Source organism: Emydura macquarii, unplaced genomic scaffold, assembly GCF_026122565.2.
Source record: "Emydura macquarii macquarii isolate MOO-44397 ecotype Brisbane River unplaced genomic scaffold, CSIRO-AGI_Emac_v2 contig_1363, whole genome shotgun sequence".
NCBI classification, from domain to species: domain Eukaryota; kingdom Metazoa; phylum Chordata; order Testudines; family Chelidae; genus Emydura; species Emydura macquarii.
In genome coordinates this window covers 17,666,377-17,808,226 of record NW_027131500.1, presented here as the reverse complement: position 1 = coordinate 17,808,226, position 141,850 = coordinate 17,666,377, and the positions used below count along the sequence as shown (strand labels likewise).

Here is a 141,850-nt window from a genome sequence, read left to right as displayed (position 1 = left end):
ATTTAAACAAAAATATTATTTATTTTTTTTTATTTTTTTCCAAATCCTTTTGCCCACTCCCCTAAAAATAAACCATTCGGATAAGATTGACACAAACAATGTGTTTGTATTTTTAATGATGGAGATATAAAATACAATGACAAAACAAAAATAGATTGGACAAAACATGACTGTTGTGGTGGAGACTGATACAATTGATTGCTGCAAGGACACAACAGGGTCACATGCAGTCTAATCTCGATTTTTCCTCTCTTCTGTTGGTTAATATAAAATACAGACAAACAAAAAAAAGTAGAGCAACTAGGCACAATTAATAACCAGATGCAGAAAAATACTTTAAAAAAAATCAGAAACATAGAAAATGCCACAACTAGCTTTATGGGTTTTATTTTGTTTTTTACCTCTTTTATAAGATATCCAGTATTTTTTAATGGCGTGGTGTTCTATGGCCTGATCCATAGTCCATAGAAGTCAATAAAAAGATTGCCAATGACTTCAATGGGATTTAGATCCTGACCCTCACAATCTTAACAAGGGGGTATGATCACTTCCTTTCACTGCATGCTGTCTCCTTTGCTAGGCACAAAGACGCTGTCCTTTCTCTCACTATGTATGCTATGGAAGGAGAGCTTCCCTTTGGAGGCAGGGCGGGAAAGGAGGAAAGATGTTTTTCTTGAGAATGGAAGGAAGTTTAAGGACCCAATCCTACAGTAGGATGTGCTTGCATAGACCATGTCTTCTGTGTGAAGTGCAGCCAAAGGCCTTGATCCGGCTAATGCTTCAACATGTGTGTAACTGCTCACATGACTAGTCCCATCAAATCCATGACTCACATGAGTGAAGTTAGCCATGCACTTAATTGTTTGCAGGATCAGGATCAGAGCCAAAGTTAGGAAGAAGGAAGGATGGGGGTTCTCTTTTCCCCATCCTTTCTTACTGTTCAAGAAGGAATGAAGTAGCATTAATCATGAATTAAATGGTTTTTAAAAAATGCCCTTGTATTATGAGCTGTAAAAATGGAAAACAAGCACTTTAAAAAGCTTAGTATGTTATTTAAACCCGTAAAGGTCTAAGGCCCAAATCCTGCAATGACATACCCCTGCATCTGTGCAAAGTTCCATTGACTTCAGTGATGCTACCTTTAGGGCCAGGGGTTCACCTATGCCAATGTTATTCTAGGATTGGGGTCTGAATGTTTCTGTTTGCATGCTTTAGAAATGGCAATGATTTTTTTAATATGTAGAGAAAAAGTTCTGCTAGACTAAGACATTATATGCTAAATTTCAGCCTACAATGAAGATTTATATTTGTGTTATAAAGGACTAAAAATAGTATTATGGTGGTAATAGTAAAAGTCCTTTAATAGCATAGCAGCAAAAATGTTCTGCTATAATGATCAATGAGTGATATAAACCATCTAGGGACCTAGTCCTGCAAAAACTTGTGTGTATGCCTAACTTTACTCATGTCAGTAGTTGCACTGACTTCATGTTTACACATGTGCATGCTTGCAGGATTAGAGCATAAAATTAGAATATGAAGGACGCTGTCCATAAGGAAGTGCTAAATATTGCACAATGTGTTTGCATATCCTGTCAAAGAATTTTTTAAAATGTAATAAATTAAATCTATTGGGACATATACATACAAATGCAAACAAGAATGTAATCTTTATTTTTGTTTTCTCAATGTATAAATCACTCATTATTTCCACATAGTGGAATTGGTCAGCTACTAAATAGTTTACATCTTTCACTCCCTGTGTCCTAAAAGGAATATACTTCCCCTTGAGTAAAAATTCAAAACTACAAGTAAGCATATGATTTAGTCTTGTTTTATACTTAACAACTGAAAGTTAATAGATTATCTGATAAAAATTGTTACTACTACATGGTGACAAGAATTACTCATTTAATCATATGAAATTCTTACATAGTCTTTTTTGCAATAATTCACTGCTTTATCTCCATACTTCTGTAATGTACTTGCTTATTGCTATATTCTTGATTCCTGCTGAATTCATAAATCAAAAGTAAAAAATAGATAACAAATAGATGTGAGTGTCTGATTTCTCTCTCGTATCCTAAAATATACTTAGGGGAAAAATGTCTACATAGAAACTTTTTGTCTTTTAGGCTTAACATGATTTGGGTTTTGCAGAGTCACAGACACAGAAAAACAAATTAGAGAGCTCCTAGGTGAGTCTGAAGTAAGTTTAAGGACATGCTTAAGTCATTCCTATTCACAAATCCTGGGATTTAAGCATGTGCCTAAAGTTAAGTACTTAGGCCCAGATTTTTAAAGGTATTTAGGTGCTGCTCTACTCAGTGTTTCAAGGCTTAGACAGTTAAGTCCCACTTTCAAAGTGATTTAGTAGCGTGTCACAGCATAGCTGGTCCCTGGGGATAGACTAAAACCAGGTCCCCGGACCAGAGCAGGTGAGCCCAATCCAGTCAACTAAAGAGGGCTGGGTTGCACTTTGGCCTGTAAAGAGCTGCTAATGGGCAGCTAAGAAAGAAGAACTGAGACAGGCTGGGCCCCACAGAGGCAAAACTATACTGGAGTGGAATTAGCGCCTATGGTGAGTCTCTGGAGAAGCAGCCAGGGGTTCAGAGAAGTGGCTTTGAGTTCCAAGAAGAAAGCTGAGCTGACAAACTGAAAAGCTACCAGGAGCAGGAGTGCCAGAGACCCCTAGGAGCTATGGCCCTGAGTCTAAGGAAGGTGTTAGACTGTCTTTCTCTTTGTGTGTTAAGTTGTGTAAGATAAAAATCCTGGGCATGGCAGCACATGCTTTGGAGCTGGGAAGAAGTGATGGACAGAGCCAAAATCCATGTTAGGTCTTCGCTCTGTACTCAACACTAATGTGTGACAACTATATGGATACAATTGGGTTCTGTGCGGGAATGTTCACCCCACATTAACCTGAAAGCATTAATGAGGTTAAAAAGTGGCCAATTAACCAGATAGGCCACACCTGCATACTAAATTCAATATATTTTCTTTGTGTTTATCCCAACTACATAATAGATTACAATTCTCTTGTTTTAATCTGGTAGAAAACTTCACTTTGGTTTCTATCATTACTCACCTCACAGAAAGTTTCTGCTATGATGTCTGCTTTATCAGAACTTTAACTATATTGTCAGTCCCAATAAAAACCTGGTATGCTGAATTCCATTCATTCTTCTAATTTGCCTTTATATTTCTGATGTCTTGGTACATTTGTTTTTCTGGTCACAGTATTTCCTCCAACTCTTTCTTTGATTTCTTTGTGCTATTGCTTTAGTGCTTTTGTACTTCATACTTCATTAGATCTTCACTATTCATTGATTTTTGCTTTTTTTTTTTTTTTTTTTTTTTAAAATATGCTTGCTTTCTTTAACTACCATTTTACACTCTTCATTTAACCATTGAAGTGAGTTTTTAGTTTTGGGGTACTTCAATATCCTAAGTATGGCTACAGTAGCGGCTGCTAAAATCCCTTTGTTACATTACTATTGAAATTTTCTGTCATCACTCACACAATGATTCACACAAATTCAGTACATTTACTTGTAAATAGCTCCCAGTTAGCTTTTTTAAAACTCCAGGTACATTATTTTCCATTATCTTCAACCTTACCTTGCCCTTGAAAAGTAATAAGTATAGGGAAATGATCACTCCTCATTTCCTCTTCCTTCTATATTTCCTCATTTAATTTACTTGCAATATCTGCTGTTACAATTCCCAGGTCGATACAGGAAAAACTATCATCTGCCGCATTAAATCTAATTGGGGTGGCATTGCTTAAAACCACTAGATAGAAAAGTTCATCGATAAAAACAAAGCATGCACTATTTTTATCAGTTGTCTTATTTCCCCACAATTCATTATAACTACTTAGGTCACTGCATATAATATATGGTGTTTTAGCATTCTTCACTATTTCTTGTAGCTGCAAGCTTTCTAATTTCCCACATGGGTTATAAATAACATAAATCCTTAAAGAAATATTACTCTTCAGCATTGGGATCTTAACAGCATTATGGTCTAGGCTTACTTCTTCATTCTCTACTGCTATTTATTTAATGTTTCCCTTATGGAAGTAAAAACTCCTCCTATTCCTAGAGTTTGGTTTTGCCTAAAGACAATATTTTAAGCACAGGCTTACATCTCATTGAAATAAATAGGATTTAGGCATGTTCTTAAGATTAAGTTCTTGCTCAAACACTTTGCTGAATAGGGATGGACTTAAAACATATGCCTAAATGTTTGCTGAATTAGGGCTATAGGTGGGAAGAGGTTTAGGTTTGCTGAATTAGGCCATAGGTGGGAAGAGGCTGTGCTTTCATTCTCTGATTAGTACCAGATGCCAGCAATCACGAGACCAAAACAACAGCTAGGAATTGCCAGGATGCAGTGAAATCCTGATGGCCACAAGTGGGGGATGGACTAAAATGATATTGCACTAGTTGTGAACTACCTGTGGATAACTCAGATTGTGGGTGATCCTCCTGGAGCTGTGTATTGGGATTAGGACTGCTTTACAGCAGAAAGGGGCCTCATCAGAGTCCAGGACTCTGGCCTTCTGTTTTGTTTCAATTCCACTATTCCATGTGATGGTAGAAAATACCAAGGAGTTAGAAACTTCTGAGTCATTTGTATGTAGGTTAAATTTTATTTTATAGAGGAAGTATATGTGCTTTTTGGATAATATATTGTAGACCAACACAAAATCAATTTCATGCACTAATTTAACCAATTATGTTAACTTCAATTTCAAAACATGCTCTTTTCTTTGCAACATTACACTCTAAAACTGTTTATACATACATAGTCTAAAAGCATAAAAATTGCTGCTTAGTGAACACGTGGTTGAGTTGAATGAATTCATGGTACAGTGGTGTAATTTGAACATGGATATTCATAATATGGCTGATTTGTATACAAACTATACCTTTAAACGGAGAACCTTGGATCTGACATATTAGATCTCCAAATGGAATTTTTATATTTGTAATCAATTTGGAGCAGAAACAATAATTAAGAAAATAATTGTGATGCTTGTTCAGCAGATACGCCACAGTAATAGAAGGGGAAAGACATTTTTTTTCTCTTTTTCAGTCATCTCTTTGATGCTATAGGTATTTTCAATTTGCTTTACTGAAGGAAATTGTTGATATTAGGGACTCTCTTTCAGGCCTCCTTATAACTATGTTTGTTTAATTAAACTATGTTTAATCCTACTTGTTGTATCTGTGACAGCTCAGGTTTAATCTGTCAATACTTTATATCTGATACAGAGCAGACTTGATGTTGAGAGAACTCAACAGTTGAGAGAACTGCATTTAAAGGCCTGGCACTTTAAATGCAGATAGAATGAAAAGATACAGAAATTATATTAACGGTGTGATTCATGACAGAGCACAGTCCTTAGGCTATAGCCCTTGGAGTGAGATTTCTTTGGGAAATAAATGCAGATATGAGTTGAGAGGAAATTGGAGGTCTATCCACACAATAGAGGAAGCTTGGAATTGTGAGTTAAAAGGACACACAAGTGGTTATCCAAAGCAGTAAATACACCCCGGATAGATTTGGAAAACATGCATTGTATAAGAAGCTATAATCTTTCACTGCAGGGGACATCTGTGTAAAAATCTTTGGGGGATTATCTGGGATTAGGATGAACAGCAATTTTTAGCATCAAAAGGATTACAGACTATACATAAAATGACATGATCACTTGGGGCCTGTCTACATGACACAAGTTGTTTTCATCAATCAAGTTAGCTCAATAGAGCTACTTTAACATAACTGTGAAATTCACTTAAAATGTAGACCTAGTTTACCATCTTTATAGTCCAGTTAACTGGTTATGTTAACTAATTTTGATTTGAAGAATAACCTTTTTTCATCATGTAGACATACTCTTGGGGCTGGAAGGGAGATAAGACACTTGGGGTATATCTAAACTAGGATAAAAAGTGTGGTTTTTAAAACATATTAGCTAACACAAAGCTAATGGTAAAGTTCCAATTTACACCAGCTGAGAATGTTTTATCTGGATTCGTTTTTGCATAGTTTGAGTAGATGTTATACAGCTAACTTATTTTGTTTTCTCTCCCTATTCATAATAAATCTTATTTTTAATTAGACCATTTGAGACTTAAAACGCTTTAACACAAAACCACTATTGTATGTATTATATTTGGACCTGGTAAAGAAGGTGATAAAGACACAGAGTGGGGGGGACATTTAAAGCACAGCTGACTGCTGCGGTAGCTTTATTGTTCTGGCAGCAAAACAGAAACCCAAACCAAAGTGAGACTTTCTAATGGGATGGGGAGTACGGGGTGCCCAAACACTTAAAGAGACATGCCATCGCATTCCTTCACCCTACTTTAAAATACTTTGCAAATATATTTACATTATTCTTTACATGGCTAACATAAAACACTAACTGAAAGTTTCAGGTAGACTACTGCAGACTCTTAAATTACAAGAGATTATTCTGACCTGGAATAGCAGCTCACTAGCTAAAGTATTTACAAATTCAGGCACACCAGTTGTTTTTGTACTCTGTTGGGATAATGTAGTGACTGAGGTGCAACATTGTCTGAACAACAGGAACAGTCAGTGGTAATGAATCAACTGAATCTAGTACGAAAAGCTTCTTCCAACTAGTCATCGAAAATAGGAGTTGTAATGGAAGGAGGTTCGATCAGAGGAACAGAAAGTCCTACTAGAATCTTCTCAGATATTGGTACTTGTCAAGGCTGCAAGTGGTCCATATGTTTTCATAAAATGCCATTTGATATTTTTACCATGAACAAAACGGGTCCTGTGCACTTTACAAGTTCTTCAGGTACCCATTTTACTCTGTAATAGTAGCTGCAAGTCCAAACTTAGTTTCCTACTTGTAAAGAATGATGACAAGTCTCTCATTGTCAATCAATTTTCAGGATTTAACTACATGTGAGGCAACATCAGGATGTAACAGGTCCCAACAGGTACATAAAGATCACTGAAAATAAAAGTTGTACATGACTTACGTTATAGAAGATATGTTCCTAGAAAGCAAGAGGTTGTCCAATTTCTGACTCAGAATAGACGTATTAGCTCTTATGGCATGCTTAAGTGTCTGTACAAAGTGTTCTGTTAGTCCATCTGCAGCAGGGTGATAAGGAGCAGAATGTATGTGCTGAATTCCATGTAAAGCTCAGAACCTCTGAAATTTTTCAGAACAGAACTGAAGTCTATTTTCACTAACTGTAACAGTAAACCAAATTGACTAAACAAGGAATGAAGATGTCCAATGGTCTTGGTATCTGAAGTAGAAGTCATTCTAAAAATTTCTGGCTATTTCAAATGGGCATCTACTATGACCAAAAACATATAACCTTCTAATGGTCTAGAAGAATCCATGTGAATACATATCCAAGGAGTCTGAAGCCAAGACCAAAGATGTAGATGAGCAGGGCCAGAATCATGCTGAATTTGCTGACATGTAGTACAGCATTTCACCTTCCTCTCAATGTCTCTGATCCCCAGCCACCAGGCATGACTCCAGACTATGGCCTTCATCCATACAGTGCCAAAATAATCTTCGTGAAGAGCTTCCAAAACCTGAGACTGAACTGATATTTTGGAATGATCACACATTCCCCATAATATGCAACCTTGATTCACAGATAATTGAGGTTGATATGACACAAATTGTGTAAACTGAGGATTCTTATGTTCTTCTTATGATCCAACACTGTACCTTGTAGTACCAGTCCCTTCACAAGAGAAAGTAGATCATCCTTAATGGTTTCTTTGTTAATGTCTGTGCTAGTGATAGGATAAGTGATTGTCCATCAAACTGAGATAAAATACTTTGGTCCGAAGTTTCTTCGGGTTGGCGGGAGCTTGGGCATGACAGGTGTGACAGCCCATCAACATTGCTGTACCGAGTCCCTTTACAGAATTGAATAGTATAGGAATGAGCTGAAAGCAGCAATGTCCAGTGTTGCATATGAACAGCAGCTAATGATGAAATTCCATGTTTGGTCCAAAAATTGATCTTAATGGGCAATGATCTGTCAGCAAGGTAAAATATCTACCATACAAAAACTTCCAAATTCTGAAGACAATGCTGAGAGCATCTCATTCTATTTACACATAGTTCTTCTCAGGCTTGGTGAATGTTCATGAAGAGAAGGCAATTGGTTTCTCTCTGCTATCAGGAAAAATGTGGGGGGAAACTGCACCCACTCCATATGGTAAAATATAACAGCCATTTGCAATGGTAATGAGGCATCGAGTGTTATGCTGATATCAACTCTTTCTTTGCCTCCTTAAATGCACACTCACATTCTTTTGTCCATTTTCAGTTTTTCTCTTCACTTGTAACAGTTCATGTAAAAGTGTCAATACTGTCACCAGATTAGGCAGTAATTTACAATAGTAATTAAGCTGTCCTAAGAATGAACATAAGTGTGATACACACTGTGGTGGTGACTCTTCAAGAATCACCTTCTCTTTCTCTGGCAATTTTCTTAAGTCCATGGCACCAATTACATGTCCAAGGTATTCAACTGAAGGTTTGAAAAACTCACATTTGTCTTGATGTACTCTGTCAACTGTCTTCCAAGCATTGCAAGACAGCATCCAAATTCTGAAGATGATCTTCTTGATTCTTTCGTGTGAAAATGTCATCCAAAAAGTACTGAACTTCATTCAGTCCTTTTGGAATCTCATCCGTAGCTTTCTGGAACAGGGCGGGTGCAGATGTGATACCAAAAGGCAACCTGTTATAACAAAATGAGACTTTTTGCATGTTGATTTATGAGGTGCCAGATCAATCTCCATTTGTAGTTATGCATGGAGCAAATCCAATTTACTGAAACACTGTCCTCTACTAAAAGTAGCAAACAAATCTTTATTATGAGGCAGTGGTTACCGTTCTACAAATAAAATTGTATTCTGTGTCACTGTGAAATCTCCAGAAATTCGGATAGAATCATCCTTCCTGATATCTGGCACAATGGGCGTCTCCCACTCACTGTGTGAAACCCAGTAGCAAGACTCTGATGTTCACTGAACAGTCCAAGTCAGCCTCCACCAAGGGCCATAGAGCATAAGGTACAACTCTGGGCTTGCAATATCTTAGCTGGCTGTCAGGCTTAACAGTGAGCTACACTGAAACATTGCTTATCTGTCCAAGTTCTTTTCTAAAAAAAAAAAAAGCTTTGGAGTGTCTGTCCAGTATTTCTTGAAGATTTCAAAATGTTTTTGTGATTGCCTTGATCAGTTTAATTCACTGTGAGCTTCCCAAGCCACGTTCTGCCAAATTATGGGGGATAGTTTCCTTCAGTCACATGCAAGTGTAACACCACTGATAGTCCATCTAGTTGAATTTTCATCTGTAATACCTCTTTTGGGACTAACCTTTCCCCAGTATCAATCGTTAAAACTGGGGAAGGTTCTTCCAGAGGAACTTGTGACAGAGTCTGGTGATAGGTAGATACAGAAGTCAGTGAAATGGCAGTGCCAGTCTTGCAGCAACTGCCTGGATTAAGGGTGTGACCCAGATGTCACCTCTTACTGCAGCTTCTGATAACACGTGCAGTACTAAGTCTTGGTCAGAGTCACTAGAGCTCTTGTCTTTTTTCACATTATGAATTTCCGACTTCTGTTCTTTCTTAGGTTCTGTCTTCATAAGTGTCTTCTTGGATGGAAGGTTACTCTGTGTCACTGGTCACTGAACTGTGTGACAGGTCATAGTCATGTGACCTTTCTTTTAGTGTGTCCTGATGTGACCTGGCATGCCCAACAATCCTGTGTGTTTAGTTTGTGCATAGTGGCCAAATGGAAATTTCTTATGTTCCGTGGGCCTCTATTTCACTGATTCAGGAGGTGAACTTCTCAGCTCACAATAAATTCAAGAGAGCCCTTCTTGTAGTTTCCTTGGCAATAGTTACCTCAAGAGCCTTCTTGAAGGTAAACCCTGATAAATCAATAACTTTGTCCTAATCTGGTCATTGTGTAATCCAGAGACAAATTGATCATGCAGGGCATCACTTAATGTTTATCTGTGTGACAATGACCTGACAGTTTCCTTAGAGCATCAATAAACTGTGTTACCAACTCTCCACATCCCTGATGTCACTGATGGAACCAACATTGTTGTCCTATCATCAATGGGGTAGGATAAAATTGTCTCCTCATTGCTGCAATAATTGTGGCACACATGGCACTTCCAGGCATTGTTAGAGACAATAGGTCACGCAGCAGTCTGTATACCTTCAGACCCATTACTATCAGCAAGGTTTAAAACTCTCTCTCTGGAATGGAATTGCAAACTAAAAATTGCTCCAAAAATTTGAGATACATCACCCATGAGTCACGGTTCTCATCAAACTCACCTATATTGCCGAAAAAGATGCCATTTCACTTCTATTCTTATTAACTTTGTGCCCTCCAGGATGGCTTCTCTTCCACAAGGAAACTTTTTTATGTTTCCTTTTTAAGGTGCGCTGTCTGAGCTTGATCTCCCTCTGTTGGCTGTGTGCTTACACTGAAGACTGCAGAACCACTCCTTTGACTGTACATGGGCTTCCTCACCTGACTGAAGACTCTCTCAGTATAGGTTTTCTGTCTCTCTCTAGCTTGCATGAGAACAAATATGGCTGCGCTCCTCTTACTGTTTTGTCTCCAGCCACTTATTGCTATGTTTTACCCTTTTTTGCACAATTCTCCTCTCTTGCTGGCTGTCCCTTGCAGCAAAACAGCAGTCTGCCACATTGTACCGCTAGATGAACTTTTTTCCTTTTTTATATATTATTTGCTTAGGCTACGGCTACACTGACGGCAGCAAAAGTCGTCGCCATCAGATTGATTGCTCTGGATCGACTGAGAGGTCAGTGAAGACCCACTCAGTCGATCCAGAAATCGACGTACTAAGACCACCTTCACAAGTGGCATAGCACTGCGTTGACGGGAACGCGGTTGCCATCGGCGGAGTGCAGAGAAGTCGACTGGAGTTACGCAAGTTTTTTGCGTAGCTTGCATAACTCCTGTCGACTGCCGCCGAATCTCGAAGGTAAGTGTAGACAGTCTTACTGTTCTTTTTCAGGCAAAGAGACTGTTGTGGGATAGAAGATCCTCATTGCTAATGTTATTTTTGGACCCAGCAGAAAAGATGATGGAGATGGAGGGGAAGCTGATATAAAGCATAGCTGTCTGCAGTGGTAACTATATTGTTCTGCAGCAAAACAAAAACCAACGTGAGGCTTTTCACTGGGGAGAGAGAGTACAAAGTGCCCAAACATTTAAAGGGACAGGACATCACAGTATGTACATTCTTGAAGGGAAACAACCTTCTAACCTCTTATGAGAGACTGTCAGAGGAAAAACTTTTCCAATGGCACAGGAGATAGAGACACTAGTGACTGCCAATCAGTAGGGGCACAGGGAAAACATACTGATCACAAGGAGTAGCAGGATTAGGGAGACCAATGTTAATGCCATAGTAGCTATATATAGCTTATTTTTCAGTGAAGACCATGCTGAGCCTGACACAATTCAGAGAAGTGTGTGTCTGGTTGTTGGGGGAAGAAGGGCAGTATCTATATGCTATCTTTGTGACCATCTCCATTTATCAATTTAAGGGGAGGATCTAATTTGTAGCCAGCTGCCAACATGCCCAGTAGGCCTGTGCACCAGCTAAATACAGCTAGAAATCAGAGGTCCTCTGATTACACTTCCTATTCCCCAGCCATGATTTTGAAATGCCCCTCTGGCGGCAGGGGTGATGGCATCAAGAGCATTTTCCCATGTTGTTCTAGATTTATATCGCCTTTGTGCTGTCAAAGCATCTGTTCTCTGTTCATATTACACACACATACACATAAAGCTATGTTAAACAAACATTATAAAGATTGCAGAGTCAAGCACTCAGAAGTTAGGAAATGCCAGAATTAAGGTTGCTTGTGCAATTCTGCCCCCTTGTGTGTATGCATTATGAAACTGTCTAATTACATGATCACATACTATTGTTTCCACAGGATCCCTGCCTCATTCAGTGCACAGGTTGTACAGGGCTCATATAAAGAGCGTTATTCAATATTTAATGTTCTCCTCATTGTTCAATGTGTGGCCCATGCCTTATTCACTGCACACTACTCAAGCCATGCTGTGAATACAGAATTTTTAATTTCGTCATGAGCTTATGTATGGTGCTCACAAAATAGTATCTGAGTGCTTCACAAATATTGATGCATTTATTTTCATAATACCTTATAAAATTAGAGTATTATTATTTCCATTTCATAGATGGAGAACTGAGGCACAACAGAGATCAAGGTCAAAAGTATCTACTAGTTTTAGGTGCCCAATTTGAGACACCTTGGACTTGATTTTTCAGAATATTTATCATTATATAGCTCCCATTGATTTTGGTTGCAGTTATGTGATCTCAGCACTTCTGCAAATCAGATCACAGGGTCTCCAGGCAGGCAGCCAGAAAATGAGGAACACACAATTTGTGATCATCTGTGCAAAGTTTGGTTTAACGGATTTGCTCGGCATCACACAGGACTGCTGTGCCACAAAAAGGGATAGATAGCACTAGTAGGGTTTCATCCTCTGTGTCTCAGCACCGGAAGGGGATGAGACACATTCTTGGCCAGTGGGTTTTACAGCTATTTGCTGACATCAGAGGGATGGTGAGTTTCAGGAAACTTGGATTCCATTCCAGGCTCCAGAGGAGAGTGTTCTCTAGTGGGCATGGATTCTTCTGCTCATTCTCCCCAAGCTTCACCCCTTTTAACTCCTGTTCTTGTCCCAGTACTGTCTCTTACCTAAGCCTGACTCCTCATTCCAGTCTCATTTCCTCACCTAGCTAATCCCAGTCTCCATTCCTCAGTCTACTCCTCCCAGTTCCAATCTCCTTGCCCAGAAAGTCCAAATCTCACCCCTCTGGGCTCCCCACCTGAGTCCCAGTCTCCCTCCCACTCCCAGCTTTGTCCTTCACACTGCCTGAACCCAGTAGGGGAGTCACTAAAAGTACAGGAGAGACTGTCTCCCTGCTCTCAGTTCAGGTTCCGAGACCTGGACCAGCATGGCTCAGCAAAGTCTGACTCAGCCCAGGGGAAGCATTCCCATTGCAGATGAAATCTTCAAGGAATTTAGATGCTAAAACCTAAAAAATATCTAATGAGCAGGTGCAAACTGTGCTTTTTCAAAGGCCTTATACATCACCAAATTTGTGCAGATCTTCATGAGGACAGCAAAAGATACATCCCTGACACAAAGGATGCCACCATGCCAAATGTCAAGCCCCTGCTCCAGAGCAGGAGGGTGCTAAAGATTTTCAAAGAAAATGGTTACAGAACATTTTAACGTGAGCAAGACAATATATATTTTTCCTCTAACCTTGTTCTCTGAAATGGCTGAACCATTTTGGCTGAAATTTTCAAAAATAAATAATTTAAGCTTGAGCGAGACATCCAGCATGGAAAATTTGAGCCCCAACGGCTCCAGTTTTAGCAAAGTTATAAGCAATTGAAAACAAGGTCTTATAATGGGAAGACTCAAGCAACATTAATAAGTGATGCTGCCAGCCCTGTCTGTAATGTTCTTACTTGGACAATACGTACCTGTTTTCTAGGACAACTAAATAATACTCATCCAGTCCACTGAGTTATTACTCAAATATCAGAGATGGGCAACATGACAAGAATATTTTTAATAGTTTTAGCTTTTTCTTGTTAAGAAATTGCGTGGTAGAAATAAGCACCCCATCAATTTCTCTTGACATCTTTCTAAGTAGAAATGGCCAATTTATTTAGGCAATTTTTAAACTGTTCACCAAAATATTTTAAGATGCCAGAGAATAATCTCATTTGACACTCATAGATATTAAGCAGCCAAACTGGAGAATAGTATCTTAGCTAATGCATAATTCAGTAGTCATATATATTACATTTTTTATCTGGAAATCCAACTGATGCTGGAAGTTAGAAAACTGAAGGGAATCAAGGAGTGATGATTGGATCAGAGTATTAAAAATGCACTGACTGATATATTATTTGTACTGGTGAATTCTTTTTATTTTTTGCCAATCTATTTAATGGAAATATACCACCAAAATATTGATGCTTTGTCCAGTAATTCTTCATAGCTTCAAACTAATCATTGTAGTTTCAGGTCATCCATTTATACACACACCAAAATATTTCCAGCATTTTAATATACTGATCATACATTGGCATTGAATCACAGTATCTTATTCCCAAAGTACTGTGGGGGGAAGGAGGGAAGAACTACTTCAGTCTCACTGCCATCTGGATCACAGATTATCCCGTAAAACATAGCCAGGTTGACAGAAGTCTTTGAAGGGTAGTTTTAGCACTCATTTCATATTATCGTTCTTATAGTGTAATGTGTTGTACCCCATTGTGATCAGCGAAATAAATACCACACATCATTATAACACAAGAACAATAGAATTATTTTTCATTTTGGACTGAATATTCTATCAGTCTGCAATTACGTATTTAGGATAAATTTGAAAAGATAAACAGTGATAGTACAAAATGTCCAAAACCCTGCTAAATACTGAGTCCTTTCATATCACCAGGAGTTGCAGGCGCTCAGTGTCAGGCCCAGATCTTTAAAGGGATATTAAATTACCTTTGAGGATCTGGTCTTCAGGACCTCATAGGCTAAGGCTACAATTCAGGAAAGCACTTAAGAACATGCCTAAAATTAATCACGTGTTTAAGTACTTTGCCTTATAGGGATGGATTGTTGAACTGGGATCTTAATGATTTCAAAAGTAAATGACAAAAGAAACTATGCACTTTTGTTGTAGCCATGTTGGCCCCAGGATATTAGAGAGACAAGGTGGGGTGAGGTAATATCTTTTTCTGGACCAACCTCTGATGGTGAGACAGACAAGCTTTTGATTTTATACGGAGCTCTTCTTCAGACCTTTATATAAACTTGGAAGATTGTCAAGGTCCGAAGAACTCTGTGTAAACTCGAAAGCTTGACTTTCTCACCAACAGAAGTTGGTCCAATAAAAGATATTACCTTGTCTCTCTGAAAGAAACTATTTCTTAACTGGTAACCAATGGCCAGATAATGCAGACTTTTGCTCACCCAAGTAGTTCTAATCCATAAGGATTTGTTGGATTGGACCTCCTAATCCCACTCCCCTCACTAAGAAAGGATCAGAACCTACAAACTCTTACTCATGAGTAATCCCACTGTGTCTATTCTTGTGTAAAGCAAAGAAGATTTGACCATGCTATAGTTCAGCTTGTGTCCATTCAGTTCATTTTAGCAGTCATTTTAGCAAATGATTCATTGACCTAATTCTTAATTTCATTATAAGCATTACAAAAAACAAGCAAACACCAAAACCACAGAAAAAGAAAAAAATCCAATCCATTATATTATAGGAAAGAAATAGGATATTGTTCAATGATGTGTTCCATCTGCTCTAAAGTGCTGTATTGTTTATAGTATAATTAACACATTTTAATCATTTTTGAAAATAGAAAAGAACATACTTTTTAAATTCCATATCTGATCACATGGAAATATGTATTAGCAAAGTAGTATGATGGTTTTGAGGGATAGGCATAGCGTCAGTGGTCATGCACCACAATTTTGCTGTCCTGTTGCTGTCTCCCTCAGTAATGTTACAGGACTCATGAATTTTTATTCTTTGTCCTCCCTACATTTTCTATGTTGACTGTATATTTGTTCTGAAGAAAACACAAATTAACACCTACTGTGTTAATCCTGTTTAGTACCCTCCATGAAAACTGTGCTTGCTTAAAGCCAAACTCACTTTGAAGTTTCATATGCTTCCAGAAGGAGGGGCCTTATAAATAAATGCCAGAAGGTTTCAATGACTAATTATAGTAATAAAGACACACTGCAGTAATCTGTGGTATAGAAGACCAAATCCTATTGAAATCAGTGGGAATTTTGCCTGGGTAAGGACAGCAGGAGTCGACCAATAGGGTTTAAATCAGTTTTACCCCAGTGTAAATCCTTCAGTGGAATTACTGCTTATTTATAGTGGTGTGAGAATCAGCTGGTAAAATGTCAGCTTTTACAGCAGATGCTGAATAATTATCACAGAAATTCATGGTCATGCTAACTTCTTCTACAAGTAGAAATTCTACGGTCATGGGTCACTATTTCTTTTCCCAGATCTTTTCATTTTCCTATTAAGGAAGAGGAGTGGATGTGAGTAGGCAGTTCAAATAAACTATTAGTATTTCTACACTCTTTCCAAATAAAAGGAAAACAATTATTGAGGAAAGAAGGCAAATACTTCATACAACCCCTGGACTGTCAGATTTGTCTGTATTGGAGGTACGCAGAGCATTACAGACATATTTTTAACAGCTGCATTTTAGCTCAGACTGTGCCCGCCCAAATGTTATATATTGCCTTAAGTAACCTAGAGAGATAACTGCTAACTGAATAGATAAGGAAAGCATTACTCACTGCACAGACTAATTCAAAACTGCTAATATAATTATTGGACTTGAGAGTTTTGCCCAACGTGAGTATCTTTGCTGTATCAGTTGATTCTTTTGTGAATATGGTGGAATTATAAATAGCTGCTTCAGCCTGTAACAGTGGAAAGTTTCATATGCTTTCGTAAATCTTCTCCAATCTTTATTCTACAGGCTAGTCTACACTAGAAGCGCTATAGCAGCGCAATCATTGGTGCAGCTGCACCACTGTAGCACTTCTGATGAAGACACTCTATGCTGAAAGAGAACTCTTCGGTCAGCATAAATACTCCACCTCCACAAGAGATGAAAGCTGTCGGCAGTAGAGTGTCTCCCACTGACATAGCGCTGGTGTGGACAGTGCTTAGGTCACCATAACTTGCGTCATTTATTGTGGGGGGGTATTTTTCACACCCCTGAGTGACATAAGTTATATTGACTTAAGCGGTAGTATAGACCTGCCCTAAGGTTTGACTTATAATTTTTATATACTGTCCTACTAAAATCAATAAATATATTAATAATTTGGGGCTATGTGGTGAGGGTTTTTTAGGTAAATCTGCCCATAATGTGCTAGATATGTCTCTCAAATAATAATTTCCTTACGGTATGTCTACACTGCCTGGGCTGCACGGATTGATGCAGCGGGATTGATTGAGCTGGCTGTGGAGACCCGCTCAATTGATCCCGGAAGTGCACTCCGGTCGATTCCATCAATCCACCACACCCTGAAAGGAGTAAGGCTGCATCAACTGGAGGGCATCTCCCGTCAACGCAGCACAGCAGAGATGCTGTGGTACAGCAACGTAAGTAAGTCGACAGGAGAAATGCAAACTACATAATGCCAGCAGCAGTGTAGACCAGGCCTTAACTTTTCATAGTACTTAATTCAAGGTTCCAACTTGTTGTACGTTGATATTTATGATAAGCAACATATTGAACTTTGCTACATACTGGGGACAAAGGGCCAAATTCTCAGCTATATATGAACTACAGAGAGTACAAGTCTGGGATGTGAGTGCAAAGATGCCTTAAATTTCACCTTTGCACTCTCCTGAACCTGCTGCAGCACTAAGTAGACCCAATCCCCTTATACTTTAGTAGAATAGCCTTAGGGCCTGTCTATCATATGCCAGGCTGCAACAGTTACAGAAGGCAAAAATACAGCTGAGGATCAGCAGGGAAGAGGGTATCCCAACCACGTCCCCTTTCTTCCAGCCACAGCTCCTTACCCCAGCTACACAAGCAACTGAAAGTGGAGAAAGTGGGATGTAGGGGCCTCTATATCAGCTCTATGTCACCAGAGGTTCTGATGAAGTAATTTTGTCTCTGGACTTATTAACCCCAGTTTTAGAACCAGCTAACACTGGCAATTTGGTACAAAGTGGCTGCACTGCACCACAGGATCTAGCCCATTTTCTCAGTAATTTCTTATCTCATTAACATAAAAAATATAGATTTGTCACTATTGGAAAGCCAAAGACTGCCAAATTATTTTTTCTCACTATGCTGTTTCTAATCTAGCCTATTTAATTTTCCTAATATTCACACTTGCGCTGAATAATACACAATTCTGTTCTGTATCTGGGGGAAACAGATGATGTACTCATATCACATGCTGATGAAATACTTTCCATTCCAATTGTAACTAAGGAGGAAGCTTAACTGCATCTAGTGAAGTTGGACATATTTAAATCAGCAGGTCTCGATAACCTGTATTTTAAAATAAGTGGTTGCTGGACCATTAATATTGATTTTTATTAAATCTTGGAACACTGTGGAAGTTCCAGTGGACTGGAATAAAGCTAATGCTTTGCCAATACTATAATATTTAAAAAGGATGACCCAAGTAATTATAGGCCCATCAGCCTGACTTCAGTGCCGTGTTAAATAAAAGAACAGCTGATATGGGACCCAATTAATAAAACATTAAAGGATAAATAATAATAATAATAGATCAATCGTCTTGGGTTTATGGAAAATAGATTTTGTCAAACTATTTGATATAATTTTTGAGACTACAAATTTGGTTGATAAAGGTAATAGTATGGACGTAATGTACTTAAACTTCTGTAAGGCATTTATTTGGAACTGCATAACATTTTGATTAGGAAAATAGAACAACACAAAATCAACATGGTATAGAAGGTAGAGCTGGGCAGAGCCTTGAACGTAAGGACAACGCTCAGTCTCAAAACCTCCAATGATATAATCACGCATAGTTCCATTGACTTCAGTGAAGCAATTCTGAATTACATCAGATGAAGATCAGACCCTTAAACTTGGTTTGGGTAGGCAATGAGGAACCGTGGACCAGACTGTTTTCATTTACACTGCTGTAAATCTGGAATAATTTAATTTACTTCAGTGAAATGGGAGAAATTATCTGGCCCAGTGGAGGATTTCAGATGGGGCATGAAATTCAAATACCACACACGTTTCTTAGTTAATTGGAATCACATTGGTCCTCAAAACAAGGGTTAAATTAAAATGTTGTCATTCCTGTAAAATTAGGAAGGGAGCCTCTTCCTAACAAAAGAATGGCTGGTCAGACAGCACTTCCAGGAATGAATAAAATACCTCTTATCCTGAAACATCCATAAGATGCTTTGCACCCCAAACACTCAGTGGAATCAATGGAATCTAATGGTGCTCCAAGAAGGGTACTTAGTGTTTTGCATGATTGGGCCACAAAAGTGAATGGAGTGCCAGAGTACCACTGAGAAATAATGCTGATCCAGTTGAAAAATAAATAAAAACACTAGCCATAGCGTAGCAAAAATAAACTAAAATAGTACTTTGTTCCTGATTATCAAGCAGTGTTAAATGCTGCCACAATGTGACAGTGGGGATCAGGTATTTTACACTTAGTGCAGCTAACACCTTTAAAGGGTTGTTTTTTTTTAAATCTTTCACTTTATTGGCAGAGAATTTCTCAGTCACTATAATCTTTAGGGATAGTCTGAGTCAAAAAGACACTCATTTAACTTGAGACTTTCTTGAAAGTCTGCAAATAAGTCATACAAGTGTGACCTTGCCTTTCATTCAAGAGAGATTTAATATAATAAATATAATATTAATATAATATAATTATTATAATATAATATAATTAATTAATATAATTATTATAATATAATAATACTGTTCATCTGGGGACTTCAAAGTTCCTTAAAAGGTAGGTAAGTAGCATTATCCCTATTTTACTGATGGGGAAACTGATGCGCAGAGAAATTATGTGATTTACCTGAGGTCAAACTGCGAGCCGTGCATGGTTAGCAATAGAACACGTCTCGTGATTCCCAGTCCCCAGCTCTAATCACAAGACCAAACTGACTCTATACAATGACTGCCCCTTCTGATTCTCATGATTTCCTTGGATGACAGTGAAGATAAAATTGTGAAAGTGCTCAGTGGATGTATGTGACAGGGAGGTTGGCCTCTTTATGAAAAAGTGGGATCTGGTGCACTGACTATCTGCTGCCCAACTGGGCTTAAGGAAAGCTTATAAAGGGGAAGACAACAGCAATGGAAAGAAGGCTATCCTTTGCTCTTTCTCACCCCACGGAGGTGAGGGTAAGAGTGACACATAGGTGCTGGCCAGGCCACGGCACACTCCCAGCCATGACATGTGCAGCCAGTAGTTAAGATTAGTGCATGCACTGGTGCAGAAGTGCAGCAAAAACCTGGCACATTACCTCTACAGACTGGCAAAGCAGGAGAAAAACCAGCCAGGTGACAACCCTTCTCATCCATGTGGGTACATCTATGCTGCAGATTAAGGGGTAGCATTAATTTAGCTAACATCTAATAGCAATGAAGACTCAGCAGCATGGGCTAGCAACACAAGAATGTAATCCGGATCCCCATGGGGCAGCTAGCAGGAGATGAAATATGTGCCATCACCTCTTTACTTTTGTTGCTACCACACTAGCTAGATTAAAGTTAGCATAGGTATGTCTATCTATGCCATAAACACACACAACTTTGCAGCGTAGATGTACCCTGTGAATCAGTGGGAACTGGTGCCTAACTCTAGCTTTCAGCTTCTACTCACAGCTGTAATCTAATCAATGCCTAGCTCCTGCATTTGCCATCATTTCCTAGGGAAACCACTTAACCTGCATGGCTCAGTTTCTACTCCCACCTTACCATGTTGGTGTATGATTTGGGCAGTAGTGGCTTCTATTGTGTTGGCTACCACTAACAAAGGGACATTCAATCACTCCCTCACTTCACTGTGCTAGCTGCATTTCATTCAGTCCACCAGCTTCAGTAAGGTCTGTAATTGCTCAGAGATCCAAGACACACTTTCACGCAGCTTCCCATATCCTCCATCGTAACAGCATATTGGAGTCCAAATGACAGTGAAAACCCGCAAAGGGTGAAACACAAGGTTGATATGTATCTGCTAAAACTTTTAGTAACTATCTTGGGTTGACATACCCTCAAAGAGGCTTTTACATCTTTTTTTCACTTTATGAACTGGCTCTTTTGTTCAGTCCCTCTAGATTGAAGTCTGGGTGGTAATGACCATGAAATAAGCTTCTCCGCTCACATTCTTTGGTCAGTTGTAGAGTTTCTATAATGCTATCTAAATCCAGCTTTCATAGAATCATAGAACTGGAAGGGACCTTGAGAGGTCATCTAGTCCAGTCCCCTGCACATATAGCAGGACTAAGTATTATCTTTGGTGAAGAAAAGTTGATAAAATCAAAACATGTTTTCATAGTTTCTTATCTGCTATTTTATTTACTAACATCAGACTATACATAAGCCGTTATAGTCAGAAGTCACCACTGTGACCTCCAAAGGGAATTGAACCTAGGCCATAGTTTTTACTCAGGCAAATCTCCTATATAGTATTTGCAGTGGAATGTGGATATCTATCATAATCATAGCGTTTAAGAAAGAAGGAAGCATTTGATCCTCAAGTCAATATGAAGTAAACCAGCTTTTGTTTGATCATTCAAAAAATCAAAAATGATATAAGACAGCTTTATCTCATATGATATTTTCCAAATGCTCCCCACCATTATCCCAAATGTATCCCAAAATGTTGTATGCAGTTAAACTAATACGGGTACACTCTTAGCTATAGGCAAAAGCTAAAAGACATTTTCAAATGAAATTTGGAAAGTGATGGAGACTGTTTGAATTAGAAGAAAGTTCCGCATGGCAGGAGTAGCAGAGGAGAAGGCTCCCATTAACAATGCAAAACCTCTGTGGAAGGAAAGAGAAGGCTTGTGCTAAGAGAGTAGAAGAAGCAAGGAGAAAAATAAAGCAAGATGAGAGCTGTCATTTAGGCTGAAGCAAATGAATTGGAAGGGTTTTTTGTTTTGTTTTTAAAAAACAGCAATAATTCAGAATTAACTTGCAACTTTACAGCACTCTGAATCCATAGCTCTCCAAGCATTTTACAAAGGTGATCATGCATTATTAGGTCCATTTTTACAGATGGAATAGCTGAGGTAATCAGAGGTAAAATGAATTACTGTGACCACATATATATTCAGTGACAGAGTTGGGAATATCACCAACTCCCAGCATTGTACTCAATCTATTAGATCACAGAAGCAAATCCTAACTCAGTCTTAAAATCAAGAGCAGGACTGTGGAGCGTGATGAGGATGGAGGACCACTGACTGTGCTTCATGGTGTATGCAAGAAGGTGCATGTCATCAGCATTCTGCAGATGCTGGAATCAGGAAAGCTGAATCTTGAAGAATGCCTAGAGAAATTTCATTAATAGAAATTCCCATTCCATGGGAAATTCCAATAATTTAATTTTTTTTCATTCTGTATCAGAATTAAAAGTCTACATTTACCACAAAGCAGAAGTTCTGAAACATTTCAATTGGGAAACACTTACATGTTTTGTTTAGATGATGGCTTCATTTTGATCATTTACAATGTTTTATTTCAAGAAGGTAAAAGCATTTCATTTTGATATTCACTGTGATACATACAATACATATGATATTAATTAATATAAAAGTTTAATGAAACAAGGTGATATGAAATGATGAAGTCCAAACAAAATGAGAAAGTTGAAACTTTCAGCTTTCTCCTATTGAAAATGTAGTCAAAATAAACACATTCTCATGAAGCATTTTGACATGGATGAATCTGCATTTTCGGATGGAAAAGTGTTCACCTGAACATTTTTCAACCAGCTCTATTAAACGGTGAAAGAAAAAAGATAAGAAGATGTGGGTGATGATTTTTGCAGCAGACTAGTCAAGACAGAACCATTAAATCAGAGATGTTGCAGAGCTAATGATAGAGGGATTTCACAGGAATTGTAGGAAAAGCTGAATTCAAGATCATGAATTATATCAAGCTTACGGGGCTCTTTGGTAGCTTCTGCTCTTAACTAGAGCTTCACTTTTATCTAGCCTTAACATAGCCATCAATCTAGAAACCACTGCACTGACTGAGCAGCTCTCATGCGCCACCATAAAAGCAGGCAGCTTTTGAAAAGCAACCCAACCCAGGAAATAGCTATCAACCATCCCTAAAATACTTGTGGCTGCCCTGTAATATTAGTTCATTTCCATGTGAAACCTGGCAAATCTGGAAGTAGCAGCAGCAATGTTTATTATTAGTTCAGCTCCTGCTAGCATTTCAAATACAAATCCATGTTTTCAGGAGTTTATAGCCAACATCATAAAAAATTGTTGCAGACTGAATTAGGCATGAATAAGAAGAATTTAAAATGACAATATGAATGAAGTTTATAAATTAGTTACTCTGTGTGCCTCGTGGCTTCTTTTCTACTAGTAATGCTATTATAAAGATCTGAGCACACAAACTTCATGCCCTCTGCTAGCGCTAGACTTGAAGACACTGGATTCTAGTCATAATTTCAGCCAGTAAGTGGTTGACAGTACATCAACATTTTAAACTACACCCTGATTCAGTCCTCTTGTTTAGAAATGTGTGAAAACTGATTTCTATAGTTGCTGTTGGGGACGGAACATGAATCACAAACAGTGTGGTGAGGACATGACAGTTAAGCCCATTGGACTGACTTTTCAAAAGTGGGCAGCCAAAGTTAGGCAGCTCATCACACAGTGCGCTGGCCCTTTAAGAGGAAGGGCACTCAGTTGTACCTGTACCAGTCTTAGCCCAGGTCACCAGGTGGAGGGAGTTAATACAAGAGTCACATGACAGAAGAATATGTTTCAGAACCAGGCCTGCTGGGAGATACCAAGGGCAGCAGGAGCTCAGTGAGGGAAGAGTCTCACAGGTGTAGATGGGTTGTGTGAGTTATTCAGACATAACATCTTGTTACAGCTTCGGGGTAGGAGCTCAGAGAATGTAGTCTTTAGGGAGTAGAATCACCTATGTGGGGGAAGCTAAGCCTGCAACAGGAAAGTCTCAGCAAGGCAGAACTAAGAGCCCTGCACCAAGGATTGTGAGTAGAGCTATGTAAATGATTGACTTACTGGTTTTCAAAAAAAAAAAGTTTGGGTTGAACTGAAATTTTTAGGGATTCCTGGTGAATTGAAAAAAGTGGAAAAATGTTGGGAGTTGAATGAAACATTTTGTTTAGACTTTAGGCATTTTGAACATTGCTTAGTAAAAGCAAAGGCAGTGAAGGGCTTGACTCACAAAACCAAGGAGATGGTGCTGACTCCCACCCCTCAAAGGGAGATAGGATTCACTGCTTAGGATTCACAAAATTCTCTTGTAGAGTAAGGGCTAACGTGGCTTAAGGGCTTGCTCAAGAAAAAATACAGAGGAACAAGTGATGGTAATGCTGGTGCTTTAGTCCCCAATAGCCTAATGGTTAGAACACTTATCTAGCATAGGGGAGACTCACATTCAAATCCTATGCCTTCTGATTCAGAGCAGTGACTTGAAACTAGGTCCCCCATCTCCCAGATGAGTGCCCTAGTCATCGGGCTATAGAAGGGTATTCTGGGGTGGTTGAAACTATTCCTTTCTTTGTGTACTACTTAAATAGTCAGTTGACTGGAAAGAGAACGACTCCATAGACCAGTGGCTAGGGTAGTCATCCATTATGTGGGAGACCTGGGTTCAGGTCCTTGCTTTGAATCAGCTAGAGTGGGGGCTTGAACCCAGGTGTCCCACACAGTGGGTGAGTGCTCTAACCATGAGCGCCTTCTCCTCTGCCTTTTGTGCAGGTGTGCTCTGAGTACTGGATCAGGCCCTGTAGGTCAGGTAGGCAGAGGAACAACTAGTGTATGCATCCCCCTGGGACTTAGGTGTGTACCTGCTCAGTGTGGAGCTGTTCAGTGGTGTCAGGATGTAGGCAGCTTCGTATATGCCCACCAGCAAAAACTTAGGTCCCTAGAGGATTAGGTGGTGGTTTTGTGAATGTGACTGGTGCCTAACTCCCCCTTGTGAATCTGGCCCATCTTCTGTAAGGTCTTAAACAAAAAAATGTGATGGGAGAGGAATGATCACACTTCACTTACTTGGACTTCTCCCTCTAATTCAGAGTGAAAGAGTTACACTTCCTTCCAGGATGCCCCATAACTAAAAATGAACATGCCCTGCCTTTCTTCCCCTAAAACAAGTACCTCCTACATTTCAAAGGAATTTGATTATTTTAAGAGGTATGTCAAGAAAAGTACTCAAAGCTTCTCATTTTGATTTACAGCCATTTATTTATGTGTGAAGCCAGAATAACAGGAAACTAAAAACTGATTAGCAAAGTGAACAATAATAATTAGAAAACTGCATGGTTTTTGGGGGGATGGGAGGGTGAGGAAGAAATGTACCTCTTTCTAAACTGGACACGTCATCTCCAACTGAGTATCAAATCTGACACTCCATTATTTCATTTTTAGTAGATCTACTGCTGTCTCAACAAAGTAGCAAAAATGTGCCTCCTTCTCTCCCCACTTGGATTTCCTCAATCCCATGAAAACTCATTTTGGGTGGAAGTGCTATAAATAGTTTGTACTATAAGAACCTACCAAACTCTAGAAAGGTATTCTCCTCTGAAGTGTATCTTCCGCTGTCCTTTGAAAATCGAAAACATCTGGGAAATGTTAGATGCACATCTATACATTCAGTTCTATGTATTCAAAATAAATACTTCACTAGATGTTACTAGTGCATGGACTGATATATAGAGCATATTTAACTGATTTGAATGAGTAATGTAGTATCATCTACATGAAAGTGTTTCATATGTTTTGGAGTTCTCCAAAACTTGACACCATCTGTCTGAACCATTTTTCATCTGCTTAGAACTTTAACTTAACTCTTTGTATTAAAATGTAATTATACATTGAAAGGTTAGTGTAAAATGAGGTTCCATGTCAATGGTTTCCATATCAACTTTGTTGACAAGTAAAAGTTTTTGTTTGCGATGTTTTCCTCCCCATGCTTCCTCTAAATTCAACCAGAATCTGAAGTCAAGCTATCATCTTTCTGGATCACACATCATCTGTGTACCATGCAATAGTAATGTCACGGTATTAACTATATCAGTAATAAAGCTTATGCAACTAATATTAATTCTGTTGATGGTATAGAAACTAGATAAAATCCAGCTCATTGTCTCAAATTGCTCTGCAGTGCTAACAGGAGTAAAATGTAGTCAGAGAAGTAAACATATTTCTGAATACATACAGGAAGCACTTTTAAAATAAATGATTGCATTTGTGATTATCAACACTTGTTGAGATTATGGATAGGCAAACTGGTTCCAAACTCTTGACTGTTTTTTAGAACCAAACCTCGTTTTACTTCTGCTGTCTCAGCCTGGTCAGTTACAGTCCCAACTAGCCTAAGAGAGAGTGTTTTTAAAACTTTGGCAGAGACATGCATTAGAAGTGCTGGAAAAGCTGATCAAAACCTGCTCTCACAAACTTCCAGCCCAATTTTGCACATACAAGTCTTGGATAATTCAGGTAAACTTCACCTAAGTGCCTTATCCAAACTCAACACAAACTTTGAACCTTTTCAGAGTTGCACAATAATAAATAGGATTCCAGAAATCCTTGTACTACATGGTGGCCATCTATTTTAGTAAATTAAACTCACAAATAATAGCCAGGAAAGTGTTTAACTCTCTTAGTCCTGAGTCAAACCACAGCACTGCAATTACAACACAGCTAAAATACATACCCACAAAAGCTGCAAATTGGAATGATGTGTTAACCCTTAGTAAGCTTCCTCCCCACCCACTGTTATGGAATTGGTTTTAAATCTATCAAATCCAATCAGAATAGAAGTTATTCTGCCAGAAGAAATTGATTTAGCAGACAGTGCAGACTCAGGCCTTGGGAAAACTAAAATACAATGACACTGTATGCTAAATTCTAGGTTAAAGAATGAGGTAATATAGAATATGCTAATGAAATCAAGACTCACTAAACAATAGAGGACTATAAAGAAATAGGGAAGGAATTAAGAAATGCACTCTTCCTTGCAGTGACAGGATATACAAATGATTGAAAACACTCACTTCTCTGGAAGATTCTAAACTCTGTCTGACAGCTGGTTGAGTTGAGAGAAAGACTTTATACTATTATGTAAAATCTTCAGGTAACTGTAGCCAATATTCAGAGTAACTAAGTTCACAGCTGAGATCCCTGTGGTTTTTCCCCCCGCATAACATTGTAATCTAGCTGTGTTTATATTTTGCTCAATGTTTTTGTGTGTGACTCTCTTTATTTTCTAACATATGCCAGGTAAGTTTATCTTTTATTTTAAATAATTTGGATCAACTGTATGGAATGTTCCTGGGGACAATCACAGCTAGGTACGACCTAGAAAAGTTGACTTCTGAATTTAGTGGTAGAATCAGGAGTGAGGTAATGGGCTTCAACAAGCAGGTGAAGGAAAGAGCTAGTGATCCCCTCCCTGAAAGGTAATGTGAAGAAGTTGACTGCAGTAAGTGTAGGCACATGGGCCCAAATCCACAAAAGGACTTGGGTATAACCTAACCCTAATCTACCACTTTAGGAGCCTAAGTACAAAATTTAGGTGCCAGTGAGTTCCTTAATCTGTGCTGCACTGCTTCCTAATCCTGTAAGCATTTGAACTCACTTGGCAACTAAATTTTACCATAGATGTCCCCTAAGCTTCTGCTTATGGGCATACACATTGCTGCCTCATGCAAATGTCTGTATGCCTATCTCACACCTAAACCCCAGTGGGAATTTCAAACCAAGTGATGACAGGCATTCCCCTTTCTCTTGCCTGCTGGGTCCAATCAGGTATGTGTGCTCAGTGTGTGCCTACCAGATTTGGCCCCATACAAAATCTGGCTAAAGGAGGAGATGATGCTTCCTCTGAGCCACCCCCTTTGTAATTTTTAGCCCAGCGGTTGGAGCACTCATGCAAGATGTGGGAGATTGCCTGATGTGGAGAAAAGATTTGAACAGGAGCTCCACCTCACAGGACAGTGCTCTTACTACTGACCTATGTGATACTCTGATGTGTGGCTCCTGGCCTCTCTTGCTGAAGCTGTTTCACTTTGGGTAAATAACTAGTTATTTGAGCCTAGGGACTGGGTCTCCTAGCTGAATGCCTTAACCACCAGGCTATGTAATCATTCCACTCTCTAACCTAATAAGTATTTAAGTATGATTATTGGCTAGCTTAAGTGCTAGCCCCGCCTAGCATGCTGGCTTTTTGTGGATCTCATTCTTAGGTGCCTGTCTCTCTTTCTATTCATTGTATTGTGAGCCTGGGCACCTAACTCAGGCTTTGCAGATTCTAGTGATTTTCTAGATGCCTATAAGTTAAGTGTTGCAACACTGAGCATCACAATACCGAAGTTCCTTTGTGGATCTGGGGCCATAAAGAAATTAATGGCCAGAAGGGTGCTAGACCTGTTTAAATGCAATTTATTTGTAAAGTTTTAATTGTTCTGACTTTAGGGTATTCTCCCAGTAGCAGACAATTGGGGTCTGGTTTTTTTTGTTTGTTTGTTTTTTGTCCTTGCACACTGATTTCAGACTCCAGGCCTAATTCCATTTCTCCATTAGGCCTCATTCTCCACTGCTTTACATCCTGGGCCAGATGCTCTGCTGAGTGCAAACTGGCCCAGATGCATAGATATGAGTGGAGCAACACCTGTTTACACCAGCTGAGGATCTCTGGCCCTTTGTGCAATCATTTACAACTCTGAAAGAGACATATTAGTGAATGGATCTGCACAGTTCCTTGCCATGAGTTGTACCTGAATGTTACAATCAAGCCCATGATTATGTAAGGCAACTATGCTGAAAATTGTTCCAATCATTGTACAAATCTAAGCAGTTCAGCACTTTCTTCCAACCATATCATCTAAGGCTCGGGATGCTTTGCAGTTCAACACAAACTACAAATTATCTGGCATTCTTTTTGCTCTTTAAAAATTACAAACACAGAAAGATAGGCCAACATAGCTCTGCCAGTCAGGGTGGAAAAAACACACCCCTGACAGGCTGGCATAGCTATGTCAAACGCCCTGTGTGGATACAGCTATATTGATGGACGAATGCTTCTATTGATGTAGCTAACTTTGTTTGGGGAGGTTTATTCCTATGCACCAGAGGATGGTGGAACCTGCTTCAGTGGTGTAGATTGTGTGTGAACTACTGGGTTATACCAGCATACTTGCTAGCTATGGTGCCATAGCTATAGTCTCATAGTGTAGATACAGCTAAAGAATCCCGGAGATCAAGAAAACAGAGGAAGAGTTAGAAATAGCTAAATATGATGGGCCAGATTCTCCAGTGCTTTGCACCTTGTTTAATCATTTACATCTCTGCAAAGTGTGTATAAACTACTACCCGTATGAGTGGGTAGCATTTTACACCCACTTTCCCAGGTGTAAAGGTAGAAAAGATGAAAAGCAGTGTGGCTAAAAGGTCCCATGTGGCTAAAATAACAAGAGGCTGGATTGCCCCCTCTCACTGTTAAACTTACAAAAAAGGTAGGACACAGGGAGAAAATCTTTGTGAGAATCTTTGAGTTCATCTGGTCATCTTCTCATGTGGGCAGGGTCTGGCCTTCACAGAATAGGCCATGGTGCCTGCCCAGAAACCTTGTTGAGTGAGGACTAGGGAAAGGAAAAGACTGGGATGAGTGTGGATCCCAAGGAGTTAGCAGAAGATGTCAAGGTCTCCACAGCAGCCATCCCACTGCCCCCCTCACATACACTCATCCTGCTCCTGGACTGCATGGCTGCCAGTGATTCCTTTGGCCATGGAAAGTTCTGGTCCTGCTGATTTTAAAAGATGTTGATGCCTAGTAGAGGCTGTTGAGATAACAATCCATCTTCCTGTGCATGTTGTTTTTTAATTCCTGAACCATTACACTTGTAAAGCATGGTATTTAAATCATTTTCAATAACCATTTCAGATTTCCTCATGAATTTGTTTGAAATCTATCATCACTATGTATCAGGATCAAATGAAAGTACTATCACACTGTGACAATCATAGCTAATTCTATTCTATTGCTCTGGGAAGACATTTTCATCTAGCCAGGGGTCCTTAATACAAATCACTTTACAGTCACTCAAGTTCATCAACTAGCATTTATTAATCGGTGTGTTATAAAATACCTCTACAATTATAAATTCAAATGCTGATAATTAATCAGTTGTTTAAACATTAATTCAAAACACAATTTCCCCAGATTATTAATACAAAAAATCCATAGTCAGATTTTGCACGTATGTGCATACACACACACACAAAATGTGACATATTGCAAACCCTGAATATACACACACACACAATTTTAATGGCCTTTAATTTCTTCTGAAACTTATCCTGTAGTATAACCACAGATAATTAATTTACCTTTTTTTCTTCAAGTTTACCAAACTGTTATATTTTAAGTCATAAACAAAGGTAATTTTTTTAGAATTCTAATTCCCTAATGTATCAAGCCAAGCTATTGACCTTTTTTTCTGATTATCTGACGCTTTAAAGTCATCTAAATATTCAACTCTTTGTGCTACGTGCTGCCCAGAACACACTTCCTTAATTTTTCCTCCATATATTCACTATCACTTCCTGTTTAATCTGTGATGGGCTGGTCTCAGTTAATATAGTAAAGAGTTCCCCCCCCCTATATTGCACATAACAAATGTCAAGGTCTCAGCACTCTTAACAGTCACTTAGGAGCAGAGCTGGTGCTAGGCATAAGCAGACTAAGCAATTGCTTAGGGTCCAGAGCAGTTCAAGGAAGCCCCCTATTAATTATTAGTATATGTTGTGGGATTCCAGTTTAGGGCCCCAATGGGCTGGTACCAGCAGTGTTTAGGAGTAAGACCATCTAGTCATTGGGGCAAACAGAGCTAATCACCACCAATAATGCCGCAATTGTCAGATATGTCGCAGATAGTATTCTGCGTGGCTGAAATACTGCAGCATGCAGTACAAGCTGTAACCACCAGGGGACCCGTGGTGTGGCTCAAGCTATTTGAGCTCTTGGAGGCTGAAGTACCCTTGGTTTTCGTAATTGTCTACTGGCCCTGCAGCATGTAGACTGGAAACAGCGGAATGAGGAGTCACACACACACAAAATAGCCTTTTCAGGGGCTAATTCAGATTTGCACCACAAAGGCAGAGTACAGGGCTCTCTACACATGGCCCCTGACACATCCAAACATTGAAGCTCTTCCAGCATATGGGCTGCAAATAGCAGAGGGAGGAAGTACAGAACAGGGAATTCTGACTTTTGGGGGGTTAATTCAGATCTACCCAGGAGAGGAAGTATATGCCCACTACAACCACAGTCCTCCCCTGCTATCTCTGGAAGTCAAGCAACAAGTTGGGTATGAGAGGGAAGATAGTAGGGTACAGTTAGATTTGAAGGAGACAGATTCAAACTAGGAGAGAACAGTCACGAGGTAAAAGACTATTTTTCCTCAGCCTGATTTTCTGAAGTGTCCCAGTTTTTCCATGTGGAAGGGAAGAGAAAGGGAGGAGGGTGATCCTTTTTCTTCTCACATCCCCAGCAATATTCTATATCAACCACTAAAATGCTACCCTGTGACAGATTTCTGACTCCTGATCACAGCATCCCAGGTTTTCCACTTTGAAACTAGGAACAACATACAGCAGAAGGTGATGAAGGAGAAGAGCAGGGGAGTTGGGCGGTACCTTACAACCTGCAGCTCTCTTTTGTGCACTGAGTGTTGAAAAATAATTTTCAACTTTTTGTTCCAAATGTGAACCATATTACTCTCACAAGTACATGCAGTTAAGGGGTTGTAGCGATTTAAGCATGCATATGCATTCATATGCTTTCTGTAGCTCCGGTACACTGCCTGGTTAACGTCAAATAAAATTGTCACCTGGAGAGCAGTATATTCAAGTATAAAAAAATCTCTTAGGCTAGGGCTGATGTTACATGTGAATTCTTCAGTTTGCTATGAATTTTACATCTGTCAGAATGTTGAGAAGTAGAATTTTCAGTTTGACTCAGCTACTGTGATGACTATAGGTTTTTCTAGTAAAACAAGTTGATTCCTTTATGGACTGAAAGTCAGAGAGTCTAAGGAATATGCCTGTTTCTCAACAGGTCTTGAATGTTATCAGAGAGAAGATCAACCTCAGTGGTCAGCCTTCCCAGCTACTCATTCATTTATTGTCTAGGTGTCCTTCTTCAATAAGGAAAGAAAGCAAAGATTTTGAGACTAGGTAAGCTGTTTTATTCATAACTGAGAATACGTTCACTTTAATTCTTACAAAAAATCCATAACAAATCATCATAGAAGACACTTTTTGTGGGTGTTCACATCAGGGCAGACAATGCCAAATAACGTGAATGCATGGAATCAACCATGGATTGGTAAGATTATGGGCTTGCAGAAGCTATTGTACATTGAGGCACAATGGGAGGCTATAAGTGTTTATCCATCCAACTGTAGTGGCAGATCAAGTCCACAGTTAGAATGCAATATTCTCAAATGCTTTAATCAAATTTATTTGAGGAATTAAAATAAAATACTGTATGGATTGATTGAGAACAATTTGCTTCTAAGAGATCACTTTCAGCAGGTACAAGAATAATGCCTCTTGCCACTGTCGCTTAAGTGCTACATATCATCACCACCTCTTAATATGGATATGACTCAAAGCTAGAATTTAGTTCTAAATAGTACCACAGAAAGATGGTGGTTAAAATTCTAGCTAAGGCCTTGATCCAAATCCCAGTGAAATAAATGGAAATGCTCAATGTGATCTTAGTAAGCTTTGGTTCAGGCCTCTCTTGCTGAAAGAAAAACAAGAACATAATGGCCACACTGGGTCACACCAATGGTCCATCTAGCCCAGCATTCTGTCATCCAACAGTGGCCAATGCCCTGCTTCAAAGGGAATGAATAGAACAGAAAATCATCAAGTGATCCATCCTGTCAGACATTCCCAGCCTCTGGCAAACAGCAATCTCTGCCTCTCCTGGCTAATAGCCATTGATGGACTTATTCTCCATAAACTTATCTAGTTCTTTTTTTGAGCCCTGCTATAGTCTTGGCCTTCACAACATCCTCTGGCAAGGAGTTGACTCTTGTTGACACAGGTTGACTCTGTGTTGTGTGAAGAAATACTTCCTTTTGTATGTTTTAAACCTTCTGCCTATTCATTTAATTTGGTGACCCTCGAGTTTTTGTGTTATGAGAAGTAAATAATACTTCCTTATTTACTTTCTCCACACCAGTCATGATTTTATAGACCTCTATCATATGCCCTCTTAGTCATCTCTTTTCCAAGCTGAAAAGGCCTAGTCTTATTAATCTCTCCTCATACGAAAGCTTTTCCAAACCCCTAATCATTTTAGTTGCCCTTTTCTGTACCTTTTCCAATTCCAATAGATTTTTTTAAGATGGGGCGACCAGATCTGTACACAGTATTCAAGATGTGGGCATACCATGGATTTATAAAGAGACAATAAAATATTTTCTGTCTTATTATCTATCCCTTTCCTAATGGTTCCCAACATTGTGTTAGCTTTTTTGACTGCCGCTGCACATTGTGGATAGTTCTCTGAAAACATCCACTCAATGACTCCAAGACCTTTCCTGAGTGGTAACAGCTAATTTAGACCCCATCATTTTATATGTACAGTTGGGATTATGTTTTCCTATGTGCATTATTTTGCATGTATCAGCATTGAATTTCATTTGCCGTTTTGTGAGATTCCTTTTGTAACTCTTTTGCAGTTTGCTTTGGACTTAACTATCTTGAGTAGTTCTGTGTCATCTGCAAATTTTGCCATCTCACTGTTTACCCTTTTTCCAAATCATTTAAGAATATGTTGAACAGTACTGGGTCCCAGTACAGACCCCTGGGGGACACCATCATTCACTTTCTCCATTTTGAAAACTGACCATTTATTCCTACCCTTTGTTTCCTATCTTTAACCAGTTACTGATTCAGCAGAGGACCTTCCCTCTTATCCCATGACCACTTACTTTGCTTAAGGACCTTTGGTGAGGAGACCTTGTCAAAGTCTTTATGAAAATCTAAGTACACTGTACATCTTTGCAATATGTCTTGAAAAACACCAATGCTCAGTCTGTGATTTAAACACTCTCGCTTTTGTATTGTTTCTTATGCTCTGAAAAGTCACTTCTAAACTAATACCTACAAAAGAAAGAAGCTTATAAATGAATCCTATGACAAAATGAAGTTTAAAATGAGTAACATTGGTAGAAAGGCTAACCGATGAAACCTCTTAGGATTGTCAAACATCACACGCAGTGCTAAAATCATTATATACTACTTGAGATATATATATATACACACACAAACTTCTTGTTTTTTCACATTATGTCTAGTCTGTAAGGAAAGTCTTTCCTTAGTCTTGAAGGTTTTTGTTGGCCCATCAATTTTATTTTTTTATTTTATTTAGAAGCTCTGTGCTCACAATAAAATCCCAATGCACTGGCATACAATAGAAAGGAATAAGAATGTTGATGACAGAAGTGGCACCAGAGGGATCTTTGTTGTTGTTAGCTGCAGACATTTTCAGTCTGAACAATAGCTTGTTTTCTTCCTTTATTTTCAGGAATCTCATGATATCTTAGATGTGTGGAAAAGCTACAGTCAGATGTGGCAGGTAGGCAAGAAGTTTGCAGTAGGTTATCAAAGCTGAAAAGTCAAAAAGAAACTTTAAAGGTCAAAAGATCAACTGTTTCCGAGTGTGTTTTTAGAGGGCAGGTTTCTATTCTGACTCAACCTGCACTTTGTATACCGCTGACTTCATATCTATAGCAATCTATGGAGGGAAAGGAAGGAAGGTTAGAAAAAACAGTTAGGTGTATCTTTAATTCTAAAACTACATAAGAAATTAACATGTTTTTCATTTTGTGTTCTCAAACCCCATAAATTAGATACAAGTTGTTTCTATGTAGGACTCTATGATGTTCCCACCAGGATCAACTGTAAAACTTCTAATGACTTGCATGAAAGTGTGATTGGGGGGATAACTTTGTTAATAACTTTGCTTCATGATTTCCCCCTCACAAAACTTACTTTCCACATCCAGAATTGGTATGTTACAACAAACTACTAAATACGCAATAGGCCAAATCAAGCCATTGATTTCTTTTTAACAGAATTGTGCTAATTGATTTTATTAAATGCTGCTTCAAAGTGGATACTCTTCTGTAAAAATAACAAAATTCAAACTTGAAAATATGTGTGGAGCAGTATAGGAGATCGAAAAATGGAATCCAGACAAAGAAAAGATCAGTCCAGCAGTTATCAATAGAAAACAAATGTTTCTGTATGCCTGTATCAGGCCATGGAAGCTTTAGATCAAGATGGTGGTTGATTGGGTTTTTTTCCTTTCCCTCCATCATTTTAGCCTTGCCAACCAGAATTTTTTTCTGCTTATTTGAACTAAAGTTGTGTTTTTTGTAAATACATAGCATACAGTAGAAAATATTACAAAGTGACTATACATGAATGATTTTGTGCTAAAGGCAATCTGAAGGTATAATAAATAGGGTTTTTTTTCTCACTTATTGTCTATGCACTGTATCTACTAAATTTGAAACTGGTAGGAAAAAATTTTGGATACATTTTAGACTCATTTTTTGTTCTGAATTTTGGGGTCATTAATTGCTGTTTTCAAAGCAGTCTAGGGGATAGCAGCACACATCTTCCATTCAAATTTAATTAAATTCCATTTAAAATTCCATTTATTCTTGATTTAGATAGTTATGACATCAAGTATGCCATCAAACTCTCACTGGCTAGATGATTCCCTTTAAGGGAGTGAACACTCCAGTGTGGAAGGGCTTGCTATGGAATATCTGGAATTAGCTCTTACAATATTTTCATCTGCTAACAAAATCCTAATGGAGTCACTAAGATTCAGGAATGAAGTTAGCCTAGATCAATAGTTACATTGAAACAGACACACGGTTTCAAAATTAAAAAAAAAAAGTCAGTTTTCTTCCATTTAAATCATGTAAGCACTTTAGAAAACTTCACCCACAGTCATTAATAGGCCACTTGAACTTTGCAGTTTTTTCTCTGACCTAGCTCCTTCCATAGTAGTGACTAGGAAGGGTGCTTCACTGCCTTTCTGGAGCATTCCAATATTACTCCTCTATGTCTACTGGTGTCTAAATGGGGAACTGACAAAAGGAACAAGGGAAACTGTGGAGCCTACTTTCAAGACTCTGGTGTGCAGAAGTGGTGTCCCAATTTTGAATAAAGTAGGAAATAATGTGCACTGATAACTATGGGATGAAATCCTGTAGCAGTGTCTGAGTCATTTAGGTGCAAATTATGCCCAGCTACCATGTGAGTGTGTAAGGGGAGGGTACAGGACACAAGAAACCCCTTCAAGTTCACCTGCCTCTGTATCCATGCAGTAGGCAAGCATAATTGTAGTGCTGGCACCCTAGCTCCTGGAACACTGTCCTCCTGTAAGTGGACAAGGAGGAATGAGGTGAGAGAAGGGCCCTGTCACGCCCCTCTCCCCCTCCCCCCCTCCCAGCCCTTTCCACACCAACCTGGTGAGAGGCCAGATGCAGTGGAGAAAATTCTATACTCTGCAGCTGGGTACTGCAGCAGCCATGCTGCTCTTGAGCTCTGTCTGAAACACGATGCATTCTGAAGACCGTGCTGGGATGGTACTCTTCAAAATTATTGCCAACACAGGAAATAACCTCAAAGGCACTGTCAACCCCTAATAAAATGTAAGCTCTTTAGGGCATTATGTTTTACACAACCCCCTACCACAATGGGGTCAGGTCCATTACTGGGGCTATTGCAATCCAAATAATAAGAATTACAACAACAATCATTCATTTATTAAAAAATTGGCTGAAAAATATTCAATGAAAAGACCATTTTTGAAAAAATAGGGAACTTTTGTGATAAGCTGAAAACAAATTAAAGAGGTGGTGGAAATAAGTGTGTTTGGGGTTTTTTTCTTTCAAAATGTTTCATGGAAAATAGTTATTTTACAAATAGCTATAACTTTAAGCCTTGTTTTATTTCTCTTTCTCTGCACATTTTTGAAGGCCTAACACATGTCTGGGTCTGAAGGTACTGTTGTTTGTATTGCTATGTGCCTAAAAGCCCCAGTCAAGATCAGGGCTCAATTGTGCAAGGTGCTGTGCAAATATAAGATGACACAAACCTGCTGAAAAGAATTGCTAAAGATCTTTATGGCTTTCAGTGATCTTATTTCATAATGATAGTACTGAAAGCAAAAGAATGGCCTTGTCCCATCCTTAAAACCCCGTGGATGCTTGTTTGTTAAATTCAGGGTCTCCTTCATACATTAGCCATTGACTAATGGGGCAAGACTGGACCTTGATTATTACAAACTTACAGCTTGATCCTGCAAACACCAACACATGTGCTTTAACTTACATAATTAGTACCACTAAAGTTAGGATTGGGGTTTTCGTAGCTCTAACACGGGACTAATTTATTGTCAAATCTTTTCTATGCACACTAACTTAATTGCAAGCAGTATTTTGAAATGTAATGTCACACTTCCACAGAATGTTTTGTTTTCTATCATTTTTCTTATGTATTCTTATACACACACACACACACACACACACACACACACACAAAATTGCTTGAACAGGTTTTCCTGAGTAGCTTAGGTAGATTAGTTAGTGTCTTATTATGAATTCTTGTAATTAAACAGATCAAATTCTTATTTTAATTAGAGAATAAACTACTGTGCTTCATATTGTAATGAATGATTTGGTATTCTTTTTCTCTGGAAAACCTTTTTCATAGCTCTGTCACTGAGATGGCGTGGAAGCAAATTTTTATTAAACTGAATTTCCAATTCTGCAACACCATTTTAATCTTTTTAGAAGAGGAAGCTCCATTGGGTATTTGACTCTGATTTTCTAACTTCATTTCAAGATAATGGTCTAAAGAGGCCAGTGCAGGCCGGCTTTCTGACCCTCTCTTCCTCCCCAAAGATGAGCTGACTTACTTTTGCAGCTTTCACAAATTTCTATTCTGAATGCTATGTAAATGACTGAGTTTTAAGGGGGAAAAAAAACATTAAAACCAATGCAGGGTTTTTTCTTGTCACAAAACTTTCAAACACTTTGTTGATCAGGATATTGCTGGAGGGTTGGGAAGATTATAAAGTGAGTTACCTAAAGAGGAAACTGATGCTGGCAATTCAAGGCATATTGAGCAATTGGCATTTTTGAGTAATCCTTGTTTGTTCTAGCTTTTATGGTGTTCTTTTGTGAGATTATATGGCTCAGTGTTTGTTGCCTCTGTATGACTAGAAGAAAGCTAACATTGTGTTAGTTTTTTTTTTTTTTTTTTTTTTAAAGGGTAAATGGGATGACTTAGGTAATCATAGGTCTGTCAGTCTGATGTTGGTCCAAAGCAAGATGATGAGGCAGCTGATACTGGACTCCTTATTAATAAGAATTAGGGAGGGTATTATAATTAGTTTCTTAATAAGCATGGGTTTATGGAAAATAGAGCCTGTCAAACTCACTTGATATCTGTTTTTGATATTACAAGTTTAGTTGATAAAGGTAATATTTGACATAATATATTTAGACTTCTGCAAGGTTTTTGACTTGGTACAGTGAAACATGTTGATTAACAAGCCCTAGAATGAAATAAAATTACCATGGCACCCGTTAAATAGATTATAAACTAGGAAACTGATAGATCTCAAAATGTAATTTTAAATGGGGAAATCATCATGGAGCAGGTGAGTTTCTACGGAGGACCTTCAGGGATCAGTTCTTTACCCTACGCTATTTAACATTTTTATCAATAACCTGGAAGAATACATCACTGATAAAGTTTTGGAGACGATATAAAAATTGGGGGCATGGTCAATAATGAAGAGGACGGATCAAGGCTATACTTACTATCCTGGGAGGCAGTGACTCTGAAAAAGATTTGGGAGTTGTGGTGGATAATCAGCTGAACATGAGCTTCCAGTGTGACACTGTGGCTAAAAGGGCTAATGTGATTGTTGGATGCCTCAAGAGGGGAATCTCAAGTAGCGAAGCTATTTTTTGCCTTTATATTTGGCACTGGTGTGAGCACTGCTGGAATACTGTGTCCATTTCTGGTGTCACAATTCAAGAATGATGATGAAAAATTAGAGAGGATTCAGAGAAGGGCCATGAGAATGATTAAAGCATTGGAAAACCTGCGTTAGAATGATAGACTCAAGGAGTCCAATCCATTTAGTTTAACAAAGATATGATTAAGGAGTGACTTGATTAGTCTATACATGGCAACAAATACTTGATAAATGGGTTTTTTTAATTTAGTAGAGAAAGATATAACATGATCCTATGGCTGGAAATTGAAGCTAGACAAATTCAGGCTGAAATAAGCGCGTAATTCATAGAATCATAGAATATTAGAGTTGGAAGGGACCCCAGGAGGTCATCTAGTCCAACCCCCTGCTCAAAGCAGGACTAACCTCAGCTATATCATCCCATTAACCATTGGAAAAGTTTACCAAAGGTCATGGTGGAATCTCCAACACCAGCAATTTTTAAATCAAGATTGGATGTTTTTCTAAAAGATACACTGTAGAAATTATTTTGGGAAATTCTATGGCCTACATGATCACAGTGGTCCTTTCTGGCTTTGGAATTTATGAAAAATGTTAATCTTCATGACTAAGAAAGCACTGAAGTGAGATGTAATTTCTGTATGGAAATTACTTGTCACTGATTGGAGTTTCTTGTCTCATTTATCCCTTATTCTTGTACAGAAATAAGAAACTGTCAAGGAGAGCTGATCTCTCTGGATCAGAGCTAAGAATATACTGAGTGCCTCATGGAAATATGAAATTAGTGGAGCACATATGTTTTGACATAATATGCAGTCCATCTTAAATATATCTAGCTAAAGCTATTCCTAAGGTTAAGTAAAAATATTTAGAGAATAATCTGAAGTACAAAAGTCATTGAGTAAAGAAATCAAGGAAGACTGGCTACTGAAGCAAATGAAATAATAAAAGCTTTTCATAATGTTATTGAAAGAACAAAACTAATCATTGTTAAAGTAGAATTCTCATGAGCTAGAAAGCTCATCTGGGAACACAATCTAGATATTAACCCTTTTTCCCTCTATGAGCTGTCTCCAGTAAGACTAATTTCTATGAAATGATATTCAGCAGTCTAGCCAGAAGAATCAGGTTACATGAGTAACTTTAAGTTCCCATTTTGTAGGCTGATGACATATCTTATCAGTATGATGACAACTGTCTGAAGTCATGTGTTACTCTAATGGCAGTGATGCACAAGGGTGTCTTGACAAGAATTAGTAAACTATTGTTGCTAAGTTTTCTTGTTGGAAAAATGTGCGTCAATCTGCATTCTCATACCCCTTCGGGTTTATCAAGCTGCTAAACAAAGTCTAGAATAAAAGCAAATAAGGCACTGATATTCCATTCACTTTATTAAATCATCATGGGGCTTTGAAAAATAACTAGAAAGAGCTCCCATGAGACATTTTAAACAATCTGTGACCCATATAAATATCTGTATTACGTGCCTGCAAAACCCATTATTCAGATCCTACTCTTCCATTTATCTAAAATTTGGCAACATAAGCCTCTGAAATTCCATATCTTGGCCCTGTGGAGTTCAGGAGCTGAACTTTTCCTTACCCGACTCAGAGTTCATGGCCTGCATGATGGACATGGGACTATATTTTATATTGTCTGGGATTGAACAGAATTAAATGTGAACAGAGTACATTGCTTTGCCAACTGTGGGGAGGAACGCCACATGGACACTGCCTGCAACGTCTACACTGTTGTCTTAATATTAAATGTCTACGGAGAGAGAGAGAGAGAGAGCATGTCTTGGACAGAGTGAATGAAAGATGAAGAAAAAGGACATGTCCTTTAAGATATACTGGTAGTGATTGTCCCACCAATAAATGCACTCCCACTGAATGGGGTGGTTGGTCTAAGTATATTTAATCCTGCCTCAGAATGGGGGAACTGACTAGAACACTTCTTTAGGTCTCTTCCAGCCCTACATTCTTACAATTCTATGAAGTCAATGGGAATTGCCTGTGTCAGGTGGGTGGAGAATTAGACACCAAAACAACAGTTGTTTTTATTTCTTTATAATCCTATGGAAAATTCTTTACTTGAGAAAAGACACTTTAGCTGATGATTTAAGGTCTTGAAAGCAGTCTTTCTTTATTAGAACTGTATTCCTATTATTATAGGAAGACTTAGTAAAAATGCATTGCCCATAAGTAATTTTAAGGGTTGCAGAAAGAACTAATTCATGATATCATACTGTGTAAAAAGCATAACATCACTCGGTATCTTTTCTTTGGTCAATAAAAATTTTCAAAGATTCCAAGAACTGTGGAGACCTTTGTGATCATGTGGTCTGACTTCCACAGGCCATAGAACTTTCCCAAAATAATTCCTTTTAAAAAAAAAAACCAATCTTGATTTAAAATGGTCAGTGATGGAGAATCCACCATGACCCTTGGTAAATTGTTGTAATGGCTAATTGCTCTCACCATTACCTTATTTCCAGTCCTAATTTGTCTATCTTTAATTTCCAGATATTGGATTACAGGATTAGTCAAGGACTGCAGCCAGCATAGGGTATAGTCTCCATGGGTTCAGCTCCCGCACCTCCATTTGCAATTGTAGGAAATCATGCCTATATTGTATAATGTACTTTCCAAACTGTAGAAATGTCTTTAATGTTTTTGACTATTCCTATCTTTTGAATACTGCCTATCGCAGAAGACAAAAGCAAAAACTATCTCTAATATGTGTATGTAAAAAGTCCTTATTGTTAAAGAATATGTTGAATATCTGTTCCCAGCTCTGGTGCAAATTTCCTATGTCACTCTCTTTCTGTCTCCATTATCCTATGTGGAATGGGAGTGGGAGGGATATCACACTATGCTTCCCAACTGGGATGGTTTGGTCTTTCTGCACTTCACAGTTCTTATTAATTGAAACTTTGATTGGTTCTTGCTAGGCCATGAATTCAGGGCTCATAAACATTCACATATGAAAAAGAAGTATTTGGGCAGGAAAGAATTTTTTTTATCAGATATTAGAACTTCCTTTCACTTTTAAAAAGTAGACTGGGCTGATTCAGGGGCAGATGATGAACATTGATCCCCATTATGTTTTTTCACCGCTGTCCTTATAGACAACTGTGTCTAGTTTTCAAATAATGGCAATTTTTTAAACAGCTTACTGTTCCTGTCCTTGAAACTGATTCCTGTATTAGCCAACTGCAAGTCAAATTTTGTGGTGGAACGTGACTTATTTAAATGTATAGAGGAACACAAACATTAAACACTAGGCCAACATTTCTAAACTGAGACAAAGTAGGTACTATGCACCCCTTCCTTCTCCTCACTTCCCACCTCCTCCAACTACAGGGGAAATGGTGTGTGGGATAGAACAGACCTAATGGTTTATCCCCATCTTATCCTCACAGTTTCTAGTGTAAGAGGTATAGTTGGAGTGCTGCTGTGTTTTGCCTATTCTCAGAAGCTGAAACAGCTCCTTGGGGCTGTGAGCAACTGAGTGTATGTTATAGTAGCCCTAAGTCTGCTCTGAATTATGTCAGAGGCTGGATCTAGGATAGGGTTTAAAGCCGCCTTTGCTTTGCATATTGTGCTCCTGTGCCAAGTGTAGCTTGGCTGGAACAGCATACATTGAGTTTTTCAACAAGTGCTATATAAATCAACATATAATCACCTAAGCATAGTGACCCAAAGTCTGCCTTTAGTACTCTGCTAAATTCCTTGACTTTAAATGGAGTTACTTTTAATTTACACTGCTGTAACTGAACACAGATTTTGGCCTAGTATTTGGCTTTGTTTAAAATCATAGTCTGTGGTATAATTCCCAGTGAAATCAATGGAAAATGAACTTTCTTTGATTTCAGTGGACCTAAACTGAACCCATAATAAAGACCAAGCTTGCTGCCAAGTGAGTGAAGCTGTCTTACAAATTGTGAGGGACATAACCATTCATGGTCCAGGTGAACAGTTAAGCATAATTTTAATACTAATTTTAGTGGAAATAAAAGTAAAAAGTTAAGCAACTGCTTCATTATGAACTACATTTTTCACTGTGTCTTCAAGCGATTCTCAATGGGAAAGATTACCGTAGAGGATATAAGGTGGCCCTTGTTTCACCACACAGCCCTGCATTATAAGTCAGGGGAGAGCAGGCTCTGCAGAGCTGCTACTCCCTCTGCACAGACAGATGAGAAATAGTCAAAGCCTAGACTGCCCCACACCTCCAAGTGCATTGAGCAATGCAGCTGAGCTAACATGAAGTGTAATGAGTAATCTATTATAGTGTAAAGAGTAATCTATTCTTGAGGTAAAGTGGTCACAGAGTGTGGGAGAAACCAAAAGAGGAAGTATGACTATTACTTCCTTCCCTCGTTTGCTCCTAGGGTGATGCTGCTGCACACACTTTCTTAATCAAAGCAACACACTCTGAGCCAGATCTTCAGATGGTATAAGTGGGTGTCAGTAGAATTCCCAAAGTCTTAGACTTGCCTATTATAATTCATGAAAACCTATGATTTTGTTAAATGTAAGGAAATGCTTTAGTTCCTCACAGTAAGGGAATGAATTATTGGACAAATGCTAAAGGAATGATCCTTTAAATTCCTCTCCTGGCACATCATCAACATAACATTCTCACAAAAAGGCCCAAATTTAATAGCTCTCAGAAAATTCTAGCTCTTTGAGCTAGTGAAAGCTTTGTGAGTCCCATAGGTGTCACCGTTAGTTTCTAGAGGCAGAAGCACTAACAATAATTGCTTTCATCTGAGGACTTGACCGCCAGCTGATTCAAGAAATAGTTCAAGAAAGTTGTGTGGGGACCTGATTCTCTCATTTCACTTAAATGGATACACACACACACCAACCAACTACAGAGGGAAGAGGCAAGTATAACTAGTCCAGTTTTAGGGAATTACTGTTATCTTCATTAAGTATGTTCCATTTGGCCTGATTTCCAGTTAATCAAATAAAATATTCTGGCTATACTTCTTTATATATTTTCATTTGTTTGTTTGCCATCTACTGGATTAACCCAATTGCTGCTCTTTTAACTTGAAAAATAGTTAAATGACAGCCAACTAAAGCTGCTTTGCTTTAAAAGGCACAAAAACAAAAATTAAAGACAAAAATTTTTTGCTGCCAAATTATGCTGCCAAAGATATTCTAGTGTAAAGGCTCAACTTCTGGTCCCATTGAAGTGAATAGAAATGTTCCGGTTAACTGCAACTAGACATGGATTTGGCCATGGCTGGTTAACTTTTCAATGTGCGTCTTTTTTTCTTTTGTTTGCTATGAAAGTTCACTGAAGCATTTCAGTGTATAAAAGTAAAGCCCATATGACAAATTAACAAGATCCTAGTCATAATCAACTTTTTTTTGTTGTCTGTTCATGGTAATAAATATCTGAAGATTCGTACATTTTCCTTTGGCTTGGAGCTTTACAAAGCTATATATCAGGGGGCCAAAAGAAATATTTCCTAAAGGAAAATACTTCAGTTCATTTGTATGCTCTTACTAAAATAAACAACTGAATTAAAAACATTATGACATTAACGCAACAGGCACTGAGATGGAATAGAAAATAACAGACTTTTTTTCTATTTTCCAGGCGATTCACATTTAGGGGAAAATAGGCCCTCAAATGCACTGCATAAAATGTAAACCCTTAATTTTCACTCCCTCTGCTCCATTTGCAGAATACACGCTCTCTTATTGGGACTATATATCTTATTTTACTGTAGATTTTCACCAGATTTTCACACAATTAGGAAGACAAGGTGGGTGAGGTAATATCTTTTATTGGACCAATTTACACTGAAAATTATGGACTGAACAGAGACTCTGGATTTATGGCTTATTATAACAATCTGTAACCCACTAACCCCCTTTTTCCTTCTATGACTGCAGAGGTGTTAACAGGCCACTCTACCTTGAATGGTCCCTTATGATATGTGCTAACTAATCATGTTAAATAATCAGTTCTACCTTGCACTTTGCTGTGAGGCTGGGAATACCTTTCCCAGATCTGAAGAAGAGCTCTGTGTGGCTCAAAAGCTTGTCTCCCTCACCAATGGAAGTTGGTCCAAAAAAAGATATTACCTCACTCATCTTGTCTCTCTAGTATCCTGGGATGGACACAGCTACGACTACACTGCATATAGTACACAGTTGGTTTGGTTAAGCAAACCAAAGTCCCAATCCTGCAGCTGTTCAAAGTAGAAAACTCCCATTGACTTCCACATGCATAACAGTATTTAATCTATTCCATTCTATAAGTAACAATATAAAACCTAGTCCCTAATCCAACACAGCTCTTAAACATACACTTAATTTTAAGCATATAGGCTCATAAAAAATACAGGATTGGAAGGGATCTTAACCATCATCTAGTCCAGTCCCCTGCATTGAGGCATGGCTAAGTATTATTTCGACCATCTCTGACAGGTGTTTGTCTAACCTGTTTTTTAAAAACCTCCAATGATGGATTCCACAGGCTCTCTAGATAATTTGTTCCAGTGCTTAAATATCTTTACAGTTAAGAAGTTTTTCCTAATATCTAACCTAAATCTCCCTTGCAGCAATTTAAGCAATTACTTCTTGTCTTGTCCTCAGTGGATAAGAATCACCCTCCTTTTTATAACCAACTATTAAGTACCTGAAGACTGTTACCGTGTCCTTCCTCAGTATTCTTTTCTCCAGACTAAACAAACCAATTTTTTTCAGTATTTCTTTATAGGTCATATTTTCTAGATTTTTAATCACTTTTTTTGTTGCTCTCCTTTGAATTTTATAAATTTGTCCCCATTTTGTCTGAAGACTGGTGCCTAGAATTGGACACAGTACTCTAGCTGAAGCCTTATTAGTGCTCAGTAGAATGAATGAATTACTTCTTGTTTTGCTTACAACTCTCCTGATAATACATCCCAGAATGATGTTCTCTTTTTCTGCAACAGTAGTACATTGTTGACTCATATTTAGTTTGTTGTCCATTATCACCCCCCAGATCTCTTCTGAAGTACTCCTTCCTAGGCAGTCATTTCCCATCTTGTATTTATGCAGTTGGTTAGTCCATCCTGAGCATAGTACTTTGCATTTGTCCTTACTGAATTTAATCCTATTCATTGCAGACCAATTCTCCAGGTTGTCAAAATCATTTTGAATTTTAATCTTATACTCCAAAGCACTTGCAACTCTTCTGAGCTATGTGTTGTCTGAAAGCTTTATAAATGTACTCTCTACAACATTATCCAAATCATTTATGAAAATGTTGCCTAGAACCAAGACAGATCCTTGTGGGACCCCACTCGATATGTCCTTCCAGCTTGACTGTGAACTGCTGAGAAATACTCTGAGTATAGTTTTCCAAAGAGTTGTGTATGCCCTTATAGTAGGTTCATCTAGGCTATATTTCCCTAGTTTACTTTTGAGAAGATCATGTGAGACAGCATAAAAGCCTTACTAAATTGAGATCTCTCACATCTATTGCTTCCCCCCATCCACAAAGCTTTTTACCCTAGCAAAGAAAGATACATGGTCAGTTTCTCTTTTTGACAAATCTTCATTGACTGCTACTTATTATCTTACTATCATCTAGGTGCTTATAAATGGATTGTTTGATTATTTGCTCTATCATTTTTCTGGGTACCAAAATTAAGCTTGACTGGTCTATGATGCCCTGGTCTATAATTCCTGTTAGCAGCCCTGTCAGGAATGTAAATTTGACCCCCTTTTGGAGGGGCATGTTCTGTGCCCTCTCCTGCCAACCCGGCCCCGGGAGGAGCTAGTTCTTCCCTCTCCACCCCAGCCCTGGCAGGAGTCGCTTTTCCCTCCCTCCTCCCCGCCCTAGCAGGTGCTCGCTTTTCCCTCTACCTCTTCCCCTTCCTTTCCCCAGGGCTAGAGGAGTTCTGAGCCCCTGACAACATGTTCCGCCTTGTGCATGCCCCTGAGTCATGTTGAAGTTAGAGAGATTACTCATGTGCTTAAGCATTTGGGTCTCAGTTGCTATTATACTTTACACACATAGAGCCAGAAATATACCAAAATGCTGATTTGTCTTGCAGAGAATAAAGCATATCTTCAATAACCAGATTGTTTTCAAGGGCAAAGATAAGTCTTTCTCTTTTCTAGCAGCATTGATGTCAGATCCATTAGTACATGCATGTCACAACTACTCCAAGAGAGAAAGGAAAATGTGTTACCAAGGAAAAAAGATGTTCTAAGCACATAGTGAAAGGTCAGTATGTTCTTTAATGCTGAATGATAAAAGATACTAAAATCCTTAGTATCTTTATAGATAGTTAGACATGGAAAATAGTAAAATTAGAATTAAGTACTTGGTATGTCACAAACTCTTGCCAGGGCTCCTTGAACTTTCACTGTTAAATGTGTTTGTATTATAAATATTAGGTCGTACAAATGTGATATTGCAGAACTACTAACTGTGGTATGTAATCTGTCATTTAAATCAGCTCCTGTACCAGATGAGTGGAGGATCGCTAACGTGATGCCAATTTTTTAAAAAGGCTCCAGAGGTGATCTTGGCAATTATAGGCCGGTAAGCCTAACTTCAGTACCAGACAAATTGGTTGAAACTATGGTCAAGAACAGAATTATCTCACACATAGACAAACAGGATTTGTTGGGGAATAATCAACATGGTTTTTGTAAAGGGAAATCATAAGTCACCAATCTACTAGAATTCTTTGAGCGGGTCAACAAGCATGTGGACACAGGTGATCCAGTGGATATGGTATACTTAGATGTTTCAGAAAGCCTTTGACAAGGTCCCTCATCAAAGGCTCTTAAGCAAAGTAAGCTGTCATGGGATAAGAGGGTATGTCCCCTGCTGGATCAGTAACTGATTAAAAGATAGGAAACAAAGGGTAGGAATAAATGGTCATCTGCCACCATTGAGAACAGCCTTGCTCCATCCTCTTTGGAACCGCTCCCTTCAGGTAGTTGAAGGCTGCTATCAAATCCTCACTTCCTCTTCTCTTCTGCAGACTAAATAAGCCCAGTTCCCTCAGCCTCTCCTCATAAGTCATGTACCCTAGTCCCCTAATCATTTTTGTTGCCCTCTGCTGGACTCTCTCCAATTTGTCCACATCCATCCTGTAGTGGGGTGGGGCGGTGGAGTCCAAAACTGGACACTCCAAATGTCTATCTTCCCTCACCAGACAATTCATAAGATAAGATGGAGGCTACGAGATCACAGAATGAGGAATAAAATTTATCACATTACAATTTGGCACAAATGAAGAACAACTTTAGAAGATGTACAGGGGAGGAACAGGACAGATGTGGGAACAGACTAGGCAGTAATGATAGCTACATTGAGAATAAAATTAAGAACAAAGAAAAGATATGCACAACAGAGAGACCCACATTATAACATTACAGAACTAAAACAATGACAACACAACAGGAATTTAGAATTGTGCTAGGAAATAGATGCCAGGTGCTTGAAAATGAAGATGATGGAACAGTGAAAGGCAAATGGAAACAGGTAAAGGAAGCTTTCACCAGAACTTGGGAAGAACTGCTTGGATTTGTGAAGAAATATCACAACAAATGATTACCTGAGGATACATGGCAGAAAATTAAAATATATATACACAAAATTAAATTGAAACTAAATCAGTCAAGAACACAGACACAGCAACTCCAGGAGGAATCTGCTCTAAAGAACAAAAAAGCCAAAAGGGTTCCACGAAAGGCAAATGAGACTTTCTAAACAAAATGGCAATAAATGCACAGATCACTGCCCCACAAAGTGGCATGAATACACTGTACAAGATCATGAAATAGTTGTCAGGAAGACAAAGAAATACCAACCAAGCAGTTCAAGACAACAAGCACAACTTAACAATTAGGACATCAAAACAATTAAATATATGGAGGCAGTCCTTCAGTCAGCTGTCGGGGGTTCTCAACCTTTTTCTTTCTGAGGTCCCCCAACATGCTATAAAAACTCCAGGGCCTAGCGGGGAGGGCTCTGGGCTTCAGACCATGGGTGGGGCTCTGGGGCTAGGGCCTTCTGCCCTGCGGGGTGGTGAGGCTAGGGCTCCGGGCTTCAGCCCTGCTGGGCATTGGGGCTTGGGGATTCTGCCCCATGGGGTGCCAGGGTTTGGGGCTCTGAGCTTTTTGACCTGGGCCCCAGCCAGCCTAATGCTAGTTCTGCTTCGTGGATCCCCTGTAACCGGCTTATGCCCCCCAGGGGGCTGTGGACTCCCAGTTGAGAACCACTGACTTATGTGACATAGGTTTTCAGTAGAGACCTCACATGACATTCTTGTGGTGAACCCCAGGGATCCCCAGTGTCCTCTGCCAGTTGGTGTCCAGAGGTTCTTGTGTAACTCTCTGCAAAAGCCATCTATTTTCTTGGATGTTTGAGAATGATTGAGAAGTGTGGAGAAACTGAGGTTTGTAGAAATGATGGGTTCTCTTTTTCAGTGTTTGGTTGTCCAGCTGGTTGATTATTTTGTTATATGTTGGTATTTTATGCTGGGTTTGCCAATTTAAGTTTTGTGTAAAATATACAAATTCATACAATGAACTTAAGGTGCCTAGACTTCTAGGAAATAAATAAATCAGGTGCCTTTTACATTTTGTTCATTGGCACCTAGAAGAACTGACATTTTTATGTCAGGTCCTAGGCTGGTACTAGAATAGTCAATTCACTGATGCAGTTTGACTTGGCTTCTTGACAACTCATATTGGCAAAGGGACTTACACCACTGTATATCAGTGTGGCAGAGGTGAATTCAATAGATCTCTCTCTGCATTCTTGGGAGGGAACATGCCTAACAAAATGTTGGGTATTTCTATAGAGTTTGTTCTCAGTTGGTGTCTACTGTGAAGAGTAAGAAGTCTGTGCTATCAGTATTCACTTGAGTTGGAGGTGTAATGGATGATGACCTGCCTGTCTAATCTAACTAATCATGACCTAGTTATTTTATATAAAATTGTGCATAAATTGTCTGTTAGGTAAAGCCTAGTGTTATGGGTGATGCAGAGCCACGTTTTCTCTTGGGGGAGGGGATAAGCCCTCCTAAGGCTGCTTGATAGTGCTGGGGGAAAAAAGCAGGAGTAACTTGCTGTATCTGTTGAAACTGCCACCATTTGACAGAGGCAATCAAAATGTGTGACAAATAACCAAAATGAGGAGCATCTGTATTTTGTCGCATGCCACATCATAACTAATTGTTTTTTTCAGTATAAAATTTTTTAAAAGGCGTGTTAACCAAATCAACCAGTTTTGTATTTTTAAAAAAAATGGAAAAAGAAATCCCATTATGTGCAATTGTAAGGACCCTGCATGTGAAAGGTCAGGAAGCATGAACCCTTACAACTTGTGCTAAAGAAGCAATTGGCGTCCCCAGTTTGGAGCAATCACTAGAAGACGACTAGATATTCATTACCATGGGTTATGTTACCACTAGTAGTAGCATGTTTGAGATCAGAAATCCTGTGATCTCTTCCTGAATCTGCAAGGTGAACATGGTCAAATGTTTAGAGACAGGATAGTGAAGCCCACAGGTTTGGCACATTTGTTTTGGGAGGCACAGTGGATAAGACTTGGGTTTGCCATTTTAGAGAACTATGTTCTATTCCTAGCTTCTGTAACTTACTTATTGTTAAACAAGAGGTGGGAGTGATATTGACTTCCTTCAAGGTAGGCTAATGAGGTCTTGCTCATTAATAAGAGCTCTGAAATGCACAGAAATATAAACAATCATCAGTAGAGGTAAAACCATAATTCATGGCTCCCTGCTACAGAGCATGTGTGGAGACATCCCTCTTTTGCTCTTCCTCTGACTGGGCAATGAAGTGGACCAGGCAGCAGATTTGGACAAAATCCTACATATGAAAGCCCTGGTGTATTCTGGAAAGAATAGAGTGAGAAGGGGAAGCCATGGCACCTTTCCAAAAATTTGTTCTGGAGTTCAAGGTTTAGAAATTTATTCTCAGGGTTCTTGTCCAGCCTTACAAAGGCTTTTCAAGGACTGAAGGGGAGATCTTGCTCCATCTATCTCTCCACTTTATGCAACTGCTTAAGGGCTAGCCATAATCTGTCCACTATTAAGTACATCTTTTTTAAAAAAATCAGTTTTATGGGAATACTTGCTCCTTGTATTTGTGGGTTTTGGATCTTATGGCATCATCTATATGTATAGCTAGAGAGAGAAAATCCGTATCTTACTCAGGCAGGTCTTCCATGTCTATCTTTGTAACATCTATATAGCTCTTCATTGCTACCTTCCTATGTAAAGCTATACTCATGTTCTCTCATTTTCTTGAGTCTTGTGGGGTGTGTGTATGAGATTTCTATATTTCAACTTAAGTATCTGACTAGCACTGCTCCACCCATTAATGTGGGTAGCTGTAGCAGCAAGCTCTTGCAAATGCTAGTAGATTTGCAGCAAGCCTATAGGAGGCAACAGCACATTTTGCAACATAGGTAAAGCTTCAAGGCACCAGAATTGTGTGGCTGTGGGAAGAAGATTGCAGGAATGGGGAACACTTGATAGCTCCGCCTGCTGCTGCTATTACTGCACGTTCTGCAGGTACTACAGTCTGCTTCTCCATGTTAATACTTGCCTGAGCCAAAGGAAATTGAAACAAATAAGTGGCCAAATCCCTTCATCACATTCTTAGGAGCCAAAGGCATCTTGTCACCATGTTCTGCTGCTGTTGCTTTAACCCATTCCTTTATCTCTACTGTCACAGCAGTCAAACAACAAAATATGGAACGCAATCAGTGGGTCTCCTCCTCTTGTAATGTTCCCAGCATCAGAAGGAGCCTGTTGGCCATCTTAACTTCTGGCAATGAAATCTGTGATTGCAAATTCTGATGGGCCCGGGGCAGCCCCAAGCAAAGGCTGAGGGGCCTGGGTAAACTCCCACACATGCTTCCATTAGCATAGAGCAAATTCTGGTGGGCATGGAATATCCTTTTGAATGTGCCCATCCTCACACTAGCATCCGTGGCTCATAGCACAGAATGTTTGAGGGATATAAGACACCCCTCAGAATGTGCCCATCAGTATTTCCCCACTCTTATAGAAAGACACATGCTAAGGCATATAATTAGTAGAATGTGCTTGCCCTTCCTTTAGCACCCATGGTCCCTTGCAAGGAACATTCAGAGTGGCATGAGGCAATGCCCAAAATTTGCCTTTCTGTAAACCATAGACAATGAGTTAAATCATAGAATCATAGAATATTAGAGTTGGAAGGGACCTCATGAGGTCATCTAGTCCAACCCCCTGCTTAAAGCAGGACTAACCTCAGCTATATCATCCCAGCCAGGGCTTTGTCAAGTCTCAGCTTAAAAGCCTCTAAGGATGGAGATTCCACCACCTCCCTAGGTAACACATTCCAGTGCTTCACCACCCTCCCAGTGAAAAACTTTTTCCTACTGTCCAACCTAGACCTCCCCAACTGCAACTTGAGACCGTTGCTCCTTGTTCTGTCATCCGCCACCACTGAGAACAGCCTAGCCCCATCCTCCCTGGAACCCCCTTTCAGGTAGTTAAAGGCTGCTATCAAATCCCCCCATTCTTCTCTTTTGCAGAGTAAACAAGCCCAGTTCCCTTAGCCTCTCCTCATAAGTCCTGTTCTCCAGCCCCCTAATAATTTTTGTTGCCCTCTGCTGTACTCTCTCCAACTTGTCTACATCCTTTTTGTAGTGGGGGGCCCAAAACTGGACACAATACTCTAAATGCGGCCTCACCAATGCCGAATAGAGGGGAATAATCACTTCCCGCGTCCTGCTGGCAATGCCCCTCTAATGCAGCCCAATATGCTATTAGCCTTCTTGACAACCAGGGCACACTGCTGACTCATATCCAGCTTTTTATCCACTGTTACCCCCAGGACCTTTTCTGCAGAACTGCTGCCTAGCTTGTCAGTCCCCAGTCTATAGCTGTGCATGGGATTCTTCCTTCCTAAGTGGAGGATTCTGCACTTTTCTTTGTTGAACCTCATTAGATTTCTTTTGGCCCAATCCTCCAGTTTGTTTAGGTCCTTCTGTATCCTATCCCTAGCTTCCAGGGTATCTACCACTCCCCCCATCTTAGTGTCATCCAAAAACTTGCTGAGGGTGCAATCTACCCCATCCTCCAGATCATTAATGAAGATGTTGAACAAAACCGGCCCCAGGACCGACCCCTGGGGAACTCCGCTTGTGACCAGTTGCCAACTAGACAAGGAGCCATTGATCACTACTCGTTGAGCCCTATGCTCTAGCCAGTTCTCCATCCATTTTATAGTCCATTCATCCAACCCATACTACTTTAACTTGCTGATAAGAATACTGTGAGAGACAGTATCAAAAGCTTTGCTAAAGTCAAGGTATATCACATCCACCGCCTTCCCTACATCCACAGATCCAGTCACCTCATCATAGAAAGCAATCAGGTTGGTCAGGCATGACTTTCCCTTGGTGAATCCGTGTTGACTGTTCCTGATCACCTTCCTGTCTTCCAAGTGCCTTAAAATGGTTGAGTTGAGGATGGACACACTGAGAAATATCACACAATATTCAGAATATGCCCTGCAACAAGGAATGGTAGTGGAACGATGCTCTGCTCAGGACCATAATGCTAATGGAAGACTGGACATGTTCTGAGCTGAGTCTACTTAGATGTGTACTTGTGTGTTTCCATAACTGGGCCCAAATGCTCTGATTCTGCAAATATTTATGCACTTCCTTGGAACTACTTATATGGTCAAAGTGCTGCACGTGTACATCTTAGCAGGACTGAGGCCTAAAATATTTGATAAATGATGTCCATTTCTATTCACCCTTTATTTACAATTAAACTAATTTATGAAATAATTAGTTATTTTTATTTCATAAAATCTTTCCTATCTGCAAGAAGTGCAAAATTACAATGATATTTCTTTGAAACAGAACCCCTTGCATTTCCATAGGGGAATTATACCAGTTTAAATGACTGTCATGGTGTCCAGTGCCCAAAGCTCCTCCAGCAAGAATTCATTATCAGAATTTTTATCTGCATTACGGCAGTGCCCTAAGGCCCTAATTGGGACTGGAACCAGCCGAGCTAGGTACTGTACAAAAATACAGGAGCATATAGTCTCTGACCTGATTTGCTCTCACAATCTAAACAAAATCAGACAAAAAGAATGGGGAAACATACAAGCAGAATGAGCAGGTTGCTGCTAGGTACATGTCTTGTAGTTCTAGCTTATTTCTCCCTCATTTATTTATTAAAATTGTACTGTATTACTGCTCTTACCTATTCTAACTTTCCTTTTTCTCCCTTTACATGTTTTTTTTTTTTTCTGATTTAAAAAAAAAAATCAGTTCCCCTCTCCTTTCCCCCCTAATTTAAAATTGTATTAACTGTCCATTCCTATTCCATTTTCTCTTTGGTGTAGTTTCTATTTTTAGGGCTTGTTAATTTCCCTCTTCCAGGTACTTGTTTACTTGGGAAGCCCTGTGAATGCTTACTCCCACCCCGCTATCCTGAACAATTGTTTCATCCCACCTCCCTGACTGGGGCCGGGACTTCTGCCCTCTGCTAGCCCGCCTGTCTCGCAGAGTGGATGCTCCCTCTCCTCTGTAGCTGAGCTCTGGGAGGTGCCCACAAGAGTAGGAGATGTGGCTGAGAGGTGGTGGGGCAGCCCTAGGGTTTTACCCCCTGGGTCACAGCCTCCGTTTCACATTCCCCCCCCCCCCCCCTGAATTCTAGCAGTGATGTTCTAGGCAAGAGCAAATACCTGCCCCTATCCCCTCCCCCCACCGCTCCTAACACTCCCCCCATGCTCGGGGAACCTGCAGCCAGACCAGGGCCCACGGGCGGGCGCCAGGCCCATGCCGACCAGAGCTGGCCCGAGCCTTTTGCGCATGCTCAGGAGGGGAAAGGGCGCCTTTGCAGGCAGGGTTCATTTGGCTGGCGCGGCGGCGGCGGCGGCGCTGCTGGAGGAGCCGCTCGCTCCCGCCCTCCCTCTTTCCCGCCGGCCCGTCGCGGCTCTGCCATGGCGCGCTGCAGGCTGCCGAGCCACCTCCGGCTCTAGGGAAGCGGGGGGCCGTCGGCGGGCTGCGGCGTCCTGCGCTCCCGCTGTCCGGGGCGCCCTGTGGTAGGTACCCCGGCGGCGGGCCGTGGCGCTGCGTGTGCGCCACGTCTGCACGGGCAGCAGGGGGGCGGTGATGGAGACGATGCCCCCCTCATCTTCCTTGGCCCCCTGAGTCCCGCTCCGTGGGGCCCTTCCCCGCGCACGGGGCGCGCCGCCTCCTTGCCAAGCCCCTTCAGTACCTCGGCCAGCGCTGGGCCGCTGAGGGAGACAGGGACGCGGCCAGGGCTGCGGCTGCGTGCGGGAGGGGGCGGCCGGGGACTGAGCCCCTAGCGCCGGCGTTGCGGAGGCCGGCGGGGCGCGGCGGTTGCAGACGGGGTGGGTGGGCTGGCTGGTCGCGGCTGTTGGAGCATCGCGGGCTGGGGGGCGGCCCTGTTGTCGCTGTGCTGGCGGTGGCTTTAGTGCGGTTGACAGTGCCGCTAGCACAGCCCCAGCCCCAGCCCCAGCCCCAGCGAGCTTCCTGTTGCTGGAGAAAGAAGGGGTGAGTAGGGAACCCCCTGTTGCTCTGCTTGGGGCGGGGAGGAGTAGAGAGGCATTGTTGCTCTGATTGGAGAGTGGTGTGTTTGTATGTATGTGTGTGAGGGGGTGTAGGTTAGTGGGAGCCAATGCCGCGGTTAGAGAGGGTGTAAGGATCCCTGATATGCATTTGGTAAAGCTCTTCCGCATCCTCCAGCGAAAGATCGTGTATCAGTGGTTTTTATTTATTATTATTATTGTGTATTAATGCTGCTTTCTTTGAGGGGAAGACAGTTTTTGCTGAGTTTGTAACTGGGAGAGAGAACAGGAAGTCCCTGGATCCTGTATATGAGTGATGGTGGTGTTAAGGTATCCCTCCTCCTGCTGCTGCTGCTGTGATTGAGAGTCCAGAGACTGCTGATACTGCTGTTGGGGAGGGCATCAGAGAGCTCTGCAGCTGTTGCTTGGGAAGGAAATGGAGATCCCCATATCTTGTAATTTGGCAAGAAGCCTCTGCTGCTGTTTGCTTTGGGCATAAGAAGCCCCTTCTGTTGTTGCTTTTGGAGGGTGGACAAGAAGCTCCTTCTGTTGCTGATGTTAAAAAGGATATAAATATCCCATTGCTTGCAAGGGAGAGAGAGATGCAACTACTGCTTCTTAAAAGAGAGGAGAAGATTCCATGAAGTGCTTCTGTTGCTCTAGTAAGAAAAGAATGGAAAAGCTTCTTATAGTACTGAGGACTCAAAATGCAGAGGAAAGCATAGTATTCTGTAGGTTGTTGATCACCTAGAATATTTTTCCATGTTTATTATGGTCTATAACATCTGTAATACTTTTGTGGTATATTCATTGTTGTCCAATGTATTGTATTTGAAAGTTATTCATATATACAATCCCATTGAAGAGCCTAAACAGGTGATATTTAGTCACATTTAAAATTAAAATGAATAGGACTACTCATGTGAATTAAGGTCACAGTATGAGGCCCTAACCTCATGTTTTGTCTATTAATAGGAAATCTGTTGATCATGATGTTTTAAAATGCAATTTGAAATTCTTATGATCTCAATAATTGGCAAGCTGTGGCATATAAGGGTCTCTGGGTGAATATGGTGTTTTTGATGGAAAAGTCCTTCCATGTGAGGTGAGACGTCATAGTCCTCTCAAGTAGGATTTCCTTTGGAGGGTTTAAATGTATTTGTCCAAAACACAGCAACAAATATATGTTTATATCAACTTATTGTGTATCTCCAGCTCTATCATAGAGTGTATCCATGTACATAAATATTGGGAGGATAATTAAAACAGATACTATACCTCATTTGTAGTCCAGGAGTGCCTCTCTCTTGAGATAACTTACTGAGCTGAGTTTTTGTGACCATTGTGTGTGAATGAAATATATTTGTTTACTTCCTGTATGTAGGTGGCTCCATTTTCCATAATTAGCCCCTAATGTAGCCCATTTTTTCTTATCTACTATAGATCAGCTCTACTTCTGAGACTTACGCCATCAAGATGAAGTTCGGAATGGCAATTCTCTTTTTTGTTTTGTTGTCTTTATGGGTTGAAGAAGCCTATTCCAAAGAGAAATCTTCAAAGAAAGGAAAGGGGAAAAAGAAGCAGTATCTCTGCCCATCGTATGTTCCTTTATATCTTGTATACTTTTTGTATGACAAGACTGATTGCGATAACATCTTTCTTTTATCTGAAGAGATAAGTGGAGGCTGATTTTTCCTATCGAAAGAACATAGTTCTTTGATATGTTTTTTGGGTGGAAAAGAGAGTAAGGGCTTTTGGTCAGTGTCATGTCTCAAAGGTGTATCAGTTGGCGTTTATTTTTTGCGGTAGACTCATCTGTGTTCCTTTAAAAGTTTCATGAAAAAAATTTAATGGAAAAATGACTGTTTTTAATTGTGATTTAGAATGATAGTTGTGATTTCAGCCCAATACCTCAGATTTTTGCAAACATAATAGTACAGACTTATAATTGTGTGTTGTATAGCATCAGATCAAAAAACTGGTAAATCAAGAGGGTTTCAAACTTGATATTAAAATCCATTTCCTAGGTATCTAGGTTTTGTAATACAGCTGTTCACATTCTTAATATATTGGTAATACAACTAGTGTCTTTAATATCTCCCCACTGATAAGATGTACATATTTATTTTATATTAAAGTAAATATAATTGTTGGTTGCTGTATTAGGTGAAGTGATACATGCCTTTTTGGAACAGTTCCACTAATGAAATATAGAAATGAAAAGTTATTAATTGCCCAGTTGGATATAAAGAGATCAATAGCAGAGAGCTTATGCAGTAAAACCCTTAATGAAAACCTAAGATTATTTCATATTGTAAAGACTCCCTCTTTTTAATGTCAAAACACTTCAATTATATTTCAACCTTTAGAATGGCATAATTGTTTTCTCATGGACAAATTACCCTTCATCATCTTTTGCATGACGTCGAGTAAAGACTCCTGACAGGGTAGAATGGGTTACCATTATATACCCCCTATCTGATTTCTGTTTCTTGCATCTGACAAAGTGGGTTGCAGCCCACGAAAGCTTATGCCTGCAGAAATTAAATTTGTTAGTCTTTAAAGTGCTACAGGACTCTCGTTGTTTTCACTGAGTATAGAATAACATGCTCTAAATGCAGAGTTTGCCAAAGTTAAATGGTGAGACTAGCTGCCATGCATGAGGTACAGTGGTCACCAGTTAAAAAATCAGCATTTACACACAGTTACCACACAGTGATATCTAAGATACTGTTGTAACTTCATGTGCTTGTGTACTAAATGTAGACTTTTTAACCAATGTCATTCCTTAAAACACTATAAGAAAGAGGCACAGAAAGTCAGAGTGGCAGAAATTAGGGGACATACCTTCCTGGGGAAAGAGAAAGGAAATATTAACTGGAAAAGCCACCATTATTTTTCTTATAAATACTAGACACAAACTCTGGTTGTATATACCCTTTTTGAATTCTCATTTTAAACAATGGCTATAGTAATTGTTTATTTGACAAAAGATCAGAAACATCAACCCATGAATGGATTTTTTTTTTTTTTGGTTACTTTGATTGGATTCCAAAAAGTTGGGTGCACTGATCAGTTGGATTTGGAAGCCTTGAGATTTAAGTGTCAAATATGACCAGGGCTTTCCTGAAATGTTATAGGTAGATTTTACTTTTTGTTCTATCTTTTTCTTTGAACAATTGTCAAATGAACAGTACGCCTCACTGATTTGATCTAAGAATTTATTTACAGTATTTAGAATCCTTTGATAAAATGTTTTTAGGTTACTAAAGAGAGGTTATTTAAGGAAACAATAAGGCTGATAATAATAATAATTAATAATGCCTAGCTTTTATATAGCATTTCTTCTTCTTGGCGTATGCACAATGTCCGTCAGGTAGCACATGACCAGGATTCATCACTGAATTTGGTCCACTGGTTAGATCATTAGATTCTCTGGCTTGGGGTGGGTACTGATGGAGAGTGCAAGGTGAACACTGATCCATGCCCCCCTATATAGCATTTTTTATGAGTAGATTTCAAAGTACTTTAAAAAAGGAAGTCAGTATCGTTATCCCTAATTTATAGAGGTGGGAACTCAGGCTACTCAGGTCATTAACATAAAGGTAGGCCCAATCAGATTTTCTAAAAATAAACAAAGTACCCATATTTGAGATATCTTAAATTCAGAGCCTCACAGCCAATAGGATCCTGATGGAATGGAGGGGTCCCTATTGGAGTAGGTGGAAGGCATTGAGAAGACATATAATGTCAATGGGTGGTGAAAGTATTAATGTTTAGAATTGAGAGAGAATATCTTGTTTGGTATCTGTGTAGAAATATTCTCATTCTCCAATTGCTATTGACCTGATAAGAAAAGATGATGACTCAGCCATGAACCTGCCAGTTGCTGCCACTTGATTCCAAAATCCTAAAAAATACAGAGATTTGGCAAACTCGCATAGACTGAGAGAATTTAGATTGTGAGACTGCAAAAAGTCTATTCAGGTCTGTAGAAAACCCTCATAATCCTACAAAAAGTTACACACTCCCTGTTATTTCCCACAATGTCCCTTAAACTGTTGATACAGATTGGCTACTTCTTTAGTTGATGACATTATATATAGTAGAGTTGTTATGTTTTGTTTATTTGGGGGTTTTTTGTGTTTGTTTTTTGTTTTGTTTTTGCTGATGACATATGGCTAAGTCTTTTTGTTTTAATACTTCTTATCTGGAAAAATTCAGGGAATCATTCTCCCTCCTGCCAATAATAGTGCAATGAAATTTGAATTAAGTGACCTCTTAAGGGCTGATCAAAAATAGCCACAAAGGAGAGGTATTTTCATAAAGCTGGATGAGAATTTTACTTGAAAAACAAAAGGAAATTCCATAAAGATTATATTTGTTTTGATGCAGAATATTATTGCATTCTTTATTAAACTAATATGTTTTAATATTTAAAATAAAAATACCTAGTGAAAATATGCTTAAGTATATAAAGTCAAAGTGTTCATTTATCTTCCATGAACCCTAGTCATTAATGAAAGAAAAAATGTATAGTTTATTATAACAATCTACTGCCTAATATTTCAATAAAAACGTAACAAAATACAAAGAACTATGTAAATCACAGTGTACTGTGCACACAGTGTGCATTGGAGTCCAAAGTCATTCAGCTAATCACCTAGGAAAAAGCTATACTATATCTGGGACAAATATTTGGTTATCTTGGTTGGAGAGATGGTCATTTAGTACAGGTAATTTAACACTGTAAAGTAGACTATTAGTAAAGGTTATATTTAAATTTTAGCACCAGGTTTCTCTGTACTGTACAGTCAAATATGTCAGTGCTACCCTCCCCCGGCTTTTATCTGCACTATTCCTGGTGTACTAGTGGTCAGCCAAACACCACTCTCCCTTGTGAAATTGACTAGTGTTAGTATGAAACTGACAGATGGGGGTGCAGAGGAAAAAAAGCTGTATTTAGTTCATTTTATTATTTGCAAATATTTACTGGAAACTAACTTGTTTTGCAAACAAGAAAATTCTAGTTTGTATCTAAAACAAAAAATGGCATGATTATTTCTGATTCCTTGTTTCTGTGTGTAGTACTTGATTATACAATTGGTGAGTAGTATGATATACTGCTCTCTAGTCTGTTTGGATCTGAATCAGTTTAACAGTTGTGTTTTGAAACAGTGCAGACTCTTGCTTTCATTAAACTGACACTTAACAGGTTATCCTTCTTGAGATTTAATGCTTAAACAGATATAATAAAGATTTTAGATCTTCATTTTAAATCCTCTTCCCCCATACTCCATGCATTCCAAATCAAACCTATAATGATTATAGTAGGATAGAGCTGCTACAGTGTATGACCATTGACTATTCTCTGATTTAAAGAACAAATTGACATATTGGAACTAAAAGGCCATAATCCGGAGCTCTGCTGTATAAACCTTCAAAGATGAATTCCACAGATGGGGAAAGTGTTTGTGAAATAATTTGATATAAACTCTTGCTCAGGGAACTACATAAATCCCATTGCCTCCATACTAAGTGGCAGTGACTGCATGCTTGTGGTGTCTTTGCTGCAATTAACCAGTTGTTCAGGTGTAGAAAACATGATGAGCGGATTTGTGAAGTGAATCTGTGATTACCACTGAAAGCTTTGTAAAGATCTTGGGTGTTGAAAAGATTTCAAAGAGAGGAACACTGAACTGACAGTGGTTTCTAAGGACTGTAGTAAAAATCTTAAAGGGACACTGTTCTGTTGATTAAGGCACTAATGTGACCTATAGTATAAAAATGTTAATTAGTTGGGAAATGTTTATCAGATTAAAAGTATTTATTTAATTTAAAAATCCATCTTTGCCACAGATAATTTATTTAAATTGTTCTTATTTTGCAGAGACTGCCAGATGGCAAAGGAGCACAAGTTAACTAATACATGTTAGTCACAGATATAAATATTGTATGTTGTTGATGGATAAGAATGTGTAGATGGTCATCTTCGAGACTGGAATTCTTTAGCTTGCTTCTAGGGTTTGTTCAAAGCTGTCATCTAGTAACTTGTTTTTCCCCAGAGTACATTCTTCTCAGTTCCCTGATAGTTCTGGTTAAGGCAAATTAAAACACATTGAGATTATTTCTGTATCCTGTAATCTTTTTTCAAGATATTCTCCAAAGTTCCGGTCTGTATTCAGTAGCACATATCAACTCCTTTTAGAAGCTGAGAAATAGCCCTTTTAAGGCTTTCAGAGAATATAACTTCTGCCATCTGCCAGAAGCAGAAGCTCAGAAAGGTAAGATTCCAGGATCATGGTGGATCCTGTGACCATGGGTCAGATCTCAAATCCCATGGTGGATTTATCAACTCCAATTTGATTCCCCACTGACCGGTAGCAGTCTGGTGTTGCAAGTTTCCACAGAGCAATTGCCACTTGCTTCTCCACATTCAAAGCAGGTCTCATTTTAGTGTTGCTGCGCTTTTGGGGTGCAGAAAGCTCTGCATGAAGTTCCTGGAAAGTGGCCTTCCACATTCAAAAGTTCTGCAGCCACCGCTTGTCATCCCATAACTGCATAACGATGTGATCCCACCAGTTAGTGCTTGTTTCTAGGGACCAGAAACGGCGCTACACTGTGTTCTGCTGCTGTGCGACTGCCAGCAGCAACCAGGAATTGTTTTGTTCGATGGCTTGCAGCAGGGCTGCTTGAAGGACATCACAGTGTTCCATTAAAAGACTCCTGTCTCGGCTCTGGAAATACTGCAGAATAAGGTGCGAGATGTTTGTGATGCTCACAACAAGAGTGCACAGCTGAGTGGTCTCCATGGTTCTTGGGCTATGGCATACGTGTGGCTAATCCGGAATTTTGAAAACAGGCGCAAAAAAGTATGGGTTGTTTGCCATTGACATCAGGGGAGGGAAGGAGGAAATGGCATCATAGGAGATCTAAGCCATGTTCCCATTCCACCTACGATAATATTTTGGTCCCATGAGGCATTGCAAGTCCTTCCTAAAATCTCCTATGGCTAGTTGCACTGTGGGATAGCTACCCTCGGTGCACTTTTCTCTGCATCTGATGCAAGAGCTGCTAGTGAGGATGCAGTTCATTGACATGCCCCACCGACTTAATTACTGCGGTGGCTGGATGTCAACTTAAATGAAGTCGACTTAATTTTGTACTGTAGATATGCCCTCAGGGATAGACGATCTCCCAGGTAACTAGGGACAGCCCCCTGCATGGCATTCAATATCAGGACAGAGGACCTGAACTGGATCCTGTATTCAAGGGAAATAGGCATTCTGGAGAGTAAAAAGATAAAATTCTGTATAAACTCTGCATTATATTGTTCTTTTAAAACATTGTGTAATATTACACATAATAATCTGGCCTATTTCTGCAACCCTCACTCTGAGTAATGCTTGCTCATGTATGCGGCTGTTCTGCATGTGTTTTGATCACTGGTGTGATTAGATACTACTCCCATGTGAGTGATAGTTACAGAATCTGTCCCTGTATTGAATCCTATAGTTACTAGGTTGAGAAACATTTGTAACTTCCCCTGGAAGTCCATCCCATAATACAACCATATAAGAAAAATATTAAGGGCTAAAATTCTGTTCTCAGATCTGCCAAATGGATCTTCAAAAATCGACTAAAGTATGTGGATTGGTCTATACTGCCAGCGGATTTCAGCAGCAGTCAACCGGGAGATACGCAAGCAACATAGAGCTTGCATGTAGCTTACATGTAACTTGCATATCACCCGTCAACTTCCTAACTTTTACTTACCATCGTGTCCCCACTGTGCTGTGCCGACGGGAAATGCCCACCGGTCGACGCAGCGTTACTCTTCTTGCGGGGGAGGATTAACAGCAGTGACTTCTGGGTTCGATTGAGCAGGTCTCCATTTCTGCTCAGTCGATCCCACAGAATTGATCCTGCATTGCCAACAATGCTGCCGGCAGTATAGACATACCCTGTGTGATGTATCTCCATTTATACTTTCTAACCAAGATAGTAGTATTCTCAAGAGCTATACATTATCTGTGTGTGAATGCACATATTTAGGGAAAAAAGAGGATGGCAAGCAAAATGTGGGTGGATTATGCTAAAACGTTTCTTTGCCTGATGCCATCTGAAACAGGCAGTTCCTGACCATATTTCATGTCTATATATAATGGTGGAATACCAGTTTGTGTACATAATTCATTTAGGAGCCCAAATCCTGCAACCTTTGTGCATGTAAAACTCCCAGTGAATTCAGAAATTTTGGGTATGCAAGGAATGTATGATTGCATACTAGGAGCTGTCAGTCCATATGGGTATACACCTAATTATTCAGAGATGCACAGATCTAAAATAATATTATGAGAAATCATGTGAACATGTTATGATTTCTGGAAAGTTATTCTTCCTGATATCATTCAGTGCTTGACCCAAAATAGATATATTATACATGGGACATATATGGTGATATTCATTATATACCTATTGTATAATGCCCCTTATACTGAAAGAAGTTACACAATTATATAGTACTAAACTCTTTCTACAGTGTGATGCATATCACTCATAATATCAAAGGCCCACATCACAAAAGACTAATAATTCATATAAAAAGTAATAGTGCTTGCAGTTAACTGTGATATGCCAGATGTCTTGTTGAACTATGCTTGTTTCATTGCATTATATTTCACTTTATCATATATCTGTGTCACGGTTATTTGTGTATCACTATTTGTGTAAAGCATCTGCTCATATCACTCTTGTTAGATAAGCTAGAATCAAAATCTGCAGCTTGATTTTTATATTGATATTTTTTTAAATGCTTGATGTTAATACAGCAATATATATTTACTATTCATCTCTATCAGTCAATCAGCAGTCTTTAACTCTTAAATAGTGGGACATCATCTAATGTTTAAGCTCTAAGCAGATTCTGGCAACTGTGTATGTATGACCGTCTGGACAATAATGTAGTGTGTTACAAAATGACATGGGGTTAACTTGTCGGAGACATGCCTATTTCCTCCCTGACAGTCATGCTAATTGTCAATAGTGTATACAAGCCACTCATTACAATTACAGATGCCACAGCCTAATGAGATGTTAACATAAGAGAGAACTGATATGAGAAGACAATAAGAAACAACTATTCACTACCAGTTCTTTCCCCAAATAATTATCCTTGCATAACATGGTCTGTGATAAAGATTTCCTTGAATTGTGTGAGAAAATAAATCCCATCATAGTATGTCTCAGAAGCCCAAAACAATGAGACATAATGTATCGTGACAAACTCAAGGAAGCCTTACAGACTTCAAACTGAAAATGCCACATATATGTCTGCTCAGACTTGCTGAGCTGAACAACAATTCTAAGTGTCACCTTTGATCAATGAATCAGTTCCTGATTCCACCACCTATAGATGTATCCTCTCCACCAAAACATTTGATAATGCCTTTCTTCCATATCACATATGGGTAAGCTGTCTGAGAGCTCATGTTGAGGATATAGGATCCATATGGTTTGCAGGTATTATACAGGTGAGCTGATTGAAAATCTTTCATTAAAAGTCGTCGTTACATCCTGTCAGTGATGATAATGGTGACTGCTCAGATAAGGATTATTAAGAGGCCCAGTATATCCAACAGGATTGTGACGATTGCATGGCTAGCTGCCCCTCTGTCATCTTTCTTTTCTCTCTGAGTGCACCTGCCTTCAGGTGTCTTTATCTTTCCTGAGGTGGAATGCCACATTATTTCCACTCTTAGGCCAGGCCCTGTTCTACATTGCCCTGTGTATCAGCAAAACTTAGCCATCAGATACAACAGATTATGGGCACCTGTGGCTCTTTTTTTTTGGCGTCTGTGACCAGTTGTGTGTATATGGTAACCAGAGAGTCTTTTTAAACTAAAGTATTGTTTATTTTGTAGTAGGAACAAAGCATTTAGAGAGAGGATTTTAAAACAACAAATAGACTACATGCATGGCTAACTTACCTAAAGACTTACCATCCCCTGATGGCAATCTACGCAGACCTAACTTTTTCCAGACATCCCAGCAAATACCTGTGTCTTAGTCTGGTTCCCTAGAACAACCAATCCTCTGTCTTGAGAGAGTGTCCTTTTTTTTTAAACTCTGCTGTAGTTCTTTTGTCTCCTGCATTTGCAGGACTCTTCCCAACCTGCTTTGAACCAGTTTTACAAGTTGGGTGAAGAGGAGGCAAAATCTTCAAAGCTTGGCATTGCCCGGTAACAAACATCAAGTGTTTGTGGAGAGGTGGCCCTGTTGAGCCATTTTTTTCCTTCCTGCCTGTTTTTCCAGTCAGCCTCATGTTGATTTTAAACCAGTGTAATCAAACAAAAAATACGGATCCCTGTAACTAGCCAATATATTTTATTTATGAATTATTAGCAAGGATAAGATTATGTCATGGAGGTCACGGATTTTGTAACTTTCAGAGACCTCTGTGACATTTTCCGCTTCAGCCCCTGCATGGCAGGGCTGGAGCTGTCAGCCAGCAGGGGAGTGCAGGAGCTGTGGAGCTCTCAGCCACTGTGGATGGTGGGGGGACCAGAGCTGTCAGCTGCCGTGGGTGCTGTCCCTCACCTTACCTTCCGCAGTGGGGCAACGGGTTCTCATCCGCGCCCCCACTGCTCCCCGTCAGTTGGGCGCCAGTCGTCGCCTCTCAGCCCCATTTTGTCATGGTTATTTTTAGTAAAAGTCACGGACAGGTCACCAGCTTTTGTGACTTTTTGTTTATTGCCCGTGATCCGTCCATAACTTTACTAAAAATAACCATTACAAAATCTTAACTTTAATTATTACACAGCATCTCCAAATCCGTCACAAGGTTATTGAAGTAATAGATACATTGGGAAGGTGCTAGCAAAATGAATGTGAATTTTAAAAAATCCAAAACAAAACTAAAAAGAAATACTTCAGGAAAATGAATATTTTAGGAACTTAGGAATGGAGAACAGAGTTTTATGGACAATCTTAATGAAGTCTTAATTTTTAAAGTTGGTATCTAGATACCATAGCAATGAACTCATTAAAAATTACTATGCTAGACAATAGATCTCCTTCTATTTATCTATCTATATATCTATAACGCATTTCACAAAATTGCAATTACAACATACTTTTATAGGTATGGTAACTAAAGTTCTGAAGGTGAGTGTCCATGGAATGTCAAAGGTCTCTCATGTCAGGGATGGCCACTTATCTGGCAGAGACCCTAACTATCTATTTTAGCTACTTATATGGTTATCATCACCATAGAATATGAGCATTTCACAGTCTTTAATGCCATTCTTTCTTTGTCCTGTCTGTTGTTTTCCTCCAAAAGCAACAGATCATATTTTGACTAGCCTGTGATGACATAGGCTGAAAATACATCTGTATTAACATGCCATGAGAATTATGCTTCAGGAGAAACCATTACTTTAGAGGAAATGGAGTTATCACTGTTGCAGGGGCAAGAATATGGATTTAGTTGCAAGCAAGATTGAGCTTTAATGTCCTAGACGTCAGCTATCCCACTGGAATTCATAGATAACTGGCTATCCTGATATTTGATGATGGATGTGAAGACTTCACAATAATAGTCTCTGTCTCATTACCTAAGTCAAGAAATGGATCTCCAGTTCAACTAAAATTGCACAAGGCAACAGTCATTTGTTCCTGGTACATGAAGAGTCAAATAAACCTGTCTGAATGTCATCTATAATTGACTTCCTTTGGGGTTTTTTTCTGCTAATTTTTCCAATCTCTAATTCTCTTAATATTATTTCTCTCCTTACTTATGTCTTCCACCTCTTAAATCTGTAGAATCTGTTAATTTAATTTATACACAAATACCATGCTACGTGTGTCGGACAAATATCTATTTTAACTGCTTTGGGCTAGTACTATAATATTCATATACTGTTGCAATCAGGACAGTTTAGAAATTTGTGCCAGAATCTGGTAATGTATGCTGCTGACAAGAGTTTCTAAAATGTTTCATATTTTAAATGTTCGACATGTATAATTTAGAAAGAAATGCTATTGCCTCTGAAAAGATCCTACCACAAACAAAAAAAAGATATAACAATTACCCTGGACATCTAGGACCTGATGTTAGGTAATATGCACTGAAGTCAGTGCGGTTTATGAGTGTTCAGGACTTCTGAACTCCAATGACTTCAGTGGGAATTATACATACTCAGTGCCTTTTAGGATCAGACCAGTACCGTGTTACATGAATCTACTTGTGGACGTGATGTAGGAACACTCGTCTTTGCTTACTTGCTCCCTCTTCAAAATGGAGAATGGTCTTGGGCATTTAGAAGGGAAGAAATATTTTCTTTTTCACTTTAAGTTTAGATTTTTCTTGTTAACTAGTCAGTGATATCTGCAAAAAGGTTATCCAATACCTCTCTATACATGATATTTTCATTGATAGTGGCCAATAGTCAGTGCTAAAAGTTAAACACAAAATAATTTAAAGATGTATAAGATGGTTTTGAATTTCTACTTCATGATTTTGACCCATGCCAAATGTGGGAATTCACAGATACGACATTTGGAAAATTATTTGAAAATAAATGTGTTGATACCCTCATCTCAAAATGACTGGGCAAAAGAAATTTCACACTGTTAAATAATGGAGGAGAAATTCCATGTCAGGAGTAACAATTCAAGTGTACATGTTGCACTTTGTTAGCTAATCAATGAGCATGTGTAAAGGAAAAAAAATAACCTCCCTCCTTCTGGATATAAGCATAACCCAAAGAGAGGAAGAAGTAGAAAGAAACAATCTTAAATTAAACTGGATATCAGACCTTAATAACAACCACTAATTAATAGCAGTAACATTAAGTTAAGAGAGCCTCACAGGACTTCTGTGACCAGTCTTGTACTTCAGGTCTGGTTATCAATGGTCATTCCTTATACATATACATATATCAGTTTATTTCTTGACAAATACACAAATTATTTCACATTGTTACACTGACTATATTAAAAAAATCATAATTTTATTTTCTATCTGATAGTGATGTTACTCAGATCCTCTAAATGGAGCAGAAGTTCAAGAGACTTACCCAGACATGATCAGGGAGCTGTACAGTACAGCCACTTAATACTACTCCTAAATTTTTCCTCATATTTACATGCTCTAGTTCTGGAGTTTGGGTTGGCACAATAACATATGTAATACTTCGCATCATCTTTTAATAGGATTCAGAATTCTAATTCGACCTGAAACTTGTCTAAAGAATATCTAGTGCACAGTTTGCCATTTAAAGATTAAGTGAATGGATATTTACAATTTAAGAACTAAGTTTAGGCACTCTTTCTGCCCTTCCCCCCCGTCCCCGTCCCTCCACAGCAGCATAAAAGAGCACACAAATAAAAACCTAAAGCTGCTCAATAACTGCATTGCTTATGCTGTTTTAGGTTTTAGAAATGTGTTCCACTTTGGTGGATTGTGAAGAGGATGTGATTTTTAAACACTCTTGGTTTAAATATGCAGTTTTTCCACAGATTACGTATTTTTACTAATAGTATGGAGTCTTAAAGTTTTATTCTCATTTTCTTTATAAGCATTTTAATTGGCAAAGAATTACCCTGCAGTGCAAATGTTGTAGTTAAAGCCCATTTACCAGGACTGCAAGTACACCACTTACGTCATGAAATTTTGGTTTTGGATCATAACACTGTAGGCCATATCATTGGAATTGGTTGTTTGTTGCTTGGCACAAATCACGGAAGAGTTGGTGGGGACAGGCTAGTGGGCCAAGGAGCAACTTAGTCTCCAAAGGGCCATTTTGGCACCTGGACATGGCCATAGCTCAGCAGTTCTCTGTCACTCCTCTTTTTTCCTCCAGTCATTCCCTATTATGTTGGGTATCTCCCTACCGAAGGTAAATTACTTTGCTCACCCATTCTCACCTCCTACTCAATGGTTGTCATTAGGTCTTAAGTACCGGACTCCACCTCCCCCATCGTTCTCAATACACCTGGATACCTATAAGATACCTCTGTGTTACCTATTTTCTGTATTACTGCATCTGAAGAAGAGAGCTAAGTCTCTCGAAAGCTTATGTCTACAAATATTAAATTTGTTAGTCTTTAAAGTGCCACAGAACTCTCGTTGTCTTTGCTGTATACAGACTAACACGGCTACCCTTCTGAACCTATTATGTTGGAGTAGAGTGCTCAGTAATGGATGCTGTAGAGCCAGCATAGCTAGTTCTAGTGATTTCTTTATACTGTGTAGACAGTTATACAAGCTTTAAAGCTGCTTTTTAAAACTGGGGCAGCAAAAGCAAACTTTAGCAAGGGGCCAGGACCTGGCCCTGTCTGCTTGACTATGATCTCTATTGTTTTCAGATGTTTTACTGTTTTACATGGATATGATTGAAATAAATATCAAGCCATGCTTACAGATAGTTTAAATATTAGGTTTTGCATTGTAGCTCAGGTATTGCTGGGATAAAGGGTATATGGTATATTCAGCTTTGAGGGATCAGCAAGGAAAGTGCTCATGTAGATTAGTTGGGGTTACATGGGGTTTTTTTTTTTTCGTTTTTTTTTTTGGAGCATCTTGATGGCCATAGTTGGAAAAGCAGTTGTGATGCATTGTGTACTCCTGATATCTCACTGTTATATAAATCTTTACAGATTCAATTTAGTTTATTATTTTGGTTCCTGAAAGTATTTTGTATCATAACACATATTACATTTTGGGGAAAGAACCAATAGTATATTGTGGTAATATGTACCTCAGTGGAAGATTGATCCCGTTGGTATGTTGTTTCATTGTCTGAGATGTTAGAAACTTGATTATTTCATTCAGAAGTGCTGCTCAGCATGCATAGATAAGGCTGACCTGTGTTATGATCACAGCCTCTACACTAATATAATCAAGTTAAGGGTAGTACTCTAATAGTGAAATCATATCTTGGATTCTAAATATGAAATCTATGCTATAGCTTCCACATGCACATCATGTAGTTGTAAATTGCATGACAAAGGGTAACATCAAAAGCTCTCTATACATTCACTGAATCCTCACATAAAATATATACAGACAGACTGGAATATCATAACAAACTGAGCAAATTAGGTCCAGTGACTTACTATTCAGTTTAGAGTGAGGTATGAAATGACTCACCATCTGGTATTATATGATGCAACATACTTATGTACAAATTTACTATCTTATCTCCTATGGAGTCTGAGTCAGGGTTAAGTAATATGATAGATTCATTTAGTCATATGATAAATCACACACAGGCTTAAGTTTGATGTTTCATTTATACTCATGAGTTTTGTTTGGGACTCTTGGAATTCTACAGCTACACATGTATATAACATTACCAGACAGTGGGTGTGGGTGGTCCACTATGTTAATCATGTCCTCCATTACACTGAGTTGCATGGGTGAGTTGCAAGGAGATGTGGGTGTGGGGGAGAAAGAGCTGCACACATGTACCTGCTGACCTTAATATAAAAATTCATTAGCTAAGCTACACTTATATATCCCAAGCTAATTTGAATTTTACTAATCACTTGAAACATGAACGGTAATGGAAAAGTTAATGAGGATTTTTTAATTCTCCCAGCAAAAAGGAAAATGAGAACCTGAGGCCCTTTTTCAATTGAAAAGGTTATCAGGATTTACCAATTAAATTATGAAAAGCCTCTGTCTGTGGGATAGCTGGGTCTGTCACATGAAAGCAATAGACTGCCAAAAATCTCTGAATATTTTGGCATCTAAAATTGCTCATCAATTTGTTTGTTTCTAATTTGACAGTCAATTAAAATAGTCCAGTAGGCTGTTTCTACTAATGAAGAAATTAAAGATTCTCTGATACTTATGATGGTAAAAATACATTTTTGCTTATTCAGTTTTTTAGTGATTTAGTTTACAATCAGAATCTATTAGCATTTTCATGGCTTTTATAACATTATGAAGAAAACATAGAAATGTCAGTACTACAGTGTATTAGGTAAATGAAGATTAAATACTGTAGAAGTTACTTGATGGGTAAACTTGTTGGAGGTTTATGTGTATGATGCCTTTTGGGTAGTTTGAATGGCACTTTAAAATGCCTCAGGAGATTCAGACTTACAGTACCTACTATCTTAATAATAACCAATGCACTTTTTCACAGCCAGCAATCAGCTGAAGATCTTGCAAGAGTACCTGTTAATTCTACCAGCAATATCTTGAATAGGCTGTTGGTCACTTATGATCCAAGGATAAGACCAAATTTCAAAGGTTTGTCACATGGAAAAGACATTTCTACCTTTTCAAGTTATTAACATTACCTTTTTTTTGATTCACATGCACAAAATCTGTGCAAACTAGATTTCTGGAAAGATTCAGGATTAAATTTCTGAAACTGCTGAAAGATATTTACCCTTTTTAGCTGACGGATAGGTAGCATATGAATATTTCATGCTAATAACACATGGAGTGTTTTACGGATTTTTTAAAATTAATAGCTTTAAAAAATAAATTGTATGGTTTTTAAGTGGTTATATTTAGTATTTGAATACTGTTTTCAAGGCAGTGCATTTTTAAAACCTTAAGCAGTTTTACTTAATTTCTTCTAAGCAGGTTCTTGTAGATGACCATGAAAATACTACAGAATGTAGGTCCTACAGTGTTGGTATTTCTAAAACACATGGAAATTATAATTCCCTTAAAGCTGTGCTGTTAAACCCTATTGGTGCACTTTGGAAATTAATGTGGCTCAAATGCTTTGCAGCTATCACTTCTGTACCGTTACAATAATGGCAGGAGTATATATCCTCTATAACATATCTGGTAACTCTCACAGCAGCATCTTAAGTTTTCTAGGAATGAGATTCTTTTCTCCTTTCAGAAAGCATTATTACACTACTTGCATCACAGCTTGTGAGTGTTGCTTTTGCACCTTAAAAATCACTTTTATCTATATGTGTGTGTGGGTATATAATTGTAGCACATATACATATACTTATGTGCACAAATGTAGCATATACATAATCTGAAGAAAATACCCTGGAAAGCTATAATCTTGATTGTGCTTCTGAATACTACAGATATGCCATTATCACCTAGTCCTCAACATTAAACTTTTCCTCTTCCCAATAGGAAACAGTTCTACAGATACATCTACTCAACTAACTTTATAAGAGCATTAACCCTCCCCTCCTCCAACCTCAAATACCATCTCCTACCTCAGAAGAAACCCCACCCCTTTTTTTTGTTCACTATGGAAGCTGACTCAATTATTTTCAACACCAGGCATTGTCACAGGGATCACATGTTCACGTAATAGTCTACTTCATATTCATCACTAAGGCATATAGCCCAAAATCTTACTGCCAATATTTGATTCCTTCTGTCCTATACCCCCACCTGATGGCAGTCCAGAATGAATCAGGACTGAAGAAAAAGAGGAGAAATGTTGCATCAATTCAGATGGAGATAATGGGGGAAGAAGAATATTTTCTGACAAGTGATTTGCCCAAGTTAAAATATTTCTCAAGCATGACTGATTTACTTGGCTTGCACATAGTGCCTAAATCTGCAAGGTACTGAGCATCCTCAACCACTCTGAAGGCATTTGGAGTTGAGGACACTCAGCCCCTTGTAAGAGGGGCTCAGCATTGTATAGTATCAAGCCTGTGCGTAAGACAGAATCCACACTTTCACCAGTCAATCTTAGCAGCTTGAATCGGAATAATATTAATTTAAATAAAATGTTTATTAGATTCTGAATCTGAATGGTTCCCATACTGTAAGACCTTCATTAGGGCACAAACAAGGCTCCATCATCCTTGTCCATCGTACTGTTTGCTGAAATGGCTACGTTGTTTTGTTCGCCTGTCACTTAACCCCCAACCTGGAAGACCAGAGGACCGCTTTTTATCTGGTCCTTCTCTACCCTTAATCCATCCATCTTGATTAGTCCTACCAGGAATTAAAACTCCCACCAGCATAGCTCTCAGGGTCACTGGAATACACAAGCTGCTCCAGCATGTCAAGTTGTAGTCTCCAGGGAAGAGTATATAAGAGCAACCTTCAGGTTTAATTAAACTATATTGTGCTGGGGATGAAGACGCTACAAAGGGCCATTTTTATATCCTACCACAATCACCAACCCTTTATACACTCACACCAGACTTGCACCAAGAACAGCTGGTCTGGAGAATCTAAGAAAATATGTCAGCATAAATCACAAAGTGGTGAGGAGAGCCCAAAGTGTGTATCTTTCCTGTGTACATATGCTGTCTCTATCCACTACACTATATATAATAGACAGTACTAGACTGTGAACTTTGTGATAATACACAAGCATGAAATTTGCAAAAGATTCCAATTTACAATACATGTAGTATTTTAAGCTTAGAAATCTGCACTAAGGGATTTTTCTAGTTTCATTCTAGTTATATAGTTTTCATAATTTTCATTTTAATAGGAGCAGGATTGGACAACATATCTTTTAACCCAGTAAATGTATATTAGGAGATAAAGCTATATTAATGACCTGATTCTCATGTATATTAAATGTGCTTTACACTGCTCTGGCACTGAAAAAGGGGCCCTAAAGTGGGTGTAATTCAATATAAGGCCCTTTTACATTGCCAGAATGGTATAAATGGTCACTAGTTCACAAGAGAATTAGGCCCTAAATCTCACTGTATATTTTACTGTGGATTTTCTTTTTTTTTTTTTCCTTTAGGAATTCCAGTTGATGTAACAGTCAACATTTTCATTAACAGTTTTGGATCAATCCAAGAGACCACAATGGTAAGTTTGAAATTTGAATATTTCTTATGAAGTTAAACTGAATTAAATCTACTCATCCAGGATTTGTAACTTTTTTTCAATGATTATGAGTGGATTTAGAATCTGATGAATTCAAGGCCTGAAAATTGAAAGAGTCTAGAGGCTTCTGAGAAGTGTGAAATGTGGTTCTTCCTTTCTTAAGATATTCAGCTCATCAGGCGAATGTGTATTAGTGTGAGGTCAGTGACCTCCTGGAGAGCCAGTTTTGTCATTTCGTGTAATCTTAAAGTAAATGTTTTTAGTGCAATCTTAAGGTGAATGTTTGGTCTATAAATGAGGCACATAAAAAGGTGACCATGCCAAGAGCAAAAGGATGTGTAGTGTACAAATTCTTAATTTTCCAGGCACCTGAGGATATAGAATCATAGAATCATACAGTTGGAAGGGACCTCAGGAGATCATCTAGTCCAACCCCCTGCTCAAAGCAGGACTAACCTCAACTAAATAATCCTAGCCAGGATTTTGTCAAGCCGCAGCTTAAAAACCTCTAAAGATGGAGATTCCACCACCTCTCTAGGTAACCCATTCCAGTGCTTCACCACCCTCCTAGTGAAAAAGTTTTTCCTAATGTCCAACCTAGATCTCCCCCACTGCAATTTGAGACCATTTCTCCTTGTTCTGTTGTCTGCCACCACTGAGAACAGCCTAGCTCTATCCTCCCTGAAACCCCCTTTCAGGTAGTTAAAGGCTGCTCTCAGATCTCCCCTCATTCTTCTCTTCTGCAGACTAAACAAACCTAGTTCCCTCAGCTTCTCCTCATAAGTCTTGTGCTCCAGCCCTCTAATAATTTTTGTTGCCCTCCGCTGGACTCTCTCCAACTTCTCCACATCTTTTTTGTAGTGGGGGGCCCAAAACTGGACACAATATTCCAAATGCGGCCTCACCAATGCCGAATAGAGGGGAATAATCACTTCCCGCGATCTGCTGGCAATGCTCCTACTAATGCAGCCCAATATGCTATTAGCCTTCTTGACAACCAGGGCACACTGCTGACTCATATCCAGCTTCTTATCCACTGTAATCCCCAGGTCCTTTTCTGCTGAACTGCTGCCTAGCTCATCGGTCCCTAGTCTGTAGCTGTGTATGGGATTCTTCTGTCCAAAGTGCAAGACTCTGCACTTGTCCTTGTTGAATCTCATCAGTTTTCTTTTGGCCCAATCCTCCAGTTTGTTTAGGTCCTTCTGTATCCTATCCCTACCTTCCAGGGTATCTACCACTCCCCCCAGCTTAGTGTCATCTGCAAACTTGCTGAGGGTGCAATCTACCCCATCCTCTAGACCATTAATGAAGATGTTGAACAAAACCGGCCCCCGCACCGACCCCTGGGGCACTCCTCTTGTGACCGGCTGCCAGCTAGACATGGAGCCATTGATCACTACTCGTTGAGCCCTATACTCTAGCCAGTTCTCCATCCATTTTATAGTCCATTCATCCAACCCATACTTCTTTAACTCGCTGATAAGAATACTGTGAGAGACCGTATCAAAAGCTTTGCTAAAGTCAAGGTATATCACGTCCTTTACTTTCCCCACATCCACAGAGCCAATCACCTCTTCATAGAAAGCAATCAGACTTTCCCTTGGTGAATCCATGTTGACTGTTCCTGATCACCTTCCTCTCTTCCAAGTGCCTTAAAATGCATTCCTTGAGGACCTGCTCCATGATTTTTCCAGGGACTGAGGTGAGGCTGACCGGTCTGCAGTTCCCTGGATCCTCTTTCCTCCCTTTCTTGAAGATGGGCACTATATTTGCTTTTTTCCAGTCATCAGGGACCTTCCCCAATTGCCACGATCTTTCAAAGATAATAGCCAATGGCTCTGAAATCACATCAGCCAACTCCCTCAGCACCTTCAGGTGCATTGCATCTGGCCCCATGGACTTATGTATGTCCAATCTTTCTAAATAGTCTTGGACCTGTTTCTTCAGCACTGCGGGATGTTCACCTCCTTCCCATTCTGTGCCGCCCAGTGCAGTAGTCTGGGAGCTGACCTTGTCTGTGATGACAGAGGCAAAAAAGGCATTGAGTACCTCAGCTTTCTCCACAACCTCTGTCACTAGGTTGCCTCCCTCATTCTCTAAGGGGCCCACACTTTCCCTAATCTTCCTCTTGTTGGTAACATACCTGTAAAAACCCTTCTTGTTCCCCTTCACGTCCCTTGCTAGCTGCAACTCCAATTGTGCTTTGGACTTCCTGATTTCATTCCTGCATGTTCAAGCAGCATTTTTATACTCCTCCCTAGTCATCTGACCAAGCTTCCACTTCTTGTAAGCTTCTTTTTTGTGTTTAAGTTCACCAAAGACTTCTTTGTTAAGCCAAGCTGGACGCCTACCATATTTGCTATTCTTTCTGCACATCGGGATGGTTTGTTCCTCTGCCCTCAATAAGGTTTCTTTAAAATACAGCCAGCTCTCTTGGATTCCTTTCCTCCTCATATTAGTCTCCCAGGGGATCCTGCCCATCAGCTCCCTGAGGGAGTCAAAGTCTGCTTTTCTGAAGTCCATGGTCCGTATGCTGCTGTTCTCCTTTCTTCCTTTTGTCAGGATCCTGAACTCGACCATCTCATGGTCACTGCTGCCTAGGTTGTCACCCACGTCTACTTCCCCTACCAAATCTTCCCTGTTTGTGAGCAGCAGGTCAAGAGAATCACGGCCCCTAGTTGGTTGCTCCAGCACTTGCACCAGGAAGTTGTCTGCAACACTATCCAAAAACTTCCTGGATTTTTTGTGCTCTGCTGTATTGCTCTTCTAGCAGATGTCAGGATGATTGAAGTCCCCCATGAGAATCAGGTCCTGTGAACTGGAAACTTTTCCTAGTTGACTGAAGAAAGCCTCATCTACCTCGTCCTCCTGGTCTGGTGGTCTGTAACAGACACCCACCATGATATCACCCTTATTGTTCTTGCTTCTAAGCTTAACCCAGAGACTCTCAACTGGCTTATCTCCAGTTTCATACTGGAGCTCAGAACAATCATAGAGCTCTCTTACATACAGTGCAACTCCTCCACCCTTTTGCCCCTGCCTGTCCTTCCTGAACAGTTTATAACCATCCATGACAGTGCTCCAGTTGTGTGAGTTACTCCACCAAGTCTCAGTTATTCCAGTCATGTCATAGTTTCTTGACTGTGCCAGGACTTCCAATTCCTCCTGCTTGTTTCCCAGGATTCTTGCATTTGTGTATAGACACTTGAGATAACTAGCCGATTGCCCTACTTTCTCAGTATGAATCAGGAGGCCTCCCCTGCTGCATCCTCCTTCTTCTGCTTCCTTGTGGTGTCCCACTTCCCCACTTACCTTCGGGCTTAAGTCTCCGTCCCCCATCGAACCAAGTTCAAAGCCCTCCTCACTAGATTAGCCAGCGTGTCCGCAAAGATACTCTTCCCTCTCTTCGTTTGGTGAATCCCGTCTCTTCCTAGTAATCCTTCTTCCTGGAACAACATCCCATGATCAAAGAATCCAAACCCTCTCTCCGACACCACCTGTGTAACCATGCATTTACTTCCGCAATGCGACGGTTCCTACCTGGGCCTTTTCCTTCAACAGGGAGGATGGATGAGAACACCACTTGCGCTTCAAACTCCTTTATCCTTCTTCTCAGAGCCACATAGTCTGCAGTGATCCGCTCAAGATCATTCTTGGCAGTGTCATTGGTGCCCACGTGGAAAAGTAGGAAGGGGTAGCGGTCTGAGGACTTGATGAGTCTTGGCAGTCTCTCCGTTACATCCTGAATCCTAGCTCCAGGCAAGCAGCATACTTCTCTAGTTTCCCAGTCCAGATGGCAGATGGATGACTCCGTCCCCCTTAGGAGGGAGTCCCCGACCACCATCACCCTTCTCTTCCTCTTGGGAGTGGTGGTAGTGGAACACAGTGGAGCACACTGGAGAAATGTAAAGAAATACAATATCAATGCAATTGATCACACTTATGCCCATGTTTGTTACCCAGGATGAGAGAGGTTAAACTGAGTATTGATAAAAGACTGATGGTAATGATTGGGAACGCCCTACTACAGTAAGTCATTTTGGAACTGTTATTGTTTTTCTGAGTGTTAGGTTGAGAAGGATTCTCTTAGGGATATAAAAGCTCTTGCTTGGGTGTGAGGAACATTCAATAATTTAGTTCTTGTTGGACCCAGTGGCATTAGCAGAAGTAGTGTGAAAGACTTGCATTTAAGTTTTGAAAAATTTGGAATTTTGTTTAAGAATGTCTAAATGTAAAGCTTTTCCATTTGTCCCAGTCTGTCTCATTCTTCTGCTCCCTGGCCCTCTCCCCGGTTCCATCCCACTGTTTAGATTCATATTCATCAGTCAGTAAATGCCCAGGCCAGCTGTTTGGTATCAGGTCAAATACCAGCAACCTACATTCATCGCACCCCTGTGTGTGCATCCTGTATTGCATTGGACTCTTTTGTTGGCATATTGCATTATGAACTCATGTCTGAGTTGATGTCCACTCTCTGTGCCTTACTGCTTTCCAGGTTTTTCTCTCACATTGAATATCTACTTTTGGATTACTTTTCCCTCCGATATATTACCCTCCTTTTTGTTCAAGATGAATCTAATTTGTGGTTTTTTGCCCACTTTTTAAATCCCTTTAGGTCCCCTTTGTATTATATCTCTGTCTTCACTGATGATTGAAACTCCTCCCAATTTCCTACATGGTTGCAATTTCATCTGTGAATTTCATTAGTATGACATTATTTTCTCTTCTGTATCATTTAGGAAGATTTCATTTAAATAAACCCATGTAACACAAATACCAGTGGTAATCCACTGGATTCCTCCCCCAATTCAGTCCTGTTATTTTCAGTTATCATTAGCTTAATGATATCATTATCTTAGTGATTTAACAGGAATTGATTTGAGAATACATTTTAGGAGACACAGTATCAAACACTTTATTAAAGCCTAAATACATTGTCATGTATCTACTACTTTCCATATGTCCAGTTTTGTGGTTCTGTCAAAAAAAAAAAAAAGAGAAAGAAAGCAAGCAATCAAGTTTGTCTGGCAAGAACTTTCCTTTATTAAATCCTTGCTGCTTATGGCCCATGGTTCCACTATTCTAAGGCCAAGATTCTTAAATATATGCCAAAAGTTAGGCTCCTCAATCCATATTCAAACATCTAACTAAATAAGGATCTGTTCCAAAACCCTTTGAAGTCACTTGGAGTCTTTCCAATGACTTCAGTGGGCGTTGGATCAAGTCTTTAGTGAACTGATTTTGCAAAGGTGCTGAGCATCCAATAGCAACTTGGGAGCTCAGCAGTTTTGAAAATCATTCCATTTACTTGAGGCTCTGATTTAGAAAAGTTTCCCTGTCAAGGACAGCACAAAAACACATGCATTACAATATAAATGTTTAATAATAATAATAAAAGCCTCTTCTCATATCAATGGAACTTAAGCCTATGCTTAAAATTAAGGACATACGTAAGTGCCTGTCCTAAGACAACTACGATTGGATTGCTCAAATGCTTAGAGTTAAGCATATGTGTTAGTGTTTTTAGGGGCACTTTTTTGTTTGTTTAATAAGGAGTAAATAGGAAAGTTGGATAGATTTTATTGCAAAGGATAATAAATGTATGGATTGTATTACAGGGGAGTGTCATTGAAACAAAACACCCTTAGATTTATATCTCAGAAAAAGGAGATTGAGGGATAAAAGCAGGACGGTAGGAGTGATATAACTATTTAAAACGTCAGGCCCTTTTATGTTTATAAAATTTATAGCACACTTTAAAAAGTGACTTTTACAAAGATCTCTACTATTCATCAAGGGCCAAATGGTAACAAAACATTAATAGATGTGCCTGCAAAAAAAATAAAGGCCTTGCACCCAATTTATACCCAAAACATGTATTGTTGTTCTATTCAGATTGCTTGGTTTGAAGTATATTTTTCTAGTTTGATTACTTAACTGAGGTTTTTTGGTGGGTCTACCCTCTACAGGTACCCTTAAGAACTTGACATAAAAAATGAGCTATTAAGGTCATAGTTGCTTTAGGGATCTTCTTTATGTGAACTTTTGCTAATTCTGTGTTAATTTGCTGATATGTCATAACACAGTGCAAAAAGACATGCCAGTCTTGCAAGCTGCTCCATGCACATGGACACTTATGCCTATACAGAGCCCTACTAAAGTGAATAGGGCTTTAGAACTGTAAAGCATATAGGCCAGATTCCCTAGCCTGCTTGAGCTCTCTTCACATTCTTGAATGACACAAAGAAAGCAGAGTCTGGCCATTATTCACCTGCTGGAGATAACTGTGGTGTAGAGGAGTTGGTAGCAGGCATAGAGCTGTCATATGACATGTCAGAAGTGGGAAGGGGCATGTTGGATGGACTGGATCATAATGCTCTCCAGCTATCCCCAGCTGACACATGCTCCGTTGGGTCAGTGAGTGCTCTTCAGTGTGCATAAGGGTGACACAATCAGGTCTTAAGCAATTAGCTTTGAAAAAAATGAGCTTGATAAAAGTTGATGAGACTGATAATAGAAGAAATATACCAAACAATTCCAAAATTGTGTAGTGACAATCTCCTATATCACTTCTTAGTCAGAATATGCAAGCAGTACTTGAAAGCTATCTCATCTGCTTTTTATCATTCTACCTATTTAAGATCAATATCAGTCTATTCTGTCTTTGAGTGATTGCTCATATGCATTCCAGTTTAGGTGTGTGCGTGCCCCGTGCACAGATTCCTGGAACTTTTTCCCTTAGCACACCCGCAGGGCCGGGTGCGGCGCCCCCTGGAGTGCTGCACTCATATCGCGGTATATAGGGCGCTCCTGGCCCCGCGGGTCCCCAGTTCCTTCTTTCCGCCTCTGACGGTTGCCTGAACTTCTGCCCCTTGCTATTGCAAGCAGCAGTCCTTAGCATTATCGCTCTGGTTAGAGCACCAAAGTAGTTGTTAAGTTAGTTTTTGTCATTTAAAAGAGTTAATTAGTGATTGTTTAGATCGTTAAGTGCCCTTAAGGGCTTCAGCGGAGCCATGCCTGGCTCCACTGGCTTTAAGAGTTGTGCTCTCTGCACCAAGCAGTTTCCCATGAGTGACCCTCACGATTGCTGCCTTCATTGCCTCGGAGAGCAGCACCAAAAAGATAAGTGCCAGATTTGCAAGTCGTTCAAGCCCCGTACCCAAAAAGAACGGGACTCGAGGATGAAGGCCTTACTTATGGAGTCCGCGCTGCGCCCGGCCTCCGAGCCATCGAGATCTCCGGCACCGAGCATATCCTCGGTGCAGAGTGCACCTCCAGCACTGGCAGCGGCACCGAAGTCGTCAGTGCCGACTAAGAAGAAGAAGTGGTCTGTGACCACCTCTATGGACTCCTCCCTGCGACCAGCTAAGCAGGGAGACGTTCAGAAGACACCCCAGCCACATGCCATGGAGGTTCCTTTGGCACTGGTGTCTCCTTGTAGGGAGCTTCCCCCGACTCCTGGGGGTGGGGGAGCGCCCCTACAAGGACCGTCGACGCCGGAGGCATTCACTGTGGCAACGGCCCTCATGGTCTTGCCTACGCCTCCGTCTCCCCCTCGGCCGAGGGATTTGGGACTTGCATCTCGGGCAAACCCGCGCTGGGTGGCCCCGGTGGGTGGAGGAAGCATCGCTCCCGATCCTCACCCAGACAGTCGCGGAGGGTGGAGAGCCCATCCCCTCCGAGCTTCGACTCTCGGTCGTCGAGGGCCTCGGCACCGCGGCACCGGGGGTGGTCAAGAGGCCCGAAGAGCCGGCGCAGGAGCTTCAGTGCCGACTCTGGCACCAACTGCAGCTCGGGCACAAGCACTCCAGTGCAGGAAGCATCGCGGCACCGCACCGGCTCGCCTATCGGTAGCCCAGGTCACCATCGCAGAGTGACGGCACCGGGCCAGGAGGTCCTGCCGGTCCCCTTCGATGCGGCACTGACCACAGCGGCATCGGCACCGCCACCTCCACCGCCACCTGCTACGGCACCGTCAGCCTGCCTGACAGGGAAAGCACCAATGCCCCCGGCTCTCCTGGGGACCCAAGCACCGTCAGGCCAAATGACTATGCCTTTGGCGTGCCCGGCACCGCCGTACCCAGCACCGGGGCACTCGGCACCGATGATACCGGCACCGGGACACTCGGCACCAATGATATTGGCGCACACTATGCTTGACCCTACCGCGGTACCGAGCGGCGCAGCGACGGCGGGAAAGGCACGCTCCCATTCAGAGTCACCGGCACATAGCCACAGAAACCGCTGTTCCCGCTCCCGAGGTGGCAAGCGGCGCTATAAGAGGTCGTGCCATAAACACAGGAGGTCTACCAGCTCCTCTAGCTGGTCTTCCTCCAGAAGGCACCGCGTGCATCGACACCATTCGACCTCTTCTTCACGAAGCCGCTCCCTACCTAAAGGCCGTAAGAAGCGGTCCATGGGCTCGGGCCACCGGGGTCGACACGTGGAGGCCCCTCAATTTCCGATGCCGGGTTGGCCTCACGGGCCTTGGCAAGGGCCATACTGGGATCCATGGAGCGCCCAACCAGCACAAGGGGTTGAGTCGCTCCTTTCGGGGGTGGTTCAGCCTCCACCCCACCCCAATTCAGCCAGCTCTGCATGTTCCCTCCGAAGCGGAGTCTGACCAGGATGAGGGTCCCTCCACAGAGCCCACTCCATTATCCTCCTCTTCATCTCCAGATGAAGGGACCTCAAGAGACCACAAGTCGCCCCTTTTTGATTTTCGGGCGCACCAAGACCTCCTTAAGTGGGTGGCCAATAATTTGGGTCTACCACTTAAGGAGATGTCTGAAGAGGATGATCCCCTGTTTGGGCCTTCAGGGTCCTCTGGGCCCTCTCGAGTGGCCTTACCAGTTCATGAAAGGGTCATGAAAATAGTCAAGGCGGTTTGGCAGACACTTTCTTCTGTTCCCCCAACATCTAAGGGAACAGAGAGGAAATATTATGTGCCAAAGGAAAACTTTGAGTTCCTTTATAATCACCCTGCCCCGGGAACTCTAGTGGTGGACACGGCTAATCAAAGGGACCGCCAGGGGGGTCAGGGAAGCACCCCCAAGGACAAGGAGGAGAAAAATTAGACCTCTTTGGCCACAAGGTGTATTCCACTGCCGCATTACAATTGAGGGTAGCGAACCACCAGGCCCTCCTGGGAAAGTATAATCAAAACTTGTGGGCCTCCCTGCAGCGTGTAGTTGCAGTGCTTCCCCCAGATCAAGCTGCAGACCTGGCCACGGTGGCACAGGAGGAAGAGGCTGTGGCCCAGGCAGCCTTACAGTCGGCAAGTGATGCGGCAGACACCGCAGGCAGGGCGATGGCTTCAGCCATCGTCATGCGCCGCTGTTCATGGTTGCAGGCTCTGGTTTATCTCCAGAGGTCCAGCAAACGATTCAGGACCTCCCATTTGAGGGTTCCGGCCTCTTTTCAGAGAGGACGGATGACAGGTTGCATGCTCTAAAAGACTCAAGGGCTACCCTGAGGTCCCTGGGGCTATACACCCCTCAGACATCGAGACGTCAGTCTCGCCCCCAGCCTCAACGACGCCCACCTCCCCCGCCAAGGCCAGCCCCTAGGGCCCCTCAGCCAAGGAGGGGTCGGGAACGGTTTAGAGGGCCCAATCGCCGTGACCGGCAGGGTTCTTCGGCGCAGGCACAGCAAGGCAGCAAGGCTGCATCCAGAAACGGTAATAAACACTTTTGACAGTGACTTTGAGGGTGGCGCTCTTCCTTTCCCCCTGGATCTTAACCTACCCTTTGAAAACAGGCTTCAGCCATACTATCAGGCTTGGGAGACAATTACTACAGACCGCTGGGTCCTGGGGATGGTCCTCAACGGATATGCCCTTCAGCTCACGGCCTTTCCCCCGAATTCTCCTCCTACCCCGTCCCCTTTCGGGGACCCGGCTCATGAGCAGCTTCTCATGCAGGAAGTTCACTCCCTTCTGAGGCTCATCGCGGTAGAGGAGGTTCCGCATGCGGAAAGGGGAAGGGGATTTTACTCCAGGTATTTCCTGTTCCCCAAGGCCAAGGGGGGCCTGAGGCCTATCCTGGACCTCCGTCGTCTGAATAGGTTTATCAGACGAATTAGATTTCGTATGGTCTCCCTAGCTTCTATAATTCCTGCCCTAGATCCAGGGGATTGGTACGCTGCTCTCGATTTAAAGGATGCATATTTTCACATCTCCATTTTGCCAGGACACAGAACGTTCCTGAGATTTATGATAGAAGGAGGCCACTACCAATTCACGGCCTTCCCATTTGGCCTGTCCTCGGCCCCGAGGGTTTTTACTAAGTGTATAGCGGTAGTCGCGGCCCACTTGCGCCGCAACGGGGTACAAATCTTCCCCTACCTGGATGACTGGCTCATCAAGGGCAGATCCAGGATTCATGTACAGAACAGCCTGGAGCTCACTTGCGCCACATGCACCAGACTGGGGTTGCTCATTAATGAGCAGAAGTCCACACTCACCCTGGTGCAGCACATAGACTTCATAGGGGCCACCCTGGGTGCCATTCGGGCAAGAGCCTTCCTGCCACAGCCTCGATTCCAGGCGATGGGTACCATTATTGCAGCGCTTTACAGGTCCCCCACGACGACAGCCAGGCATTGCCTGCAGCTGTTGGGACATATAGCAGCCTCTACATATGTGGTTAGGCTGGCACGTCTCAAGCTAAGGCCTCTACAGGCTTGGTTAGCTTCGGGTTATGTACCTTCCAGACATTTACTGACCAAGATGGTCACGGTTCTCCCACAGGTGCTGTCCTCCCTCGATTGGTGGAGGAACCCGAGGGAGGTGCTCAAGGGAGTCCCATTCAGAGACCTGACTCCGTCAGTAATTCTTATTACAGATGCCTCGGATGTGGGATGGGGAGCCCACATCAGCAGAGACCTAGGCACCCAAGGGTTATGGTCTCCGGCGGAGAGAGCCCTACATATCAACGTTCGCGAGCTCAAAGCAGTCCGGTTGGCCTGCAAGACCTTCCTCAGATTCCTGAGGGGCAGGGTGGTGCAGGTCCTCACAGACAATACCACAGCCACGTTCTACATGAACAGGCAGGGGGGAGCGCGTTCCTCGGCCCTGTGCCAGGAGGCTACATGTCTAAGGAAATTTGCAGTGAGGCACGACTTTCATTTATTTGCCTCTCACCTCCCAGGGAGCATGAACGACAAGGCGGACTGCCTCAGTAGATCATTCTCACCCCGACACGAGTGGTCATTACACCAGGAGGTAGCGGCTTCAATCTTCCGAGAATGGGGTGTTGCCCAACTGGACCTGTTCGCGTCATCTTGGAACAGGAAGTGCCCAAAATATTGCTCGCTCTGAGGTCGCGAGCCGGGCTCCCTGACCGACACATTCCTAATAAAATGGGCGGGGGGCCTGATGTATACATTTCCCCCCATTCCGCTCCTCCCTCAAGTCCTTCTCAAGATCAAGAGGGACAGGGTGAATATCATCCTGATTGCCCCAGCGTGGCCGAGACAGTACTGGTACAGTACGCTGCTCAACCTATCCATCGCCACACCGATCACGCTCCCCAGGCGATACGACCTGCTCTCCCAGGACCAGGGGCGCCTGCTGCACCCGGACCTGGACTCCCTCCATCTGACAGCTTGGAGACTCTCTGGCTGACAGAGGGAGAAAGAGCCTGCTCCTTACAGGTCCAACAGGTTCTGTTGGGCAGCAGAAAACCCTCCACGCAGGTTACGTACCGGGCTAAGTGGAGGTGCTTTACTGGTTGGGCGGAGGCCAGGAGTATCACGCGAGGTTGCTCGCCCATACAGGTGGTTCTGGAATACCTTCTACACCTTAAGATCCAAGGCCTAGCTTTGGCCTCCCTGAAAGTACACCTCGCGGCCATCTTGGCCTTCCACCAGCCACATGTTCTCTACTGGTCCTCTCTTGGAAGGTATCCTTCCTGGTGGCCATTACATCGGCCAGGAGGATCTCCGAGATAAGAGCATTGACATCGGAGCTCCCATATACGGTTTTCTATAAAGACAAGGTCAGGCTGCAGCCCCACCCGGCCTTCCTGCCCAAGGTAGTGTCCCAGTTCCACTATAATCAAGACATCTTCCTCCCTGTGTTTTTCCTTAAACCTCATGGGTTGGTGGATGAACGAAGATAACATTCGCTGGATGTCAGATGGGCTCTGGCATTCTACGTGGAAAGAACCAGGCCCTTCCGGAAATCGACGCAATTGTTCATGGCAGTGGCAGACCGGATGAAGGGCTCTCCCGTCTCCACCCAGCGAATCTCATCGTGGATCATAACCTGTATTAAGACCTGTTATGAGTGGGCGAAAGTGCCCCTTCCAGGACCGGTGAAGGCACATTCGACCAGAGCCCAGGCCTCATCTGCGGCCTTCCTAGAGAACGTGCCTCTGCGGGACATCTGCAGAGCAGTGACCTGGTCATCGGTGCACACCTTTACGACCCACTACGCCATTGTTGAGCAGGCGAGGGACGATGCAGCAGTCGGCAGAGCTGTGCTGAATAGAGCTGCTCGCCAGTGACTCTTACCCGCCTCCAAGGGTATGGCTACTTAATCATCTACATTGGAATGCATATGAGCAATCACTCGAAGATAGAAAACAAGGTTACTTACCAGTAACTGTTGTTCTTTGAGATGTGTTGCTCATATCCATTCCAAACCCACCCTCCGTCCCCGCTGCTGGAGTCAGCAGAAAGAAGGGACTGGGGACCCGCGGGGCCAGGAGCGCCCTATGTACCGCAATATGAGCACGGCACTCCGAGGTGCGCCGCACCCGGCCCTGCGGGTGTGCTAAGGGAAAAAGTTCTGGGAATCTATGCACAGGGTGCGCGCACACCTAAATTGGAATGGATATGAGCAACACATCTCGAAGAACAACAGTTACTGGTAAGTAACCTTGTTGTATCGTGAACACAGCCCCAAAAAGAAAATGCAGCATGACTTTTGCATAAGTGTATGGAATGTTGCAGGGGCATAGGAAACAGATAATAACTTCTTCCACAGTACCCCAAATGACAGTTTATTGGCCCCCTGCCTCATCAATCCTTCTCTGACTCCAAACTCCCTCACACAGAAACACTTATCTTTCCAATGCTCCACTTCACTGGTGACAGACATCCCAACATTCACTGACCGTCAGCTGTGAAGATGAGAAAGCTGGGACTGGATAGTAGATGATAGAAACTAAGTGGATTCTATCACAAATAAAAGGGAAAATCTATCGGGGAGGGATAAAAAGGACTAGGGAAATAGAAAGAAAGGAGGGGAAAGCAAGAGTATAATGAATGATGAGAGGACAAGAGGAAAGGAGGACCGAAAGGTGTGGAGAAAGGAGAGAGATGTGGATCAAAGAAGGGATGAGAGAAAAGAAAAGATATCAGGAGGAGAAGAACTAATACTGACTTCAGAGATGGTAAGAGTGATAGGAAAAGGCCACAGTGTTTGATTAAAGCTCAGACTGAGGCAATGTCAGTGGTATGAGATATTGGTAAATATTTGCAATCTGCACGCTACATATGGCAGCACTGTGTTTGTGTCTTGCTATGTATTCCTAGCCTAGCTTCTTACACATGAGTCAGAATGTCCAGAATGTCACACTGCAGAGCCTCAGGCCCTCGCTAGGAGTTCTTGCATCTTTCAGATCCTTGCTTGTTTTCTTCTTCTCATATCTCACTGTGCCAACTCACTGTCTCTCAGCTACCTCCTCTACTTTAAGTTTGGTTTCTACTTATGTTTCTAAACCAACCACATCTGCTTTACCTTGAGATTATCTGCAAGATGTAAGGGCATATCGAGCAGCAGCTGTCTGCAGTGATAGTCTTGGTATTGCTAAATTGAAAATAAAATTGAGAAAGATCAACATGAAACAGACAGTGGTAAAGAAAATGAACAGTACAAAACTGAAAAGAGTACTGTGAGAATTTCCATCTTGAAATAAGGAAGAGATGAGGCACTGCCCAGGGGCAGAGGAAGGTGAAACACAGACTGGACCTGAAGAAAAATGGGCAGTGGTCAGAGACAATTTGATTCGAGCTGCAGCAGCCACAGTTGGATATCAACATAGAACAAGAATTGGATAAGCCAAGAGATGTGGGATCTCATCATGGAAAGAAAAGGAAAACTGAAAGGAAAACTTCTGAATGGTAAATTCAACAAAATGTTGGAAAAAGCAAAGGAATACAAGAATGCACATAAAGCAGTAAAAAGCAATGCAAAGAAAGACAACTAGAGAGATGTTAAAAAACCTAGCAGCTGATGCAGCAGCTACGATAGGAAAGCACAGATGTGTTTACTGTTGTTCCTGTGCAGAAATTTCAGAATAGAATATGGGCCAATAAAAAGTGAAGATGGAAAAATGCTTACAAGTGAGGTAAAACAAAAAAATAGGTGGTCAGAACATTTCAAATAAGTCCTCAATAGACTCAGCCCCACTTCAGCACCAGATTTCAATTAAACATGAAAACCTGATCAACTTGACATTAACATCACTTCAGTAGAGATGTCAGAAGTACAGGCCACAGTCAAGAAGCTGAAAAATAACAAAGCAGTGGGAGATGATCAAAATACAGCAGAAATGATAAAAGCACTTTATATCATAACCTTAACAAAACTGACAGAGCTGTTTCAATGAAGTTTGAGGAGAAAAGAGACGTCCTCCTGACCAATGGAAACATGGAATCATTGTCCGATAACCCAGAAAAGATGACTTTACTGAAACAACTGGAGAGGAGTTACATTACTCTCTCCTGTAGGGAAAGCCTTCTGTAGCCTGATACTACACAGGTTGAAAGAGGCAGTGGAGGCAAAGCTTAGAGAAGAACAGGCTGGATTCTGTCCCAAGAGATCCTGTGTAACCCAGATTGTCACATTAAGGGTCATTATAACAGAATGTGTAGAATGGCAATCTCCCCTTATCGATTCCATTGATTTTTCAAAAGGCATTTCACAGTCCAAACAGACATACCTTGTGGAATATTCTTCAGCCCTATGGAATCTCAGCTAACGTCATCAACATCATCAAGGCTTTACACAGAGATGTGAAGTGCTTAAACTTAATAAAGTATGGAACTCAAAGATACATATCTATATATCTATATCTCCGTAGATGTAGTTATATATTATCATCACAAAAAAACAGGATTTTCAATGCAAACACAATTTCAGTGCTAACATACAGCTGTAAGAGCTGGAGAGCTACCAAAATGTTAGAGAGAAAACTAGACATCTTTGAAAACAAGTGCCTAAGAAAGATTCTGGGCATTTCTGGAACCACTTCGTGACCATTATGAAATCACCAACCAGCAGCCCATTCCACCAAAATCAAAAAGAAATGCTGGACATATTTGGGGCAAATACTCTGAATGCCATCAAAGTGACTTTCACATAAAGCTGTCAAGTGGAAACTAACTGATGTAAGGAAATATGGATGCCCCAGAGAAACCTTAAGAACCCTTAGCCGGGAGGGGAAAATTGTCTATCAACACCATAGAGCAGATGGAAGCAGTAGCAAATCACTGAGAAAAATGGAAGAGACTGGTTTCTACCCTGTGCACCAGCATTGGCTCAAGGAGGCTAGAATAATAATAAATACCAAATCCATCATCGGGGCATCCAAGAATTTATGGATGTGATCTGGGTCATCCCATAGTTCCCACCTTGTATCACAACATAATTCAAAGCCAAAGAGGTGGCAGCAAGGAGAAAAGGGAAGCAAAAGCATTTGGGCCTAGTGTAGAAATATACTGGAACCAAGATGAGGAGGGGGAACTAGTAGAAGCAAAAGGAGAAGGAAACTTAGATAGCAGGACATGGGCCCGGCAGAGGTAGTTGGGCCCAGACCCTAAAGCTCTGAGGAGAGGTGAGGGCAGGGCTGGATTAATGCACAAGGAGCATAGGCTCATGCTCAGAGCCCCTGCTCTGCAGTCATCTGATTACAGCACTTTCTGCATCATTTAGAAGAAGAGCAAGAGAGAATGTGATGTCTGCCTGAGTCTCCAGACAACCGGAAAGAGTTGCTTGGAATGGGAGGAACTACCCTTTCCTTTTCAATGAGGTGTTAATTCCAAGGTACTCTCCAAGGCTCTGGAGGACACTTCCATAAATGCTCCAGAAGAGGACTCTTTGTATGGCAGGAGAAGAAGAGTGTAGTGGGCCCAGCTCAGCCCACCTATCCAGGCAGATAGACCCTAGTTGCTGGAGTAAGCACTGGGTTCTCCTCTACTGATCCTGACTGGCCAAGGAACAAAGGGGTACCCCTGCCACTGCCTCTCCTACTCCCAAGGGGAGAGAGGTCCTTTTCTTCTTGAAGGAGATGATTGAGTTTTCCAGACATACACCAGCCATATCCTCCCAGACTTCACGGGAGCAGGGAAGGGGGTTTGAGAAGACTAACTATACAATGTTTGGAATCTGTTATATATCTGCCCCTAGAATTCCAGAGTACTGTACTGAAAGCCTCTACTTAGTGTGAAAAACTGGCCCCACTGAAATCAATGGAAAAGCTCCTCCTTCTCTTCCTCCCATTCAAAACTTTGACTAAAAGGGAATTTTTGAATTTTCACATGCTTCAGGGAAAGCTCAATTCTGCTTCTTTTATTTGTTTATTGATTTATAGATTTATAGATTTTTGTCTTCATTTATATAAGAAATAATAGTATTGTCTTTCTTTTCTAATTAACATTGCAGTTACAGTAGAACCTCAAAGATACGAACACTCCGGGAATGGAGGTTGTTTGTAACTCTGAACAGAACATTATGGTACAGTACCCTGCAGTCAGTGTCTTCCAGCTGAGGCTGGGAGAGATCCCTGCAAAGGTGGCACCTGGCAGCACTGCCTGGTTTGCAAGCAGCTCCCTGCCCTATTCCTGTTTCTTGCCTTTGGGCTGAACTGGCAGGGTCTGCCCTGCAGCCTTGGCACTACAAACCCCAGCCCTCAGCTGCCTCTCCACAGGGCTCGCCCTGCTCAGTGCACTGCTTGCCCTGCTCCAGAGGCAGCACATGGCAGGGGTTGGTGCCAGTCGGCTGCCAGCGCCTCTCCCTCCCCTGACTTTTGCACTCCTAGAGGTTCTGGCAGGATCCAGGAGAGCAGCCACAGGCAAAGCTTGGGTTACGTCAGTGCACAGGCTGCGGCCCTTTAAAACTCCTCCAGAGGGCAGCTGTCTCCAACTCCAGCTCCAGGCCAGGCTTTGGCTGCACCTTCAGTTCCTTGCAGCAGCAGCAGCAGCAGCAGCAGCAGGGAGCTTTCTTTCCCAGGCTCCAGAGCTGGGGTGGGGTGGTGAAAACAGTTTCCCCCCTCCTGGTGAGGTGGAGTGGGAGGGGATGATGAAACATCACCCTTGGCTTACAGGAACAGTGCAGACCCTGGGCTGTTTCTGCTCTGCATGCCGACCTTGCAATACAGGCACAGTATTTGTTTTCTTTTTTTCCTCCTCCGCTGCTGCCTGATTGCTTACTTCCAGTTTCACAGGGTGTTTGGTTGACCTTTCCTATCTTTGAGGTTCTACTGTAATATAAAAATATCCCAAACTTTCCTAGTATCTGGTAGATGCTATTTTGTAGCAAAGAAAGCAAAAGTGACTTACATGTGTTTCATTTTCTGCACTGTGAGTAGTCCCATTAGGGATATGTCTGCACTGCAATAAAACCCCTCTGTTTGGTCCATATCAGCTGACTCAGGCTCCTGGGAGAGGAGAGGGTGATAGAGCCCAAGCTCCTGCCTGAGTCCAAACATCTACACTGAAGTTTTATAGCCCTGCAGGCCGAGTCCTGTGACCCTGAGTCTGCTGACCCAGGCAGCCACGGGTGTTTTATTGAAATATAGACATACCCTTCAGGGCTAGTCACAGTGCACAAAGTTCAGCATTGAAGCCTTAGATTGTTAACTCAGAGCAGATAAATGCCTCTATCTGTGTGCTTTCTGCCATGCCTAAAAGATAAAATAGTAATTCCATGTATGACTCCTATTGGAGTCAGTTGGGCCAAAATCCTGCAATCAGTTATGTGTGTGATTTTTGCTGATATCCATTAACTGTAGTGGAGTTCTATAGGGGAACAAGGATTTGCCAGTCCAGGTCTCATTTAGACTGTGTCTACACTGCACAGTTAACCCGGGTGATTGGCACCTGAGTTTGGCTCCCTGGGTTAGCCTACCCTGGGTGAGAGCATCCCCACAGCAAAGTCATACCCACATTACTGTGTCCTTGCTGTTTCTGCACTCTCCTGCGTGTGTCTGGGACGTATCCCAACGTCTTTTGTGCTGAGAGGCTCTAGGACTCTTTTCCAATCAGTTATATCAGTTGTGGGAGAATTTGTTTGTAATTTGGGGGGAATTTTGAAATGGGCATTGGAGGACTATTAGCACTTGAGTGATTTTTTTTTTTTTTTTTTTGCCTGTGTCCTCACTGCAAAGTGAGCGGGTTCCAGCCCAAGTAAAAGCAGAGCCTGGGTTCTAATCTATACCCTCAACCTTGTTGAGGTAGCACACAGTTAAGGCATTTTTAAACCTGTCAGAGGTTTTTCTGTGTGGACCGCAGAGGGGGTTGGGTAAGAGCTTGGATTATCTATGCAGTGTAGACAAAGATACTTTTAAGGCGCAAGACCCTGGTGTCTTGCATGTGCAAAGACAGAAGGCTCAGGACTAAAGGGTGAACAAAGAAACGTATTTATTAATCAGTAAGTTAGGTGCTGGGTTTGAACACTTTACCAGCTTTGAGAAGCACTTTCTTTTGTGGTAATAGTTGGGACAGTAGATTTTTGGAGGAGCTCCATTTTTAGTGTAATGAATAATGGCAAGCTAGTGAGAATAAACAATGAGTAGTATTTATCACAAGTGGTTTAAAAATAATTAAGTAATTTCCACTGAGAAAAGTCCATATGGCATGGGAATTTCAGCAACACAAAAGCAAACAGAGTTGTAATTATACATGTAATTGAATAAATGCATTTGGAGATAGAGAGAATAGCCTGAATTCTCATGTATGTTAAGGCTTCTTTACATCATGCTGGCAGTACAAAGAGGCCTTAAGTTAACTCCCACTTCACAAGGTCCCTTTGCACTTCCAGAGTGATAGAAAGTAGGCTTTAAAGTAAATGAAAATCAAGTCATATGTCATTTTCTCGAAGAACAGACAGTCAAAAGGCCATACATTTCTAATATTAATTACAACTTTTTCAAAAATATGCCCCTCTATTAACATAAACATATTAATAAAGATTGTGATTTTTCCAGTTTTGATTACTTTTTTATATTAACAATTCAATTTAGTCATAAATACATCATTTTGGAGGAATGCCCAGAATATATTAAGAGAAAAGAGACGAACTTGTACAAGAAATGATCTTTTATAATTGGTTTGGCACACTGACAAATCAAAATGTACTAAGAATATCTCCACTAAATGACAGTTCATCCATAACAATTTATTATCATTTGTAAAGCATTGGCAGAGTGTTCTCAGATATATTTAAAAAAAAAGGATATCATGACAGACCCTCTCCCAGGATGTTTATTATCTGATAGACAGACATAAAACACAGCAAGTATTAGGAAGCCTGGAGGAAGGAGTTACCTTAGACAAAGAATTTTTTCCTATTAAAAAAATTTCAGATAACTATCCTCCCCCCCATTTTTGGTTCACAATATACATCTATCTTAAACCTAAATGAACAAGCAATACGTCTTAGAAATAAGGGTGAAAATCCTAATTGACATTCTTGGTCAGATTGTTCCCTTGGATACACAAAGCTCTCATTGAGGATGAAATGCATGTGTCTACCATTCTGCTCTCAGCATATGTCTTTGTTCATGGTGGCAAATTCGGTGCCGCTGGATCGATTCTCCGGGATCGACTGAGCGGTAGTGAAGATCTGCTCAATCAATCCAGAAGTCAACTGAATAAATCTACCCCTGGAAAAAGAGTTACGCTGCATCAATGGGAGGGCATTTCCCATCGACGCAGTGTAGTGGGGACACCAGGCTAATTAGAATTTAGGAAGTTGACAGGAGATTTTGCGGTAAGTATAGACCAGGCCCCAGACATATGCTGCTTCAATTCCTCTCTGGGCCTGATTCTACTTTGGTCCATATTCAGGAAAAATTTCTGCTGAATTCTGTGAGATTTTTGCCTGAATCAGGTCTTCAGTATTGATCTATCCATGCCAAATACTATTTTTAATTGTGCCCATGCTTCTCACTGGGATTCAATGGTGTTGCAAGGTCGAATGAATGATCTCCAGCTACCTTCGGGAGCTACTTCAAGCCCTGAGGCTGCTCTAAGTTACTCCAGGGGTATAACAATGACATTCCTCCAGTGCAACACTGAACTGACACCAAAATTTAGAGACTTGTTTAATTTTTCTTTGGTTTGTTGTTTATTCTGTGGGTCCTTAGTTCTCTGCTTTATTTTCTTCTTTGACAATGTAATGTCACATTGCTAACATACCATCTAACCAACTGGAGCATGTGCTGCAGTTTAAACTTACCAGGTCATAAGATTGATGTAAATGTGAAATACACAGGGGCCCTGCCTGATATTCTGCTGCCTGAAATACACATATATTATAGAAATAGAAGACCACACTCTGTCTTTATTTACACACATGCAGCACTATTGATTAGGGCTGTACAGATGTGAGTGTGCACAGAATTTGGCCCGCATTCTTTTAATTTAATATAGTTAATTTTGAGAAACAAAGTATTTATGTAAAATAACTTAATCTATCTTTTAGCTAATTCCTTTAAAAATCAAGAAAATTGTGTCACTGTAATTTCCTGAAGAATGATCAGCTGTATCTATTACAGGAAAACCACAAAATCTGAATACATCTTTCTTCATTTTGGAGCCTCTATGGTTTTTTAGTTTTTTTGTTTGTTTGCTGTTTTGTGGCTAGACTGATAAACACTTACACATTCTTCTCATCAGGATTACAGAGTTAACATCTTCCTAAGACAAAAGTGGAATGACCCCAGACTTAAATTGCCCAATGACTGGAGGGGTTCAGATACATTGACAGTAGATCCCACAATGTTCAAGTGTCTGTGGAAGCCAGACCTGTTCTTTGCAAATGAAAAGAATGCCAACTTCCATGATGTCACACAAGAAAATATTCTTCTATTTATATTTCGGGATGGAGATGTTCTAGTCAGCATGAGGTATTGTGTTATTTTTTTAACTGTAAATATTTACTATTGGTTTAGCTTGAATAATCCTTAAGAAATTATTTGGTGTAGGACATACATATCACTTTACAGCTTAGTAATATGTATAATTTACAAAGATAATCATTGGTAGTAATTTTAGCTGATATTGATATTAAATAAAAATGCGTATCAATAAATCAGAGAAAATTCTCATAAAACTACAGATTCTAAAGCATATTGACTGATATTTTGTCTAGTACTAAGGATTCTGAAGCCTAGGTATGAATTAGATCATAATAAGATACCAAATATAGGTAAAATAAGATTTTATAAAATGGAGTAAAGATCCTAGTGAGATATTAGCCAACTTCTGCAGAAGCATTGTGAAACTGACAAAAATTAGGGTCCATCAGAGTAAGTGATACAATTTTCAGACTACATTAGATGCCCCCTAAATTAATGAGAATTTGATTTATAGCTACTAACAATTTTTGCAGTCCGAAGGAGAAAATTGTCCTATGGTCTGTAAATGTAGTAAGAAAATACTGATTAGGGTCAATATAATATAGGATATAGATTTTTTAATTGATCCAAATATTTTTTTATTAGAAAACTATCTGACAAATACAGAGAAATTTGTATTGAGGATTGAGTTAGTAGCTAAAAGACACACAACAGAAACAATGTGCCATAGTATAGTTAAATGCAGAGGCTTGTAACCTTATTAAAACTATTGACCAATGGGGAACCACCCCCCAAACTACCTGGCACGGCTGCTCCAGTGTGGATTTCACCTGGCATGAATGGCCCTGGGTTCTACACACCTGAGGGTGGATATGGGAGTAATGCTCCCTGTATACTCTCACGCCTGTCTGGAGACCTTGGCTGAAAGCCAGAGCCACAACCCATTTCCCTCCTCCACATAAGAGGTAGAAGAGATGAGGAGAGCCATATGCTGCATGAGACATGGAGGCGACCCCATCACCATGCAGTGTTGTGCCTGAGGCTCATGCCCAAGCAGCCCATTGGGTTACAGAGACCTGACATTGGACCCTTTTTAACCCACCAAAGTTGCAATTAATGTAATTTAACCCCCCAAAGTAGACCTTCCAGATCTTGGACAGAAGGTGAAAAAGCCCACAGAGCAATTTGCCAGTTTTGCCATATGGGGGGAAAATATCCCTTCCTAGACCCCAAATAAAATTTGGCGATCAGCTTCATGCCCAGCATTGTCAGAGATCCAGCTCTCTACACAAAGGTGAGGCTAGAAAAGAGCCTAAACTGAGTACTTGCCAACAGCAAGCAGAAACACCCATCCCCAGCCCAGCAGGTGAGAAGTAATCAGGTGGCCTATCCTGACCCTCTATTGTTGTTCAGGGACACCAGAAGCAGGCAGAACATGCTCCCCTCTCTTTTCCTCCGCAGCATGTTGGTGGTGGTAGTGGTGCTGATGGTGGTGGGGGAATTACAAAGAAGCAGCACCTGCCTCTCTGTGCAGTATTGTCCCCACTGCTCTCACTTGAGATTTCCCCCTCCCACCACCGGGGTGAGGGGAGGTGTTCTCATTGCCCCTGGACCCATCAAAGAATAGCGATATGAGCAATTTTTCCTCTATAAATGTTATACATTCAGACCTTATCACACTATTTTTAAACCATAAAAATTTAGCTGACAAAATACAATAATAAAGTTTGAATGTTTGTTCAGTACCTCTCTATTCTGGAATCAGACTCTCAGTGACAAGTGAAAATTACTGAGGCTCCCATGCTATATACTCTTGTTATTTTTGTACTTTTTTAAAATGCAAAGCAAAATATGGTTTTTTTTGTCTTACTCTACTTTGTTACTTAAAAGACATTTCAAATTGTGTCTAAGCTCTGTTTTTACATTTTCAGATTATCCGTTACTCTGTCATGCCCTTTGGACTTGACCTTGTTTCCTATGGATACACAGCGTTGCAAGATGCAACTGGAGAGCTGTATGTAAATCAGTCTATGCATAAAAATAGTTAATTTGTAGGCAGGCTTGAAAATCAAACAAGAAATATACTATATATGTTGTTTAGTGACAACATTTCTTAATGAATTTTAAAATTAATATTCCATAATCACTACAAATATAAATGTATGGTTCTTTCCTACTATATATATATATATTTTAATGACACCATTTGTTCTGTTTTTAGTTTTTTGCTATCAAACACATAAAGACACTGTTTAGCATTTCCGTAGACATTTAAAATGTATTGGGTAAAATCAGGACATAAATAGCACTTGGAAAAATGAATCAGTTGTTCCCTCAGGTAGTTTTAACTTGCATGAGAAACACTTCCTGTGCGAAATATTTTGGGATAAATTAACCCTTATATAATTGAGTGTAAATCTACTGAAGTAAATAGACCTGCACCTGCACCTCTTTATACGAAGTTTGAATTAGGTTTTATAGGTGTAATTAATACTGGGCTCAATCCTACAGTCCTTCTATCCCCCAAACCCTTTGATATCAGTGGAAGTTTGCCTGAGAAGAACTTTAATATGAGGCTCATTAGCAGCATTACAGATATCATCATTACTCAAGGATGAAGTATTCATAAACAGTTTTCTCCACTTTATTAGAAACAAATGATTTTTTCTTTAATACCAGACATGCTGTATTCAAACTAGTGAGAGGGAGGAAGTGATTATCACCCTCTCCCTTAAAGTGATAGTGTGCTTTAAGCTTTTGCTCTTTTTTATTCAACTAGCAACAGTAAGAAGTTAGCTCATGACATAACTACCTGTTTTCCCTTCCAGTTCCAACAGTGGGCATGCTTTCTTGTTTCATTTATTTGTTACCCATAAGATGTTTTGTTGTACTTAATTACTTGACTAATGGAATTTGCAAAACCAAATTGTTTCTTACAGAGTGTTAGACATTTGAAAAAAGGTCACCATCTGGAAAAAAATCATGAAATTCACTTAATTAAATGGATTTGGCTATGTGCTTATTCTCTTGAATTCTAGAGCAATTTTATTAATGTATCCCTAATTAGAGGTCTCTGGATGCATTTTTCCCAACTGTATGCATTTAGGGCATTATCCTTACCTCAGATTGAATAAAGACATGTCAGAAAATATTAGTATAATATGTGTATAAAAAAAATAGCCCAGCCTCCATGTTAAACTCCAGCTCTAACAATGTGCTAGAACAACAACATGTCTTCCAAACCTTTGCTTAAACATATCAAAATGGGACATAGTTTACTAAAAATGATGTAATAAAGCCACAAACTGCGCACATACAAACATCATAGTAATTGGCAAAACTTTAAAATGGTATCAGGGATCATATCACGAACCTATGGTAGAAGTCACATGGCAGACAAGTCAAATGGCTAAATCAGGGTATCTGGGATGGGGATAAAACAAAGCCCCTGGAGAGGCAAAGGGGAAAGAAGCAAAGACCCATGTTGAAAGTCCTGGTAGTTGCTGCTTGCTACAAAGCAGGGAGAGACACTCTCCCTAGTTCCCCAGCAGCAGGTCTGGGGTTAGGGTGACCAGATAGCAAGTGTGAAAAATCAGGATGGGATGGGGAGTAATAGGCTCCCATATAAGAAAAAGTGTTGAATATCGGGACTGTATCTATAAAATTGGGACATCTGGTCACCTTATCTGGGGTGCATGTCAGGAGGGAGCAGGAGTCAGCGAGGATGGCTGGAGTGTGGAGAGCAAGTCTTCTAGAAGAGAGCTTCAGCAGGGACGGGACTAAGAACCCTCCACCTAGGGTTCTGAGCCAGCTAGGCAGGCTGGGTAGGAGTTCCTGTGTTTCCTTCTGAGCTTTATTAATAAACCAGACCCCAAAAAGGAGTGTTACCTTGGCACATGAAAGCCTATGTTGACATTACTGGAGAGCCCAAAGGGGGAAAAACTGAGGCAGTCTGGGTAGGTATAAACATGCTCTCATCTGTTAAGACAGTTTTATTATTCTGCAGTCTCCAAAGGCACTGACATCTTCATTTACTCTTCTGCGCTATCACACCACTTGACCTATCTGTCCCTTTTTACTCTTCCCGTTAGCTGTTATCAAGAATTTCTAACATCACTGTAATACAAAATTTCATTAATCCATAACAGCATCACAGCCACCAACTCCACAGTCTATCTTCCTTTACTGTTAATCTTTCCTTTACTGCTCCAAAAATCTGGGGCTCTTCTGTTCCTACCACATCTGGCTACATGAACATTCTCTTGGGAAGTAAAACAGCTCATCCTTGATCACACTGTGTGTCTCTAAGAAAATAGCAGAAATAGAGGGGGTTTAGAAACTGGAGATGAAAATTATTAGAAGCCTGGAAAGGCTTGTATATCAAGAGAAACTGAAAAGATTGACACTGCTTAGTTTAGAGAGAGATGAATAATAGAATAGAATGTATAATGGTTCAGAGAGAAGGTAAATCAAATGCTTCTGTTTATCCTTTCTCATTATTCAAGGACAAGAGGACATTTATTGTAGTTGAAAGGCAGCAAATTTAAAATTGATCATAGGTAATACTTTTTTACTTAAAATAGAATTAGCCTTTGAAACTCATTTCTACTAGATGTCATTTGAGACAAAGAGCCTGGTGGGATTCAGAAAAGGAATATCTACAGCTTCAACCTCCTCTGATGGCAAGAAACTGCTTCTGCTCAGAATGTTCATTTACCTCTTCCACTTTGCTAAAGATTACTCCTTGTGCTCTTTATTCTTCTTAATCTCAGTGCAGCAATTGACACCAATGTCAATAAATATAGTCTTTCACTGGCCTAAATAGAACTGAGAACTCTCATCACCTAGTTTGGCTACTATAGCTCTAATTATCATTTCTTTGTCTCTAGTGGTGACTGTGCCTTGGATTCTAAACCACTCTGCTCTAATTTCCCAAAAGCTCTCTGCTTTATTTGCCTCTTTCCCTTTATACTCAAAATTTCACTTTTTAAGCACAACTATCATTTTTATGTCAGTGACATCTAACTCCGTCTCCTTTTAACTCTTTCATTTACCTTTCCGTCAACTCATACGCAACCTCTCGCAAGCATATCAATCCTTGATGCCATATTAAATTGAATGTTACAAAGACAGATATCTTCTACCTTTGCAAGAGCAGTATCCTCAGCTATGTGTCTAAGCCATGCATCTCCTTCCTTGTCTCTGACCTTCCTTGCACTTCACAAGTCCATAATCTTGGAGTTATCTCTGACTCCAAAATCTCCATTTCTCATTCTATTTTTACTAGTCCATCTTACTATCATTTCTGCAATATAGTCTGCCACTTCCTCAACATTCACATGAAGAACTGCTTTTTTGTGAATTAGTCACTTCATGCCTTGATTATTACAGCACTACAAGGTGTCCTAGAGATACTCCTATCCAAATTCCAGTCTGCTGGGAGTGCTACCACCTCACCTTTCCTATAAAGTGATACCTATCACCTTTGTCCTGAAAGACCTCTACTTGAAAATTGATTCATACTAAGTGTCCTTCATGACTATGCACTTAACTACCTCTGTACACCCATCTCTTTACTCTTCTGCTCTGCCAATTCAGGTATCCTCTTAGACCTGTATTCTCCTGGTACTCTGGTTGAAGTTGATCCCTTGCTGCATCATCAGCTGTCTTGACCATATGCTTGCCTCACACTCCTTCACTAATTCCTCATCTCTTTTATTTATTTTTATATATATATAATATATATATATATATATATATATATAACTCTCCCACTTAACTGTAATAGTTTTATTGTAATTTGCTGTGCATTTTGAGGATGTGAGATACATTTATTTAGGGTGTATTAAAACTTATTTTCATGATATAGCTTTTATGATACAAATGAGGAGGTGGAGAACTTAGAGCAGTTTGTGGGTTAGATTTTAGAGGTTCATTAACATTTAGTTTTTTTATCACAGATATTTTTCAAATGTGAAAATCATCTGCCTAATTCCCACCCCCTGAATGGAACAGCTCTTTAAGCATTTCTTAAAGATTCTGATTTCTTTCCTTTTCCCCTCTCCCCCCTCCAAAAAAAAAAAAAATTAAATAGCATTTTGGATGTTCCCCCATCCCTCCCACTATTTGTCATGGTTTGTCTGTGTTTAACTCCATTTTTAATTAATATCATGCAGACAGAAAAATGACATGTAAAATCATGATCATGATTGCACGTTAGTTAACATCCTTTTATGCTCAAACATCATGGGCCTGATTTTTCCACTGCCTTGCGCTATGTGTATATGCAGTGTCAAAAGTGATCTGAGTGGGCCCAGATTTAGGAAAGCACTTAAACATGTCCTTAAGTCCATCTGTATTTAAGAATGCACTTAAGCAAATGTTTAAATTAAAGTATGGGCTGAAGCTGCATTATCTTCAGTGGAATTTAGGCATGTGCTTAATGTTAAGCACACATTTAAGTATTTTCCTGAATAGGAATGCTTTCTTGAATTAGGTCCGTAAGTCTATATAAATCAGAAAGGTACACATGAAAGGCCCAGATTCAAAAAACCACTTACACACAGTCTTAAATCCCACAGAAGTCAACGGCACTTAAGAACATGTTTAAGGTTAAACATGTGTTAATGTTCTTTGCTGAATCTGAGTCTAAATGACATTACAGAGTTCAAATTTGTGGGGAATCAGGTACTGTTTTCTCTGTTTAAATAGTGAGTGCTAAAATAACATTCTCATTCAGTTTCAGATTTTAAGAAATACAAAGTTCTTTCAAGTCCTAATTAACAAATAGACTATAAAAATCTAGTTGTGAATCAACTGATAATCTTATGAAAGGAAGCAAGAATCAAGAAATTAAAGAAATACATGCTTTTTTTTTTTTTTTTTTTTTTGCTGAATTTACTCTGGTTTAAGGTAGCTTTTAAATTTTTTGTTTTTTCTTGTAGTTGGTTACACAACTGATGATTTACGATTTATTTGGCAATCCGGAGATCCTGTTCAGTTAGAAAAAATTGCTTTGCCCCAGTTTGACATTAAAAAAGAGGATATTGAATATGGTAACTGTACTAAATATTATAAAGGCACAGGTATGTAATTCTGTTAATTAATTTATCTGTTAAAATCTTCAAATTGTATTTAATTATTGTATATTGTTAATGATTAATAGTTGCATAGAGAGTTTTTATATTGTAGAAGAGGAAATTAGTTTTTTAACTAATCAATAATTTAGATTTGTATTACCCAATAACAGCCAAATATAATAACCATAATCTAATACAGTGATTGAGATGTCCAGGTTGGAGGTCAGAATAGATGACTTCCTTATTTTTGTTTAGATGGTCTTCTGTACTTCCCATAGCAATTTCATTTCCATAATCCTGATAAGTTTTTATGCTTGAAAGTGCCTGGGTTTTTCTGGGTGGCTATTCATTTAGAACTACCCTTTCAAATTGTTTGATGGTTGAGTCATGCTAGTTTTCTTGTTTGAGCTTGTCAAATTTTGTTTCCCAATACTTGAATATTACTTCAAACTCTTCTTCCTGGAGCTTCTAGCTTTTTTGATAAATTGCTCTTGAAAGCATGTACACTATAAAAAACTGTTTTCTGATCCTGTATTTGTGCTTTTGCAGTTTAATGATATTCTGAAATCCAGGCACTGCTTTGTACAATGATTTCTGTAATATGGCTACTAGTGGTTTATTGTCTGTTTCTACCTCCACTGATTTCTGCCCACAATCATATCTGTGAAACTGTTCATATTCAAAAACAGTGACCAGCATTTCTTTTTCCTCTGAGCATGGTTTTTGTTGTATTTTGGTCAGTGCTTTCTGAAGCATGTGCCACTGCTTCAGCATATGCAGAAAGCTTCCAGCAAAACACAGAAAGGAAGGAATAAGGGGAAGGGAATCTCTGAGGCTCCTCTTGTGATCATTAAGAAACTCTGCTCCATCAAAGGATAGCCTTTGTTATCCTGCAGGTACTGTGGGGCCAGATTCTATATCTGTAGAGTTCCCAGTAATGTAGTAATCCTTGGAGCTAATTTGATCTGAGTCTGAAATTTCTATTGTAACTTGAAATAGGGTGAGCTTTGCATTATTTCAGCTTTCCGTGTAAATATTCCTTGGAACTATGATTTTAACTACAACAGGAATGAATTCTCAAGCTGTTAAGTCTTTGCTAGGTAATCTATTGTCTCTGGCTGATTTACCATTTTAAAATATTATAGAATTATTCCACATCTAGCAAAATTATACAACTGTAAAAAGTACAATCCACAAGAGGTAGGCAACAATTCTACTCACCCCTATTTTTGGGTAAGATACCAGTTTATATAGCAGCAACAGGGTTATTTAATTGTTAAACAATTAAACAACACATTACTCATAAAAATGTTAAACAACTAGACTAAAAATAAAGAATTTGATCTTAAATGATTGGATAGTATTTATATAAAATAGGGACGCATAATACAAAAGAGGCTATTCTATCTTATTTGGAGAGTGAAAAAATGGAATACTTAGGACCAATTGCTGTGCCATGCTCATATGCTGGAAAAATATTTGACAAAGTTCAGTGGGATTATTTGGGGTTTTGTCCTGAATAAATTATATTCGGATGTGAGAGGGAAGGAAGTAGTGGTGTGCCCCCAAGACCCACTATCCTCCGATAGGCAAATAAGATATTTAATGGTAGATTGTGCAATATCTTCCTAAGATGTTCCTCTCTTTTCTTTCTCATATTAAAGAAAGTGTTAACTTTTAGAACTGGTGAGATTTTCATGAAAGTTTTTGTCACAAATTTTTATTCATTTTTGTCAAAAATCAAAAAATTTTTGACCAACTCTCCTAATGAAGTTCACCTTTGTAATAAATAGGCTTTGGACTTAACACCTTGACATGACTCTCCCAGTTGTTGTCCCAGGTTCTTTGCAAATAGAAGCAGGCATTGCTAGGTTTGTATATTGATTTACTAAAGGTTCATATTTTGAAGGCATATGGTGGAAAAGCATCTCTTTGCAATACCAAATTAAAGCCAATCTCACGAATTGTACAAGAGCACCTCATGAATGTACAAACTGATTTGCAAAGCCATTGTTTATGCTGGAAATTGTTGGCAAGTGCAAATGTAGTACCCAATCTTGTTAACCCATTTATGTCAATGGGTGTTTTAACATTTGCTTCCGTAGACGTAGGATAGGATCCATGTGTTCTGTAATTTTCCAAGCAAAAACAAATTTGGGGATTACATTTTTATTATAATCATTGCCTGCAAAGAAATATAAGTCCCTGCATTCCTTTTCTTTGCATGCCAGACAGAAATTTCTCATGGAAGTGCTAAATGGATACCCTTAAGCTAAATGGTGATGGCAAAGAATATTATACTCCCCTAATTGAAAGATGATACAAAGCCATTAGCCACAGCCAGAAGGAATTTGACCTAACACAAAAGCTGAACACTTAAAAGGCATAAATAGTGTGGAAAATAAATAAGAATTTGAAAATATTTGGAAACCATTCACATACTACATAAGATGAATTCCTCAGACTAAAGATTATAAAAGAGAAGAAGAATTAAGAAAATATGCATGTCTTCTACCAATAAAATAATAAGGAAAACTAGTTTCCTCTTGTTTTTGTTTGTACTTGGCTTTGTGATAATTATATATTCCAACAGCTTCTAACTGTAAACTCTGTGTTTTTATGTGTGTGTGTGGTGAACAATTTATTAATGTAATAATATAAAAATTAATGATTTCCCCTATTGCTTTTTAAGCTCTATATTTAAGGTATACTTGCTTTTCGCCAACATTAGCTACTAACTGGAATAGACTTTTAATTTTAATGTTATAAAGCACCTGTGAAAGTCTTGCCCTGAGATGGTGATAGTGAAGTTTATGGGGTTGTTTTTATACTATCAAATCAGGTGAACATAAGACTTAAATGTCAGTGGAGTTACATGAGTTTAAATATGGACAGAATTTGGCTACTGTTTTTACCACCATACTCCTTGTTCCTTTCGTTCTCTACCAGCAAATGTTGGGAGCTGTGGAGTTCATTTGTACTTTTTGCTTCAGTCACCTTTCCATGTAGTCCAGCAGTATGTTTGTGTGATGTAGTTTCACATTTAAATACGCCTGAGCTTGTATTTCTAGTTTACCCAACTTAAAATGTAGGATTCTCTTTTAAAATTTTGTACCAATGTGAAAAATTATCTCTATCAACTTTCATTGTCATGGTAACTTTTATTAAGCCCTTGCTTTAGCTCTCCACTTTTCTAATCTTTTTCTAATCTGAACAAGACTTCATAGCTATATAGCTTATTTTAATAAGTGATTCCTTCTTTTTCACAAAATTGATATCAGCTGGGATTCTCACATGAGCCTAAGGGAGATAAGTGCTCTGCTCTCATTTGGCAAAATTCCACTTTTGGAGACAGGTGCATCTTTGAGAACAGAATTTTGCCAAATGTGAGTTGGGGACCCTAACTCTTTATGGGTTGCTTGAAAACCCTAGCTTCTGTCCATGCATTACCCTTCCTTGGCATACAGAAGAATCCCCCTGGTCCGCCTTTTCTCCCTTTGATTCTGCCTGTCCCTATTTAGCTTCCTGAGGTTATATGTCTGCAGGAATACCCACTAGCAATGACAAGATATTACACTACTTTTCCATGTAGAAAGACTTGTAAATATAGAGATTGATTTAGCAGCAGGCACTGTGATTTTCTCTGTGTTCTGAAAGATCAGGTACAATAGGCTAGTCATGAGCTACCGCTCTCTTTTCATTCAAGTTTTGTAAGCTGTCACATGCTTCAAACATGTTTTCAAATGACTATTTGGTTTTGAAAAAAAAACAAACCCCAAATTATTTTAAGTCTTATTCATTGAGAGTCTTATGGAAATCTTTGGCAGAATTCCCACTGATTTCAACAGGGCAGGATTCTGACTAATGCTAAAGCATTCTAATCTGAAAAAGTTGGCCTGTAAAACATATAGAACATTAATGTGTTTATTTCTTTAAAGGTTATTACACTTGTGTAGAAGTAATCTTCACTTTAAGAAGACAAGTTGGATTTTACATGATGGGTGTTTATGCTCCTACACTGCTAATTGTTGTTCTGTCGTGGCTGTCATTTTGGATCAATCCTGATGCAAGTGCTGCAAGAGTGCCGCTGGGTAACCTATATTTACACCTGCTGTCAAAACCTACTTAGCACCACTTTACCCATTTCAATTGCTTTGATAGCAAAAAATGGGTTATTGAAAGCAACTGCATCCCATTGCATCGTCTTCATTTTCATTGAAACCTTCGCATTTCTAGCCTCTGTAAAACACATCTCTTCATCCAGGCTTTTGCTTAATGCCATACTCCGGTTTTAGCTGATGGGCACGGCTTTCCTAACTCTGCCTTCTAATGTGGTTTTGGGGCAAGGAGGTTGTGATGTATTTACTTTCCATATCTGGAAAAAGTTCTCGTGTCTAATACGTGTATAGCGCACACCAGATACTATGGTGATAGGCCTCTTATAGAAAATTGAATACATACATAAATATTGGCTAGTCAAGATGATTATTAAGGTGTAGAATACCTACCTCCTGCAGCAGTTGTTTGAAAATTAAATAGAAGTAATGTTCTGAAGAGGATTAATGGCCACCATTACCAGACTGGCTTTAGTCTCATCGGGGCCTTGATTTATCAAAAGTACTTTAACAATGTGCTCCATCCTGTTCAGCAAAACACTTAAGCATTTACTTTAAGGTTACCTCTGGGCTGAATCCTTGTCTTCAGGAGTGCTGCTACTTCTGCTGAAGTCAAAGACAAAAGTCCCATTTATTTCAATGGGAGCAAGATCAAATTCTTCATTTGCTATCAGGCAGTAAGAGCACAGACTTAATTTTAAAAAACAACAACAAAAAACTTGACTAACTGGATTGTACATTATATTCTAATATATGTTAAATTAAAGTAAAATCTACATTAAATATAATAAACATCTTTAAAATTTATCTTTTTTAAAGGAGTATTTTAGCATATCTATTGCATCATATGCTTTCTCCTTTCTTTTTTACTTGCCCTTTAAAACATTAATTTGTGTCTGAATTATAGTTTATTTTAGTTTGAAAGCACCTGGAGCACATCATGGTCTACCTTTACAATGTAAATAAAGGATCACAAATATAAAATGCAACAGAGATAAACGGTGTTTAGATGGAGGAATTTTTATGAAATACTATAGGGAAAATATATATATTTGTGAAATTAAAAAATACTGTTGCAAACAAATATTTTTCATTTAGTCATTTCCAATATGATTTAAAACCTGATTTTTTATATTGTAGCTTTTTATGCATTAATAATACAACTTTTAAAAGTAGTTTAGTAGAAAGGTTGAACTAATTGAACATTAAGTTTATAAGAAGCAGATTGTACAGTATTTTAAGGGTTATATATATACAAACATAAAAGTATTTCTTCATCTCCATAAATGAATATATGTGTCTGGTTTATTCAAATGCAATATAGCAGTATAATTACGTGGCATTTTGTGTGACCCCCAAAAAGAAGCAATGGATTCTACAAAATTTGCCTACTGCTTGCTTAGGAGGCTGGAATGACTGTTACTGAGGGAGTGTTGGGATTCAAGTCCCCACACATTACAAGCATGGGATTTTGCAGTATGGCATCAGGACAAATCTAACCTCATAGCAGCATCCTGAAGTTTTGACTTCTTATAGTCTAATGAGATAACATTTCTGGACTATGCAGTATATATATATATAGATAGATAGATAGATAGACATTGAAAAAAATCCCAAGTCAAAGAATACAAATATACTTGTAAAATTATACTGTTTTTTCCCCTTTGTACAAGGAAAATTATGTTGAGGTGTGCAGTGTTGAGAGAGATCAGAGACAACTAAATCCAACAAAGCAGCAGTAAGGGGTGTTGTCAATTACCTGTGTCTCGACTAATCATATGTCACATTGGTGCAATCTTTGGAGAAGCAATTTCTCTACACTTTAAAAGATTGCTTCTGGTACAGCTAGCTATAGAGAGCCACAAGAGGAGAAAGCGGCTACTGTCAATTCAGTCCTAAGTAATACACAGGAATTGGTTCAAGAAATAAATGTAGTTGTTTCTAAACTCCCTGGGTGGGCTTTTCAATAGTATTTAAGTGACTTAGGAGCACAAAACCCATTGAAAGTCAGTGGACAAAAGCTGTTTAATATGTTCAGCAATGGATAGGAGAAGTAACTTCTGTTAGTGTATGGAATATGTCTGTGTCCAATTATGAATTCCATTTGGTTTTATGAACCCTATTTGTTCTTGTAGTGGTCATTATGAATTAGATCATCTGGTAGCAGAAACCTGGCAAGCAGCGAAGTGCTATGTCTGGAAAGGTGTGTCATAGCAATCAAGTGGCCGTCAGTACTGAATGACTCCCACCTGCTTGAACAATGAGGTTTCTGCCAGCACGTCATCTGTCTTTGACTGAATTTATGTTTTCATAGAAACCTATTTGGGGTGGAGGGGGCTGGAACCCTCACTGACCTGAGAACGTGTCTAGAAGAGCTGCAGTTTTTCTTTAGCTGACCAAAGAGGGACAGACTATTGATAAAAGTGGGCTTCTGCAAGACAAGGGGAGACATTTCATTGCCAAGAGCACATGACTCACAGGAGGAAGTGGAAAAAACAGGAGGTTTTTGCTTCCCCTAAAGATTTGGATCAAATCCAGTGAGTCACAAAAGAGGGTGAGAGCAACTTAAACTGGATTGAATGCAAGAGTTTGTTGTTTTCCATAGATCTATAATTCTTTTATAATTTCTAAGAGTAAAGTGTGTTTAAGAAATTCCTTTGCTAAGCTGTGTGCCTTGCTTGACTGCCATGTGATGCCCAATGAGTGTAATTAAGGAAATCAGAACTCCTCCAGCCAGATGTATTTTTTGGGGAGAATGGGTATAAACAACTGGGGGCTCAGGTTCCTGGGCCTACGCAGCCTAGGCAGCCAGGGTTCAGGCTCCCACTGCCCAAGAAGGGTGTCAGACATGAGGTCTGTGGCGGGGGTGTGCACTTGAGATCCAGAGTTCGGAACAGTGACTAATCATTACTCAGACCCAGGAGGCTTAGCAACATGTGGGATTCAGTAGATGGATCCTAGCACAACCTTCTGGTGTCCATCAAAGGAGCGGGACTGGACAAAATTTGCAGATGACATAAGGTTATTTGCTAGTTAAAACTAAAGAAAGCCGAGGAATTGCAGGGGAACCTAATAAAGCTACATAAATTGGCAGTAGAGTGGCAGGTGAAATTTTATTGACAAATGCGAAGTAATACACATTGGAAGGAAGAATTTGAGCTTCTCACATGCCTGGGTTGTAAATTAATTACCCAGGAGAGAGACCTGGGTGTTGCTGTGTGTGACATTTCCTCCTTGTGCAGCAGTTGTCAAAAAAACCAAACAAAAATACAATGTATAGAGAATGAGAGAGAAAATAATGATGAAACTATTTTAGTGTCATTATACAAATCAGTGATATGCCTCACTATGAATACTGCTAGTTCTGGTCACCCTATCTCATATAAAATATAACAGAAAGAGGAGTCGAAAGAAAGGCCACAAAATAATTAGAAACATTTGAAGAGAGAAAGTGACAAGATTAGATTTGTTAATTTAGAGAGATGAATAAGAGGGGACATGATAGAAGTCTATAGTATAATAAATGTCATAAGGAAGGCAAATCAAGTGCTTTCTCATAAGAACAAAGAGGAGACCAATGTTTTTTAAAAGCAGTAAATTTAAAACAGTGGCAGGAAATACTGTTTTATACACCTTCTAATTAACCTGTGGAACTCATTGCCAGAAAATAACATTGGGGCTGAGAAGCTAGAAGGATTCAAAAAAGGATCATTGGCTACATCCCAATCCAGAAAAATACATACTTAAGTGCTCTGCTGGAAGAGCACCCTAATGAAAACACCCACAGTTAACTCAGATAGAAATTTTTAAAAATAAGAGCTGTAAATCATCATGCTTCAGACCATAGGACAACCAATAGCTGACAGGGGTTAGGAAGAAATGTCTATGGACTGGTTATTCCATTATTGTTAACTAAAACGTGTTTTACACATCCCTCTAAAGCAGAAGTGGAATATGTGGGCAAGAGGTCTGATCCAGTATGGCAATTCCTATGTACCTGTGTTGTTTCCTCAGATCCAGTTTCTTTGTTCTTGGTCACGGTGTACATTTGTGATGCAGTGCAGAGAGCCCAGATGCTGTGCAGAGAGCCCAAATGCTGTGCACTGATCAAAGGAAGTGTCAGTTGCTATATGAGCACCACACAGAAATCAGGGAAGGAAAAGGAAACATTACTACTTCTCGTATTGGGCACCTCTCCCATGATCTGAAATTAAGAGGAGCCTGGTTTAGACTAGCTGCCTGATTGAACAGGCCTGTCTCAAGAAGAAAAAAAAAGTTTCTGTTGCATGGTAGAAACTACTAAGCTTCCTCACTAAACTCCTCACCAGTCAGATAGTAAAGATGCAATAGGGATTAGCTGGGAGAGAAGGGAGGTTAAAGAGGGAATCCAAGTAGCAAGTTACATGTAGAAGGGAGTTTTAAGAGGATCCAGATATAAGGGAATCCCACATTGCTAGAAGGAGCCATGAGGAAAGTCAGGTTAGTAGTTGCATGTGATTGGTAAAAGAGCATTATGGTAGCAAGGGTGTATGTATGTGCGTGTGTTCATCTGTGTGCACAGAGTAGGGGAGTCCCCATGAAGGGAAATCAGGACATGAGGCTTAGGAGTTGAAATAACCTTAAACTTGTGAAATGCAAAGGTTGGTACTGCTCTTGGTACTGAGTGGCCCTGCTCTGTATTCTTGGCTAAACCCTTTTTGCCACCAAAAAGGGCCCTAGAAGAGGGAAGAGGACCAAATACACTCCCATCCCAGGCCAAGCTACCTCAGCAAAACTGTGTGAGGGGCTCCTAGGCCTTCCCCTGAATACAACATGGGAATAGAATATTGTTTTTTATATTTCAGCTTTGAGTTTCTTTTTCTCTCCCCAGCTGTATTCCAGAATTTTGCTTCAGGGCAGTTTAGGTAGGCACCTTATACAGCAGCACTCAGCGGTGCAACTTAAAACAACTCTGTCTCTTAAACTGCTGTCCAGTGTTGATTTTGCAGTGACTGTTTACTCAATGGAATATTTCTTTTTCCGCCACCTGATTATATTATTTCCTTGAAATCTGATAAAATGTTCTTTCCTTTCTTTCACTCTGAGACTGAACTTTTTACCCCAGGTTTCCAGACAAATAGAAACTAGCGGAAGGTCACTGTAGCCTCAGCTGCCCTATTGAACAAAGTGATGAAAGCTGTGCTGTAATATTTTCAGTCAGTAGGATTTACAAGTTAATTTTCCAACTTCCAAGTCCAAAATTGTAAGTTCCATGGTCTCTTAAGTTCCTCTGGGTAGTGACTGTAAAGATCTGAATATATTTTCAGCATATATCACATAATAACACTAACGATAATAGTTTATTAGGTCAATAAACATATTTAATGTTAGTCAAATTAATTACACACTACAGTGGTAATAAGAATATTTACAGTTACAAAAAGATTGTTTACTAGCCTTTATTGGTAGTCTGTTTGACTTCTAGTTAGGTGATTCAGGTTCAGAAGAGGTTTGACTTTCAGGGCTGTTGAATGGACATACACAGACATATTAAACATTTTCTATAGAGTGAAGAGTAAATAGGAATAGAGCAATTTTTTAACTCTGATATTACATTTGTATTTCCACTCCTCATTGCTAAAAATATACATATAAATCTGTAATGAGATCATCCCAGATAAGCAGTGCTTAATGACATTGTGAAAGTAAAGGAGAAAAGGGGGCTTTCTTGTGTATGCTCAAATGCTTCAGAGATGACACAGGGAAAATCATCTGGTCCAAGTTCAGGGATTCTCTACTATCACTTTTGGCCCAGTGATATCAATCTGATTCTCACTAGGGCAGGAAATAATTACACCAATGGAAAGCTGGAATTTCCAGTTTTAGAATGATATAGAGATACTATCTATTTCTAGATAACATATTGAAAGATTTTGATTTTGAAATCATATCACTTTGATAATTATCAATCCCTCCTTCTTTGTTTTAGTAACTAATGTCTGACAAGCTGCCAGTGGTAGATTAATGTTTTATCCTAAATAAAATCTGGGATTCTAAGGTGATAGGAGACAGAAATTTCTCATTCTAGCAGTTCTCAATATATTGGTCACTACAGCCTCATCAAAATCTTAGCAAGATATAAACAACAAGGGAATGATATGATAAATCTGATATTTTGTGCCCTGCTCAGCTTAAAAATATTTTGATGGAACAGTACAAATATTTTAAGGACCATTAAAATTTTCCAAGCATAAGTGGATAAGGAATCAGAAAAAAAAATCCCTGTATGAATTAATATTTTGTTGTGTGCATTGGACAACCTATGTCCTCAACATAAAGATGGGCTAACTTGATGCCTCTACTTAAGGCCAGATTTTGCACTCCTTTACAACCATGCAACCTCACTTACTTCACTGAGGCCTGGTCTATACTTATTGGCAAATTTGGTGGCAGTTGAGGGGAGTAGCTTGTGTAACTTACATCAACTTCCTAAAGTCTGCTCTGCACTCCGTCTCCACTACGCTGCACTGATGTGAAGTCCATACCCATCAATGCAGCGCTATGCGTTTTGTGGAGGTGGTTTTATTAATTCAACTTCCAGATCGATTGAGCAGGTCTTCACTGCTGCTCAATCGATGCGGATAAATCGATCTGATGGTGGTGAATTTGCTGCTGTCAGTGAAGACATACCCTGAGTTGCACAGATGTGACTGAGGGAAGAATTTTACCAATAGAGTAAAATAAAAAATGAGAATTCTGACGTGGGACAGAGGGCGTAAGTGTGTCTGATTTGCCAACCATTTAGATAGTCAGCCTTTTTGACACACAACTGTCTGTGTAAATATCCCATCTGCATATGACTGAACTACTTCCTTGAGGTATTTGCTGCATTTTGTCACTTGTGAGATGTATCCCTTCGGGTTGCTGAGTTTTGAAAACTTTCTAGGAAAGTGGTGCTCATTGGATCCATACAAGGGCCTCCACAGAGCACCAGTCATTTGAAGCTGAGGCTATAAGAGATCATGCAGCCCAGCCACCTCAGTTCCTTCCTTTCTGCAGTTAATTGTGGACACAGGAACCTTTACTCTGTCAGAACAGGTTTTCTTTCTGATTTTTTAGCCTCCCCCCCCCCTTTAACTTGTAATTTGGACATGTTACATTGATACAGACCATTTTAAGTGTTTTCCAGGCTGTTGAGCTGTCTTGATTCCTGGGACACCTCTGTCTTAAATCGGGGTCATCAAGTCAGAGCTAAAGGATATGGAGGAAAAGACAGGGTTTAAACATTACATGTTTTTCATGCCCTTCTACCTTCCCAGAGTTATATTCACATACTCAAATACTGATATCCCTCAGGGAAGACTATTTCCCAGATTGTTGCGTGTGTGTGTGTCTGTGTGGGAGCATAGCAAGTAATTTAGGCATCTCTGTCTCTGTTTCCTTATTTATAAAATGGAAATATTAGGGTTTAATCTACCTCTCAAGGCATTCAGGGTTTATTAATATTAATAAAATCCTGTGTAGATGTAAATCCTGTCTAGATTATTAAACCATTAGTTAACTGAAGGCATATGTATCATGTATATTCAGCAGATGATCATGTCTTGCAAAACATACCTGCTACATCATGAAGTTCCATTCACTCATAAGAAATGTCATCCATTAGAAACTAGAAATATAGAAGTTTCAGGGACATGGGAAGAGAGCTCCAGGAGGAAAAAGGCTAAAAAGACTGCACAGTTTTCATTATTTAATATACCTCTTTACTGTTTCTAGGTATCTTCTCGGTGCTCAGCTTGGCATCTGAATGTACTACTCTTGCTGCTGAACTCCCCAAAGTGTCTTACGTGAAGGCCTTAGATGTCTGGCTGATTGTTTGTCTTCTTTTTGGATTTGCTTCCCTGGTTGAGTATGCAGTGGTTCAGGTAATGCTGAACAATCCAAAGAGAATCGAAGCTGAAAAAGCAAAAATTGCCAAGGCAGAGCAAGCAGAAGGGAAAGGCCAGAATGTGGCCAAAAAGAATACTGTAAATGGCACAGGGACCCCTGTGCACATCAGCACTTTACAGGTAAGAGTGATGAAGATATGGTAACAAAATCAGCCCATTCTCAGTCATTGTTATTTCAGGAACATACTATTTTTCATAGTTTCGGGTAGAGCTTAATCTTAAAAATGGGGTTAGAAATAATGAAGACACATTCCTCTGTGGGCACTGTGCTCATTAATGGGCAACATTCTGAACAATCATCCCCAAATAACTTAAGTTCAGATGTTATCCAGTGAAAAACTCGAAGCACATTTTTTTAACATCTTAATAAGATGGCTGCTGCTGTGCTTCAGGTAAATCAAGTGACAATAATAGCAGTGGTTAAATTATAACTGGGTTTAATTCATTCATGGCTCTCAGTAAGAATTATTGACAGCATACTCAAATAACACCAGTCTCATTGCTTTGCTTGAAATGGCCACAGCTGCATTGCATTATATATAAAGAGTCTCTATTCCCAGGGACCTGGAAGTCCTGGCATTTATAAATAGGAGAGACCTCTGTTTGCCTGTCAAACTGTTCCCGCCTTTCTTGTGCTGTTAGAGCTGATGGAGAAATCTATTAGTTCCCATTATATGGTGATGCATACTGTCCAATGCCAAAGTTTTCCATATTGATGCAGGCTTCATAGGGCAGTAACACCACCCATTCTGGTTCAAAGAGATGCAGACTCCACAAGGCAACCCCCACCTTTCCTAGATGGTATTTAACTTGATGCCTATTTTGCAGGAGGGTATATAGAGTTATACCAGCCATGAATTTGGCTCATAGTTTTCAGTGACTCAACCATTTAGATGAGGCTATTAGGCCAGATCCAGGGCCCTGCTAAGGTCACTTTGAGTCTGACAAATTACCTCAAAGCTGCCCTAAGAAGACATTGGAGGATTCACCAGTTCCGACTAGTCTACCAGCACCAGGAACATGCTGGGGTTGGAGTATGGTGCACTCAACCAATTCCCAGCTGGCAAAAGAGTCCCTACCATTCTGGCAAGCATAAATTAAACCAATCTTATGACTGCTTTAACTTGTGTGAGAAGCCAGTTTGGATCATCCCTGGATTACGGGTGGCGATAAAGGTGGTATAGCAACACCTTTTCCTCCCCACTCTTTGGTGCACTGAATGTGAACAGCTGAGAATTATGCCATGCCCTTTGCGTTTAGCAATTTGATGGGCACCAAAATCAGTAGTTCTATACAATAGAATAGTGTAGATACAACATCCCAGCAGAGGAGCATGGAATCTATTGATTACTTTTGTCAAAATTGATTACTTTTGTGCAGCTTAATCAAGGATAAGATTTTAAAATGACCAAAGTGATACTAGCTAAAACAGATCTATGTGATCATCTATCCAAATCATGGAGTCCCCTGATTGCATATTCCCTACCAACTGCATGAGGTCCTTTTAATTGCCTTAACCGCACTGTGTAAGAACATTAGGTGTTTCTCTGTGATCACATCTGTCATCTGCGCTATAAAATAGTAGTGTTCAGCAAAGTTTTCCTAAAAGATGGCTTATCACTATAGATTTTAAGGGCCAGATCTAGTTAAGGCATTGTGCATAAACAATCAACAGAAACACTCTCCTACACACACAGCAGGGGCTGAAGTGGGATGAAAGCTGATGCTCAAGTCCTAGTTTTCTTCACAAGAATCTGCAGGAACCTACTCTGTATCCATTACAAGAGCCTGGGAAGGGCACTCCAAGATGGAGACTCTTTGCCCTACACAATTTTGTGTGTTCCCCCAAGCTATCGGGGACCCTTATTTGCAAACACCTTTTTTTCTCCTGGTAAGAATAATGTTTGCTGGATAGAGGGAGCTGTGCTTATGGCTTTTGCTGGCCAGAATATAGCCGTACATGAAACACTGCTTTTCTGAGAAGCTGAAACCAATCCACAAGTCAAGAAAGGCAGAAAGGAATCATTAAAGGTGTCAGATGATATTGTCTAGTTAAGTATTAGAAGACTTATACAAGTTAGTCTAACTTGTTGTTGTAAATTAAGGTGGGAAGCAGCTTTATTCCACTTTAAAGCATATGTGTAGAAAGTTTCAGCACTCAATACCGTGAGACGGCGATGAGAAATGTGTAGCCTTCCACGGATCTTTGCCAACACTACCTTAATAATGCAGCCTGTATCCTTTACTAGAAGCTGTTTGGCAACAAATTACCCTCTGACTCCCTCTAGTGGTTCATTGGTGTCCTCAGCATCTTTAATAAAGTTCTTGGGCCCCCACCATCACCATCTTGAGTGCAAAAAAGCATGTTAGTAGGAAAAATGTGCCAAAATTACATACAAAAGTAAGCATCTTGAGTGCACCCAAACCATTACTCTTAGTATGGCAGTATACAATCTGCATGGGGCTTAGTCTGGCAACAGGCTATTTTTATTTATTTATTTATTCATTAAATTTATAATCGATAAAACAGAATCTGTCCTGGGCTCTGGGCACCCATGACATTATTAAAGGTACAGATAAAAACAGCAACTTCCCATAAACCCAAAACTAGAAAATAACCAACCAGAGTTTAAAATCTAACCCAAACTTACCCAGGCACATCCAGTTCTTATCATGCCTCTCAGTCCCAGTCTAGGTAAAGGGGTAGGCTTTGCAGCATGTTCTAAAAGTTAAGATTAATGATATTTTAGGAATGAGAATGAGGAAAGAAAGTACATTCCAAAGTCAAGAGAGCCCTTCTCTGGTTGAAACTCCTTCTTAAACCAGCAAGAGCCTAGCTTGAGTTTCTCTGTTGATTGCAGCTGTGAAAGTATGACAAAAGGGTCATATATGGCAAAGGCAATCTGTCATGGAGGCAGGTCCCAAAAATTGTCTCAATTTATGAGCCAGACAAAGATGGACAAAAGCTTTCCTCGACAACTTTGCACTCAGAACAGCGGGGGTTCAACAACCCTCTCAGATTGTGAGCTCTAGAAACAAAAAGTGGGCATTCACCCTTGGCTAAGAGGACAGATAGAATGATTGCCACGTTTCCAGATGTTCTGACTAGCATCATTTTCCCCAGACTACACTTCAGATAGCTAAACTCTCTCTCTACTCAAACCCTGGGTGCAGGGTGCGGCAGCACTGGCTTGAGTTGGATGAGATCGACAACTAGAGCTGGGTGTCATCAGTATACTGCAAACCTCACAGCCCATGCCTCTTCACTAACCCGCCCAACTGTCAAGGAGTCATAGAGTTTAAGGCCAGAAGGGACCACCAGATCATCTAATCTGACCTCCTGTATATCACCCATATACATTCTGAATGAAAGGAGACAAGGCAGAACCCTGCAGAATTCCACATGAGAGAGCCTCAGTATAGAAAAACAATTGCCGCCAAATTACCTTCTAGGATCCCTGAGAGTTAAGACTGAAACATGTAAAGGGCAGTGCTGTCTTAGTCTACTAGGATTTACTGGTGTGCTAACAACGCCTCATGATCCGTGCTATCAAAAGGCATCTGGTAGATCTAACAGAATCACCATGGATACCTGTATGTGAGAAAACGAGACAAGTTAATTGCTCTTATAGCTTTTGCTAGCACAGAAAGCTCTAATGTGTATCATTCTGCACAGCAGACGCCACCTTTAACACAGCTGCCATAGATATCACTGGTTCTAAGCATGGAGAAAAAATTGATAATCTCTGTTGCAGCTTTGTGGTAACTTTTAGCAAATTCTGACTTTTTAAGGGGAATCACTGTGGGCGTTAGATTTTTTCCACTGCAAAGCAACATATAGTGAGAAAAACAGAGAAAAGGAGAAATGTTTGTGAGATGAGTCAGCTTTTGTTTGTGATCACTGGTGGTATGATTGTTGAGAGAGATTACATTGTTAATTTAGGCAAATCCTCCTGGAACTGAAAAGTTACATTTTCATCATGCCCATTTATAGAAACCATCCCACACGTGTGCTGATGACTGAACTGAACATTTGCTAAAAGAATAATGACTTTGGCAGATGATGAATGGCTCTATGAAGGTGGTGATAACACCCCCAAATTCAGTCAGTCTTAAGAAGAAATTAGCATATTTCTTGCTAATCATCTCAGAGATGTGATAACATATCTCTAGACTTTGGTGTCTGATGCATGTTCTGTTCATCTATGCTGATCTATAACAGATATGACTATTCCTGTGATCTTACTATAGTGCTTTTTATTTCACCTGTCTGTTTTAACCTCAGAGGTTTTCTTGCAGAATCATTGTGTGCACAGTTTGGACTTTGCCTTCATATAGATACACAGTGGTTTAGCTGTCAATGTTAATCACCTTTTACCTGTTGCTGATGTCAAGACAAGCAGACCATGGGCACCTTGAGGTCTGTTGTTTTGTGTCTTTTGTGGCTAAGCATTACTCTTGATGCTTGCTAGTGCTCTTCCATAAAGATGGTTTAGGGACACTTGTTGGGAATTTACAGAAGACCTTAAGTATTATACCAACTTCTTTGATAAAACATAAGAAATATAATCATACCATCCTAAAAACATATAGGTTGGATTAAGTCTAGATAATGATCGTAGGGACTCATCACATTGTTTATTAGCATCAGGATTGCCTCGTAAGGGCAAGACTCAGTGGATGATGTTCTAAAAGATAAAGCACAAGATGAAATACTAGTTGGTGTCTCTTATGAACCAAATCACACTAGAGAACAGGATGACTGGTTCCTTAAGCACCTCGCTGTAGTCTGTAGAGAAAAACAACTCTATCATCAGTGGAAACGTCAATCTGAGAACATATGCTGGAGGTCTCATGTTACCAGTACTAAAATATCCTTGGGAATATCTAGAAATTATAGATGACAATTTTACTAACTCAGAAATTGTTGCAACAATTATGTGGGAGATTCTATTATCACACCTCATCTTGACAGATAAAGAGGAATTGATCACAGAACTGAAAGTTAATGAAATGTTTGCTCAGGTAAAAGGTATCATGACTTGATTACATTTGTTATGGGCAAACTGAATAAAGTACCAACCAGCAATATTATTGTTGTTTATTTTACCATAGCACCTTGGAGCCCTTGTCGTGGAACAGGACCCCATTGTGCTAGGTGCTGTACAAACTGCTTTAGAAGGACCAGTTTCACAAAACTGAAAATAATTATGAGACCTATCTCTTGGGAGAAAATACTTAAACCGAAAAATGTGAATGCTAATTGGTAACTGTTTAAGAACATTTTACTAGATACCCCCAAAATCCACATTCCTGTAATCAAAAAAGAAGGCTATACTAAAAAAAACAAAAAACAGTCTAGATTAGGAGGGAAGTGAAAGCTACAATAATAATGAATAATTAAAAACAGATGGAAAAAAGGAAAATTGATAGCAATAAATATTATCTAGAAGCTACAAATCAAAGGAAATTGATAAGAGAAGTAAAAGACACAAAGAGAAAACTATGATCAGCAGAATTAAGAATAAGAAGGCTTTTAAGTACATCAAGAATAAAAGTGTCCATAACAAAAGTATGGGTCCATTACTAGAGGGAAAATGGTAGACTTGTCAATAACAATACAGAAAAGACAGAAATATTCAATAATTGTTTTTTGTTTTGTTGGGGAAAAGCCAGATGATGTATTCATATCATGTGATGATCATTACAGCAAATACAGAACTTGATTAATAAAGAATTAAAAGAGGATAGTATAATCAATGCCAATCAACATGGGTTTATATCTTGATATCTTTTTTTATGAAATTGCAACTTTGGCTGATAAAGGCAATAGTGTTGAGGTAATATAGTTAGACTTCTGTAAGGCATTTGACTTAGTATCACATGGCATTTTGATTAAAAAACTAGTGAAATAGAAAATCAAAATGGCACAAATTAAATTGATTAACAACGTTTTAACTGATAGGTCTCAAAAACAAATTGTAAATGGATAATCATCATTGAGCATGTCTGTTTCTATTGAGCTCCTGTACTATTTAATATATTTATCTATGACCTGGAAGAAAATATAAAATCCTTACTGATAAAATTTTCAGATGACACACAGTTTGAAGGGAAGCACTAACTCTGAAAAAGACTTGGGGATCATAGTAGATAATCAGCCAAACATGAATCCCCAGTGTGAAGCTTGAGCAAAAAGAGCTAAAACAATCCCTTGATGTATCAATGGGGAATATCAATTAGGACAGTTATATTAACTCTGAATTCAGCACTTGTGTGACTGCTACTGAAATACTGTGTCCCGTTTTGGTGTCCACAGTTTAAGAAGGATGTTAAAAAATTGGAGAAGGTTCAGACAAAAGATCTAGAAAACAAGTTCCATTGGCTAGTAATAAGATACAGAATTGTACCAGCAAGATTAATTAAACATTGGAACAATTTGTCAAATGTTGTGGTGGATTCTCCACCACCGGAGAGTTTTAATTCAAGATTGAATGTTTTTTCTAAAGGATGCTCTAGTCTAGTTCAACCACTGCTATTGGACTTGAAACAGGGATTAATTCAAGGAAATCTTTTATGGTCTGTGTTTTGCAGGAGGTCAGACTAGATGGTTACAATGGTCCTTTTGGCCTTAAAATCTAAAAAACTTCCATACTTCCATACTATCATGCAAATGGTTTTCGTATGTATAATGTTTCAAGCTATTGCTACTCCAGACCTAGGATTGAGCAAATTATAAAATAACTATTACAAAATAGTTTCCACAAAATAGTTATATTGTTTTGCCTGGTTAGGATAAGATAATGCGCACAAGGAATGCAGAGAGTCTTTTAAAACATTTTAATTTCTTTACAAGTCTTCAGTGTAACTTTCCAAAAATCAGTCTCTGCATGCTAGTTGACTTTCCAAAGAAAGCTTCCAATGGCCTTTGATAGATTTACAGGAATATTATGTGGCTAGGAATAGAAAAGCAGATGAGCTATATTTAACATGGACATTTTCATCTCATTACCAGAAATTACAGACAAAATAGAGGGAAGATAGAGAAGAGCAACTAAAATATTTGGAAGCTGGAGAGACTGATATATGAGGAAAGATTAAAAGCTTTGCCTAAGCAGCGACTAAATGAGAAAACGGGAACAGACTACACATAAGGGTGCAAATTCCATAAAGGGAGAGGAATAACTGATGATGCAACAAGAAGGAGTAATATAATGAAATTACAAAAAAGAAAATTTAGACTAAATATCAGGAAAAACTCCATGGGAATGGGAGTTGTTATAATAGAGAATAGTTTCCAAAGGAGAAGGTACAAAGTTAATAAAACAATTAAAACTACACTAGACAAATCTCTGCACTCTAAACTACAGGGAATAATCCTACATTAGTAGATGGTAGATGACATAATATTTTTTACTCCCATTTCTACCTCCCGTGATTGAAAGAATTATTTTGACAATATTATACTAATTCTTAATCTTGGCATCTTAGTGTATTGTTTTATTTTGAGAGCACTTCCACTTGTAATTTCTTTATAATAATTATTTGTCTCAGGTAGTACCTACAACATGTTAGGTGCTCTGTAAACAGGCCCCAATTGCTCATGAATGGTTCATGTTAGGAGTCTATGGTATATCCATTCATTAAACCTGAGTGGTTTTAATCATTCTGTCACGGGGACATGTTTGGACAATAAACAAACATTTATGGAAGCCCATGACCTGTCCCTGAATTTCACTAAAAATCCCTTGGGGGAGTGAGGAAAAACAGAGCTGCAGGGGCTTGCACTGCTCCAGCCCCAGGGGGGCTGACCAAGTCCTGGCCACTGCTTAACTATTGGGTCGCAGCCCCATGGCTGGCTGCTGGTCAGCCTTGCCTCAGAAGAAGTCACGGCTGTCCCAGAAAGTCATGGAATCCATAACCTTTCTGACTGAATTATATCCTTAATCAAACACCCTAAAATATAGAGATTAATTACAAGTGAAGAAAAAAAAGTCCCATGACTCCTGATCTAAAACATTTAAATTAAAAACTGACTTGGGCCCTAATCCCTCAAATTACTACTTCCTTGCATAGGGACCTGCTCAGGAAGATGCAGTTGCAGGATCCAAACATGTTTTTTGCCTTATCTCTGAAGTAAAATGTATCATTTTAAAATATAACCCTTTGTTACGTAACTAGCACAGAAACATTAGTGAGTTCTGTTTGCAAATTCTCCATTTTTGTCTACAAAACTGAGTTTGGCAAATCTGAGACTATATGATGAACCCCATGGGCCAAGTGGAACACTCACTGCTTCCTCCCTCTGTTTGCATCAAAACCATTGTGATCAGCAATAGGAAAATAAATAAATAAGCAGACATAGTATGATGTACCTCTCCTGATGCTAGGATTTATTTTTATGCAGTATACCTTATCAGTTTTCAAAGAGGGGTAAAATATAAACTTGCAAAATATTTTTCAATTGATCCAAAAGACCGGATGACTTTCTGCTCCTAAAATTACCTGTTAAACCAGCATTTTTGCATTTTAATTTTTTGACTGCTGCTCTGAATATTCTAAAATGAAGTGAATTATTGGGAGAGATTTTCAAAAGCACACAAGACAGTTGTATACCTGGCAGCGGTATCTCTTCAGTCTGACTGAATTGTGTGGCGATTTAATCTTTTCTGGTATTTGTAGCAGCTAAACTATAAACTCTCTGCAGACCAGGCCAGGGGACCCAGGTAACTGTTTTCCAAAACCTTAGTCCTTGAATTACATCAATATCAATTCTTTTGAAATTGCCTTTCTGTATACCAGCAGAGAGGGCAAATCTGGGATAGAGAGAGACTCAGCTGAGTTTAAATCCTCTTCTCCAGTCACTTGATTTCCAGGAGTGTTGGGGGAGCAGACAGCTGGGAGAAAGGCTGCTGTTCAGTCTCTCGGGAGTTTTCAGTGATTTGATCCTTTAGCACGCCACTGTGAGGATTTGGGAAAGTGATGCAGCACCTTTGTTGTAGTCATTACAGAGGGGTCAATGATTATTGGTACAAGGAGGGTACCCTCTCTTCTTTAGAGGAAATCCTCTCTGACAAAGTTAGGCATATTGACTATCTGGTATGGGAAACCTTTCTGTGCTCAACTTAAAAGTACTGCAATTTCCAATTCAAATTGGAGCTTCTGAGCTCCAGTGTAATATAGCTATTAAATAATATCCATGTAACAACTTTCTTGAGTTCTGAATCCACTTAGAAAAAATATTCTCTCTTTCTCCATAGCCTTAAATGCAATATAGCATAGTTAGCTCCACAGCATGAGGCACTTTGTATATGCAAAATTATACAATTATGAATGTTTAGATTAGTTTATACGATTGACTGATCGTCCTTAAGTACTCTATATTACAACCATTTCTGCAAATTAAGCTAATGTGGTGAATCCTCATCAACAAGTAATTTCATATATATTTGTTTGCTGCGTTCTCTAACAGGTGCATTATGTTTGTGAATAAAATATTTGTGAGTAGACCATGATTTTCCAAACTCTTTTTCATAGGTTGGTGAGACCAGATGTAAAAAAGTTTGCACCTCGAAATCTGATCTGAGATCCAATGATTTCAGCATTGTTGGAAGCTTGCCGAGAGATTTTGAATTATCAAACTATGACTGTTACGGAAAGCCCATTGAAGTCAACAGTGGGCTCGGGAAATCTCAAGCAAAGAACAACAAGAAGCCGCCTCCCCCCAAGCCTGTCATTCCATCAGCAGCAAAGCGAATTGATCTTTATGCAAGAGCATTGTTTCCTTTCTGCTTCTTGTTCTTCAATGTCATATACTGGTCCATATATTTATGATAAATCTTTTATTTTTTCATTTGTGTAGAATATATCTCATTTCATTATTCCCTTCCTCAGTCATGAAGGCCAGTCTGTGAAATTATTTTGCATTTGCAAAGCAATATATTGCATTTGAGATGCCATGTGATTGTAGTAAAAATATGGCATCTTAATTTTGAATGAAAGCATGACACTGCAATGTCTGTGCTGAAACCAACTGTTGTATATAAATGTACAGCATACATCCTGCTTTAGGAATATATGAAGGTTAATGCATATCACATTATTAAAGCCAGATAATTCTCTTCAATTATTATTAACATCCAAATTTAAAGTGTTTCTGATAATTGATGTGCATGTTGAGTATTAAGATTAATATTCTAGTATATGTAGTATTTAACAGCTCTTCTTATGACTTTCAGAGGGAAAAAATCTTGTTCTTGTATAATTTTAGATGGCATTGTTAAAGAACAAGCTAAGTTGTAATTAATATTATTTAGACTTTGTAAATAAGTGGAGAAAATATTGACTAAGCTGATCTTGTCAATGTGGAAAAATAAAACTCAGAATTACTAATTTTGTAAACTTAGCTCATTTAGAAATATTACTTTGGATCCTTCAAGCAAACCCACTGCAAATGTGTCTGAAAATGTGTTGGCAATAAATATTGGGCCAAATTTTGGTTGCCATTTCCTCAGGCAAATGCTAGAAAACCTGCAGGCAGAGAGGAAGTGGGGAGTAGAGGCTGTCTCTCCTATTTCCAAATTGCCTCCCAAAAAATCTATCAATAGGCCACTCTCTAAGCAACAGGAATTGTGGAGCCTCATCACAGGGTACAGTCTAAAAATCTATTTACCGGGCTTATCTGCGGTAAACCCTTCTATGCCTGCAGTGCAGTCAGATCTGGTTTGCATGAATCTGCAGTTTCTGAAGATCAAAAGGTTGAGTTTAGGTGAACCCATTGTTCCCATAGTAAAATCTCATCTTGACCCATACCCAAGGTTTGTAATTGCACGCAAGTTAGAACAGATCACCCAAAGTGAGACCTAGCAACCATAATGAAGGGGACAATATTCTGACTCTGAATAACTCAGAGGATGAGGCCTGGGGGAAAAAAGGAAAGTTTCTCCTTGTCAGGAGGCCAGAGAGCAGAGGTGTAGTATCTGTCCATACCCACCCATTTATACTGCTGCTGCTTTTTTAAAATGAAGTCCTAAATGCAGTAATGGTGTGACACACAGGAGTTCTGGTGAGAAACTGCTCTTTATTTCCTAGATCTTAATTTCCTAATAGTTTAGTTTCATGAGGACTTAATATTATGGCCTAATTTTGGTTGTTGGGTTTAGTGTGGGAGGTGATCATGGTGGCCTGTACAGGAGGTCAGACTACATGATTGCGTGGTCTCTGCTGGCCTTAAATTCTTTGATTCTATGACACAATAACATGACATGGGTTAGGATTACAAAAGTACACTGTCCTTGTGTATGCAGTACAGGATTCACAGTCAGTATTCAGTCAGTGCAGGATTCACAGTTAATATTCACAGACTCCAATGGCTATTATTGTTTCCTTTGTAAAACTAAGATAAAAAGTGAAACTAACAATAAAATGACATTTTCTGCTATCTGGAGGAAGAAGGTACAAGCAATGTAGCCTTCCTCCAGCAATATGCTGAGACTTTGCTTCAGCCCTAATGCAGCAACAGAACTGTGACCTTAGAGAAAACATTTCCTCTTAGAAAACTTGGTTATAGTTAGTCAAAATATTAAAATAAGACATTTCCCACTGACTGGGGGATTTACCACAGTTAATACATACTCATCCTTTCCTAAAAAATAGAAATGGTCTTGGAGAAAAGATTTTTCCAGAGGAGTTAGCGAGCTCAACTGAAATGCAATCTTTAAGGAGAGGTAAGTAATAAAACTTCTGTTAATCTGACCCTCTTGTTCACATGGGGCAAAATCAGCCAGTCTGGGCAAAAGGAAAAACATCACATGGCTTCCATGTTGTAACTTGCCACATGCCCCTGTGCACTTGAGCTCAAAAAGCATCTCCACCAGTAGCCCCCAAACTGCACATATAGAACAGAAAAGTTCATAAGAGCTTCAGTGGGCAACTCACAAACAGCCAAATCTGTGAACAAAAGTGGAGTACTTTTCTGATGTGCAAGGTGTATGCCCCACTTAAGTATAAAAGTGAATTTTACTATTTTGGGTATTCTTTGGTTTTCAGCAAACCATTGTGGACAGCTCTTACATTGCAAATTCTAATGCAGGTAGATTATTACTGCTAGAATCAGAAATTATCTATGTATGGTTCAGAGACGTGCTGCTGTTCAAAGGATATTGGGTGCTCAATAATTCTGCTTCTCCAATGTATAGATATGCATTCTTTAGGGGCTATTTACATAAGCAGTCTGAGTTTAGCCCACTGACTGATTTCTGATTGGAGAAGATAGAAGGAAAAACCCAAATGTTACTGGATGCTGTTGAACTGAAAAACAAGTTGTGGAGAGAGGGAAGAGATAACATTGTTAGGCTCTGTTGTAAAATTTCCAATTTTTTCCAGCTGAGGTTAGTTTGGGAGTTGTTAAAAAACCTAAGGAGAGATGAAGGAGCTTTCTGAGAGGGAAGGCTATATAAAGGCAGAGTAATATATAATTTGTTCTCATACTTATCTTTTCTTCCCCTTAGGATTCTGGAGGGCAAGCAAATAATTACCCAGTGTTGGAAATTATATGCCTTCTGAAAGATGCTTTGTTTGTTAGCACTTTTATATCAGATTACTTGTCTATAATTAATCTCCATATTTTATATGTATAATATCCATTACAGATTTTATTGTTAAATTAATCTGTTCTTTCTTGCTTTCCTGCTTACTTGGTGTTATCACAAAACATTTAATCAATATTATACCATAACTGCTTTTCCAACTCAACTCACATTAGAGAAAGCAAAAGGAATATATATTATTATGGCAGATGCTTTGTTTCTTTCCTGAAAGCACAAAGAAACCGAAGGACAGGAATAAGATGCAGTAATAAATCCAAAACACAAAATTTAGAATAACATCTGAATGAGGCTTAAATTAGTAGTTACCTTGTACTTTGACAAGCAAAGGAATCTCAAATGTAGCAATATTTTTATCTCTGCCAAACACTACTTGATCCATTGAGTGAGTAATAATTGATTTAATAAGGGGTTTTAAATTTTAGTTTTCACCGTGCTGTTAAAAGGTCATGAAGAGTTTCATATGTCATCTTATCATATCATGGTCCTTCAGCACCCTCTAGTTGTAAAATTCTGTCTGTAGAATGTGATCTGCCAGCTACATTCTGGAATGGGATGCAAATGTGCAAAATTGATTGCCTATTTGGGGGATACCGATATTAAGCACAGAGATGTAGAATAAAACAATACTAGCTGGCTCAATAAAAGAACCCAATTTGATAACTGTACTACTAAAACAATAGGAGTTGTTAAGAAACACAGTATTATAACAGTTAAGAAAATCCAATAGTGAAGGTAAAACTTTTAAATCTTTCTGAGCAAAATATAGATTTATAGTTTGTTCAAAACTACTGTTTTATCTATCGACACAGTGGAGCAAACTGTTCCGAAGGGAGGAATCTGCAAGTTTCAACTTGCAGTTTCCTTTAAATTCTACACCTTCAGCCCCTGTAAACAGAAGAAACACAGCTCTCCAGTCTCCCTTTAATCTGTACATCTCCAAAGATTCATTTGGGCCTCAGGGATTCAAAATAGGCAGCAGTTGCCTTCTGCTGTGCTACTTGGTACAACCAAGTCCCAGTCATCCCTGTACAGCACAGCTCCTGTTCAGAGAACATCCATGTGGATCAAACTTTGCATTCAAATGGGTTAAGAACTTTCTCTGTACCTTAGGATCTTAGAATGCTTTCTACCAGGTCCAAAACATATATTAGCAATTTCCATGGAGAGGCATTTGGCTGTTGCCTGGAGCACAAATCACACATTTATGCATCATCACTGTCTAGAATTGGCATCTAAATCAGATGCCCAGTTTTGGAGATCAGTCCTGCAATCATTGTATGACGAATCCTCCTTTTATTCTCCTTTAAGGGATGTTACTTCTAGTTAATCTTCTCCAAGAGGGAATCTACACAAGCAATGCTTGAAAGAAAAAGATGATTTATTAGTAAGTCTAACTTTTAGAAAACATTGCCTGTATCAAGCATGCCAACCTAACTTTCTTACTTCTGTGACTTTAACAGTTTGAGTAGTTGGGAAAAGGAAATGGCTGGGGCTAAGCCGTAGCTCTTTCTGTACCTGAATATTTGCTATCAACACCACTTTGTGTTTCATTTTAAATCTTCAGTGCATTAACTTTGCCTTGTTTCTGATTTTATCAGACAATACATCTTATCATATTTTATCAGACAATGATTGGTCATCTTGAAATGATTTAATTCAAGAATTACCTATTGGTCATTTAGCATGACCTGACTTCAAGCCATCACTGGTGATATCATGTAACAGCATTGGGTTTGTGGTATGGTAAATAAGAATAAAATTGTCATCTTAGAATCTCTTTGGAAAACTTAATTGAGTGTCTACAACACAGGCTATGCTTCTGCAGTGAGACACTTTGTCCAAATGCAATGATGGTGTGAAAAGTGTCTGTACAATCTGCTCCATGTATGTCTTGAAATCATATTTGCTTCCTGACATATTTGCATTTTGTTGTGGTTTACTGATAGCTGTCGGGGTGGTGATTTGTTTTGAGGGGTTTTTTTTATTACTATTAGTAGTGCCAAAATTGAAACCAACACTCACTAGCACATGGTTGGCAGGGGTGGGGTTCAGGTCAGTGATAAAACTGTGTGTGTGTGAACGTAATTGAATAGAGGTTGGTCTGGATGTTAAAGTGTATTTGAAGAGTAAATAATATGAAAAGATATTGGCCTTATTTAATTCTCATGTATGAATGGTAACTGAATTGCACCACTGTTAGATACATGTGTAACTGTACAAATATGTTATTTGTTTTGATGAATACCCACTAAACATGATATTTTCAAGCTCTATCTAGAACTTATAAATTATTGCTGAAAATGGGTCATGAGAAACAGATTGTAACATTTTCAAAGTCTTATTGATTTAGACTATTACCCTTTAAATTTGTTGTTGACTCAGTGTTCAATAAGACTTAAATTGTTACAACAGATTATTTCTCAGTATGATGGGCAGGCTCCTTCTATTGGATTAAAATGTTCATTTCTTTTACTCCTGAAGACCAGCTCACTTTGGAATTTGGAATTGATTTGATATTTGGCTATTTCAAAGGATCCTGAGAGGTTTTAAGGCCCAGATCCTCACAGGTATAGGCATCTAAACCCTATTTAAATACATGGCAGTTAGGCACCTAAAAACCTTTTGATGATCTAGACCTGAGTGCCTGCTTCTCCCAGAAATCTTTCTCAGGCCTATACTAGAGAATGGTACATTCAAGGAAACATTAATAAGAAAAATATTATCCATTGTGGACTATAATCTACTTAATTTAATTGTATATTGTTACTAATGTATTTATGCTTCACATTTGTTAATTGGCTGCTCAGTAGGACCTCCAAATTTCCTAAGAATGTACTAAACGAAGACTAAAACAAATATAGGGAAAGGAACCTTTTAGCCCAACACAGGTGGAAAAAAGGTTGCTATTATCTCCTCAGAAATATGCCCAGCAATCCCTGTTTTCTCTGAGTCCTACAAGTCTGGTAGGCTTTGAAGACGTCAGTACTGCTACAGAAAGAATAATTAAGCTTCCCTTCCTCATTCGACTTATGGAGCGAGAAGGTGAAGAAAATCAATAGGGGCAACAAAAGGATGGAGCAGAGGATGGGTAAAGGTAGGGGGAAACTGTCAAATCTCCGCTCTCACTGCATAAAAAGCCCTCTCTGTTGCTGTTCTATAGTAATGACCAAAACACCAACTTGGAATAGTATTACTGCTATAGCAATATTTTGGACCATTACTGTGGAATGCTGCAGTATAATTCTATTGGGAGCTTAGATCCCTGCAAAATTTTAAGAGATTTTATAAGAGATTTTAAACAGAAAATACGAACTACTTATCCAAGTTTGGCCGCAATTTATTATCTCATATATTACTCACAACCACATTTTATTGCTTTGTTTATCAAATTCTTCCATGCTAGTCCCATGGAAAAGCATTTTAAATTAGAAAGGTAGGGTTTTTTGTTTTGTTTTTTACATATACAAAATATTGAATCATGTTACAGTTTACCTTATTTTCTTGAGGCATAATAAAAAGGATAGGGTGCATTTTTTAATGACAACTGCTCAAAGTGTATTTGCCAATCTCCATCAAGAAAGTCTTGATGAAATTAAATTGGCAGGGGTAAAGATTCACAGCCAGAAATGAACCCATTAACACAAAAAAGACTCATGCTGAGAGTCTGATGAACATTGACAACTGAACTAAACCATTTTGGTTGAAAGGCGATGTTATATTTAAAAACAAGAAAACATTCAATCTTCAAATATTTTCCATTTACCAACAGAAAAGAAAAAATAGTTTTATTGAAATTATCAGGTAATCTTCTCCATTATTCTCATCATGTCCATCGCCTGCAAATGAAGAGTATTTCCAACAGTAAATTCTGTAGGAACAGGTTTTGACCTGTTTATTTTTAAATAACACAAGGGATGGAGTAGTTTCTACTTTCTAGATAAATATTTTGGGCCAGATCCTTTGAGTCTACCTGAATTTCACTTGGTGCAGAACCTGAGGTGGGGTGAAGGCATCAGTTTGGTCCCCGGCATAATTTAGAGCATCAGGGAGGAAGGATGGCCTGTTGGTTATATCACGGGACTATAACTGTGCTGGGAACTGAATCCAGCTCTCCTATCACAGACTTCCTGTGTGACCTTCAGCAGGTCGCTTCTTCTCTCTGTCCCTCAATTCCCCATCTATAAAAGTAGGATATACTTCCTTTCCCCCATCCTTTGTCCTCTCTATTTAGATTGTAAACTGGTAGGGCTGATTGACTCCTATCATGTGTGTGTACAGTTCCTAGCACAATGGGATCATGATATCATTTGGAGCCTCTAGACACTCTCATATTATAAATAATTAATGATGATGACTAGGGTCAGTTAGTAAGAACTAACAGTAACAGATCTAGGGGCATAAAGGTAGTTGAAAGCTACCTTTGCCTACCCTATCATCAATGTGGTGTGGTAGTCTGGGTTATGCTGAGGATATTCACCCTCTGACTTCAAAATGTCTGATTCTCTTACTTCCATCAGTTTTACAGCATTGTTACTTCTGATTTACCCTGGGGTGACTGAGAAAAGAACCACACAAAATTTGTGTTTATACATAATCTTAAATGCTATTGTGAGGGATGCACAGCACTCACTGCCAGACTGGTGCCTCCTGCTGGTGATCTGGGGAATGGCTGGGGCAGACACCCACGTCCACAGGTGTGCTCCATCACTCTTCCTCTGGGTTCACTGGTAGTCCTTCTTGCTGCCATCAGGACCCACCATGTCTTCTCCGGACTTGGCCCTCTGGCCAAGCTACAACCTGTGTTCCCCGCCTTCCAGGCGATTCAACAGTCACGGCTCTGCCACTTACTTCAGTGGCTGCCACAGTCCACCACCACTCCACTGGCAGTCCGGGGAGGGACCCAGGCCCACCTACTTCTCCAGGCCCCACCCCAGGGACCCTGTGTGCAGCAACCTTGCACCATCTCTTCCCCTAACTCCTTAATAGACTTCCCTGGGCCACTTCCCTACAGTCCCAGTACCTCTTCTGCTCTTGTATCAGGGCCTCCAGCTCACACAGAGCCCCAGCAGTCAGCCACGGCTCTGTCCAGGGTGCTGCCTTCCTTTAGCCTGCAGGGCAGCCAGCCTTAGCACTAAAGCTTAGCACTAAAGCTGCATGAAATATGGTCTGTCAGGATTTAACAAAGTACTGGCATCATTCCTTAAATTATTATTGTCAGTTAGCTACTACTTCCAAAATATATCAATATCAGATTATGTATACATTTTTATGAGTTGTCTATATTAATTAGTCATGTGCTATCATGAAGAAGAGAATCTATTATTGTAACTTTTAATTATACAATTGGACATACAATTCTGAATTGGAATCAATTCTTCATTTTCAGCTTGTGAACGAGTGTTTTATATAGCACAATTAATAATCCTGCATTGCCAAAATTAATACTCATATCTTGATATTTGCCATTTAATAAAATAAATTTTAAGCAGTGCTAGAAAAACATGAATGTGTTAGTTGGGAACGTGAAGGAAAATTCATTAGATAAACATTAAAGAAGGGAGCTCACTTCATGTAAGTGGTACAGTCTCTGATACTCTTTTATATGGGGCAATAATCCAGTAACTATGAAGATCTGATCATCCATTCCCCAAAAATCCATGGGTCAGTATATACTTTGGAAACTGAAAGTATCAGTTTCACACATTTGTCATGCTCAAAAACAGATTACCACCTGCTCCAGGCTGATGTTAGAGCCTCAACCTGTTCCTTTCAGGGTGAAAATTTTGCTTTAATGGTTCACTCTAGGTAGTAAACTAGGGTCCAGGCAGCTGTGAGGGATAATACTAATCAATCATTTAATTTCTCTACCAGTTGTTTAGTGGGATAGTATAACACACTTCTATCCACAAGCATCACACATTCACATCTACACAACATCAAGCCTCGCATTGTCTTCACGAGGCATTGGTTTACAGATGACCTTTGACTGATAAAGTAATAAATGAATCATTTAGAGGGCTAGTGGTGAAAATTTCACTCCATAACAGAACAATTGTAGCACAGACAACTGTTCTGCTCCTATGCTGTTACAATGAGGCCACATCATTATTTTCTTCCACTGTACCATTAGCGAAGTCTTATTCAGCAGAATGGATCAGAGTGCTAGGCAGACTTGTGATTTGCCTTAACTACATTACTGAGCTTTTCTCACTGAGAAGAATTTTCCATCTACTTCTCTGAAAGAGATTCAGCTAGATCCAGCTAAATTGAAGGCCAGATGCATACAGGCCAGACAAGGAAGCTATATATGGCTTACTTTGTTGAATTCCACTCTGTTTTGCGAAGTCAGGTCTTAGATGCCTTGGGTAAATGCACATCATTTCCTGTGCGTTTAATCCTTGTTCCTCATAGCTGTTGTTTACCAGATACTAGATTTGGGATCCATTCTTGCAAGGATTATTAAAGCCTCTCAGCAGGACAGTAGGCAAATTGTGGTGATCCTGGTCCAGAGAACCATCTTTTTTTATATTAATAGCATCTTCAGTTTTCATCAATCACTACTCTATATCTTTTGGGCTAAGGCAACTGACAAAGTGGTGTTGGACTCTCTGCATCACAATTCCACAATTGTCTCTGATTTTTACCAGGCTAATTTCAAATATTGGTATAAAGCAACTATTCCCCATGATTTTGATTATCTCCTTTTAGCATTATACAGGTGACATGTCCAGTGAGTGTTAGATACAAATAAACCAGAAGTGTTGCTAATAGGCAAGGGTACATCTAAAATGCCAAGGCTGTGAATGCCCCTTCTACTGGGAGTGAATGTCTGATTGTGACTCATACATTCATTGTTGTTGGGAAAACATAATCATTTGTATTGACTCTACTGCTGCAACATGGTAAGCAGTATGCAGTAAGTAGAATTCTGTACAGAAAACTCAGCTATCGAATCTTGCATATAAAAAAATCAGACAATTGGAAGAAAACACTTTTCTGTGCATGTACTGTGATTATATTATATAGCCTTAAGTATGTAATTAAAAGAGTACCTAACTCAAATTATAATTTTAATTTGTTTTGTTTTATGTTTGTTCATCATAGTGACCATAATGTAATTAAATGTAATGTCCTTGTGGGAGGGAAAATACCAAAGAACCCTGACACAGCATTTAACAATAAAAAGGGAAACTACACAAAAATGAGAAACCTAGCTAAACAAAATTTAAAAGGTACAGTCACAAGAATGAAATGCCTGCAAGCTGCATGGAAACTTTTAAAAAACACTATAAAAGAGGCTCCAAATAAATGTATGCCCCAAATTAAAAAGAACATAGTAAGAGGACCAAAAGAGAGACACCATGGCTAAACAACTGAGCAAAAGAAGCAGTTAGAGGCAAAAACGTATCTTTTAAAAATTGGAAGTCAAATCATCCTGAGGAAAATAGAAAGTAACACAAAATGTAAAAAGTATAATTAGCCAGGCAAAAAAGAATTTGAAAGGGAACTAGCAAAAGACACAAAAATTAGCAGCAAATTTTTTTAAAGTACATAAGAAGCAGTTTTGGTCCTCTTACTATGGCCATTTCAGAGAAGCTAAATGAATTCTTTGCATCGGTCTCCTCTGCAGAGGCTGTGAGGGAGATTCCCACACCTGAGCTATTCTTTTTAGGTTACAGATCTGAGGAACTGTCCCGGATTGAGGTGTCAGTAGAGGAGGTTTAGGAATAAATTGATAAATAAAACAATAATAAGTCACTAGGCTCAGATGGTATTCAGCCACGTTCTGAAGGAACTCAAATATGAAATTGCAGAATAACTAACTGTGGTATGTAACCTATCATTTAAATCAGCTGCTGTACCAGATGATTGGAGGATAGCTAATGTGATGCCAATTTTTTAAAGACTTCGGAGGTGATCCTGGCAATCACATGCCAGTAAGTCTAACTTCAGTACCAGACGAATTGATTGAAATTCTAGTAAAAAAACAGAATTACCAGACATATAAATGAAAATGATTTGTTAGGGAAGAGTCAACATGGTATTTGTAAAGGGAAATAATGACTCACCAATCTACTAGAATTCTTTGAGAGGGGTCAATGAGCATGTGGACAAGAGTGATCCACTGGATATAGTGTACTTGATTTTTCAGAAAGCCTTTGACAAGGTCCTCCACCAAAGGCTCTTAAGCAAAGTAATCTGTCATGGAATAAGAAGGATGGTCCTCTCATGGATCAGTAACTGATTAAAAAACAGGAAACAATGGGTAGGAATAAATGGAGAGAGATAAATAGTGGTGTCCCCCAGGGAGCAGTACTGGGACGAGTTCTGTTTGACACATTCATAAATGATCTGGAAAAATCTCTAAGTGCAAGAAGCTGGGACTGGACAACGGGATGGATAGCTCGATAATTGGCCTGTTCTGTTCATTTCCTCTGAAGCATCTGGCACTGGCACTGGCAGAAGACAGGATACTAGGCTAGATTGACCATTGGTCTGAGCTAGTATAGCCATTCTTATGTTCTTAAGTACTTGCACTAACACTACATAACATAATAATTAATCACTAGTAGACTATTTCCATGCAGTGGTGAATGTTGAACTTCCTCTGACCTATATTGTGAGCTATTGCTGGGATTGAAGAACAAGTGTTACTTTGCCCAAAACTCAAAATAAATTTTCACGGGGCCCAGCCTACTACATTTTAATGATAATTTGAATGAGCTGCTTCTTTACAAGATGATAACTTCTTGGAATGAAAATCTCTCAAGGTGTGTATGGCAAATAAAGTATAAGGTCATAAGATCTATGAAGATCTAGCCGGTAGATCATAGTGGTAGGAACCTAAGATTTGCCATTCCAGAGCAGACCAATAGCTTCTCTGATCAACTATCCTGTCTTTGACAATTGTTGGTACCAAATTCTTCAAAGGAAGATAAAAATTGTAATTCAGTAATAATATGACTTGAGGGTAAATTCTAATTCCAGGCAAGTTGGTGTTTGGTTATTGAAGAAAGAGTTTTGGATTATCCAATGTAATTGTATATATTCCTATTATTCGTAGACATGTCTAATTAGTTTTTAAATCCTGCTAAATTATTGATCTCGATAACATCTTGTGACGATACATGCAATAGGTAAAAAAAATGCTTTACTATTTAATGTTTGGTGCATATTTTGTTTTAATGTCATGTGATATCTTTGTTATACCCCTAAGATAATTGGAAATAGGTGTTTCCAACTAACTTTTGTATAGTCTTTTATACATCTTCTCTGAACTAAATAGTCCTAACCTTTTAATTTCTCATCTTTCTAGTGACACTAGTCCTGACAAAAATAATTGCTAAGGGATACTAGACTGTCAATAAAATAAATGAGTGGGGGAGGCTTATTTTGTCTTTTTTTGTTTGTTTCATTTATTAAAATTTATAACTAGAAATGGATAGGTTTATAGAAACCTTTCAAACACCTTTCTGAGATGACCTGATTCTCATTTACACTAAGGATTGTTTACACTATCTAGCACTATAAAGGGGCCTTACAGTGAGTTTAACTGTGACTGAGGGTAAAGTGACCATAGTGTAAATGTGAATTCAGCCAGTATATCCTTCCACAGAGGCTTACCTCAAAATTTTTCCAAAGGAAAAGCATTCTAGGAGAACAAAAGGGAAAAAGGGGGATTCACTTATTTCGTTAGTGACTGCAGTGAAATCTGTTCTATTTGCACTAAAGAAGGAACAGAAAACTGTTGTGTGTCACGTGGTAGAAAAGCAACAAAAGACAACTCATTTCAGTGAGTTTTATTACCATTTTTAATCCAATTGCATTGAGTTTGCTAAATCTCCTGCTGTTCTTTGAGCAACATAGCTTCTCAGTCCAAAGAGACAGAGTTTATACACTATGCTAATTATGTTCCCCCATGTATGTTGCTGAGTATTTAGGCCTGAAGGCCAGAAACAGTCTGCACACTAGTTGCCTCACAGCAGTTTGTTGTAGTTGAAAGGACCTATAAGGCCTCAAAGTAAGATATTACAACTGTTCAAGGAAATTCCAACAAAACAGACTAGTTTGAGAGCATATTACTTTAGACAAGAATTGGAGCAAGAGAGCTTTACTACTATACTGAATACTGTTAAAAGCTCTCTTAATTGAATTAAGAGGTTTGATGTATGCCTTTGGAATTCATTAGTCTTGCTATTGTTCAGGGATCTTTGAAAAGTTTACTTGAATTATTATGCTGAATCCTATGTGAGATCATATCACAAATTACAGTATTGACCAATAGTATAATACTCTCACTATTTGTGATATTTTAATATTCATTATATAAATCTACATTGGATGTGTATATATAGTTGAAAAACAATCAAGTGACTGACATTCTCTCACTCTGTCTAAGCATTGAGTTTTAACTCTGAATAACCAATTCCAATTCAAATTCCAACAGGATCAACTGAATCCTTCATCCTTCAAAGGTAGGTAAAATATGCACTTTTTTATGTTTGGTTCTTGTCAATAAGACCTTAAAAACAAGGTCCAGTCTGCTCCATGGCACATTTCGTAGGAGTAGGGTTTACTCAAATATCCTTGCTCAACAATTTACCCTAGTGCTCTTTCTGCTTGCTGGACACATCTTTCTGTTGTCAATGATGTTATCCATAACCATGTGGAGTGTAAGTATGGAGCAAGCATGTAAACAGATGCCATTAGCTTTGATATATGTTAGTCCCATAGATCATTCTTGTATGCAATTAATGGACATGGATCTAATTATCTAGTATATCTCTTGTATTGGTCAGAATCTTAATGCATGTGTAAGCACTTTCACTTCTGTAATCACTGGAAAAAAAACAGCTTATTCTTGAAAGCCACTTTTGCTGTTGTCACTGCTGTTGTCTACATAAGTAATAAGACAAAAGTAATTCACAAGTAAATTAAAATCATTGAGCTGTTAGTGACAGATGTATATTCCAAATGTCAATAGAAAGTGGACTATCACTCTTTTATAGCTGGTACTTGCCAGTCAACGTTTTTATCACATTTTTGTAAATGTTGAGAGCTACTGTATTTTGTTGCATATATAGTCTGTGAAATCCTCTGTCTTTAGCTATTCAAAATGTTTTCTTTTAAAATTATTAATTCATTTCTCATACAGACAGAGCAAACTGAGGCTTAAAGAGGGATTTGGATGATTTAAGGGAGCCAGTTTGGTGAAAGGTTGAGGGAGTGCATTTCAAGCACAGAAGTCAACATAGAAGAAGAGTGGGAATAAGAAACAAAGTTGAAGTCAAGGCTAGCATAAGCAGATGGGAAGGGCAGAACTTGAAAAAAGACAAAGTCAGGGCTCAGTGCTGCAGGACTTCAAAAGCAATGACAAAAAGCTTGAATTTGCCACACCCAGTGGAAAGACTGGAAGATGGGTGAGGTAATAAAAAATGCATAAGAAAATTATTTTTGTGGCAGCATTTTTGACAAAATGAAAGGGATCAGGTGAGGAGGCAGAAAACCAGAGAGGAAGTAGCACATGAGGCAGGACATAATTAGGACATGAACAACCAATTTATCTCTTGGACAGAGAGGAAGAGGTAAAAAATGTTAGGTATTGTGGTGGAAGAAATTACAAGATTTAGCCACTTCCAAAAGGAGGCATTGACAACTGACTCAGAAAATGGCTTCATATTCCTTTTCCAGCCAAGAATTGTGGATCTAATTTGCAGGTTATACTATACTATGTGGATCTAGTTTGCAGGTTTAACTCCTTCAGAACCTTCGCATGTGTCATTGGCTAAAACCTAAGAAGTAAAAACTATATTTGTCTCCACCAGAGATAGCTTTCTTATCACACACAGTCTGAATCTGAGTGACTTTATCCTCAAAAAATGTGAAAATGTATCACAGATGGATAAAAATAACCTGGATTGATATATTGCATCCCAATCCACTAGAAATTCTGACATATTATTTATATAGCTAAACCACTCAAAAATGCACTGAAATGACATTAAATGACACTATCTGACATTTGCTTATTACTTTCCATTATTTGAAATAGCCACTCCAAAGCTTCATGGTGCATTTTCTTTCTCCACCAATATCATAAAGCAGAAATTTAGCCTGGCTGTGTTTGTTGAATGTCTTCCTTATAGCTCACCACTAGTGGTTATATATCTGGGAACAGTGTTAGTTAATTGCAGGTGAACAGCTAGCCGAGGGAACACTACAGCAGAAACCATTGTTCAGGCTTCATTTATTTTGCACATTGGTGACATTGCTGTATTTTTTATTTTTAAAGAGACATTTAAAATCCAGAAACTGCACATTAGACTAAACAATTTAAAATAAGTCAGATTTAGGCTTGAACATTTTGCTTTCATTTACTTTTTTATGTAACTTTACTTTCACTTGGAGAAAACCATTTACTTATTTAAGAAGACCAAAGAGAACCATTTTTTTTTAAGGACATATGGAGTCTTTTATTCCCTGACTGACACCAAGTCACATAATTTTGGAGGGTATGTTAGTTGTCTAGAATCAGAATTTTCTTACATTTGAGCAAATATTGCATTTCTGTATCCTGCAAACCTTTGGTTTTTGAAAGGACAAAAATGAATACATGATATGATTTCAAAATTAGAGGTAAATTCCTAGTTATGGAAAACAAATATAGCTAGATTCAGAAAGTATAAAGCAAGAAAAGACTATTGTGATCATCATCTAGTTTGTCCACCTGCATAACACAGGCTATAGGAGTTGCCTGAATTAATTCCTGTTTGAACTAGAGCCTATCTTTTGGAAAAACAAGCAATCATGAATTAAAAATTCCCAGACCAGTACAATACTTGGAAATTTGTTCCAAAGATTAATTAACCTCACTGTTAAAATATTGTCTCTTATTTCTCATCTGAATTTGTCTAGCTTCCTCTTCCAGCCATTTTTATTTTAGATTTTAGATTGAAGACCCCTCTTTTATCAAAGTTCCCTATGTAGGTTTTTATACACTGTGTCATTTCTTAACCTTTTCTTTGAGAAATTGAATAGATTGAGCTTTTTGAGTCTTTCAATATAAGACATGTTTCCCAATCCTTTAATTTTTCTTGTGGTTATCCTCTGATCCCTCTCCAATTTTTCAATCTCCTTCTTGAATTTTGGACACCAGAACTGGATACATTATTCCAGCAGTGGTCATGCCCGTGCCAGATACAGAAATAATATCTCTCTACTTCTACTTGATATTGTCCTGTTTATATATCCAGAGATCACATTAGTCCTTTTGGCCACATTAGTCTTTTTGGCCACAATGTCACACTGATTTCTTATGTTCAGTGATTATCCACTATGACCCCCAAGTCATTTTCAGTTACTGCTTCCTAGGATAGAGTCCTACATATTATAATTATGGCCTACATTCTTTGTTCCTAGATGTATGACTTTAAATTTGACTGTATTGAAATGCATATAATTTGCTTGTGCCCAATTTACCATACAATCCAAACTGCTCTGTGACTTGCCTGCTCTTTTATTTACGACTTTCCCATTCTTTGTGTCATCTGCAAATGTTATCTGTGGTGATTTTGAATTTTCTTCCAGGTCCCTGAAAAAATATGTTAAATAGCATAGGGCCAAAACCAATCCCTGCAATACCCCACTAGAAACACACTCACTTGATGATGATTCCTCCTTTACAATTACATACTGAGACTTATCAGTTAGCCAGGAATTCTGAAATAATAATTCTGGAATCTCAGAGCATCATCCTGCATCCTTTGAAATAAGTGACAAATCTCCCATTGACTTCAGAGGAGTTAAGATGAGGCTCTTGAACTTTTGAAAGACATTTCCCTGTTGTTTGTGCTCTGGACTTCCCTTATCTATCTTTGGTGGTTCAGTATGATAGTACTCTTACATTTGTTTTAATAAAGGTTGATCTTTCTTATGAAAAAGTCCTTATTTATGCAAAATACTTCCTCTGAAGTCAAGAGGATGAGGTTCTATGTTTATGATTTGTATTCTTATAAAAATTTCTTAAAATGGATTTAGAAATTATGAATAAGAGAACATGATCTTCTCTTTCCTTTTTTTTTCAGATCACAATTTTACTTGATATCTTAGTAGAATATTTTCCTTTTATTTATTTATTTTTGTGTGTGCAAAGGGTATTTGACCATGAATCTCAGTAATAATATGTGGGGTTTTTATACAATATTAATTATTATGATCTATTCATACTATGTTAGCATAATTTATTATCAACTAGATTTTCTTTTTTTCTCTCTCTTCCCTGTCTGCATATTTTTACAGAACTAAGGACTTTTATAGAAAAAGAATGGAGACATGTAGAATGCCTTATTTTATTATCAGCATAACTTGCTACTTCTCTTGTTAACTTCTGATGGAATTACCTTTGTGCGGTTTCATTCGACCATATTGTCCTCTTATTTACAGTGGTTTACCTCAATTGTAATCAGTGAACTCACCAGGGTGGAGCTGACAAGAGAATGAGACCAAATGGCTTTTTTTTTTTTTTTTTTTTTTTTGCAGTTGGCTACATAGTGAAATAAAAACAAAAACTGATTATTTAACTCTACAATAATAATTGAAACTATTACTACTGACTTGTTGTTACCCTTAA

General features: G+C 39.5%; 1 protein-coding gene across 5 annotated transcripts; it reads left to right on the top strand.

Annotated features, from left to right (window-relative positions):
• The first annotated feature begins 23,769 nt into the window (after positions 1–23,769).
• Positions 23,770–125,008, top strand: GLRB (glycine receptor beta). Of its 5 annotated transcripts, XM_067551984.1 has the most exons (11): positions 23,770–23,922; positions 32,016–32,134; positions 57,041–57,195; positions 71,755–71,861; positions 74,317–74,384; positions 95,310–95,539; positions 97,423–97,505; positions 102,436–102,576; positions 106,509–106,661; positions 114,441–114,733; positions 124,151–125,008. In XM_067551984.1, the coding sequence occupies exons 3-11, from the start codon at positions 57,074–57,076 to the stop codon at positions 124,445–124,447; spliced, it is 1,494 nt and encodes a 497-aa protein (XP_067408085.1). In that variant the 5' UTR covers positions 23,770–23,922; positions 32,016–32,134; positions 57,041–57,073; the 3' UTR covers positions 124,448–125,008. The 5 variants fall into 5 exon arrangements, with proteins under 5 accessions (XP_067408085.1, XP_067408088.1, XP_067408086.1 ...); XM_067551987.1 differs by lacking the exon at positions 106,509–106,661; XM_067551985.1 differs by lacking the exons at positions 23,770–23,922; positions 32,016–32,134 and adding an exon at positions 54,982–55,108.
• Positions 125,009–141,850: the final 16,842 nt, after the last annotated feature.

Bases quoted from the DNA above. Each gene is read 5' to 3' on its own strand.
- GLRB (XM_067551984.1), top strand. From the start codon at position 57,074: ATGAAGTTCGGAATGGCAATTCTCTTTTTTGTTTTGTTGTCTTTATGG. The intron at 71,862-74,316 runs GTTTGTCACATG...TTTTTCCTTTAG, and splicing joins GATAAGACCAAATTTCAAAG to GAATTCCAGTTGATGTAACA. The intron at 97,506-102,435 runs GTATGTAAATCA...TTTTTCTTGTAG, and splicing joins CAAGATGCAACTGGAGAGCT to TTGGTTACACAACTGATGAT.